We start from the raw sequence: 144,179 nt of genomic DNA on the forward strand, positions 1-144,179 counted from the left end.
AACCTCCATGGCCTCATGAGGCCACCCTTCCATTAGGCAGCCATCATGGACACACACTCCAGCCTGAGCAAACGTCTCACCCTTGCCCTTAACTCAGATGCTGGAGATCTTGATTCAGCTTCAGATTGAGCCTGCAGAGCCCTAGGCCGGCCATAAACCTAACTCTAGCTTGTGTTTTCAGAATTCCGTCCTCACACACTTGGCCCACAAACCCTCTGGATTCGGAATTCTGGAGCCACAACACAGCACTCTGCCTGTGCACCATAATAAGGCAAAGTGCTTTATGGCGATGCTCAGAAACCCCACATGAGGATCTACCCTTATGGCCCTCGACGACAATTTCATAGGCCACCCTGTGCACTAATGCTCTGTCTGACACAGCCTGAGACGAGACATCCCATCAGCAATTCAGACAGTGGGACGCATATCCAGCAGATCAGAACTGCCAACGCCCCAGGTCGTCATTTCTACACAACCTGGGTTTTTAGGCATCTGTTCCAGACCTTATGTCAAATACCTTCATATTGGGGAACTGATGCACAAAACAGAACTCTTCCTTCCCCATGGCAGGAAACCTTGCTGTTGGACTGTATGTCAAACCTTCCGAGTTGGTGAAAACTGTGTGGCCTATGAGGACACGCCCACTTGGAGGGCCACTTTGGGCACCAACATGCATTATGACCTCAACCTGAGCCCCATTCTGAAATAAGACCCCTCGGGGCTGGACCCCCAGCCCGCTTATCGGACTGGGCATGCCTCTAGGCCAAAATTCTATGCCAAGTTGGGGTTTTCTAGGGGACTGTACCCAGAGCCCTGCTCTGGAATCTCTATATTTGGGGGACCCCTGAAACAGAAAACAGGACTCCTCCCTACCCCAAGAATGACACCAGGAGGCCATCCCTACATTCCGTGGCCATCCTAGATACAAAATACTGACGCAAAAGACTCAGCTTCCGCCTCACACTCACCCTCATTTCAGATCCCAAGGAGCTCCACTCAGGTTCTGCATATCGGCCCTACACTACCATAGGCCCTAAGCTAAACCCGACTTTGTGTTTTCAGACTCCTGCCCCCAGGTCCTTGGCCCACACACTGTCCAGGTGGGGCTTGCGAACCACCACACAGGACTGTGCCTGCCCACCCAAAGGAAACTCTGCCCTTTACATTCGCCGAAACCCTTGAGATTAGGAGAAAACTGCAAGGCCCCGGATGCCACCCCTGTTTCGCAAGACACCCTGGACAAAAATGTGCGGTGTGACACACCCCAGGCAATGACATCCAGTCAGACACCCAGGGAGATGGCCCCACAGTCAGGAGGTTGATGCTGACATGCCCCTAGGCCCTAATTGGAACCGTAGCTTAGGTTTTCAGGTATCTGTCTGCAGAGGCCTGGTCTCAGATACCAACAGACTGGGGTTGCTGAGGGCCAGAACAGAACACCTCCTGTTCCCAGAAGGGAATGTTGTTATTTGGAGCTGTTTAAAACCATCAGGGCAGGAGAATCCTGAATGGCCCCTGAGGCACCGCCACATTCCGAGTACTCCCTAGACAAAAACCTTCATTGAGTCCCATCAGCATGAGACCCCATTTCAAAACATTCCCCTGGCTAGCCTGCCCCAGAGCCAGCAGATGTAAACTGCCTTGTTCTTAGGCGCCAGTGGGAACGCCAAGTGGGGTTTTCAGGCATCCATATGGAGAGTCTACTCTCCAATCTTTCCCTATGGGGGACAATTGATCATCAAACAGGAAAAGCCTGTCCTGCTGAAGAAAACTTTGCTGTTTAGAGCAGCTCACAACCCCCAGTGTGGGAAAACCTCCATGGCCTCATGAGGCCACCCTTCCATTAGGCAGCCATCATGGACACACACTCCAGCCTGAGCGAATGTCTCACACTTGCCCTTACCTCAGATACTGGAGATCTTGATTCAGCCTCTGCAGATTGAGCCTGCAGAGCCCTAGGCCGGCCATAAACCTAACTCTAGCTTGTGTTTTCAGAATTCCGTCCTCACACTCTTGGCCCACAAAACCTTTGGATTCAGAATTCTGGAGCCACAACACAGCACTCTGCCTGCCCACTATAATAAATCAAAGTGCCTTATGGGGATGCCCAGAAACCCCACATGAGGATCAACCCTCATGGCCCTCAATGACACTTCAATTTCATTGGCCGCCCTGTGCACTAATGCTCTGTCTGACACAGCCTGAGACCACACATCCCATCAGCAATTCAGACAGTGGGCCGCATATCCAGCAGATCAGAACTGCCAATGCCCCAGGTCGTCATTTCTACCCAATCTGGTTTTCTGGCATCTGTTCCAGACCTTATGTCAAATACCTTCATGTTGGGGAACTGATGCACAAAACAGAAATCTTCCTTCCCCATGGCAGGAAACCTTGCTGTTGGACTGTATGTCAAACTCTCCGAGTTGGTGAAAACTGTGTGGCCTATGAGGACACGCCCACTTGGAGGGCCACCTTGGGCACCAACATGCATTAGGACCTCAGCCTGAGCCCCGTTCTCAAATAAGACCCTTCGGGGGCTGGACTCACAGCCTGCTTATCGGGCTGGGCATGCCCCTAGGCCGAAATTCTATGCCAAGTTGGGGTTTTCCAGGGGACTGTAAACAAAGTCCTGGTCTTCAATCTCTATATTTGGGAGACCCCTGAAACAGAAAACAGGACTCCTCCCTACCCCCAGAATGACACCAAACTATTGCAGGCTGGGCAGAATCCACAAGAAACCCGTTTCCTTTGAGAGCGCAGGCACAGTCCTGCAGTGTGGCTCCAGAGGCTCCAGCCTGGAATTGTGGGTGGGCCAGGGCTGTGGGGACAGAAATCTGAAAACACAAACTCGGGATATGTTTCAGGACGAGAGTATGGCCGGCCCGATGTACAGAACATTAGGGGAGCTCCTCAGGATATGAAAGAATTCCAAGTGTGAGCCAGTAGCACAAGCTTTTGTCTCTGGATTTTGTGTTAAGGATGGCCAAGGAATGTAGAGGTGGCCTCAAGGGCCATGGACAATTATCTCTGGGGATTTGGCCTGGCTTCCAATCCTTTGTGGTCATTGTGTGGGAAGGCAGGAGTCCTTTTTCTGTCCCAGGAGTCCCTCCAAAAGAGGGATTCCAGAGCAGAGGACCAGGCACGGGTGAGCAGAATACCCCAACATTGGTTAGGATTGGGACCTAGTGGCATGGCAAGCCAGATATGCAGCCCCTTTGTCCAGCTTCCCAGAGGCTTCATTTGAAAACGGGGCTGAGGCTGAGGGTCGCAATGCTTGTTTGTGTCCAAGGCGCCTTCAAGCATGGGTGTGTCATCATTGGCCATGGAGGTTTCTCCAATTCTGAGGATTTGACTTTGACCCCCATCCCAACAGCAAGGTTTATTGCCATGGGGAAGGAGAAATTGTTTTGTTCATCAGGTTCCCCCATATGCAGGGATTTGAGAGAAAGTCTAGGGACAGATGCCTGAGAAACCAGGTTGGGAAGAGATAAGGGCAGAGGGCCATGACAGGTCTGATCTACTGCATATGCGGCCAGCTGTCTGGGTCTCTGATGGGAGGTCTGGGCTCAGCTTTTTCAGACAGACCACTAGTGCATAGGATGGCCTAGGACATTGGGGTGCAGTCAAGGGCCGTGCAGGCTGATCCTCTTTTCGGGTTTCTGCGAAGCCCCATAGGGCACTTCTTTCTTCTGGTGTGCTGGCAGAGTAATGCGTTGTGGCTCCAGAATTCCCCAGTCTGGAAGGCTTTGGGGACAGAAGTGATAAGACGGAAGTCTGTAAACAAAAGCTAAGGTTAGATTTCGGGAGAGGGCACGGCAGGCCCCTTCTGCAGAGGCTCAATCGAGATCTCCAGCATCTGAAGTCAGGGCTAGTATCAGACGTTGGCTCAGGCTGGAGTTTGCTACCATGATGGCTTCTGAATGGAAGGGTGACATCAGGATGCGATGGAGGTTATCCAATTCTGGGGGTTGTGAGTTGCTCCAAACAGCAAGGTCCTTCTGTGGGACAGGTAAGCCCTGTTGGATGGCTCAACGCTGTCCCATACAGAAAGATTCAAGAGCAAGGCTCTAAGGACGGATGCCTGGAAACCCCACCTCGCATTCCCATTGGCTCCTAGGGACAAGGCAGATTCGATCTGCTGGCTCTGGGGCGAGGTACACAGAGGGCAGAGTTGATATGGACTCTAATGCTGTTGGATCATAATGCAGGTTTGTGTCCATGGAGCCCCTGGAATGGTGCAGTGGCTCAGGGTCCCTGCAGGATTCTCCCACTGGGAGGGTTTTATACAGCTCCAATTAGGCAGGTTCCCATGTGGAGATGAGAGGAGTTCTGTTTTGTGCCTCAGGAAACCTCCATATGCTGGTATTAAAAACCAGGACTCTGGGGAAAGGTGCCTGAAAACCAAAGCTAGGGTTCAGATTAGGGCCTAGGTGCCTGTCCTGTTCAATCTTTTATCTCTGGGGAAACATCTGTCTGCGTGTCTCAGTGGAGGTAGTTGCTCAGGTTGCATCAGAAATGCCTTTTTGTCCAGGGTGGACTATGCAACTTGGATGGGCTTGGGGGCCTTGTAGGTTTCTCCTAATCGGTAAGGTTGTGGCCAATGGAAAGTGCACAGTTTCCTTCAAGAGGGCAGGCACAGTCCTGCAGTGTGGCTCCAAGGGCCCCAGCCTGGAGGATGTGTGGGCCAGGCCTGTGGGAACCGAAATCTGAAAACACAAACTTGGCTTACATTTGGCGCCGATGGTATGGCAGACCCAATTTACAGATGGTGACGGGAGCTCCTCATGATATGAAAGAAAGGTGAGTGGGAGGCGGTCACTCAGGCTTTTGTCTCTGGATTTAGTGTCAGGGATAGCCGAGGACGGGAGGGGTGGCCTAATGGGCCATGGACGAGTCTCCCTCTCTGGGGATGTGGCGTCAATCCTAAAAGTTTGCGGTCATTGTGTGGGAAGGCAAGAGTCCTGTTTTCTGTCTCAGGGCTCCCTCCAAAAGAGGGATTCCAGAGCAGAGCCCCAGGTAAGGGCGACCAGAAGACCACACCTTTGTTTAGGATAGGGGCCTAGGGGCATGGCAAGCCAGGTGTGTGGGCTCTTAGTCCAGCTACCCAGAGGACTCGTTGAAAATGGGTCTGAGGCTGAGGGTCCCAATTAGTGTTTGTGCCCAAGGTACCCTTCAATCATGGGCGTGGCCTCTTGGGCCATACAGGTTTCTCCATCTCTGAGGATTTCACTTTCATCCCCATCCCAACAGCAAACTTTCTTGCCATGGAGAAGGAGGAGTTTTGTTTTGTGCATCAGGTTCCCCCATATGCATGGATCTGAGAGAAGGTGTAGGGACAGAAGCCTGAAAACACTGGTGGGGAAGACATAACGGCAGAGGGCCCTTTGTCCTTCTGGTGGGCAGGCAGAGTGCTGTGTTATGCCTCCAGAATTTCCAATCTGGAGGTCTTGAGGGGCAGAATTGTAAGGACAGAGGTCGGAAAACACAAGCTACTGTTAGGTTTAGGGCCTAGGTCATGGTAGGACCAATCTGCAGAGGCTGAATTGAGATCTCTAGCATCTGAAGTAATGGCAAGTGTCAGATGTTCCCCCAGGCTGGAATTTGTGTCTATGATGGCTACCTAATGGAGGAGTAGCCTCATGAGGCTATGGAGCTTTTCTCACTTTGGGGATTGTGAACTGCTCCAAAGCACAAGGTTTCCTTCTGCAGGACATGGGGAGTTCTGTTTGTTGGCTCAATGTTCCCCCATACTGAAAGATTCGAGAGTAGGACTCCATGTTGGAATCTTAGAAATCGCTCCTAGCATTCCCATTGATGCTTAGGAATAATGCAGGTTCTGTCTGCTGCCTCCAAGGTGAGCAACTGAGAAGAATGAGTTGAAATGGAGTCTTATGCTTTTGGGTTTGTGTCCATAGAGACCTTGGAATGTGGCAGGGGTCAGGGGTCATGCAGGATTCTCCTGCCCTCAGGCTTTGAAAAAGCTCCACATAATAGGTTCCCTTCTGGGGACAGAGGGTGTTCTCTTTGTGCTCAGGGTCCCCGTATGTTGGTATTCGAGACCAGACCTCTGAGTACAGATGTCTGAAAACGTAAGCTAAGGTTCAGATTAGGGCCTAGGGGCATATAAGTTTCAAACTTCTGTCTTAGACCATTTACCTGGGTGTCTGCCTGGAGGTAGGTGCTCAGGGTGTATCAGAGGGGAATGGAAGAGTCCTCTTTCTGTCTCATGGGGTCCCCCCAAAAAAGGGATTCCAGAGACAGACTCTGGGTACATGCACAGGGAAAAAATCACTGTGTGTTAGGATTTGGGCCTAGGATCAAGGAAGGCCCGACATGCGGGCTCTTAATCCAGATCCTGAGGGGGCCTTACTGAAAAATAGGCTCAGGTTGAGGGTCACAATGCATGTATGTGCCCAGGATGGCCCTCATGAGTTGGCATGGCCTGATGGGCCATGCTGATTTCTCTTTTTTTTTCTTTAGATTTTTTATTTTATTTATCTGACAGAGATCACAAGCAGGCAGAGAGAGAGGAGAAAGCAAGCTCCCTGTGGAGCAGAGAGTTAATGTGGGGCTCAATCCCAGGACCCTGGGATTATGACCTGAGCTGAAGGCAGAGGCTTTAACACACTGAGCCACCCAGGCGCCCCTATGCTGATTTCTCTTAATCCAAGGGTTATACACCCATCCCAACAGCAAGTTTTCCTGCCATGGGGAAGAAGGAGTACTCTTTTGTGTATCAGGTTCCCCCATATGCAGGGAATTGAGATAAGGTCGGATTATAGATGCCTGAAAAGCCAGGTTGGGTAGAGACGCCGGCCTAGAGCCATGGCAGGTCCCATCTGCTAGATAGGCGGCCAGATATCAAGGTGGCTGATGGGAGGTCTGGGTTCAGTCTGTGTCAGACAGAGCATTAGTGCACAAGTCCGGCTATGAAATTGGGGTGCTTTCGAGGGCCATGGAGGTGGATCCTCATCTGGTGATTTGGAACAGCCCCATAGGGCACTTTTTCTTTCTGATGGGCAGGCATAGTCTTACTTTGTGGCTCCAGAATTCCCAATATCGAGGGCTTTTGGGCCAGGAATTTGAGGATGGAAAGTGGGAAAATACAAGCTCGGGTTAGGTTTAGGGTCTAGGGCATGGAAGGACCAATCCGCAGAGGCTGAACGGAGATCTCCAGCATCCGACATTAGGGGGAGTGTCAGACATTCACTCAGGCTGGAGTTTGTGTCAATGAGGGCGCCTAATGTAGGGGTGGCCCCATGATGCCATGGAGGTTTTCCCACTGGGGATTGTGAGGTGCTCGAAACAACAAGGTTTCCTTCGGCAGCACAAGGTGAGTCCTGTTTGATGGCTCAAGTCTGCCCCATATGGAAAGCTTCCATAGCAGGACTCTACATATGGATGCTTGGAAACCCCACCTAGCGTTACCATTATTGCCTTGGAACATGGTAGGTTCAATCTCCTGGGTCTGGGACGATCTAAAAGGGGTTGAGTTGAAATGGAGTCTCAAGCTGGTGGGTCACAATGCAGGTTTATGTCCAGGATGACCTTGGAATGCGGCAGTGGCTCAGGTGATATGCAGGATTCTCCTACCTCGCAGGTTTGACACAGCTCCAAATTGCTGTGTCAGGACGTGTTCTGCCTTAGGGCTCAAGGATCCCCCATATGTTGGTAGTCAAGACCAGGCCTCTGGGGACAGATGCCTGAAAACCTAAGCTGGGGTTCATATTAGAGCCTAGGGGCATGTCAGGTTCAATAATCAGTCTCTGGTGCCATCTTCCTTGGTGTCTGACTGGAGGTAAGTGCTCAGGGTATGTCAGAATGCTCATTTTTTCCAGGGCGGCCTACAAAATTATTGTGGCCTTGGGGGCCTTGCAGGTTTATCTTAATCTGGAGTGTTTTGTAAGCTACAATGGGTACAGTTTCCTTCTGGAGGTATGGCACAGTTCTGTGGTGCTACTCCGGGGACTCCAACCTGGGCTTTTTGTGAGGTCGGGCTCTGGGGAAATTAGTCTGAAAACAGAAACTAGGGATAGGGTTAGTGCGGAGGGTATGGCCAGCCCGATCGTCAAACACTGAGGCGAGCTAATTGGGATCTGAAATTAGGGTGAGTGTGAGGTGCTAACTGAAGCTTTTTTCTATGGATTTTGTGTCTAGGATTTCCGTGGAATGCAGGAGTGGCCTCATGGGGCCATGGAAGAATCTTTCTCTCTGGGAGAGTTGTCTGGCTCTCAATAGTTTTTGTCATTCTGGGGGAAAGGAGGTGCCCTGTTGTCTGTCTCGAGGGTCCCACATAAGGAGGGATTCCAGATCAGGTCTCTGGGTGTGGGTGCTTGGAAACTGCAACATATGTTAGGATTTGGGCCTAAGGGCATGGAAGGCCTGATATTCGTGCTCTTGGCAAATGTACTGAGGGTCCTTATTTCAAAACTGAACTCAGGATGAGGGTAAAATGAGCGTTTGTTCCCAGGACGGCACTGAACAGTGGGCGTATCTTCATACACCGTGCAGTTTCTCCTACTCCAAGGATATCACATCCATCCCAACATCAACGTTTTGTGCCATGGGGAAGGGGGAGTTCTGTTTTATGCATTGGGTTCCCCCATGTGCATTGATTTGAGATATCATCTGGGGACAGCTGCCTGAATACCCAGGTTGGGTAGAGATGATGGCCTAGGATCATGGCAGGTCCGATATTCTGGATAGGTAGCCAGCTATCTGGTTGGCTGCTGAGAGGTTGGGGCTCAGGCTTTTTCAGACAGAGCATTAGTGCACAGGGTGGCCTATGATTTCGGCATGCCCTTGAGGGCCGTGCAGGTTGATCCTCTTTTGAGGTTTTTGTGTAGGTCCATAGGGAACTTTTTCAATTGGTGGGCTGGTAACATGCTGTGTTGTGGATCCAGAATTCCCAATCTGGAGGGCTTGTTGGTCAGGATTGTTAGAACAGAAGTCTATCAAAACAAGCTAGGCTTAGCTTTAGGTCCTAGGACATGGCAGTCCCAAATGAAGAGGATGAGGCAAGATCCCTGTATCTTAAGTAAGGGCAAGTGTCCTCCATTCACTCATGTTGGAGTTTTTGTCCATTATGGTCACATAATTTGGGGGTGTCCTCATGAGGCCATGGAACTTTTCCCACTCTGGTTGTTGTGTGCAGGTTTAAACAGCAAGGTTTTCTTCTACAGGACATGGGAATCCTGTTTGATGGCTCAAGTTTCCCCTATATGGAAAGAATCGAGAGCAGGACCATCCAGATGGATCCCTGGGAAACCCACCTAGGGTTAATATTGGAGCCTAGGAACATGGTAGGTTAGATGTGGTGGCATTGGCACGAACAACATGGGGGCAGAGTTGAAATGCTGTTGGTGTGGGTGTAAAACCCTCAGAGTAGGAGTAACCTGCATGGCCCAAAACCATGCCCACATCTGAGGCCTCCCCTGTGAAAAACCCACACTTTGACCCTCAGCCTCACTCCCGGTTTCAATGAAGTCCTGTTGGAAGCTGGGCATAGAGCCATTATATGGAGCCTGCCATGCCCCTAGGCCCCAATCCTAACACTAGGTTGTGGATTCAGGCATTCATACCCAGAACCCTCCTCTCGAATCCCTCTACACCTGAGACCCCTTAGACACAAAACAGAACTCACCCTGCCCCAAGAAGGAAACCTTGTTTTTGGAGCTATGTAAAACTATCATAGTTGGATAAAACCTGTGTTGCCCCTGAGGCCATGTCCTATGGTTCAGGTCGCACTGCATACAAACACCCATTGTGACCCTTTGCATGAGCCCCATTTTCAACTCAGCCCCATGGGTAGTTCACCCCAAAGCCAGGATATAAGGTCTACCATGCCAGAAGGACGTAATGCTAAACATAGGTTGGTCTTTGACATCCATATCTGGAACCCTACTCTCATATCCCTCTATATGGGGACTCCTGAGCCACAATCTAAGACATCACCTATTCCCGAGAGTAGACCAAACTTTTTGGATCTGCACAGAATCCCCAGAGTGGGAGAAAACTCCTTGGCCCCATGAGGCCATCCCCACATTTGGTGTTATGCATGGACACGAATTCCAGCCTGAACGACCTCCTGACATTTCCCTTAACCTCAGATGCCCAGGAGCTCACCTCAACATCTGTAGATTGGGGCTGCCATGCCCTAGGCCCTAACCCTAACTGCAGAATGGGTGTTCAGACTTCGGTTCCAAGAGTTCTGGACCACAAGATCTCCAGGTAGAGAACACCAGAGTGACACCATGGCACTATGCCAACCCTCCAGAAGAAAACTGCTCACCATAGCAGCACAAAATCCCTAGATTAGGATCAAACTGTGTGGCCACAAAGGCCACCCTCATTGACAGAACTCGCCCATGGACACTAATACACATTTTGTCCTTCAGCCTGAGCCCGACCTCCAGTCAGCCACCTAGGTAGCTGGAGTCAGAGTCAGGAGATTAAGCCTGGGTTCCTCTAGTCCCTAATGCTAACCGTAGTTTGGATTTTCAGGCATCCATACCGACAGCCCTGATCTCGATTCCTATGATATGGAAACACCTGAGACTTCCAACGGGATGCCACTTTCCCCCAAAATGAAACAAAACTATTTTTAGCTCCCCAAAACCCCAGAGCTGGAGAAACCTATGAATAAGGAAGGGAAAACACACATTCGACAGCCCTAGTGGACACAACTTCTAGTCTAGTCTGAAAGAATGTTTGACACTCGTTCTAACTTCAGAATCTGGAGAGCTCCACTCAGCAACTGCAGATCAAGAATCCATGCAATACACCCTAACCAAGCTTGGGTTTTCAGATTTCCATCCCTTGAGTCCTGGAATGCAAACCCTCCATATTGGGGACTCTGGAGACATCCCACAGTACTCTCCCTGCCCTGTAGAAGGAAACCATGCCCTATAGAATTGCAGAACACCATTTAATCAGGGCAAACGTGCACGGCCCCCATACCAGCCCACTTGCGTTCTCCACCCTGGACAGTAAAACGCTGTCTGATACAACCTGAGTCCTGTCCTCTAATCAGTCACTGGGAGAGCTGGCCCCAGAGCCAGCAGATTGGGTCTGACATGATCCTAGGACCTAATCGTAACAAGAGTTTGGGGTTTCAGGCATGCATACCCAGAGCTCTCCTCTCAAATCCCTCCATGCAGTGTATCTCTCAGCCACAAAACAGAACTCCTTCTACCCCCCAGAAGAAAACCTTGCTTTTTGAAAAATCAGAATCAGAAGAAACCTGTACTGGCCCTGAGGCCACGAGTACTCTTGCAGGCCGTTCTGCACACAAACACACATTGTCACTCTAAGCCTTAGCCCCATTTTCAACACAGTCCCATGGGTAACACACACCAGAGCCAGGATATAAGTCCTGCCATGCCACTAGAGCCTAACCCACAATGTAGGTTGATATTTTTGGCTTCCATACCTCAGTCCTGATATCCAATCCTTCCATATGGGCGACCCCTGAGCCATAATACAGGACAGCATTTATTCCCCAGAAGAGACTAAACTATTTGGAACTGCACAAACACCAAAGAACAAGAGAAAACTCCATGGCCCCATAAGGCCACACCCCCATTCGGTGGATCGCATGGACACAAACTCCAGCCTTATTGACCTCATGACACAAGCTTTATCCTCAGATCCCTGCTTAGGCTCGATTCAGCGTCTGTATATTGGTCCTGCCATGCCCTAGACCCTAGCCCTAACCACAGCATGGTTTTCAGACTCTGTGCCAAAAGTCCTCGCAGAAAAGCCCTCCAGATAGAGAACTCCAGATGGAAACCCTTGAACTCTGCCTACCCTCCAGAAGGAAACTGTGCTCAATAAAGCTACAGAAACCCCCAGATTTAAAGAAACTGGCATGACAAACGAGGCCACCCCCATTGACGGAAACCAAACCTGGACACTAATAAACATACTGTCCCTCACTCTGAGCCCCGACCTACAGTCAGCCACCCACGTAACTAGCCCTAGAGTCAGCAGATCAGAACAACCTGGTCCTTTGGTCCTAATCCTAACCCAAATTTAGAGTTCAGGCATCCATACCCAGAGCCCTCCCCTGGAATCCCTCTACACAGGGGACCTCTGAGCCAAAAACAAACAAACAAACAACAAAACAAAACAAAACAAAACAACAACAAAAAAAACCCTCCTGTCCCCCAGAAGGAAACCTTGCTTTTTACAGGTATATATAACCCTCAGAGGTGGAAGAAACCTGTGTTGCCCCTGAGGCTGCACCTAATTTTACAGGCTACCCAGGACACAAACAACCATGGTGACTATTAGCCTGAGCCCCATTTTCAACAAAGCCCCATGGGTAGCTCTTCTCAGAGCCAGAATATAAGCCCTGCCATATCTTTATGACCTAACCCTAAACATAGGTTGTGTTCCAGGCATCCATACCCAGAGCGCTGCTCTCAAGATCCTCCATATGGGGAACCCCTGAACCATAAAACAGAACAGTACCCATTGCCTAGAATATACCAAACTATTTGGAACTACATAAAAACCCCAGAGCTGGAGAAACTCCAGAGTACCATGAGTGCACCCACACATTCGTCAGATGGCATGGACACAAAATCCAGTCTGAGCGACCTAATGTCACTTGCCTTAACCATAGACCCAAGGAAGCTCACGCAGCATCTGTAGATTGGGCCTACCATGCCCTAGGACCTGACTCTAACCCTAGGATAGGTTTTCAAACTTCCGTCCAAAGACTCCTTGCCCATAAGCCCTCCAGATGGAGAACCCCAGAGCAACACCATAGGACTTTGCCTACACTAGAGAAAGAAACTGTGCTAAATGGAGCTTCACGAAATACCCAGATTAGGAGATAACTGCATGGCTAATGAGGCCTCCCCGAATAACGGAATCCAACCCAACACTAATACACATTCTGTCCCTCAGTCTGAGCCCCGATCTACAGTCAGCCAGCCACATAGCTGGCCCCAGAGACAGCAGATCAGACCTACCATGCCCCTAGTCCTCAGAGCTAAAACTAGATTGGGTTATCAGGCATCCATCTCAGGGCCCTGCTCTCAAATCTGTCCATATGGTGACCCCTGAGCCATACAACAGGATTCCAACTCTCACCAAGAATGAAATCATTCCATTTGGAGCTGCGCAAATTCCCCAGCAGGTGATAACTTCATGGCCCCAGGAGGACACCAACACATTCTGCGGGCCTAGTGGACATAAATTCTAGTCTGGTCTGAGTTAATGCCTAATGCTCACCCTAACTTCAGCATCTGGAGAGCTCACCTTAGCATCTGCAGATAGGGAATCCATGCCCTATACCCTAACCATAAACTGAGCTTGGGCTTTCAGAATTCCACCCCTTTAATCCTGGAATGCAAAGCATCCAGACTGGGACTCCGCAGCCAACACTCAGGACTCTACCTGCCCTCCAGAGGTAAACTGAGCCCTAAGTAGCTGCACAAAATCCCTCGATTAGGGTAAATGTGCATGGCCTCTGATGTCACCCCCGCTTTCCTTCCACACCCTGGACACTAATATGCAGTCCGACACAACTTGAGTTCTGCCCCCAATCAGCCACCGGATTAACTGGCCCGGACCCACCAGATCAGACCTGCCATGTCCCTTGGGGCTGAACCTATCCGTAGGTTGGGGTTTCAGGCATCCATTCCCAGAGCCCTCTTCTTGAATCACACCATACGGGGGACCCCTGAGAAACAGAACAGAAGTTCTCCTGCCCCCCAGTGGGAAACTTTGGGTTTTGGAGCGATGTAAAGCTCTCAGATATAGCAGAATCCTAACTTGTGTCTGAGGCCATGACACTTTTATATGCCATCCTGGACACAAACACCCATTGTTACCCTTAACCTGAGCCACAATTTCAACAAATCAGCATGGGTAGCTTGCCCCAGACCCAGGATCTAAGGCCTGCCATGCCACTAGGACCAAATCCAAAACCTAAGCTGGGTTCTCAGGCATCCATTCCTGGAACCTTACTCTCGAATCCCTCCATATGGGGGAACACTGATTCCTAAAACAACACAGCAGCTACCCCCCAGATTAGACCAGGCTATTGGAAACTGCCAAAAACCGCAAGTGGGAAAAACTTCATTGACCCAATGATCCTAACCTACATTCAGCAGATCTAATCAACACAAACTCCAGTCTGAGCAACATCCTGACACTTGCCTTATCCTCATATTCCCTGGAGTTTGCTTCAACGTCCACACGTTGGTTCTGCCATACTTAGCTTGGTACTCAGGTCTCTGTCCAAAGAGTCCTGGTCTACGTGCCCTCCAGAGTGTGTACACCGGAGCAACAGCACAGGACTCTTCCTGTCCTCCAGAAGGGAAACGTGCCCTGTGGAGTTGCACACAACTCACAGATTAGGAGAAAGATGCATGAAACCCCAAAGCCACCCTCATTTTCCGAAGCTGGCTCTGATACTACAACACATTCTGTCCCAAAAAATGAGACCTGACCTCCAGTCAACCACCCACGAGTCTTGCACCAGAGTCAGCAGATCAGACTGGCCATTCCCCTAGGTGTTAATCATATCAATAGGTTGAATTTTCAGGCATTGATCTCCAGAGCCCTTCTCTAAAATCCTTCTCCATGGGGGACCCCTGAGATACCAAACATAACTACTCTTGTCCCCCAGAAGCTTTATGGGGTTGTGTAAATCCCTCAAAGTTGGGCAAAACCCTCATTGCCCCAGAGGCCACACCCATTAATGCTGGTTACCCAGGACACTAATACACACTGTGACCCTTAGCCTGAGCCCCATTTTCAACACAGCCCCATGGGTAGCTCTGCACAGAGCCAAGATCTAAGGCCTGCAATGCCACTAGGACCTAATCCTAACCCTATGTTGGGTTTCAGAAATACATAGCCAAAGAGCTGCTCTTGAATCCTTCCATATTGGGAGCCATGGCCCATAAAACAGGACAGGACATAGTCCCCAGAATAAACCAAGCTATTTTTAAACTATGCAAATACCCCAGAGTGGGATAAAAGTCCATTTCCCCATGAGGCCACTCCCAGATTCGATGGATCTCATGGACACAAACTCCAGCCTCCTCGACCTCCTAACACTCACCTTAACCTCATATCCCAGGGAGCATTCCTCAGCAACTTTAGATTAACCCTGCCATCTCCTAGGCCCTAGCCATACTGCTAGATTGGCTTCACAGACTTCCATCCTCATAGCCGTAGTCTACAATCCTTCCAGATAGGAAACACAAACACCGGAGCCAAACCACAAGATTCTGCCTTCCCTCCAGATGGAAAACATGCCCTAGAGAGCTTCATGCACCCCCAGATGAGGAGAAAGCTGCACAATAACCCTCAGCCGTCCACAGTTGCAGAAGCCGACCCTGAAAACTAATACACATTCCGTCCCTAAACCTGAGCAGCGACCTCCAGTCAGCACCCAGGTAGCTGGCATCAGAGTCAGCAGATTGGACTTCCCATGCTCCATGCCCTAAGCCTAACCCTAGGCTGACCTATCAGGCATCCATAACCAGAGTCCTGCTCTGGAATCTCTCCATTTGGAGGACCCTAGAGCAATGCAACAGGACTCCACCTGTCCTCCTGATGGAAATCATACTATATGGAGCTGTGCAAAGCCCCCTGAGATTTAGTACCCTCCAAGCTCCAGCAGGACACCCACATATTCGGAGGCCCTAGGATACACATTCTAGTCTGAGAGAAAGCCCGACACTCACCCTAAATTCAGAATCTGGAGAGATCACCTCAGCATATGCAGGTAGGGCATCCATGCCTTATACCCTAACCATAAACTGAGCTTGGGCTTTCAGAATTCCATCCCTTGACTCCTGGAACAGAAGTCCTCAAGATTGGGACTCCATAGCCACACCAGGACTCTCCCTGCCCTCCCGATAGGAAATGTGCCCTATGGTGCTGCACAAAACCCCTAGATTAGGGGAAACATGCATTGCCCCCAATGCCACCCACATGCGTATGCCACCCTGGATACTACTGCACCGTGCGGCACCCTGAGTCCCGTCCTCCAACCAGTCACCAAGATGGCTGGCCCCAGAGCCAGGAGATCAGACCTGCCATTCCCTAGGCCCTTATGTTTAACCTACGATGGGTTATCAGCCATCCATATCCAGAGCCCTTCTATTGAATCCCTCCACGTGGGAGAACCTGTAGCCACAAAAAAAAACCCCTCTGCCCCCTAAAAGGAAACCATTTCTTTTGGAGCTATGTAAAACCCTCAGAGATGGAAGAAAACTGTGTTGCCCCTGAGGCCACGCTCAATTTGCAGGCCATCCTGGACACAAACACCCATTGTGACCCATATCCTGAGTAGCATTTTCAACAAAGCCACATGGGTAGCCTGCCCCAGAGTCAGGATCTAAGGCCTGCCATGCCACTAGTACCAAATCCAAAACCTAGGCTGTGTTTTCAGGCATCCATACCCAGAACCTTGCTCTCAAATCCCTCCATATGGGGGAAATCTGATTCATAAAACAACACAACACCTACCCCCCAGGATAGATCAAGCTATTTAGAACTGCACAAAAACCCCCGAGAGGGAGAATACTCCTTGCCTCTATGAGGCTAAACCTACATTCAGCATATCTCATTCGCGCAAACTTCAGCCTGAGCAACATCCTGACACATGCCTTAACCTCAGATTCCCTGGAGTTTGCCTCAGTGTCCACAGGTTGGGCCTACCATGCCCTAAGTCCTAACTCTCGCCCTAGCTACTTTCTCAGGCCTCTGTCCAGAGACTCCTGGTCCACAAGTCTTCCAGTTAGGGTACACTGGAGCCAGCACAGGGCTCTTCCTGCCCGCCAGAAGGAAAACGTGCCCTATGAAGTTACATGCAACACACAGATTAGGAGAAAGCTGCATGAAACCCCAAACCCACCCTCTGTTATGGAATGTAGCACTGGGTACTAAAACACATTCTGTCCCTCAACCTAAGCCCCAACCTCCAGTCAGTCACAAACGTGGCTGACACCAGAGTCAGCAGATCAGACTGGCCATTCCCCTAGGCGCTAATTGTAACGATAGGTTGCATTTTCAGGCATCCATCCCCAGATCCCTTCTCTCAAATTTCTCCACATTGGGGACCACTGAGCCACAAAACAGAACTCCTCTTGTCCCCCAGAAGCTTTCTAGGGTTATGTAAATCCCCCTGAGTTGGGCAAAACCTGCATTGCTCCTGAGACCACACCCATTAATGCTGGCTGCCCAGGACACAAACACCCATTGTGACCCCTTGTCTGAGCCACATTTTCAATACAGCTCCATGGGTATCTTGGACCAGGGCCTGGATCGAAGGCCTGCAATGTCACTATGAACTAATCCTATCCTTAGGTTTGGTTTTCAGGCATCTATACCTACAGCCCTGCTCTCAAATCCCTCCATATGGGGGATGGCTGAGCCATAAGACAGGACAGGAACTATTCCCCGGAATAGATCAGAATATTTTTAAAATACACAAAAATCCCAGAGAGGGATAAAACTCGATGTCCCCATGAGGCCAGTCCCAGATTCAACAGATCTCATGGACACAAAATCCACCTGAGCGACCTCAACTCAGGGTAGGAGAATCCTGCATGCCCCCTGAGGCACCAAAATATTCCCAGATCTCCATGGACACGTACCCACATTGCGACACATCAGCATGAGCCTCCATTTCAACACAGCCACCTGGGTAGCTCACCCCAGAGGCAGCAGATTGAACCTGCCTTTTTCCTCAGTGCCAATAGGAGTGCAAGGTGGGGTTTCCAGGCATTCATATGTAGTGGCCTCCTCTCATATATTTCCATATGAGCGACACTTGCTCCATCAAACAGGACATCCCCAGGCCGTAGAAGGAAATCTTGCTCTTTGGAGCAGCTCACTATCCACAGCGTGGGAAACTTCCATGGCCTCGTGAGGCCACCCCTCCAATACGCAGCCATCATGGACACAAACACCAGACCGAGCAAATGTCTGACACTCACCCTTACTCCAAATTCTGGAAATCTCGATTCAGCCTCTTCAGATTCAGTCTGCCACGCCCTAAGCCATAAACCTAACCCTAGATTGTGTTTTCACACTTCCATCCTCACACTCCTGGCCCACAAGCCCTCCAGACTGGGAATTCTGAAGCCACAATGCAGCACTCTGCCTGCCCCAGAAAGAAGAAGTTGTCTATGGGGCTGCCCAAAAACCCCAGTGAGGATCTACCTGGATGGCTCTAGGCGGTACCCCAATTTCATAGGCCACACTAAGTCCAGACCTCCCTTCAGCCACGCACACTCTGGGCACATATCCAGCAGATCAGACCTGCCATGTCCCTTGGTCATCATCACTACTCTATCTCCGTGTTCAGGCATCTGTCCCCAGACCTTATCTCAATTCCCTGCATATGGGGGAACATGATGAACAAAACAGAACTCATTTTCCCCATGGCAGAAAACCTTGCTGTTGGGATGGGTGTCAAACCCTCAGAGTAAGGAAAACTAGAAGGTCCCATGAGGCCAGGCCCACTCTGTATGGCTGCCATGGGCACAAAACACACTGCGACCCCCAGCCTGAGCCCTGTTCTCAAATAAGGCCACTTGGTAGCTGGACCACGAGCCTGCATATCGGGCTTGCCAGGCCCCCAGGACAAAATCCTAACCCAGGTTGGGCTTATTCAGGCACCCATACCTGCTCTGAAATCCCTTTTTTGGGGGGACATTTAGAGAGAATACAGGACTCCTCCCTTCCCCCAGAATGACAACAAACCATTGGGAGTCAGGCAAAATCCCCAGAGAGAGAGAAACTTCCATGGCCCCATGAGATCACCCCTATATTCTGTGCCCATCCTATACACAAAAACCAGAAGCAAAAGCCTGAGCTACTGCCTCACACTCACCCGAATTTCAGATCCCAAGGAGCTACCATCAGGGTCTGCAGATTGGGCCTGCCATAAACTCGGCACTAACCCTAACCCGAGTTTGTGTTTTCAGACTTCTGTCCCCCAAGCAGTGGCCCACACACCCTCCAGGATGGGCCTCGAGAGCCACACCTCAGGACTGTGCCTGCCCTCCACAAGGAAACTCTGTCATTCACAGTTGCCCAAACCCTCCTTATTAGGAGAAACTTGCAAGGCTGTGAGGCCACCCCAATTTCGTAGGCCTCTGTGGACAAAAATGCATAGTTTGACCCTGAGTACCTATTTCCCAGCAGACACCTAGGTAAATAGACATAGAGACAGAAGATTGAACCTGACATGCCCCTAGGACATAATCTATACCCTAGCATAGATTTTGAGGCATCTCCCCAGAGGCCTGTTCTCGAATACAAACATATGGTCCAACATGTGGTCCTTGAGTCACAAAAGAGAACACTGCCTGTCCCCAGAAGGAAACCTTGCTCTTGGGACCTGTGTCAAACCCTCAGGGTAGGAGAATCCTGTATGGCTCCTGAGCCACTGCCACATTCCAAGGGCTCCCTGGATACAAACCCGCATTGTATCCCAAGAGTATGAGACTCTATTTCAACTCAGGTCCCTGGATAGTTGGACTCCGATACACCAGATCAAACCAGCCATGTTCCTAGGCTGAAATAGTAATGCAAGGTAGACTTCCCAGGTATTATGTGTAGAACCCTGCTATCGAATCTTTCCATATGGGTGGCCCTGGAGCCCTCAAACAGGACTCCCTCTGTCCCACAGAAGGAAACTTTGGTGTTTAAAGCAGCTCACAAGCCCCAGCGTGGGAAAACCTGCATGGACTCATGAAGCCAGCCCTCCATGAGGCAGCCATCATGGACACATGGATGGAGCTCAGGCTCCAGCCTGAGCGAACGTCTGACCCTCGCCCTTATGTCAGATGCTGGAGATCTTGAATTAGCCACTGAAGATGGGGACTGCCATGCACTCAGCCCTGAACCAAACCCTAACCTGTGTTTTCAGACTTCCATCCTCACACTCCTGGCCCACATGCCCTCCAGATTGGAAATTCTGGAGCCAAAATGCAGCAGTCTGCCTGCGCACCAGAGGAAAAAAGTGCCCTATGGGGCTACCCAGAAAACCCAAAGGAGAATCAACCTGCACATCTCTTGATGGCACCCCAGTTTCATGGGCCTCCCTGTGTACTAATGCTCTGTCTGACACAGCCTGAGTCCAGACCTCCTGCAAGTCACCCAATTAGCTGAATGTATATCCACCAGATGAGACCTGCCATGGCCCTAGGCCGTCATCTCTAATCAATCTGGTTATTCAGGCATCTGTCCTCAGACCTTTGCTCAAATCCCTGCATATGGGGGAACCGGATGCATAAAAGAGAGCTCCTCCTTCCCCATGGCAGGAAACCTTGCTCTTGGGATGGGTGTCAAACCCTCAAAGTGGGAGAAACCTCCATGGAGCATGTGGCCAGGCCCATACATGAGGGCCACCCTGGGCACAAAGGTGCATTTTGACCCCTATTCTGAGCCTGTTCTCAAATAAGCGCCCTCGGTAACTGGACCAAGAGTCCACATAGTGGGCCTCCATGCCCCTAGGCCCAAGTAATAACACATAGTGTGATTTTCCAGGCTCCTGTACCCAGAGCCTGTCTCTGGAATCCCTGTTTTAGGGGGACCCCAGTGACAGAAAAAAACAGGACTCTTTCCTTCCCCCAGAATGACACCAAAGTATTGTGAGCCAGGCAGAATCCCCAGAGAAAGAGAATACTCCATGGACACACGAGGCCACCCCAGTATTCCACGGCCATCCTAGACACATAATCCAGAGACAAAAGACTGAGCTACCTCCTCACCCTCACCCTAATTTCAGATCCCAAGGAGCTCCCCTCAGGGTCTACAGTTCAGGCCTGCCATAAACTCAGCCTTAAACCTATCCCAAGTTTGTGTTTTCAGACTTTTGTCCCCAACACCCTGGCCTCATGCCCTCCAGGATGGGCTTCTGAAGCCACTATCCAGAAATGTGGCTGCCCACTTGAAGGATACTGTGCCAGTCACAGTTGCCAAAACCATCTAGATTAGGAGAACTCTGTAGGTCCCCCGAAGCCCTGCCAAATTCTTTGACCACTGTGGTATAAATGCACCGTGTGGCACACCCTGAGCACGTACCTTCAGTCAGACACCCAGGTAAATGGTCCCTAGAGACAGAATATTGAACCTGACATGCCCTTAGGCCCTAATCTTAACCCCAGCATAGGGTTTCAGGATCATTACTCAGACGCCGGTTCTCCAATACCAACATATGGGGCTCTCCGAGTCACAAACCAAACACCTCCAGTCCCCAGTAGGAAACCTGGCTATTTGCAGCTATGTCAAATCCTCAGGGTAGGAGAATCCTACATGGCACCTGAGACACCACTACATTCCAAGGTCTCCCTGAACACAAACCTGCATTGAGACCCATCATAATGAGACTCTACTTCAAGTCAGCCCCAAGGCAGTTGACCACAGATCCAGCAGATCGAACATGCCATGTTCTTGGGTTGCATGGTAATGCGAGGTGGGGTTTCCCGGCATCAATATGTAGAACCTGCTATCGAATATTTCTATATGGGGGACCCTGGAGTCACCAAACAGTAGTTCCCCTGTCCCTCAGAAGGAAACATTGCTGTTTGGGACAACTCACAACCTTTAGCGTGGGAAAAACTCCATGGCCTCATGAGGCCACCCCTCCATTTGGTGGCCAACATGGATACAAACTCCAACCTGAGTGAGCGTCTGACACTCGCCCTGACTTCAGATGTTGGAGACCTTGATTCAGCTACTTCAGATTGGGCCTGTCGTGCCCTAGGTCCTAAACCGAACCCGAGCTTGTGTTTTCAGACTTCCGTCCTCACACTCTTGGCCCACAAGCCCTCCAGATTGGGAATTCTGGAGCCATGATGCAGCACTCTCCCTGCACACCAGAAGAAATAAGTGCCTTATGGGGCTGCCCAAAATCCCCAAATGAGGATCCACCTGCATGGCCCTCGAGGGCACCGCAATTTCATAAACCACACTGAGTGCTAATATTCTGTTGGCCAAACCTGGGCCCTGACTCCTGTCAGCTACCCAGGTAGATAGCACCCTATCCAGCAGAACAGACCTATCATTTCCCTAGGTGATCGTTTCTACCTAACCTAGGTTTATAGACAACTGTCTCCAGAGACCTGGTCTCAAATCTCTGCATATGGGGGAACATAATCCACAAAATGGAAGTCCTGACCCGAAGCAGGAAACCTTGTTATTAGGATGTGTGTAAAACCCTCAGAGTAGGAGAAACCTGCAAGGCCCATGAGGGCCCGCACACTGTTGAAGGCTGCCCTGGGCACAAACAAGAATTTTGACCCTCAGCCTGAGCCATATTTTCAACTAAGCTCCATCAGTATCACGACCTTGAGGCAGCATATGAGGCTTGTGGTGACCCTAGGCCCACATCCTAGCCCAAGTTTGGGTTTCTAGGCACGTATATACAGAGCCATGCTCTCAAATCCCTCCTCATGGGGACCCCTGAATCAGAAAACAGAATTTCTCCTTTCCCCCGCAAGGACAGAATGCTATTTGGAGCTGTGAAAAACCCCCAATGAGGGAGAATCTTCCATGGTCCCATGAGGTCACTTCTACATTCTGCGCCCTTCTCAGACACAAAAACCAGAGGCAAAGCCTGAGTTTCTGCTTCACACTCGCCCGAATGTAAGATCCTGAGAAGCTCAACTCAGGGTCTGCAGACAGGGCCTGCCATACCCTCAGCCATTATCCAAACCCTAGCTGGTGTTTTCAGATTTCTGTACCCAGAGTTCTGAACCACAAATCCGCCAGCCTGGGTATTCCATGGTCACACCACAGGACTGTGCCCGCCCTCCAGAAGGAAGTTGGGCCCTTTAGAGCATCATGAAACCTCAGGTGAGGAGAAACCTAGAGGGCCCCTGAGGCCACCCCAATTTTTTAGGATGTTCTGAACAAAAATGCACGGTTTGACACAACCTGAGCATATACCTCCCGTCAGACACCCAGGTGATGGCCCCAGACACAGAAGATTGAACCTGACATGCCCCTAAGTCTCAATCTGTACACTAGCTTAGGTTTTCAGGCATCTGTCTGGTCTCTAACTCAAGACAAGACTACAAGAGGCCTTGTCTTGAACTCAAACATTTGGGGGATCCATGAGCCACAGAACACAACACCTCCTGTCCCCAGAAGGAAACCTTGCTGTTTGGAACTGCGTCTAAACCCCAGAGAGGGAAACTTTCATGGAAGGAGGCCATGGAAGATTCTCCCTCTTTAGGGGTTTTGCACAGCTCCAAATAGCATGCTGTCGTTGGGGGGGATAAGGTGAATCTTGTTTTCAAATTCAGGAGCCCACATAAAGAGGGATTCTAGAGGGGCACCTGGGTGGCTCAGTAAGTTAAACCTCTGCCTTCAGCTCAGGTCAAGATCTCAGTGTCCTAGGATCGAGCCCCACATTAGGCTCTCTGCTCAGCATGAAGCCTGCTTCCTCTTCTCTCTCTGGCAGCCTCTCTGACTACTTGTGATTTCTCTATCAAATAAATAAATATTTTTTTAAAAGAGGGATTTGAGAGCAGGTCTCTGTTTATGGGTGCCTAGGCACCCAACCTTGGGTTAGGATTTGGGCCTAGGGTCCTGGCAGGCCTCATATGCTGGCTCTAGGTCAAGATACTGAGGCGGCTTAGTTGAAAACGTGCGAGATTGTGCCCAGGGTGGCCTTCAAGAGTGGGCTGGGCCTCATGGGCCTTGCAGGTTTCTCCTACTCTGAGGGTTTTACACACATCCCAACAGCACGTTTTCCTGTTGCAGGGAAGGAGGACTTCTAATTTGTGGATCATATTTCCCGATATGCAGGGATTTGAGCTCAGGCCTCTGGGGACACAAGCCTGTAAAACCCATTGGGTAGAGATGATGGCCTAGGGGTATGGCAGGTACGATCTGTTGGACAGGCGGCCAGCTACATGGGTGGCTGTCATGAGGTCAGGGCTTAGCTGTGCCAGACATATCATTAGTGCACCAGTGGCCTATGGAAGTTTTTGCACTTGCGGTCTGTGCAGGTTGATCATCTTTTGGGTATTTTGTGCCGTCCCAGAGGCCACTTTTGCCTTCTGAAAGGCAGGGAGTGTACTGCGTTGTGACTCCAGAACTCCGTCTGGAGGGCTTGTACACCAGGACACTCAGGACGGAAGACTGAAAACACGAGCTAAGATTAGGGTTGGGGCCTAGGGTATGGGAGGCACAATTTGCAGGGGCTGACTGAAGATCTCCAGCATCTGAGGTAAGGTCTAGTGTCAGACGTTTGTTCAGGCTGGAGATTGTGACCATGGTGGCATCCTAAGGGAGGGGTGGCCTCAATAAGCCCATGGAGGTATTCCCACTTTGGGTGTCATGAGCTACTCCAAACAGCAAGATTTCCTTCTGCAAGGCAGGGGGAGTACTGTTTGATGGCTGCAGTGTCCCCCATATGGAATGATTCGATAGCACAGCTCTACGCATGGATGCCTTGAAATCCCACCCCATGTTACCATTGCAGCCTAGGAGCATGGCAGGTTCGATTCGCTGGCTCTGGGGCAAACTACCCAGGGGGCTGTGTTGAAACGGAGTCTCATGCTGATGGGTCACAATGCAGGTTTGTGTCCAGGGACACCTTGGATTTTGGCCGGGGCTCAGGGACCATGCAGGATTCTCCTCCCCTGTGTCTTTGTCACAGCTCCATATAGCAAGCTTTCCTTCTAAGGCAAGAGGTGTTCTGTTTTGTGCCTCAGGGACCCCGTTATGTTAGTATTCAGACCAGGTCTCTTGGGACAGATGCCTGAAAACCAATGCTAGGGTTTATATTTGGTAGTAGGGACATGTTAGTTTCAATCTCCTGTCTCTAGGCCATCTACCTGGGCGTCTGACTGGATGTAGGTGTTCAGGATGTGTCAGAGTGTGCATTAATTCCACGTCACCTTATGAAATTGGGGTGGCCTCAAGGGTCTTGCAGGTTTCTCCTAATCTGTAGGGTTTTGGCAACTGTAAAGGGCACAGTTTCTTTCGGGAGGGGTGGCTCAGTCCTGTGGTGTGGCTCTGTAGGCCCCAGCCTGGAGGTTGTATGGGCCAGGGCTCTGGGGACAGAAGTCTGAGAACACAAACTCAGTTTAGGTTGAGGGCCGAGGAAATGGCATGCCTGATCTTCAGACACTGAGGGGAGCTCCCCGGAATCTGAAATTAGGGCGAGTATGAGGTGGTAGCTCTGGATTTTGTCTCTGGATTTTGTGTCTAGGATGCCCAAGGAATGTAGGGAAAGCCTCTTGGGAACATGGAAGATTCTCCTTCTGTGGGGATTTGCCAGGCTCCCAAGAGTTTGGTGCCATATTTCTGGAAGTGTGGAGTCCTGTCTTTTCTCTCAGCGTTGCCCAAATAGAAAAATCCAGAGCAGGGCTCTTGGTGTAGGCGCCTGAAATTCCTCCCCTTTGGTTAGGATTTGGCCATAGGGGTATGGCAAGCCTGAATTGAAGAATCCTAGTCCAGCTACTGTTGGGCCTTATATGAAAACATGGCTCAGCCTGAGGATCTCAATTCATGTTTGTGCCCAATGCCACCCTCAAGAGTGGGCGTGGCCTCATGGGCCATGCAGGTTTCTCTGACTCAGAGTTTTACCCTCAACCCCAGTTTGGGTAGAGATGATGGCCTAGGGCCAAGGCATGTCTGATCTGCTGGATATGTTGCCAGCTCTCTTAGAGGATAACAGGAGGTCTGGGCCATGGCCCTAGAAAACTTCTGGCCCAATGAGACCACCCACACATTTGGCAGATCGAATGGAAACAAACTCCATCCTGAGAGACCTCCTGACTGTCACCTTAACCTCAGATGTCCGGGCTTTTGCCTCAGAATCGGTAGAATGGGCCTGCCATGACCTAGGCCCTAACTCTAACCTTGGCATCGATTTTCAGTTTTCTGACCCAAAGGTTATGGCCAATAAGCTCTCCAGGTAGAGAACTGAGGAACCATACCATGGGACTCTGCCTAGCCTACGGAAGGAAACCGTTCTCAATGGAGATTCACAAAACCCCAAGATAGGAGAAACATGCATGGCCAATGACGCCAAACCCATTGATGGAACCTGACCCTGGACACTAATGCACATGCTGTCTCTCAATCTGAGAAGTGACCTCCAGTCAGCCACCATGTAGCTGGCCCACCCCAGAGTCAGCAGATTGGAACTGCCATGCCCCTAGTCCCTAATGCTAACGCCAGGATTGGTTTTCTGGCAGCCATACACAGCCATGCTCACAAATCCCTCCATATGGGGATATCCGTGCCATACAACAGGTCTCCACATCTCCTCCAGAGTGAAATCCTAGTATTTGGAGCTGTGCAAATCCTCCAGAGCAGTAGAAACCTCCATGGCCCCAGGAGGCCACACACACATTCAGCAGCCCTAATGGACACAAAATCTAGTCTGGTTTGAGTGAATGCCTGACAATTGCCCTAATTTCATATTCTCAGGAGATCGCCTCAGTATCTGCACATTGGGGATCCATGCCCTACACCCTAACCATACACTCAACTTCGGTTTCCAGAATTACATTCCTTGAGGCACGGAACTCAATCCCTCGAGATTGGGGTCTCTGGAGCCAATCCACAGGACTTGCCCTGCCCTGCAGAAGAATTCATGCCCTATGATGCCCAACAGAACCCATAGATCAGGCAAACGTGTATGTCCCATGATGCTGCCCACTTTCGTTCTCCAACCTGGACACTAATATGCATTCTGAAACATCCTGAGTCCCGTCCTCCAATCAGCCACCAGGAGAGCTGGCCCCAAAGCCAAAATTTCGGACCTGCCATGACCCTAGGCTTGAATTCTAACCGTGTTTGGAGTTTCAGACATCCATACCCAGAGCTCTCTCCTTGAATACCTCCACAGAGGGGACCCCTCAACTATAAAACAAAAATATTCCTGGTTGCCAGAAGGAAACCTTGCTTTTGCATCTATGTAAATCCTCAAGATTGGAAGAAGCCTGTGTTGACCTGAGGCCATGGCCACTCTTGCCATTCGCTCTGAACACAATCCCCCATTATGCCCCTTATCCTGAGACACATTTTCAACAGAGCCATATGGATAACTCATCCCAGATATAGGACATAAGGCTTGCCATGCCTCTTGTTCCTAATCCTAAATGTAGGTTAGATTTTTAGGCATCTATTCACAGAGGTCTGCTCTCAAGCCCCTCCATACGGGGAAACACAGATCCACAAAACAAGACCACACATATTGCCCAGAATACACTAAACTATTTGGAACTGTGCAAATTCTCCAGAGCAGTAAAAACTTCATGGCCCCATGAGGCCACCCCCACACACAGTGGATCACATGGACAAAAAGTCCAATAGGAGCAAACCCTGACACTCACCTTAAAGTGAGATCCCCAGGAGCTCGCCCAGCATCTGAAGATTAGAACTGCCATGCCCTAAGCCTTAACTCTAACCCTAGCTTCGTTTTTCAGACTTTTGTTCCAAGAGCCCTGACCCACAAGCACTCCAGAGAGAGAACTCCAGAACCACACCATGGGACTCTGACTATTCTCCAGAAGGAAACCATGCTCATTGGAGCTGCACAAACCCCTCAGATTTGGAGAAACTGGCATGACTACTGAGATCACACGCATTTACGAACATGACACTGGACCCTAATGCACATTCTTTCCCACAGTGTGAGCCCTGTCCTCCAATCAGCCACCAACGTAGCTTGCCCCAGAGTCAGCACATTGTTCCGCCATGCCCCTTGTCCCTAATGCTAACCCTAGGTTGGGTTTTAGGCATCCATACCCAGAGCCCTGCTCTCCATCCTTCTGTATGGGGACCCCTGAGTCATAAAATAGGACTCCGCCTCTCACCGAGAATGAAATCATATTATTTGGGGTTGCACAAACCCCCCAGCAGGAGATACGTCTGTGGACCCTGAAGAACACCCACACATTCTGCAGCTCTAGAGGAAACAAATTTTAGTCTGGTCTGAGCGAATGCCTGACATTTGCCCTACCCCCAGAAACTGGAGAGCTCGAATCAGGATCTGCAGATAGATGGCCCATTACCTACACTCTAACCATAAACTGAACTTGTGTTGTCTGAATTCCATCCCTTCAATCCTGGAATGAAAGCCCTCCAGGTTGGGACTCCGGAGCCAGCCCACAGGAGTCTGCCGGCCCTCCAAAAGTTAACTGTGCCCTATGGAGCTTCCTAAATTAGGGAAAATGTGCAAGGCCCCCGATGTCACACCACATTCGTTCTCCACCCTGGACACTAATAACCAGTCTGACACAACCTGAGTAATGTCCTCCAATCAGTCACCAGGAAGGCTGGCGCCAGAGCCAGCAGATTGGAATTGTTATGCCCCTTGGCCCAAATCCTAACCATAGATTGGGGTTTCAGGCATCTAAACACAGAGCCCTCCACTTGAATCCCTCCACAAGGGGAAACCTGAACCATACAACAGGACCCTACTTCTCACTGAGAATGAAATCATACTATTTGGAGCTGTGCAAATCCCCAAGCAGGAGATACCTCCATGGTCCCAGGAGGACACCCACACATTCTGCAACTTTAGTGGACACAAATTCTAGTCTGTTCTGTGGGAATGCCTGACACTCGCCCTAACTTCAGATACTGGAGTGCTCGCCTCAGCATCTGCAGATAGGTTATCCATGCCCTATATCCTAAACATAACCTGAGCTTGGGATTACAGAATTCCATCCCTTGAATCCAAGAATGCAAGGACTCCAGATTGTGGACTCTGGAGCCAAGCCACAGGACTCTCCCTGCCCCCTAGAAGGAAATTGTGCCCTGTAGAGCTGCACAAAATCCCTCAATTAGGGCAAACGTTCATGGTCCCCGATGCCACCCCACATTCGCTCTCCACCCTGGACACTAATACACAGTCTGACACAACCTAAATCCTGTCCTCCAATCAGCCACCGGGATAGTTGACCCCAGAGGCAGCAGATCGGAACTGCCATTCCCGTAGGCCCTAATCCTAACCCTAGGTTGGTGTTTCAGGAATGAATACCAAGAGCCCCTCTCTCGAATCGCTCCACATGGGGGACCCCTGAGCTACACTACAGGACTCCACTTCTCATCGAGAATGGAATCATACTATTTGGAGCTGCACAAATCCCCCTGCAGGAGATTCATCCAAGGCCGCAAGAGGACCCGCACACATTCTGTAGCCCTAGTGGACATAAATTCGAGTCTGTTCTGAGCGAATGCCTGACACTCGCCCTAACTTCAGAATCTGGGGGCTTGCCTCAGCATCAGCAGATAGGAGATCCATGCTCTACACCCTATCCAGAAACTAAGCTTAGGTTGTCTGAATTCCCTCCCTTGAATCCTGGAATGGAAGCGCTCTAGACTCGGGACTCTGGAGCCACAACAGAGGAGGCTCCCTGCCCTCTAAAAGTAAACAGTCCCCTATGGAACTGCACAAAACCCCTAGGTCAGGGCTAGCGTGCCATCCAGGGATGCAACCCACTTTCATTCTCCACCCTGGACACTAATACGCAGTCTGACACAACCTATGTTCTGTCCTCCAATCAGCCACCATGATAGCTTGTTCCAGAGCCAGCATATCAGAACTGCCATTCCTGTAGGCCCTAATCTTAACCCTAGGTTGGGTTTTCTGGCATCCATACACAGAGCCCTCGTCTTGAATCCCTCCATATGGGGACATCTTTGCCATACAACAGGACTCCACATCTCCCCCAGAATGAAACCATACTATTTGGAGCTCCGCAAATCCCCCCCGAGCAGGAGAAATTTCCATGTCCCGAGCAGACAACACACACAATCGGCAGCTCTAGTGTACACAAATTCTAGTCTGGTTTGAGTGAATGCCTGACACTCGCCCTAACTTCATATTCTGGGGAGCTTGCCTCAGTATCTGTAGATCAGAAATCAATGCCTTACACCCTAACTGTACACTGAATTGGGTTTTCAGAATTCCACCCCATCCCTTGAGTCCTAGAATGAAATTCCTCCAGATTGGGGACGTTGGAGCCACCCTCCAAGACTTGCCTTGCTCTGCAGAAGGAAACTGTGCCCTATGGAGGCATGGCCGTAGATCAGGGAAAATGTGCATGGCCCACGATGCCACGCAATTTTGTTCTCTACCCTGGACACTAATATACACTCTGACACAATCTGAATCCAGTACTCCAATAAGCCACTGGGATAGATGGCCTCAGAGCCAGCAGATCGGACTTGCCATGCCACTAGGCCCTAATCCTAGCCCTAGGTTGGAGTCTCAGGCATCCATACCTAGAGTCCTCCTCTCGAATCCCACCACATGGAGGAACCCTGAAAAACAGTACAGAACTTCTGCTTCCACCCAGAAGGAATCCTTGCTTATTGCAGCTATGCATAACCCTCAGAATGGATGAAAGATGCATTGCCCCTGAGACCACGCCCAATTTTATATCTGGCCAGGACACAAACACTCATTGTGACCCTTAGCCTGAGCACCATTTTCAAAACAGCCTCACGGGTATCTCTTCACAGAGTCAGGATATAAGGCCTCCCATACCACTAGGATCTAATCCTAAACATAGGTTGGCTCTTCAGGCATCCATACCCAGAAACCTCTCTGAAATCCCTCCTTATGGGGGATCCATGGGGCATAAAACAGGAGCCACCTTTCCCCCAGTATAGGCCAAACTATTTGGAACTGCACAAAAAGCCCAGAGCAGGAGAAAACTCCATGGCCCCATGAGGACACTCCACATTTGGAAGATGGCCTGGGCACAAAATATAGCCTGAACGACCTCCTGACACTCACCTTAACCTGAGATCCACAGGAGCTTAACCAGCATCTGAAGATTAGGCCTGCCATGTCCTAAGCCCTAACCCTAAACCTAGCTTCGGTTTTCAGACTTCTGTTCCAAGAGCCCTGGCTCACAAGCACTCCAGAGAGAGAACTCCAGAATCACACCACGGGAATCTGCTTACTCTCCAGAAGGAAGCCATGCTCATTGGAGCTGCACAAAACCCCAAGATGTGGAGAAACTGGCATGAATACCGAGGTCACACCCATTTATGAACACGACACAGGACACTAATGCACATTCTTTCCCACAGAGTGAGCTATGTCCTCCAGCCAGCCATCTACGTAGCTTGCCCCAGAGTCGGCAGATCATTCTGCCATGCCCCTTGTCCCTAATGGTAACCCTAGGTTGGGTTTGTAAGCACCCATACCCAGAGACCTGCTCTAGAATCCCACCACTTGGGGGACCCCTGAGAAACAGAAAAGAACTTCTCTTGCCCCTCAGAAGGAATCCTTGTTTTTTGCAGCTATGTACAACCCTCAGTCTTGGAAGAAAGCTGTGCTACCCCTGAGGCCACGCACAAATTTGCAGGCAGCCCAGGACACAAACACCCATTGTGACCCTTAGCCTTAGCCCCACTTTCAACAGCCCCACAGGTAGCTCTTCGCAGAGCCAGGATATAAGGTCTGCCATGCCACTAGGACCTAACCCTAAACATTGATTAGGTCTTCAGGCATCAATATCCAGAAACCTGCTCTGAAATCCCTTCTTATGGGGGACCCATGAGCCATAAAACAGGACACCACCTATCCCCCAGAATAGGCCAAACAATTTGGTACTGGGCAAATACCCCAGAGTGGGAACAAAATCCATGGCTGCAGGAAGCCACCCCTACATTCTGTGAATTACATGGACACAAACTCCAGCCTGAGCGACGTCCTGACACTAGCCTTAACTTCAGATCCCCAAGAGCTCCACCAGCGTCTGTAGATTGGGCTTGCCATGACCAAGGCCCTAACTCTAACCCTAGCTTCAGTTTTCAGTCTTCCATCCTGAGAGCCCTGGCCCACAAGAACTCCAGTTAGAGAACTCTAGAACCACAGCATCTACTTTGCATAAACTGCAGAAGGAAAACGTGCTCATTGGAGCTGCACAAAACCCACAGATTTGGAGAAACCAGCAGGACTAACGAGGGTACCTCCATTTATGCAACACAACCCTAGATCCTAATACAAATTCTATCCTCAGGCTGAACCCCGACTCCCAGTCAGCAACCCACGTAGCTGGCCCCAGAGGCAGCAGATTGGACTTGCCATGCCCCTAGTACATAATGCTAACCCTAGGTTGGGTTTTCAGGCATCCATACCCAGAGTCCTGCTCTCTAATCCCTCCATATAGGGACATTTATGCCATATAACAGGAGTCCAAATCTCCCCCAGAATGAAGTCATACTTTTGGGGGCTGCACAAATCCCTCAGAGCAGGAGAAAACTCCATTGCCTCAGGAGGCCACAAAATCTTTCGGCATCCCTAGTGGACACAAATTCTAGTCTGGTCTGAGCGAATGCCTGACACTCACCCTAACTTCAGAATCTGGAGAGCTTGCCTCAGCTTCTGCAGATCAGGAATCTATGCCCTACACCCTAAACAAAAAGTAAACTTGGGTTTTTAGAATTCCATCCCTTGAGATCTGGAATGCAAGTTCTCCAGATTAAGGAAACTGCCTTCCAGATTAGGGAATCTCCCTGTCTTCCATAAGGAAGCCTTGCCCAATGGAGCTTCACAAAACCCCTAGATCAGGGGAAAAGTGCATGGCCCCCGATGCCACCCCACGTTCGTATTCCACCCTGGACACTAATATGCAGTCTGACACAACCTGAGTACTGCCTTCCAATCAGGTACTGGGACAGCTGGCATATAGCCAGCAGATCATATCCGCCATGCCCCTAGGCCTTAAACCAAACTTTTGGTTTGGGTAACAGGCATCCGTACCCAGAGCCCTCCACTCGAATCACTCCACATGGGGGATGCATGAGCCACAAAACAGAACTGCCCCTGCCCCCAGAAGGAAACCCTGCCTTTTTGAGCTATGTAAATCCCCCAGAGTTGGAAGAAACCTGAGTAGACCCTGAGGCCACACCCACTTTTGAAGATTGCCCTGGACACAAACACCCATTGTGATCCATAGCCTAAGCACCATTTTCAACACAGCACTATGAGTAGCTCATCCCAGAGCGAGGATATGAAGACTGCCATGCCACTAGGACCTAATCCTTACCATAGGTTGGGTTTTCAGGCATCCAACCCACAACTCTGCTCTCAAATCCCTCCATATAAGAGACCCCTGGGATATAAAACAGGACACAACCCATCCCTCAGAATAGACCAAACTCCTTGTAACTGCGCAAAAATCCCAGAGGGGCACAAAACTCCATGGCCCCATGAGGCCACACCCACATTTTGTGGGCCGCATGAACACAAACTCTAGCCTGAGCAACCTCGTGACACATGCCTTAACCTGAAATCCATGCGAGCTCACCTCAGCGTCTGTAGATGGGGACTGCCATGCCCTAGGCCCTATCCCTTAAACCCTAGTATGGCTCTTCAGATTTCCATCCCTAGAGTCCTGGCTCACAAGCCCTCCAGATAGAGAACTCCAGAGCCATAACATGGAACTCTGCTTACATCCAGAAAGATCCCATGCTCAATGGAGCTGCACGAAACCCCGAGACATGGAGAAACCTGCATGGCCAAAAGGCCACAACCTTTGATGGAACCTGACCCTGGATTCTAAAACACCTTCTGTCCCTCAGCCTTAGTCCTGACCTGCAGTCAGCCACCCAGGTAACTGGCCCCAGAATTGGCAGATTGGCCTGCCCGGCTCCTAGTGCCTAATGCTAATCCTAAGGCTGGGTTTTCAGGCATCCATACCCAGAGCCCTGCTCTCAAATCCTTCTATATGGGGATGCCCTAGCCATATATCAGGACTCCACCTCTCCCGGAGAATGAAACCACGTTATTTAAAGCTGTGCAAATCCCCCAGATCAGGAGAAAACTCCATGGCACCAGGAGGACACCCACACATTCGATAGCCCTAGAGAAACCAAATTCTAGTCTTGTCTGGGTGAATGCCTGACACTTGCCCTAACTTCAGAGTCTGGGGAGCTTGCCTCAGCATCTGCAGATCGTAGATTTATGCCTAGACCCTAACCATACACCGAGCTTGGATTTTTAGAATTTTATTCCTTGAGTCCTAGAGTGCAAGGACTCCAGATGTAGGATTCCAGGGCCTCACCACAGGGCTTTCCTTGCTCTCCAGAAGGCAACCGTGCCCTGTGGAGTGGCACAAAATCCGTAGATCAGGGGAAATGTGCACGGCCCATAATGTCACCCCAGTTTAATACACTACCATGGACGCCAATATGAATCTGACACAATCTGTGTCCCATACATCGGCCACCAGGACAGCTGGCCCCAGAGCCAGCAGACCAGACCTGTCATGCTGCTAGGCCCTACTCCAAAACTTAGATTGGGTTTTCAGGCATCCACAACCAGCACCCTCCTCTTGAATCTCTCCATACTGGGGACCCCTGAGCGACAAAAGATCTCCTCCTGTCCCCCAGAAGGAAACTGCTTTTTGGAGCTATATAAAATCCTCATAGTTGGAAGAAACTGGCGTAGGCCCTGAGGCCACGCCCACTTTTGCAAGCCGCCCTGGTCACAAAGACCCATTGTGACACTTAGACTGAGCCCCATTTTCAAAAAAAGACCAATGGGTAGCTCAACCCCGAGCCAGGATGTAAGGACTGATATGCCACTAGGACCTAACCCTTATTGTAGCATGGGTTTTCAGGCATCCATACATGGAACTCGGCTCTCGAATCCCTCCATGTGGGGGACCCCTTAGCACTAAAACTGGACAACATCTATCCCTAGAATAGAGCAAACTATTTGGAAATTTGCACAAACCGCAGAGCAGAAGAAACCTCCAAGGCCGCACGAGGCCACCCCACATTTGATGGATGGCATGGACACAAACTCTGGCCTTTGTGATCTCCTGACCCTTGCCTTAACATCGATTTTTGGGGAGCTTGCCTCAGTGTCTGTATATAGGGCCTGCCATGCCATAGGCCCAAACCCTAGACTTAGTTTGGGTTTTCAGACTTATGTTCTCAGACTTGTCCACAAGCCAGAGTTTGCAGATTGGACCAGAGTTGGACCTGATATGTACCTAAGCCTTTTCTCAAACCTTATGTTTTATTTTTAGGCATCCATAACCAGAGCCCTGCTCATGAATCCCTCCAAATGGGGTACCCTAGAGGTGTACAAGAAGACTCCATCTTTCTCCCAGAATGAAACCTTGCTATTCGGCATTGCACCAAACCCCCAATGCAAGAGAAACCTCTATGTCCACAGGAGGTCACCTCAACTTATGGTAGCCCTAGTGGTCACAAATTTTTTTTTCACTTTTTTTTACCTCTTTTCAGCATAACAGTATTCATTGGTTTTTGCACCACACCCAGTGCTCCATGCAATACATGCCCTCCCTATTACCCAACACGTGGTTCCCTCAACATCCCACCCCCCACCCCTTCAAGACCCTCAGGTTGTTTTTCAGAGTCCACAGTCTCTCATGGTTCACCTCCCCTTACAATTTCCCTCAACTCCCTTCTCCTCTCCATCTCCACATGTCCTCCCTGTTATTTGTTATGCTCCACAAATAAGTGAAACCATACGATAGTTGACTCTCTCTTCTTGACTTATTTCGCTCAGCATAATTTCATAATTCCAGTCCCGTCCATGTTGCTACAGAAGTTGGGTATTCATCCTTTCTGATGGAGGCATAATACTCCAACATGTATATGGACCACACCTTCCTTATCCATCCGTCCGTGGAAGGGCACCTTGGCTCTTTCCACAGTTTGGCGACCGTGGACATTGCTGCTATAAACATTGGAGTACAGATGGCTCTTCTTTACACTGCATCTGTATCTTTGGGGTAAATACCCAGCAGTGCAATTGCAGGGTCATAGGGAAGCTCTATTTTTAATTTCTTGAGGAATCTCCACACTGTTCTCCAAAGTGGTTGCACCAAATTGCATTCCCATCAACAGAGGAAGAGGGTTCCCCTTTCTCCACATCCTCTCCAACACATGTTTCCTGTCTTGCTAATTTTGGCCATTCTAACTGGTGTAAGGTGGTATCTCAATATGGTTTTAATTTGAATCTCCCTGATGGCTAGTGATGATGAACATTTTTTCATGTGTCTGAAAGCCATTTGTATGTCTTCATTGGAGAATGATCTGTTCATGTCTTCTGCCCATTTTTTGACATGATTATCTTTTTTTGGTGTGTTGAGTTTGAGAAGTTCTTTGTAGATCCTGGATATCAGCCCTTTGTCTGTAATGTCATTTGCAAATACCTTTTCCCATTCCATGGTTTGCCTTTTTGTTTTATTGACTGTTTCCTTTGCTGTACAGAAGCTTTTGATCTTGATGAAATTGCAAAAGTTCATTTTCGCTTTTATTTCCTTTTCTTTGGAAACATATCTTGAAAGAAGTTGCTGTGGCTGATATCGAAGAGATTACTGCCTATGTTCTCCTCTAGCATTCTGATGGATTCCTGTCTCACTTTGAGGTCTTTTACCCATTTCAAATTTATCTTTGTGTACGGTGTAAGAGAATGGTCGAGTTTCATTCTTCTACATATAGCTTTTCAGTTTTCCCAGTCCCATTTATTGAAGAGACTGTCATTTTTCCACTGTCTATTTTTTCCTGTTTATTTGAAGATTATTTGACCATAGAGTTGAGGGTCCATATCTGGACTCTCCACTCTGCTCCACTGGTCTATGTGTCTGTTTTTATGCCAGTACCACGCTGTCTTGGTGATCACAGCTTTGTAGTAAAGCTTGTAATCAGGTAACATGATGCCGCCAGTGTTGTTTTTGTTTTTCAACATTTCCTTAGAAATTCAGGGTATCTTCTGATTCCATACACATTTTAGGATTATTTGCTCCAGCTCTTTGAAAAATACTGGTGGAATTTTGATCAGAATGGCATTAAAAGTATAGATTGCTATAGGCAGTATAGACATTGCAACAATGTTTATTATTCCGATCCAAGAGCATGGAATGGTCTTCCATCTTTTTGTGTCTTCTTCAATTTCTTTCATGAGTGTTCTGTAGTTCCTCAAATACAGATCCTTTACCTCTTTGGTTAGGTTTATTCCCAGGTATCTTATGGTTCTTAGTGCTATAGTAAATGGAATCGATTCTCTAATTTCCCTTGTTGTATTTTCATTGTTAGTGTATAAGAAAGCCACTGATTTCTGTACATTGACTTTGTATCCTGCCAAGTTACTGAATTGCTGTATGAGTTCTAGTAGTTTGGGGTGGAGTCTTTGGGGTTTTCCATATAAAGAATCATGTCATCTGCGAAGAGAGAGAGTTTGACTTATTCATTGCCAATTTGAATAAATTTTATTTCTCTTTGTTGCCTGATTGCTGTTGCTAGGACATCTAATACTCTGTTGAACAAGAGTGGTGAGAGTTGGAATCCTTGTCATGTTCCTGATCTCAACGGGAAGGCTGCAAGCTTTTTCCCATTGAGGATGATATTTGCGGTCGGTCTTTCATAGATAGATTTTATGAAGTTCAGGAATGTTCCCTCCATCCCTATACTTTGAAGCATTTTAATCAGGAACGGATGCTGGATTTTGTGATATGCTTTATCTGCATCAATTGAGAGGACCATGTGGCTCTTCTCTCTTCTCTTATTGATTCATTCTATCATACTGATTGATTTGCAAATGTAGAACCATCCTTGTAACCCAGGGATGAATCCCACTTGGTCATGGTGGATAAGCTTTTTTTTTTTTTAAGATTTTTATTTATTTATTTATTTGACAGACAGAAAGATCACAGGTAGGCAGAGAGGCAGGCAGAGAGAGAGGAGGAAGCAGGCTACCTGCTGAGAAGAGAGCCCGACGCGGGGCTTGATCCCAGGACCCCGATATCATGACCTGAGCCGAAGGCAGAGGCCTCAACTCACTGAGCCACTCAGGCGCCCTGTGGATAAGCTTTTTAATGAGCTGTTGGATCATGTTTGCTACGATCTTGTTGGGAATCTTAGCATCCATATTCATCAGTGATATTGGTCTGAAATTCTCCTTTTTAGTAGGGTCTTTGCCTTTTTTGGGGATCAGGGTAATCCTGGCTTCATAAAAGGAGACCGGAAGTTTTCATTCTGCTTCAATTTTTTGAAACAGCTTCAGGAGAATTGGTGTTTTTCTTCTTTGAAAGGTCGGTAGAATTCCCTAGGGAATCCATCAGGTTCTGGGCTCTTGTTTTTTTTTTTTTTTTTTTTTTTTTAATCACGGCTTCAATCTCATTATTAGGTATCAGTCTATTCAGGTTGTCAAATTTTTCCTGGTTCAATTTTGGGAGATTATTGTTTTCCAGGAATGCATCCATTTCACCTAGGTTGCTTTTCTTTTTGGCATATATCTGTTGGTAATAATTTCTGATAATTATTTCTACTTTCTTGGTGTTAGTTGTGATCTCTCCCTTTTCATTCATAATTTTAATAATTTGGGCTTTCTCTCTTTTCTTTTGTATTAGTGTGGCCAATGGTTTATCGATCTTATTGATTCTTTCAAAAAACCAGCTTCTAGTTTCATTAATACATTCTACTGTATCTCTTGTTTCTACCTCATTGATGTCTGCTCTAACCCTGATTATTTCCCTTCTTGTGTGTGGAGTTGGTTTGATTTGTTGTTGATTCTCCAGTTCGTTAAGGTGTAGAGACAGCTGGTGTAGTCTGGATTTTTCAATTTTTTTGAGGGAGGCTTGGATGGCTATGCATTCCCCCCTTGGGACCGCCTTTGCTCTATCCCATAGGTTTTGGACTGAAGTGTCTTCATTCTCGTTGGTTTCCATGAATTGTTTAAGTTCCTCTTTGATCTTCTGGTTGATCCAAGCATTATTAGGCAAGTTGGTCTTTACCTTCCAGTTGTTTGAGTTCCTTCCGAACTTTTCCTTGTGATTGAGCTCCAGTTTCAAAGCATTGTGTTCTGAGAATATGCAGGGAATAATGTCAGTTTTTTTGTATCATTTGAGTCCTGATTTGTGACCCAGTATGTGATCTATTCTGGAGAAGGTTCCATGTGCACTTGAGAAGAATGAATATTCTGTTGTTTTAGGGTGAAATGTTCTGTATATGTTTATGAGGTCCATCTGGTTCAATGTTTCATTCAATGCTCTTATTTCTTTATTAATTTTCAGCTTTGATGATCTGTCTATTACTGAGAGAGGTGTATTAAGATCTCCTACTATTAATGTCTTCATATCAATATGATTCTTTATCTTATTAATAGTTTTCTAATGTTATTGACTGCTCCCATATTGGGGGCATAGATATTTACAATTGTTAGATCATCATTGTGTCTATTCCCTTTAAGAAATATGTAGTGTCCTTCTGTATCTCCAACTACAGACTTTAGTTTAAATTCTAAATTTTCTGATATGAGAATTGCTACCCCCGCCTTCTTTGAGGCCCATTGGCATGAAAGATGCTTTTCCATCCCTTCACTTTCATTCTGGGTGTATCTTTAGGTAAAAAATGGTCTCTGGTAGACAACATATGGATGGGTCCTGGCGCCTTATGCAATCTGCAATGCTGTGTCATTTTATGGCTGTATTTAGGCCTTTCACATTGAGAGTGATTATTGATAGATACTTTTTTATTTACATCGTGTTACCTTTGAAGTCTTTTTCTGTAGATTGTCTCTATATTTCTTCTCAATGCTATTCTTAGGATTTTTCTCTTTTATAGAACCTCCCTTTATATTTCCTGCAGTGTCGGCTTGGTGGTTGCATAGTCTTTTAAGTCTTGCCAGTCTTGGAAACTCTTTATCTCTCCATCCATTTTCAATGTAAATCTTGCTGGATAAAGTATTATTGGCTGCATATTCTTCTCATTTAGTGCCCTGAATATAATTTGCCAGCACTTTCTGTCTTTCCAGGTCTCTGTGGACAGGTCTGACTTTATTCTAATGGGTTTTCCTCTGTATGTAAGGACATTCTTTGTCCTTGCTGCTTTCAAGAGGGTCTGCCTACAGTTATAATTCTTCATTCTTACTATCACGTGTTTTGAGGACTTTCTAGAATCTATCATCATGGGGGGAAACCATTCTGCCTCTAGTACATGAACGCTGTTTCCATTCGTGAGATTGGGAAAAGTTTCATAGACAACTTGTTCCACTATAGAAGATATATATATCTTCTAGACTTCTGTTTTACTCCTCCCCTTCAAGGATTCCAATAATTGGAATCCAAGGATTCCAATAATTCTGATGTTGGAAGGTTTCATGGCATCATTTATTTCCCTGTTTCTGTTTTCGTGGCTTCTGATCTGTTTGTTCCAGGCCTCCTCCTGATCGTTTCTCTTTATCTGCTTGTCCTCCAGATCACTATTTCTATCTTCTGTCTCAGTTACCCTAGCTTTTAGAGAATTTAGATTAGATTGGAACTCATTGAGATCATTTTGAACATCATCCCTGGTGGCTTTCAGTTCTGCCCTAATCAATTACGTTTGGACATCCATGGCTTTCTCCAACCTAGTATTGCCTGGATAATTGTTGGCCTGAATTCCCTGTCTGACATATTGTCTATGTAGATAGCCATTAGCTCTGTTGTAGAAGGCCCATCCTCTCTATTTTTCTTCTGTTGGGCATTCCTCCTCCTAGTCCTTTTGGTGAGAGATGACTGATCAGATGTAGCTGGATATATTGACTGTGGTGCAGTCAAGGTGCACCCTGGAGCGCTTCTGAGCAATCAGGAATCCCCACCCAAATGAGAGAAAAAAGAAAAAAAAAGAAGAAAAAAAAGAGAGAATGAGAAAGAGACAGGAAAAAAAAAAGGGAAGATCAAAAAGAAGGCTCCGCCCAAATGGGCCCAAAGGTAAGATTTTTGAAGTATAAAACCAAAAACAGACAAACAAATAAACTGATAAATTATATGACAAGAAGGGGGATAAACCATAAGTGACTCTTAAGCTCACAAACCAAACTGAGGGTTGAAGGGGGGAGGGGGGTTTGGGAGAGGGGGAGTGGGGTTATGGACAATGGGAAGGATATGTGCTATGGTGAGTGCTGTGAAGTGTGTAAACCTGGCAATTCACAGACCTGTACCCCTGGGGATAAAAATACATTATATTTTTATAAAAAAATAAAAAAAATAAATTTAAAAAAGTATATGACAAGAGAAAAAAATATATGTATATATATATATTAAAGTAAAACAAGGAAGAACCTCATCAAAAAGAACCCCAAGTATATGATTTATATACTATGAGGACAAACACAAATACACAGAAACACTGGCAGAAGAAAAATATGGGAGAGTGGTTATAAATTCTCAGTATGGGCAAGGAAGTTTATTTTGATTCTACCTGGATGTATCTTGATAACTTTGTTAAAGGACTCAACTTTCCTAATATAAAGGGGGATTAAAAATTGGTTTACCTATAGGGATAGCATTGATTGGGGAAAGGGGATTACCTTGACGTTTAACTCTATGTGAATATTAGACAGTAAAAATTAAAAAAAAAAAAGAATAAACTAGACTAAACTAAACTAAAATTTAAAAAATGAAAAAATAGAAAAGCAAAAGAAAAACACACGTGTATGTATCAAAAAGTTCAGGTTAGAAGGTTATTATGGAATTTGATGTACTGGACATCTCACTGTGATGGTTAATAGGTTAAAATATTATCTATACATATAAAAAATGAACCAGAATAGTGGTAAGGAGTTAAAAATAAAAGTTTTATCTATAAAGTAGTGATGGTTGTTCTCTTGTTGTCCTTTTTTTTTTTTTTTTTTCTTCCTGGTTGGTTTTCTGGGGAAGGGCCCTGCCACATCGGTTTTCATTCAATGATGTTCCCTGAGTTAAGGCCTCCCACCCCCCTCAAGGGGTGGAAGGGGTGGGCTCTGAGGAAACCGTTTTTTTCTGGCTTTTGTTCTCTGGACGTTTTTATGTTTGTTCACCTGTTTTCTCTTGCCTTGACAGCTTTTGATGGTTTTTGGAGGTTTAGAGGAAAGCCAACTGTTTAGAGGGTTTAGAGGAAACCCGACCTCCCTCTCAGATAGAAGCCTCAGCCTGCTCCCCTGTGGGTGCTGGAGAGTGCCTTAATTCCCCCTTGGCCGCTGGCAGAGCAGGTTCTGAGTTGCGGTCCCTGTGGATGCAGGATCTCCTGCTCTTATCTAAAACCATGGCAGCAGCGGCCGTCTGGGCAGCTCCAGACCACCAAAGAGGTTCCAAGCAGTGATTGCACACTGAGATTTTCCCGCTGGCCAGGCTGGGAGTGCCTGGTCTCTCGGAGTCCCAGAACTCCCGGCTGGTGCCTGCGTGCACCTCTCCCTGGGGAGGATGTGGGGCACGTGCATCTCACGCTTTTATCACTGGGCATGGGTCTAAGAGCCCCAGGCTAGTGCCTGCCTGAAACTCTCTCAAGGGAGGGTGTGAGGTGCATGTGTATTGGTCTCTGATAGCAGGGTCCAGCATTCTGCCATCTGGCTAGGCTCCCAGCCCCTCACTGGAGCCAGACCCAACGTGTTCTCAGGCGTGCTGGTGGCTCAGGGACTAAGACCTGGTTTCTCCGCCTCACTCTCTCTGGCTCAGCACCAGGGGAGGGTGTCCTGGGTCCAGGGACATAAGTTCCTGTCCTTAACAGCCCCAATTCCCACAATTCCCCCCTGCAATCCTTTGCTCGTTTTTGAGTGCTTTCAAACAGACTCCAAGCTAATGCTAGTCCCCAGAGGCAGAGCACTCTAGTTTTTAGGTATTACTTTCTAATCAGTCGCCTCTGGTGGTTCCCTCCCCCTTTTGTTTATCTTCAAATATCAGTCCAATGTTCCCACTCCACTTTACTTGCCCACTGGCATCTTCTGCCCCTGTAGAGATCCAGAAGTGTATAATTCTGATCTCAGGCTGATTTCCTGGGTGATCGGAGTTCTTTGGTAGGTAATCATCTCACTTTAATGGACAGGCTAAAAAGGCGCCTCCTCCTACTTCCCCGCCATCTTCTCTTTCCCTAGTGGTCACAAATTTTAGTTTGGGAGAACACCTGACATTGGCCCTAAGCTCAGATTCTGAGGAGCTCAACTAAGCATCTGCATATCCGGCCTGCCATGCCCTACGACTTTTCCCAAACCCTAGCCTGAGTATTCAGACTTCTTTCCCCAGAGTCCTAGTTCACAAACCTTCCAGACGGGGGACTCAGAACCCATACCACAGGACTCTCCCTGCCCTCCAGTAGGAAGCCGTGCCTTATGGTGCTGTACAAAACCCCACAGATTAGGAGAAACATGCATGGCTTCTGAAGCCACCCCCATTTGAGAAGCGCTCCCTGGATGCTAATACACATTCTGTCACTCACCCTGAGACAGGAACTCCATTCTGCCACCTGCATAGGTAGCCTAAGGGCCAGCAGATCAGACACCATGCCCCAGTCCCTAATTGTAACCCTGACTGTGTTTTCAGATATCTGTCCCCAGTGTTCTACTTTAAATATCTCCATATGGGAGATCCCTGAACCAGAAAACAGAACTTCTCCTGCCTTCCTAAAGGAATTCCTGTGGTTTGGAGCTGAGTAAAATTCTCAGGGTAAGAGACATCTGCATGGCCCAGGCCACCCCCAATTCCAGAGGACTCACTGGACACAGGCCGATTTGTGAACCTCAGCCTGATTTGCGTTTACAATTCATTCCACAAGGTAGTTCCCCCCAGAGAAAGCTGATCAGACATGCCATGCCCTAGACCCTAATCCTAACCCTATATTTTGTTTTCAGGAATTCATACCCAGAACCTTGGCTCAAATCCCTCTATATGGGTGACCCCTGAACCATAATATAGGACTCCACCTGTTCCGCAGAATAAAACCTTGCTAATTGGAGCTGCACAAAATCACCATGGCTGTAGTAACCTCCATGGGCACATAAGGCCACCCCCCTATTTGGCAGAAATCTTGGACACAAAGTCCAGCTTGAATGAACCCCTGACACTCACCCTAAATTCACAATCCATGGAGCCTTCCCCAGAGTCTGCAGGTCGAGCCAACCATGCCCTAGGCCTTAACCCTAACCCTATCTTGGGTTTTCAGACTTCCATACCAAGAGTCCAGGCCCACAAGTACTCCAGCCAGAGAATTCAGGAACCACAAAATATGTCTCAGCCTGTCCCCCAGAAGGAAACTGTGCCCTATGGAACTACACAAAAACCCAAGATTGTCACCCCAATTGGTATGCCACTGTGGACACTAATTCACAGTCTGACAACCTGAGTATCATTCTCAAATAAGCCACTGGGACAGCTGGTCCCAGAGCCAAAATATGGGATCTTCCATGCTCCTAGGCCATAATACTAACCCTAAGTTGGATTGTAAGTTATACATACCCAGAACACTGTTCATGAATCCCTCCTTAAGGTGGACACCTGAGCCATAGAAATGGAGTCCTCCTGTCCCGTAAAATCAATCTTGCTGATTGGAGCTGCACAAAACCAGCAGGGTGGTAGTAACCTCCATGGTCACAGGAGGCTTCTCCCATATTTGGCAGGATGCATGGACACAAAGTTCAGCCTGAGACAACACCTGGCATGTACCATAAATTTACATCCAATGGAGATTTCCTCTGCATCTGTACATCTGCCTGGCCATGACCTAGGCCCTAACCCTAACACTAGCTTTTATTTTTAGACTTCCATCCCAAGAGTCCTGGCCCAGGACTCCAGATCTGGAGCCTCCAGATAGAGACTTCTGGAATGACAGCACAGTCCTCTGCCTGCCCATCAGCAGAAATGGTGCACCGGGGAGCTGCAAACACCCCCAGATTATGAGAATCCTGCACGGCCAAAGAGGACACCCCCAATTTCAGAACCTGAGTCAGGACACTAATACACATTCTGTCCCTCAGCCTGAGCCCTGACCTACAGCCAGCCATCCATGTATCTGGCTCCAGACACAGCAGATCAGACCTGACATGACCCTAGTCCCTAACCTAAACCCTAAGTTGGGTTTTCAGGAATCAATACCCAATCCCTGCTCTAGTATCCCTCCATATGGGGAACCCTGAGCCATAAAACAGGACACCATCTATACCCAAGAATAAACGAAACTATTTGGAACTGTGCAAAAAAAACACAGAGCTTTTGAAAACTCCATGAACTCATGAGGCTACCCCCAAAATCGATGGTTTTCATGGACACATGCTCCAGCTTGAGTGACCCCCTCATACTTGCCTTAAACTCAGATCCCGGGGAGCTTGCCTCAGCATCTATAGATTGGGCCTGCCATGCCCTAGGCCCTAACACTAGCCTCAGATTGGTATTTCATACTTCTGTCCTCAGAGTCCTGGTCCACAAACCCTCCAGATAGGGAACACTGGAGTCACACCACAGGACTATGCCTGCCCTCCAAAAGAAAAACGTGCCCTATGTATCTGCATGGAACCCCCAGATTATGAGACAACTTCAATAGACCCCAAGCCACTCCAATTTATGAAAGTCAGCACTGGATACTAATACAATTCTGTCCCTCAACCTGAGTCCTACCTCCAGACAGACACCCATGCAGCTGACAAAAAGGCAGCATATTGATCTGCCATGTCCCTAGGCCCTTATACTAACCCTAGATTAGTTTTTCAGGAATCCATACTGAGCCCTGTTCTCCTAATGCCTAATGGAACCTCCTACCAAATGCCCTGAGGCATTAGGGGTGAGGTTGGCAGCAATGCTTGTAGCGTGTGAAAACGCCATTCCCCTGGGGATTCTGGAAGCCAGAGTCCCGTAGTGTTGGCAGACAGCAAGAGTACAACTTTCTGTATCAGATGTCTCCAGCCAAGTAACTCTAGTAGTGAACTACACTAGAATGTGGGAGCCTGGTTGCAGTGTTCCAAATTCTATTGGGATCTGCAGTCAAGGAAGTGACTAAACTGCCTGAGATCACCTACCCAATTCCACCGTGGATTATCACCTACACAAACAGTGTTCAGGGCTGTTGTATGCCCATCTCCTTTCTGCATGCAAGACCACATCTGTACACAGTGACTCCAACACACACATCTCCACAGGCCCCCAAGGAAGGACTGAATGCAGCAAGGGCTCCACCTGGCTTCAGACACAAATCTCCACTCTTACCTGTTTGTGACCCTGCATAAGCCATTATGCCTGTCTGGGGCGGTCTGTATCTTGTACATACGATACAGATGTAGCATGGACTTCCTCCACATGTCCACAGGCATGTGTGGAATAATATCTCTGATACTGGAGGAATGGTGTCACATGTAGGAAATAAATTCAAGCACACTTTCCTCCTCTTCTCAATTTCTCTGAGTCTGCTACTCGTCAGATCCCACCCTACAGTCCCTAATGGTGTGTGAAAGTGTGTGTGTGTGTGTCTGTGTATGTGTGTGTGTCTATGTATGTGTGTGTGTGTGTGAGAGAGAGAGAGAGAGAGAGAGAGAGAGATTGTGTGCATGCATAGTCATTCGTGTGGGCACACATCTGTTCATCAGTGCTCATATTCTGGCGTCCAAGAAGGTGCCAGGCCAAGACCTTAGGCTTTCTAATTTTCAAAGCAAACCCTAAAGAAAGTATTAGAGCTTTGACCCTTGATAGTCAGAATCCACCCTTACCATTAAAGACTTCATATCCTGTGCTGAGACCTATTAAATCCTTCCTAATGGGTGTTATGTGGATAGGGGTCCACACAATGTGTTGCTATGACCTGGGCTACCCCTCAGACAAGAACTTCCTGGAACGCCTCCTGTCTATGATATCAATTCTCTCTCTTATCCTTAAACCATCTCCATGTCTGTAGGTGCTGCCTTCAACACAACTTTTTCCAGAGACCTGCACTGAGTCCTAGGTGCATCCAAGGCCCCAAATTTGAGGACACTCAAAAAGAGCTTGGTTCATGCCTGGTTTGGCCTTCTTAACAGTCTGTGATTTTGGACAAGGCACTAACTATGCAGCGGTCTTCACCTTCTCCTCCCAGTAGTTCCCTGAAATCTCATATCCTGCTTAATCATCTTTATGTAACCCTGTCCCTTGGATTGTGGTTTGGACTGAATGATTCCTTCCATTCCACAGAACATGGCCACATGACCCAAAAGCCCCATCTGAGATTTTGCTCTAAAAGCTCATTGCCTATACCCGTGCTGCCTCTGACCCGTGTTCTCTCTCATATCCTTACCCTGGAGTGCAAGACCCTATGCTGAATCTTATTGTACACACATGGGCAAAGGACATAGCAAGGAGGACCAACAAATGTCAGAAGGCGATCATTTCTTGGAGAAGGAACCTGTTTTCTTTTTCATATTTAAGTCATTATTTTACTACATAAACACCATCTGGCTGAAAACTGAAGAACAATTTACTCTATTACCTGACTTGGTAGTAATAATTGGGAAGATTTAAGATGTGATAATAATATTTTTTATAAATTGCCTTCTAGAATAATTTAAACATGGCCTATGCAGGATAATGAAAGAATTTAATGTTGTCTCATGGACCCAGAATTCCCCCCGTTTCCACCATCCAAGATATTGTTATGAAAGGGAACACTACCCCAGATAATGAGAGTAGCTTATTTTGGGATTTCCATGATGATAGTTCTTTCAGGAACTTTCGTTTGTTATAAAATGACACTTTTATAAAACAACGAAAAAATTATGTATCTTTCTTATATTCTGTAGCCAGATAGAGAAGGCCATATTGTAGGATTCAAGTCACATGGAAATCCCAGATGAGGTATAGTACCAGAGACAGAGAGAAGCGCAGTGGTTGCAGGGACTCGGTTGTGGTAATGAGCAGTGAATGATAAGTCGCACAGGTTTCTCTGGGATGGAAATTTCTACAAGTAATTAGTTGTGCAACACTCTTAAGATACTTAAAGGCACTTCAATATACCATTGAAAAGGATCAGAGTAAAGTTTTAAGAAAACTCTAATAATACTTTATTTAATGAACAAAATATTTTCAGCCATTTTACAAGTGTATACAAAACACAAAAATTACTAAGAGGGCAAGGAAACCTATCCTTGAGGTTCCAGCCAGCATGAGCTGCTCCTTGGGGGCTGAGTCTGGTTATTCCACTGAGAAAAGTGCTGACTTGAGCCCCTCAGGAACCAAAAAGGAGCATGGGCAGAATCCTGCTGGACCTTCGGGTCAGGTAAAAGGGCTTATAGTTCTACTATCTCAGGAGAGTCAATTAGAGCCCTGACTACAACCTGTAAGGGCCTCAACAGGAGAGGTGGTGCCACTTCTCTTGCTGAGGGGTCAGCTCCAGCACCAGGGATAGGGTGGGCCAGCTTTGTGTCCGAAGATACAGTGGGCCCCACAGTGGGGCGAGTTCCTGATGTGGTTCAGGTTCTTTCTCTGGGCCTAGTGCTGTAGCTCATTGAAAAGAAAGTATCATCAGCATGATTGACTTCCCATGTCCCTTCTAAAAAAAGGGAACTTTTCCCAGCACTCAATGTCTTCTGTATCGAGGAAGCAATATCTGGGAGGTCTTCCGGACTAAAGACCATGGGGAGAGGAATCTGAGACTACTCACTCCTCTCGGCTCAAGTGTACTCTATGCTTGGTCAGTGTGGCCCACTCAGCCCCCTCAAAAGGACCACATCAGTGCGTCCAGCCCTTCTCACTCCCAGACTCTGTCTCCGTAGGCTCAAGCTGTTGAAGGTGTGAGAGCAGAAGCTGGGTATGGTGATCCAAATCTGAGGCTGGCATATTGAGCCCTATGCTGAATATGCCAGCAGCATATTCAGGCTGGGAAATCCTGGTGGCTGGACAAAATCCTTGGGCTATTGTTCTATCCATGTGTTCAAGATAGAGGAGATGGCCCTGGGAAGAGACTGTTAGTCTGAGGAGTTAGAAGACAGGGCACCCTCCCAAACCAATATCCCAGGGAACCCCTGTGGGACTCTGGGATTCCAGCTCCTGTTAGAGAACAGTCCTAGTCTTTGTCCACCTGTGATCTAGCAGTCCTGCCTGAGACAGGTCTCATCATAGAAGACAAGGTGCAAAAAGGGACTATGAGTGTGAGTGTTGATCAATCTTGTGATCATTTCTGTCCTTATGGAAGCTGGACACACTCCTCAATCTGTCTTCTTGTCCACTTGCCACAGAGTTCAACTTCATGTTCCCAGGGAGGGGTGGTGTCTGGTCCCTTAATTACCCTCACTGCACATGCCACTGTGCTGTGAAGATCCAACCAAAGAGGGAACTAAGGGACTCTGTCTCTAGTTAGGCCTTTACAGGACCCTCCCAGTACCTCAATTGTTACCTCCTCTGCCCTTGTCCTGCCTCGTTCACTAGTTGCCACGAGTGGGTCTTCTTTCACTGACACTATTCTCCCACAGGGTATGGAATGTCTGGTGCCTGAGCTCTCACTGGGTCTTCTGAGCACCCTCTGGGCACCCAGTGTCCAGGTTACAACAAATTGCTATGTTTGACGCTTCCTACACCCTCTGTTCTTGGTCCCTGCATTGGTGTTGAGTCAGGACTGGGGGTGGGTGGAGCTGGGTGGGAAATGACTCCCTTAGCAGCTAAATCTCTCCTCTAGCCCCTTCTGCTCTGTAATGTTGCCCACATCCACAGTTCCCCTGGGCCCCTTCCTTTCTCCAGAAGGAAATCTCAGAACTTCACCCTTAAGTAGGAATCACAGATGTGTGGGTGAGTGTCCGAGAGTGCCTTGGGGTGAGGGAAGTCCCTCATGCATCAGCCAAACTCACTCACATATTCTGCTACTCCTGGGCTCTTCCATCCTCACTGTAGCTGGGGAAAATACACACATATCTAATTGAAGCCAGGGGTCTTCACATAAAATGTCATGTGGGTGCTACCTCTCATCATGTCTAGTGTCACTGTCCCCTAACTCGAGCCCCGGGATGCTATCTCCTCTGTGCAGGGTACATAGTGAGCTCCAAGAGGATTGCCTGTGATGAGTGGGACTTCGTGAATGCTTCCTGAGTGAAAGGGCCCCAATCTAGCCCATGACAGATACCTGGACACCCTATTCACCCCCGGGGACAACTGCTCTGGTTTCACCCAGGCAAAGTTCTCATATAGAGTCTCGTATCTCCTTTAAAATTTTTAAATTTTTATTTGTTTATTTTCAGCATAACAGTGTTCATTATTTTTGCACCACACCCAGTGCTCCATGCAGTACGTGCCCTCCCTATTACCCACCACCTGGTTCCTCAACCTCCTACACCCCCGCCCCTTCAAAAACCTCTGGTTGTTCTTCAGAGTCCATAGTCTCTCATGGTTCATCTCCCCTTCCAGTTTCCCTCAACTCCCTCTCCTCTCCATCTCCCCATGTCCACCGTGTTCTTTGCTTTCCTCCACAAATAAGTGAGACCATATGATACTTGACTCTCTCTGCTTGACTTATTTCGCTCAGCATAATCTCTTCCAGTCCCGTCCATGTTGCTACAAAAGTTGGGTATTCATCCTTTCTGATGGAGGCATAATACTCCACTGTGTATATGGACCACATCTTGCTCATCCATTCATCCGTTGAAGGGCATCTTGGTTCTTTACACAGTTTGGCGACCGAGGCCATTGCTGCTATAAACATTGGGGTACAGATGGCCCTTGTTTCACTACATCTGTATCTTTGGGGTAAATACCCAGCAGTGCAATTGCAGGGTCATAGGGAAGCTCTATTCTTAATTTCTTCAGGAATCTCCACACTGTTCTCCAAAGTGGCTGCACTAACTTGCATTCCCACCAACAGTGGAAGAGGGTTCCCCTTTCTCCACATCCTCTCCAACACACGTTGTTTCCTGTCTTGCTAATTTTGGCCATTCTCACTGGTGTCAGGTGGTATCTCAATGTGGTTTTAATTTGAATCTCCCTGATGGCTAGTGATGATGAACATTTTTTCATGTGTCTGATAGCCATTTGTATGTCTTCGTTGGAGAAGTGTCTGTTCATATATTCTGCCCATTTTTTGATATGATTATCTGTTTTGTGTGTGTTGAGTTTGAGAAGTTCTTTATAGATCCTGGATATCAACCTGTTGTCTGTACTGTCATTTGCAAATATCTTCTCCCATTTCGTGGGTTGCCTTTTTGTTTTGTTGACTGTTTCCTTTGCTGTGCAGAAGTTTTTGATATTGATGAAGTCCCAAAAGTTCATTTTCGCTTTTGTTTCCTTGGCCTTTGGAGACATATCTTGAAAGAAGTTGCTGTGGCTGATATCGAAGAGGTTACTGCCTATGTTCTCCTCTAGGATTCTGATGGATTCCTGGCTCATGTTGAGGTCTTTTATCCATGTTGAGTTTAGCTTTGTGTACGGTGTAAGAGAATGGTCGAGTTTCATTCTTCTACATATCGCTGTCCAGTTTTCCCAGCACCATTTATTGAAGAGACTGTCATTTTTCCATTGTATATTTTTTCCTGTTTTGTCAAAGATTATTTGAACATAAAGTTGAGGGTCCATATCTGGGCTCTCCACTCTGTTCCACTGGTCTATGTGTCTGTTTTTATGCCAGTAACATGCTGTCTTGGTGATCACAGCTTTGTAGTAAAGCTTGAAATCGGGTAACATGATGACGCCAATTTTGTTTTTTGTTTTTCAACATTTTCTTAGCAATTAGGGGTCTCTTCTGATTCCATACAAATTTTAAGATTATTTGCTCCAGCTCTTTGAAAAATCCCGGTGGAATTTTGATCAGAATGGCATTAAAAGTATAGATTGCTCTAGGCAGTATAGACATTTTAACAATGTTTATTCTTCCAATCCAAGAGCATGGAATGGTCTTTCATCTTTTTGTGTCTTCTTCAATTTCTTTCATGAGTGTTCTGTAGTTCCTCAAGTACAGGTCCTTTACCTCTTTGGTTAGGTTTATTCCCAGGTATCTTATGGTTCTTAGTGCTATAGTAAATGGAATCGATTCTCTAATTTCCCTTTTTGTATTTTCATTGTTAGTGTATAAGAAAGCCACTGATTTCTGTACATTGACTTTGTATCCTGCCACGTTACTGAATTGCTGTATGAGTTCTAGTAGTTTGGGGTGGAGTCTTTGGGGTTTTCCATATAAAGAATCATGGCATCTGCGAAGAGAGAGAGTTTGACTTCTTCATTGCCAATTTGGATACCTTTTATTTCTCTTTGTTGTCTGATTGCCATTGCTAGGACTTCTAATACTATGTTGAACAAGAGTGGTGAGAGTGGGCATCCTTATCGAGTTCCTGATCTCAACGGGAAGGCTGCAAGCTTTTTCCCAGTGAGGATGATATTTGCTGTGGGTCTTTCATAGATATATTTTATGAAGTTCAGGAATGTTCCCTCTATCCCTATACTTTGAAGCATTTTCATCAGGAACGGATGCTTGATTTTGTCAAATGCTTTTTCTGCATCAATTGAGAGGACCATGTGGTTCTTCTCTCTTCTCCTATTGATTTGTTCTATCACATTGATTGATTTGTGAATGTTGAACCAACCTTGCAACCCAGGGATGAATCCCACCTGGTCATGGTGGATAATCTTTTTAACGTGCTGCGGGATCCTGTTGGCTAGGATCTTGTTGAGAATCTTTGCATCCATATTCATCAGTGATATTGGTCTGAAATTCTCCTTTTTGGTAGGGTCTTGGCCTGGTTTGGGGATCAGGTAATGCTGGCTTCATAAAAACAGTCTGGAAGTTTTCCTTCTGCTTCAATTTTTTGGAACAGCTTTAGGGGAATTGGTGTTATTTCTTCTATGAAAGTTTGGTAGAATTCCCCAGGGAATCCGTCAGGTCCTGGGCTCTTGTTTTTTGTGAGGTTTTTGATCACTGCTTCAATCTCATTACTAGATATCGGTCTATTCAGGTTGTCAATTTCTTCCTGGTTCAATTTTGGGAGTTTATAGTTTTCCAGGAAAGCATCCATTTCATCTAGGTTGCTTAGCTTATTGGCATATAACTGTTGGTAATAATTTCTGATGATTGTTTCTATTTCCTTGGTGTTAGCTGTGATCTCTCCCTTTTCATTCATAATTTTACTAATTTGGGCTTTCTCTCTTTTCTTTTGGATTAGCGTGACCAATGGTTTACCGATCTTATTGATTCTTTCAAAAAACCAGCTTCTGGTTTCATTGATACGTTCTACTTTATCTCTGGTTTCTATCTCATTGATCTCTGCTCTAATCTTGATCATTTCCCTTCTTGCGTGTGGAGTTGGTTTGATTTGTTGTTGATTCTCCAGTTCTTTAAGGTGTAGAGACAGCTGGTGTAGTCTGGATTTTTTCAATTTTTTGGAGGGAGGCTTGGATGGCTATGTATTTCCCCCTTAGAACCGCCTTTGCTGTATCCCATAGGTTTTAGACCGAAGTGTCTTCATTCTCATTGGTTTCCATGAATTGTTTAAGTTCATCTTTGATCTCCTGGTTGATCCAAGCATTCTTAAGCAATGTGGTCTTTAGCTTTCAGGAGTTTGAGTTCCTTCTGAAATTTTCCTTGTGATTGAGTTCCAGTTTCAAAGAATACTCATTCTTCTCCAGTGCACATGGAACCTTCTCCAGAATAGACCACATACTGGGTCACAAAGCAGGACTCAACCGATACCTAAACCCACCCCGTCCTTCTTTTGAGGCCCATTGGCATGAAAGATGCTTCTCCATCCCTTCACTTTCAGTCTGGGTGTATCCTTAGGTTCAAAATGGGTCTCTTGTAGACAACATATGGATGGGTCCTGTCGTTTTATCCAATCTGCAACCCTGTGTCGTTTTATGGGCGCATTTAGGCCATTCACATTGATAGTGATTATTGAGAGCTAGGATTTTATTGACATTGTGTTACCTTTGAAGTCTTTCTGTCTGTAGATTGTTTCTATATTTCTGTTCAATAATATTCATAGGATTTTTTTTCTTTTATAGGACCCCCCTTAATATTTCCTGCAGTGTCGGCTTGGTGGTTGCATAGTCTTTTAAGCCTTGCCAGTCTTGGAAACTCTTTATCTCTCCATCCATTTTAAATGCCAGTCTTGCTGGATAGAGTATTGTTGGTTGCATGTTATTCTCATTTAGTACTCTGAATATATTTTTCCAGCCCTTCCTGGCTTGCCAGGTTTCTGTGGAAAGGTCTGACATTATTCTAATGAGCTTTCCTCTGTATATAAGGAGCTTCTTTGTCCTAGCTGCTTTTTAGAGAGTCTGCCGTGAAACATAATTCCTCATTTTAACTATAAGGTGTCATGAGAAATTTCGAGAATCTAAAATCTTGGGAGGAAATCTCTCTGCCTCTAGTACATGGACATTGTTTCCATTCGTGAGATTGGGAAAATTTTCATAGACAACTTCTTCCACTGTATCTTCTAGACTTCTTTCTTTTTCCTCTCCTTCAGGGATTCCAATAATTCTGACGTTGGAACGTTTCATGGCATCATTTATTTCCCTGATTCTGTTTCTGTGGCTTCTGAGCTCTTTGCTCCAGGCTTCCTCCTGATCCTTTCTCTCTATCTGTTTATCCTCCAGGTCACTAATTCTATCTTCTATCTCAGTTACCCTAGCTTTTAGAGAATTTAGATTAGATTGGAACTCATTAAGGTCATTTTCAACATCATCAACATTTTTTTTTTGGTCACGTGATACTTTAATAAGCTAGAAAAAAAAAAAAACCTGTCTTTGGAGACTATCAAGAGCCACATGTGGGCCAAAGCAGAAGGTAGAGGCATAGCACTTTGGTCATGGGTGGGAACAACAGGCTGAGTGGAAGGTCAGCGATGGCTGAAGAATCCTTGAGGATGGTTATATTTAAACGGCTTCATCCTGCTGGGGCCCCTGAAAAGCTGCAGACACATCTTCTCCTGGGGAAACTCCTTGGGCCCCTCCACACTGTCGTCATGGCTGTCAGTCTCCAGGTAGACATCCAGCAGCACACACAGGCGCTGCAGCTGGTTGGTCAGGAGCTGATGGCTGGGCCGGGGACCACATAGCTCCTTGTAACAAACGTTGACCTCGCTCTCCATGGCCCGAATGTTGTCATCGTTGCTATTGGTTTTCTCCAATAAGAGAAAGCAAGGCTTTCAATTCTGCCTTAATATTGTGAACATCATCCCTGGTGTCTTTCTGTTCTGCCCTAATCAATTCTGTTTGGTCATCCATGGCTTTCTCCAACCTAGGTATTTCCTGGATAATTGTTAGTCTGAATTCCTTTTCCAACATATTGTCTATGTGGATAGCCATTAGCTCTGTTGCCGAAGGTCCATCCTCTGTATTTTTCTTCTGTTGGGTATTCCTCCTCCTAGTCATTTTGGTAAGAGATGACTGAACAGATGCAGCTGGATTTATTGATTGTGGTGCAGTCAAGGTGCACCCTGGAACGCTTCTGTGCAATCAGGGTTCCCCACCAAAATGAGAGAAAAAAAGAAATAGAGAAGAAGAAAGAAAAAAAAAAAGGAAAAGAAAAAAGGAAAAAAAAAAGAGAGAGAGAGACAGGGAAAAAAAGGGAAGATAAAAGAGAAGGCTCAGCCCAAATATACAAACAAAAACAGACAAACAAAAAGACTGATAAAAGTATATGACAAGAGAAATATATATATATATATAGCAATAAAAAGGAAGAACCTCATCAGAAAGAAGCCCAAGTATAAGATTTATATATTATCAGGACAAACACAAATTCACAGAAATACTGACAGAAGGAAAAATTGGGAGAGTGGTTATAAATTCTCTGTGTGGGCGAGGAAGTTTATTTTGATTCTTCCTGAATGTATCTTGATGTTTTTGTTAAGGGACTCAAATTTCCAAAGTTACAGGGGGATTAGAAACTGGTTTGCCTATAGGGGTAGCATTGGTTGGGGAAAGGGGATTACCTTGAAATTTAACTCTCTATGTATAGTAGAAAATAAAAATTAAAAAAGAATAAGCTAGACTAAACTAAGTTAAAATTAAAAAAAAGAATTAAAAAATAGAAAAGCAAAAGCAAAACATGGGTGTATGTATCAAAAAGTTCAGTTTAGAAGGTTATTAAAGAATTTGATGTACTGGACATCTCAGTGTGATGGTAAATAGGTTTAAAATTATCTGTATGTATTAAAAAAAAAGATCCAGAATATTGGAAAAGAGTTAAAAATAAAAGTTGTATTTATGAAGTAGTGGTGGTTGTTCTCTTGTAGTCTTCTTTTTTATTTTTTTCTTCATTCCTGGTTGGTTTTCTGGGGGAGGGGCCTGCCACGTGGGTTTCAGACAATGATGTTCCTAGGTCCTCCCACTCCCCTCAAGGGGGTGGGCTCTGAGGAAACTGTTTTTTTCAGGCTTTTGTTCTCGGGGGGGTTGGGTATGTTCTTTCATCTGTTTTCTCTCGCCTTGACAGCTTTTGATGGTTTTTGGAGTTTTAGAGGAGAGCAAACTGCACCCCGACCTTCCTCTGAGAGAGAAGCCTCAGAATGCTCTGCAGAGCTGTTGGCAGAATCGGTTCTGAGTCAAGGTCCCTGGGGATGCAGGAGCTCCTCGTTGTACCCAATACCAGGGCAGCAGTGGCTGTCTAGGCAGCTCCAGACCGCCAGAGAGGTTCCAAGCAGAGATCGGACACTGAGATTTTCCCACTGTCCCGGGCTGGGAATGTCTGGTTTTTCCAAATGCCAGAGCTCCAGGCTAGCACCTATGAGCTCTTCTCCCAAGGGAGGGTGTGGGACGCGCGTGTTTCAGGATTGCCATCTGGCCAGGTTTCCAGCCCCTCACAGGAACCAGACCCCACTTTTCTTGGGCGCACTGGCGTGTCAGGTCCACTGGAGGCTCAGGGACGGAGACCTGATTTCTCTGCCCCACTCTCTCTGGCTCAGTGCCAGGGGAGGCTGTCCTGGGTCCGAGGACTTAGGTCCCTGTCCCTAACCGCCCCCATTCCTACTATTTTACCCTGCAATCCTTTGCTCTTTATTTTTTGAGTGCTTTCAACCAGACTCCAAGTTAATGCTGGTCCCCAGATGCAGGACACTCTCGTATTGGGGTATTACTTTCCAATCAGTCACCTCTGCTGGCTCCCTCCCCCTTTTGTTTATCTTCCGATATCTGTCCGACACTCCCAGTCTGCTTTACCTGCCACTGGTGTCTTCTGCTCCTGTAGAGATCCAGATGTGTATAATTCTGATCTCAGTCTGATTTCATGGGAGGTCGGAGTTCTTTGGTAGGTAATCAGTTCACTTTAGGGTACAGGTTGAAATGGTGCCTCCTCCTACTTCCCCACCATCTTGACTCCCCCACACCTTTAATTTTTTTTTTTAAATTACTTTTCAGTGTTCCAGAATTCATTGCATATGCACCACACCTGTCCTCCATGCAAGGCATGCCCTCCATAATACTCACCACTTGTCTCACCCAACACCCACCCCAGCCCCTCCAAAACCCTCAGATTGATTTTCAGAGTCCACAGTCTCTCATGGTCCGTCACCCCATCCATTTCCCCCCAACTCTCTTCTCCTCTCTATCTCCCCATGTCCTCCATGTTATTACTTAGGGTCCACAAATAAAGAAAACCATATGACAATTGACTATCTCTGCTTGACTTATTTCACTTAGCATAATCTCTTCCAGTCCCATTCATGTTGATACAAAAGTTGGTTATTCATCCTTTCTGTTGCAGGCATAATACTCTATAGTGTATATAGACCTTATCTTCCTTTTCCATTCATCCATTAAAGGGCAATTTGGCTCTTTCCACAGTTTGGCGACTATGGTCATTACTGCTATGAACATTGGGGTATGTGTAGACCTTCTTTTCACTACATCTGTATCTTTGGAGTAAATACCCAGCAGTGCAATTGCAGGGTCATAAGGAAGCTCTATTTAACATTGTTTTAAATTTGACTCATACCTGAAAAATTTTTGAAACAGTGACAAGTTGCAAATATATTTATATGTATGTATGTGTGTGTGTGTATATGTGTATATATATATATATATATATATATATATATACACACACATATATATATATCTCCATCTATATATAGATATATAGATATAGATATACATATACATATATAAAAATTTATTTATTGGGCAAAGAGAGATTTCCATAGAAGGATTAGGATCAGGAGTGGGAGAGGGAGAAACAGGCTTCCCACTGAGTAGGGAGCACAATGAGGGGCTTGATCCCAGGACCCTGGGATCGTGACCTGAGCAAAAGGCAGAAACTTAATGACTGAGCCCCTCAGGTGTCCTTAAAATATTTTAACGTGATATTATTCAGGAATGATTTATGGAGTGATTGATCTACATTTGCTCTGAAAGGATATTTAAGATTTCATTTTGACTAACATCTGAGAAGCAATTCGAATGACTCTTGGTTCTCAGTGTCTTGTCTCCTAGATCCTCTGTGGTATAAGGGAAGTATAGAAAAAAAGCTACAATGGAAAGTCTTCTCACAAATATTCTACTACTCTCCTTGTAAATACATTCCTTTTCTGCTGAAGGAAATCTGAAGTAACTTTCAGTAGAGTAGAAATCTAGGAAGTTTATTTTTATGAAGGTGATAAGTAAGGTAACTTTTTTTTATCAATATAAGAATGTAGGTCATGGATGTTTTGCTTTAAATCTCATAAAGATATAAAATAGCATTATTATTACATTTTAAATAAAATGTATTTTTTCACTCTTCATATTTTATTAAGATTCCTATATGTAAATAAATGATTTTTATAATTTAATTTTTTTGAGTTCCAAGTTTAATTATTTATGCACCATACTCAGTGCTCCATGCAATACATGCCCTCCTTAATACCCACAATGAGGTTCCCCTATCCCCCATTCCTGCCCCTCCAAAACCCTCAGTTTGTTTCTCAGAGTCACAGTCTCTCATGCTTTATCTTCTCTTCCAATTTCCCCCAATTCACTTTTTCTTTCCTTCTACTAATGTCCTCCATGTAATTTCCTATGCACCACAAATAAGTGAAACTATATAATAATTGACTCTCTCTGCTTGAGTTATTTCCCTCAGCATAATCTCCTCCAGCCCTCCATATTGATAGAAAAGTTAGGTAATCATCCCTTCTGATGGCTGCATAATATTCAATTGTATATATGGACCATATCTTCTTTATCCATTGTCTGTTGAAGGGCTTCTTCACTCTTTCCAGTTTGGTGACTGTGGCCATGCTGTTATGAACATTGGTGTACAGATGGCCCTTCTTTTCACTACATCTGAATATTTGGGATAAATACCCAGTACTGCAATTGCAGGGTCTTAGGGAAGCTCTGTTTTTAATTTCTTAGGGAATCTCCACATTGTTTTCCAAGGCGACTGCACCAACTTGCATTCCCACCAACAGTGTAAAAGGATTCCCCTGTCTCCACATCCTCTCCAACAGATGTTGTTTCCTGTCTTGTTATTTTGGACATTCTAACTGATGTGAGGTGATATCTCAAGGTGGTTTTGATTTGAATCTCCCTGATGGCTAGTGATGATGAACATTTTTTCATATGTCTGAAAGCCATTTGTATGTCTTCATTGGAGAATGGTCTGTTCATGTCTTCTGCCCATTTTTTGACATGATTATCTGTTTTTTGTGTGTTGAGTTTGAGAAGTTCTTTGTAGATCCTGGATATCAGCCCTTTGTATGTATTGTCATTTGTGTATATCTTCTCCCATTCTGTGGGTTGCTTGTTTGTTTTGTTGACTGTTTCCTTTGCTGTGCAGAAGCTTTTGATCTTGATGAAATCCCAAAAGTTCCATTTCACTTTTATTTCCTTGGAGACATCTTGAAAGAAGTTGCGGTGGCTGATGTCAAAGAGGTTACCGCCTATGTTCTCCTCTAGGATTCTAGTGGATTCGTTGAGGTCTTTTATCCATCTCGAGTTTAGCTTTGTGTATGGTGTAAGAGGATGGTCAAGCTTCATTCTTCTATATATAGCTGTCCAATTTTCCAGCACCATTTACTGAAGAGACTGTCTTTTTTTCCATTGTATATTTTTTTCCAGATTTGTTGAGGAATATTTGACCATAGAGTTTTGGGTCCATATCTGGGCTCTCTCCTCTCTTAAACTTGTCTATGTGTCTGTTTTTGGGCCAGTACCATGCCCTTTTGGTGATCACAGCTTTGTAACAAAACTTGAAATCACGCAATGTGATTACCCTGGTTTTGTTTTTCCTTTTGAAAATTTCCTTAGGAATTTGGGGTCTCTTCTCATTCCATACAAATTGTAAGATTGTTTGTTCCAGCACTTTGAAGATGCTAGTGGAATTTTGACGGGGATGGATTTGAAGTATTTATTACTCTGTGTAGTAAAGACATTTTAATGAATTTATTCTTCAAATCCATGAGCATGGGATGCTTTTACATCTTTTTTGTGTCTTTTTCAATTTCTTTCATATGTGTTCTCTAGGTCCTTAAGTACAGATCCTGTACCTCTTTTGTTGGTTTTATTCCAAGGTATTTTGTGGTTCTTGGTGCTATAGTAAATGGAATCAATTCTCTAATTTCCCTTTCTATATATTCATGGATAGTGTGTAAGAAAGCAACTGATTTCTGTACATTGATTTTGTATCCTACCACATTACTGATTTGTTATATGAGTTCTAGTAGTTTGGGGGTGGAGTTTTTGGGTTTTTCATATAAAGTATCATGTCACCTGTGAAAGAGAGAGTTTGACTTCTTCTTCCCCAAACTGAGTATGTTTTATTTCTTTTTGTTTTCTGATTGCTCTTTCTAGGACTCTAGTGCTATGTTGGAGAACAGGCCGAGGCTGGGCATTTTTCACGTGTTCCTGATCTCAAAGGGAAGACTGTTAAATTTTCCCCATGGAGGATCACTTTCACTGTGGGCTTTTCATTGATATATTGATGAATTTGAGGAATATTCCCTCTATCCCTTTACTTTGAAGTCTTTTAATCATGAGCTGATCCTGTATTTTTATAAATGCTTTTTCTGCATCAACTGAGAGGACCATGTTGTTCTCTCTTCTCTTACTGATTTTTTTTCACATTGATTGATTTGTGAATATTGAACCACTCTTGCCTACTAGAGATCAATCCTACCGAGTCATGGAGGGTAATCTTTTTAATGTACTATTGGATTCTATTAGCTAGGACCTTGTAGAGATCTTGGTGCCCACATTCATCAGGGATATTGGTCTGAAATTCTTCCTTTTGATGGGATCTTTGCCTGGTTTGAGGACAAGGGTAATTCTGACTTCAGAGAAAGAGACTGAAAGTTTTCATTTTCCTTCTATTTATCTCGTTCTCTATTTATTTTCCTTCTGTTTTCAATATATCTAAAAAATCACTTAAGCATTGGAAAGGGGTCATCACTATGAAAGCTCCTACAAATTTTGTATGGCAAATTTTTAACTCATGATGACTGTACCTCTCCAGAGGCAAGTCCTACAGGTAATGCCCAGAGGTCAAGACAGGTATTATTAGTAATGAGCATCCACTTGGACCCTGTGACTTCTCTTGAGGGAAGCCTTGTGCTGCTTGGGCCTCAGGAGTTTGTTTTACACTAAGTGGTACCTCAAAAAACCTGGGGAGAAATGTCATCACCACTGAAAAACATGTTCACAGGGTTGTAAATGTACAAAAACCATACTTCAGAATCTCTGCTATGAATCAGTAATAACTTCATCTAACAATAAACCTCACCTCTGAGCGAGCATTAGATTTCGCTGATGGCATTTGATCAAGCATAAGGAAAGAAAAGGCACCATCATGGTCTTTGTGTGCTATGTGAGGGAACAGAGACTTGAAGACCACATAGGCAGATGACCAGCATATGAGAAAGTCGGCACTGAAGTTTTGGTGCTTTGCTTCCAAAGCCCCCACAACTTCTCTCACATCTCCACTGCCTGGAAGGGACTTCAAATTTCTACTCTGAATTTGGCATCAACAGTGTCTTTAGTCCTTTCTCTGGAGCCTCCTGTGGGGGTCAAATTCCAGGTGAAAGACATCAGGACCAGTCCATACTCAGCATTCAAGTACTTTTAGCATCCAACGGGTATTTCCCACATTGATGCTTCACTGTTTCTCCTTCCCTCACTCCCAAATTCTTTTGATTATAGGCAGTTTCAGCGCTAATCCTCCCACAGTCTTCAAACTCTGGAGTTCTGGAGCTGTGCTCTTTGCTGTGGCTGTCAGACCCTGTGGCAGTCACATTGGAAATGCACGTGTGGAAGGAGTTTAGGAAAATTCACTCCAAACTTACCTTATTGGGATCTAGCATTTCACCTCACATAATTTTGCCAAAAGTGGAAATGCAGCTCTCTTGTTGGTAATCTGTCTTCTTCACCTGGGCCAGCCATGATTTCTGTGTGATTACCAGAAGATACTCTCCTTCCAAAAATAAAAATGTTGTTCAGGGATTGAGCACTAAGATAGGTACCTGACTTTGTTCCAAAGAGGTAGAAAAAAATAGGCTATATGTTGCAAGTTGGAGGCAAAAAGCTCAGCAATGAGAGAAGAATAGCCCCACCTAGGGTTCTTTTAAAATTGACCACTTAAAATAGCTTCTACCTGTGTTATGTGGACCTTTTGAAGGAAACATACTTAAGTCATCATTTTGGATAAATATAAATACAAAATGAGACAAATTATGGATTGGCGTTTCCTTTTTCTCATGTATATAAATGAAATGTGTTGCATTTGAATGGATTTTGCTTGCCCTGTCAGTGTCAATGTTTTCCTCCACAAAACGAAATCTGAGACAGCTGGACTGATATATGTCACTTATTAATTCCAGAAACTACTAGACATCCATAAACTCCTGATTATTGTTCCCATGCCATCAACAGGGAGGATCTAATGTCAATAGAGTTACCTGGTGGTTTCCATGGGTGAATGCAGCACTCAGAGCTGAGGGCTGGACCACATGAAGAAAATATTTCTGAGGGAAGAAGGAAGACACGAGGCACATAAGACCATAGGATAGATGAAGGGTCCAAAGTTTCAAGATCAGAAGACTTGGTAGAGTATCCTCACTTCCAGATACTGCTGAGCTGGGAAGAAAACATCTGCATGAGTAGCAAAAGACTCAAATCCAGTAAGATTCTGATGATCATGTGCATGTGACTTAACCTGTTCTCACCTGCTGGTGAGAGTCACAACTGTTTGAGGGTCAAGAATGGAAGGAATTTGCACAGAGCACCCGATGACTCATTGGATACAGTGGGACTGCAATGGCTCATTAGTGAGTATACTGTGTTTTTTTTTTTTTTTTTTTTTTTTTTTTTTTTTTTTTTTTTTTTTTTTTTTAGCAATCTCCTAAGTAGTTAGTAGGCTCCTGTAACCCAGGCATGTTTTTAGGGGGCAGCTCAGGAGATAGATTTGGGCACAATGCTAACTCAGCAAGCCCTGGGTCAGCCAAACCACAAGCTATGTCAAGTACCCAGGGGATGGTAGACTGGACCTTGACAGATTGGGGAAGGCAGAGCTGTGGGTACAAGGGAAATAGACTGAGAGCTAACTTCTCAGATCTTGAGTAGATCTCTTGAGGGAAGTTGACCTGAGACCCTAAACCTTAGCTTGGTTTCCAGGACCGTTCACAGTCTACTTGAAAGGAGCAGAGACTCTCAGTGCTGGAATGAAACAGCGGGCACATCAAACTATATGCCTTCATTTTGTTTTATTTATTTTTTTTAGATTTTATTTATTTGTTTGACAGAGAGTAGGACACAGAGAGAGACAGAGAGATCACAAGCAGGGGGAGTGGGAGAGGGAGAAGCAGACTCTCCAATGAGCATGGAACCCAATATGGGGATCAATTCTAGAACCCTGGGATCATAACCTGAGCCAAAGGCAGATGCTTAACAACTGAGCCACAAAGATAGCCCTATACACCTTCATTGTAGAAGAGAGAAAACTTGGCTTCATTCTAATACATAAGAGGAGAATTGTTGGATGATATGGTTATTCTATATCCATTTTTAAGTACTTTTTATCCCCATGTGGGGCTCAGCCTCATGACCTTGAGATCAAGAGTCACTCACTCTTCTGATTGTGTCAACTAGGTGCCCCTATGTTGAATTTTTTGAGAAAACTTGACACTGTTTTCCATAGTAGCTGCACCCATTTATAGTCCTACAAACAGAGACCATTTACAGTCCCACTAGAGCCCAATAGAACACAGTTCCCTTTCCTCCACATTTTGGCCAAAATTCTTGTTTGGACTTCTGGACACTAGTCATTCTGACAAGTGACAGGTGATGGGTGACATCATTTTGGACTCTTATTTGCATTTCCCTGGTGATAAGTGGTGATGAGCATCTCTTTGTGTATTTGTTGGCCCTCTCTGTGTTTTCTTTGAGAATGATATCTAATATGAACTCTGCTGATCTTGTAACTGCTATCTGTTTTTGTGTTATTGAGTTGTATGAGTTCTTCAATATTTTGCATATGAGACAGTTATCAGTTTGGTAGTTTACAAATATTTTCTCCTCTTCAGTATGCTGTCTTTTCAATGTGTTGGCGACTGGAGATTTACTTTGCTGTACAGAAGGCTTTCAGTTTGATGCAGTTCCAGTTGTTATTCATTCTAGCTTTTGCTTCTGATGTCAAATCCAAAAATCAATGCCATGAAGGAACTCAGGAAACATTCTTCCAAAAAAAATCGTGTTAAGGGGATGAATGACTAGATCATTTCTGAAACCTCTGTCCTGCATAGTTTTAATAGATTCTTGCCTGTCTTGGTCAGCACAGCATCTGACTCTAGATCTCGGAATCTGGAGTTCAAATTTTGGTCATGGAGCTTATTATAAAAAGGCAGGGGTGTTAATAACATACTGCCCAATTTCCAGCTAGTTATTTTATGTGTGTAGCTGTTTTGGTGAAGGCCTTGCCACATTGTGACTTTGTTATTGTGGATTGGGTGGGATAGACATTCAGTTGCATTGCTTTACTTGAGGTTGCTCAGTGTTTCCAAAGCACTTATCATGGAGACTGTTGCTTGCCTATTTTATATTCTTGGAGCTTTTGTTGGAAATCAATTGGCTACATAATTGTGGGTTTATTTTCTTGGGTTTCCTACTCTGTTCCATTGATCTGTGTGTCTGCATGTCGATACCATACAATTTTCATTTCTACAAATTTGTAATACACTTTGAATTCAGAAAGCATGATGCCTCCAGGTTCGTTTCTTCTCCAGATGGCTTTGGCTATTCAGGGCTTTTTGTGGTAGTATTCACTCTATAAGATTATTGGTTTTATTTCTAAAAATGCCATTAGATATTGATGGGGTTTGCACTGAATATTTAGATTGTTTATGCAGTGTGGAGCTTTGGATTACATGTATTCTAAGGCTCCATTAGCATGGGATGTTTCCAGACTTAACTCTGTCTTCTTCAAATTCTTTCATTAATGGTTTAAGTTTTCAGTATGCAGGTCTTTCACCTCCAGGTGAAAATAATTCCTATGTATTTTATTCTTTTTGAGCGATTATCAATTACAAATAATTTTCTTAATTTTTGTCCTTGATAGCATGTTATTCATGTATAGAAATGAAACTTATTTTTGTATAAAGAATCTGTGTCCTTAAGTTTAGGACTTAATCCATCTGTTAGTTCTACAAGGATTTCTGTAGAGTCATAAATAGTTCTCCTAATAAGTAAAAAATAAACTGAGAATATAAATTGATGTCATCTAACTGGGAAAAGAAGATACACATATGCTGAGTGATAGTTTTCAAATTGTCTAAAATGTTTTATGTTTGGTGTAAGCAAAGGATTCCATAAATATAGCTTGTTTTCTTTTACTGCTTTCTTTCAACCAAATATACAGAGCTGTGGTATGGACCAGTTATTTCCCACACTATCCCACCGTACACACTGAGCCTCTTGGGAAGCATCCACCATTCTCCCTACTTCCTATCCTGGAACCCAGGGCCTGACTCAGCTACTTAGAAAATATTTCTTGAAATAGTGCTTTTGGGAAAAAGCCCATTTTTCACATAATTCCTAGAAGACACTCTTCGAAACGTTGAATTTTATGGAACTGTTTTGATCTCTCTGTGAATCCTTGAAGATGCCCAACATACATTGGCTTCTTTTGCAGACAGTTCAGGGAATTCCTGCAATGTCACCTGTGGCCATCAGAGGATGACGTGTGTAGTCTTAATGAGGACACTTCTCCACCCCTGCAGAAGATATAAGTTAACCTCCTTTTGGACTTCCTTCATACTCTCAGTGAATTTCTTCAAGGATGGAATAAATATTATTCTACAGATACTTGCGGATCTATTGATAACTCCCTACAAGAAACAACCTAAGATAGTACAGTGACTAAAGTGCATCCATTCTTGCACATACCATAAATAAAATTATAAATGACTGAATGAAGGCCCATGGACCCTCCCCTCAGAGGAGACAGAAAATGAACCCCCAATCGCTCACAGATCTAAATTCAAGAGCTAAAACTATAAACCTCAGAGAAGAAAGCCTATGAAGACATCTTCCTGACCTTAGCTTTGCCATCTGTTTCTTAAGGATGACAACAGAACCGACAAGTGGAAGACCAGATACATGGATAAATTGGTCACTGACACGATTGCCTTTCCTCTGGACTCTACACATGCTCCCAGGCACCAGGCAGGAGGTGTACAAGTAATTTTTTTCTACACCCATTTAGCAGTACCCATTACATTCAACAATTTAGGGACAGGGTCGGTAGTTTCAGAGCCCTGCCTGGGGTCACCCAGATACAAAGAGGCTGAGCATGGGCTAGAACTGCTGTCTCTATGCCATTGGATTCTGTGTTCCATCCACACAGCTCACACCTGAAACTCAGAGGTGCACAAAGCTCCACATCCAACCCCGAGGCCTGGAGACATCACTGAATTCAAGGAGCAGTGGTGCCACATCTGATATGAGCTTACAATGTGTCTGTTGTCTGATGATGCTGTGGCTTGGCACTGAGGAATCTCCCAGTACCAGCCAGTGTTTGTCTGAGTAGGAGGAAGTTTCTCCCTGTGTACAAAGGCTCACATAACTTCAGAGTTGAGAAGTCTCTTCTGAAGCAACTGGATGCAACCTTCTTGTGAGGTTGGGCCCACAACACTGGAAAGCCCTGGGTTCAAATCCTGTCTCTGACTCAATGTGGATCATGGAAAAGTGCAGTTTGTTAAAGCCTTGGTTTCCTTCTTCATCAAACAGAGGCCGCATTTCTACTTCCAAATGGAATTGTTAGGGGGATTGACTGACGTGATCCGTGCTCTAAAAAGATACTCAGTACTCCTCAGCTTTACATGCTAAAATTATCCCCCCTGGGAGCACATTGCTGTGATGGGCTCTGGGCTTCTGCCTTACTGTGTCCCTTCAGCCTGCCAAAGCAGGCTCCCCTGACTTAGTTGTCCTTCCATAAAGCCTTCATCCCCTCCAGTATGGGATCCCACAACACTGGGACTCATCCATCAGACCCAGGCCAACACTGGGGCAGGATGTCACCCAGAGCTTGTGTCCTGGACATGGAAAATCCTCAGTGTGGATACTGGCAGGCTGGAGCCCCTGGAACTATCACCTGTTTTTGGAACAAATATTGGGGTGCCTTGCGATGGGGCTCTTTCTCCCCAAATCAGGGAAATTAGCTGCCCACAGTTCCATTAGCCTGTCCCACTTTTCCCCCACCGTGTAATCATTGGTACAAAGAATCTTAGGCCTCCTTGGCTGCTTGGGTTCCATTGCCTTTCCATGGTTGGAATTGAAAGTATTTTATGGATGTCATTTTGGTTTTTTATGGACTATTGGTAGGAGGAAGCCTGGCCACTCTTTATAAGCCAACAAAAACCTGTGCCACTGACCAGTATGGCAGCACCTGGCCCATGGCGGCCCTTCTGCTAGTGCTCAGAGCTCTCCTTTCTCACTGGAGTTTCACTCACTGTTTTTTCTCTCTCTTCTTACAGGGAGAGCCCCAAATGCCCTCTCTCTGAGGATATCTTATGTGTATGGTTATCTCCATGTTATGGCAGAGAAGACAGGATGGCCTTTAATAGAGTATCAGATCAAGGGGACTCCCCCTTACCTGACTTGAAGGAGGAGAGGGGTCTCAGCAAGAAGCACATTCCCCTCTCTCAGTCAAGCTTAACTGGAAGGATAACAAGGTTGGTGTTGGCAGGGTCAGGGGGTCACAGCTGGAGCATCCTGAGGGGTGTGGATGAGTGGATTAGCTATGTCCAGTGTCAAAGCTCCTGGTTGAGGCTCTGTCCATCCTGCAGCTTCCATGCGTAGCCAATGTGCTTTGTAAAGGCTGTCTTACTCACACAAGTTAAAGTGCTTCTTGCTGTTGCCAGTAAAACTACACCTGGATGAACACTTGTCTGTAACCCACTGACCTGCACTGTCTTCAGAAGTTCCTTCCAGAGAGGAGAGGGTTCAGCCAGGAATGGCAGGGAGCAAGCTGAGAGGAGATGCCTGGCCTGCACTGCTCTGCTGGCATGGAGCATGGTCTGGTTGCTCTAGTTAGCATCTGAGTTAAAGAGCACGAGGGGCTGGAGTGGCTGGAGAGAGTCACGAGACAGGGCATGGATGAGGTGTCTTCCAGGACAAAAGGCAGGGAAGCTTGTGGGAGAGGACAAATGAGAGGGGGTTATGGGAAGGCTCTTCCATTCTCTATGCTCACTCCCATTACCCCAATGGCATCACAGGTGGCTTCTCCTCCTCATGACTTCAGGTTTCATCTATAGAATCTGGGATCCCTCCTTTACAAAGCAATGCTTCACCTTAATAAACAGAGCATAGAAGAGCCAGCAGCCAGCCCCCAAAACATGTGGCTAACGTGTGTTCTAATATTGGTGTTCATAGGAATCAAACCCTAACCCGAGTTTGTGTTTGAAGACTTTTATCTCCATGGCCCAGGCCCACATGCCCTTCAGGATGGCGCCTCTGGAGCCACACCGCATAACAGAGCCTGCCCTCCCAAAGGAAACTCTGCCTGTCACAGTTGCCCAAAACCTCCAGATTAGGAGCCACCTTCAAGGCCCTTGAGCCTGTGCCAATTTCCATGTCGGGTCTGGACCAAAATGCGCAGTCTGACACACCCTAGGGACCTACGTCCAAGCAGACACCCAGGTCAATGGCCCTGAGTCAGAAGATTGAACCAAACATGCTTCTAGTACCTCATCTGAACCCTCGGTAAGGTTTTCAGGCATCTGTCCCCAGAGGCCTGTTCTCAAATACCATCAGACGGTCCAACTGGTGGTCCCTGAGCCATAAAACAGCACAGCTCCTGTCCCCAGATGGAAACCTGGCTCTTGAGAGCTGTGTATGACCCTCAGGATAGGAGAATCCTGCATGGATTCTGCAGGAGAACCCTGATCCCCCTCCACTTGCTGAGGTCTCCCTGGACAGAGACCTGTATTAAGATACATGAGCATGGGACTCCCTGTCAAATCAGCCGCCTGGGAACTTGGCTCCAGAGCCAGCAGATCGAACCTGCCATGTTCCTGGCTGCAAAGCTAACCCGAGTTGGGCTGTCCAGGCATCCATGAGGAGATCTCCACTCTCCAATCTTGCCCTGGGAGTTCAAACATAGTCATCAAACAGGACTTGCCCTGTGCCGCCCCTGAAAACCATGCTGTTTGGAGCAGCTCACAATCTGGCAAAGAGGAAAACCTCTATGTCCTCTTGAGGCCATACATCCATGAGCCAGGCATCCTGAACACAAACTCCAGCCTGAGCGAACGTCAGACACTCGCCATTGCTCAGGTGCTGCAGATCTTGAATCAGCCACTGTGCATTGGAACTGCCATGCCCTCGGCCATGATCTTAACCCTTGTTGTGTTTTCAGACTTCCGTCCTCACACTCCCAGCCCACAAGCCCTCCAGACTGGGAATTTTGGAGCTACAGGGCAGCATTTTTCCTTCCCACCAGAGGGAAGAAGTGCCCTATGGGTCTGGCCAGAAACCCACATGAGGATCAACCTGAATGGCCCGTGAGGTCACCCCAAGATCATAGGCTGCCCTGTGTACTAATGCTCTGTCTCACACAGCCTGAGTCCCGACCTCCTTTTAGACACTCAGACAGCTGGCTGTGTATCCAGCAGCTGGGACCTACCATGGCCCATGGCCTTCATCTCTACCCAACCTGCCTCTTCAGGCATCTCTCCCCACGCCTTAGCTCAAATCCCTATCTATGGGGGAACTTTATGCACAAAAGACTATGATTCCTTCCCCGTGGCAGGAAACCTTGCTGTTGGGATGGGTGTCCAACCCTCAGAGTGGGAGCCACATCCTTACCCAGGAGGCCATGCCCACTCATTAGGTCTGCTTTGGGCCCAGACATGCATTGTGACCCTCAGCTTGAACCTGTTTTCAAACAAACCCCCTCTGTAGCTGGACCAGACACACGCATACCAAGCCATGGTGCCATGCCCCTCGACCCACATCCTATCCCTCGCTGTGCTTTTCCAGGTGCCTGGAACCAGAGCATGTCTCTGGAATCCCTGTTTCCAGAGTCCTATGAGCCAGAAAATAGGACCCTTCCCTTCCCCCAGAATGACACCAAACTCTTGGGAACCAGGCAGAATCCCCTGAGATGGATCATCTTCCATGGCCCCAACAGGACACCCCTCCATTCCAAGGCCATCCTGGACACACAATCCAGAGACAAAAGCCTGAGCTACTGTCTCCCACTCATTCTAATTTCAGATCAAGCTCCCCTCAGGGGCTGCAGAACGGGTCTGATTCAACTTGGTCCTAAACCCAAAACAACTTTGTGTTTGCAGACTTCTATCCCCAAAGCCCTGGCTTCATGCCCTCCGGGATGGGTCCTCCCGGGTCACATTGAGGACTGTGCCTGCCCTCCCAAAGGAAACTCTACCTGTCACAGTTGCACAGACCCTCCATGTTAGGAGACACCAGCAAGGCCCCTAAGTCCACCCCAATTGTGTAGGTAGCTCTGGACACAATTATGCAGTCTGACACACCCTAGGCACCTACCTCCAGGCATACCCCCATGTCAATGGGACTGAGTCTGATTATTGAACATGATATGCCCCTAGGACCTTCTTGGAACCCTAACTTAGGTTGGCAGGCATCTGTTACCAGAGGCCTCTTCTGGAATGGCAACATATGATCCGACACATGGTCCCTGAGCCACAAAAAAGAACACCTCCTGCAGTCAGAAGGAAACCTGGCCCTTGGGAGCTGTGTGCGACCCACCGGGTAGGAGAATCCTGCATGGGCCCTGAGTCCCTGCCACATTCTAAGGTCCCCCTGGACACAAACCAGCATTTAGACCCATCAGCATGAGACTCCCTGTCAACTCAGGCCCCTGGGCACTTCGCCCCAGAGCCACCAGATCAAAACTGCCATGTTCCTGGGCTGCAATGGTAACCTGAGGTGGGCTTCCCAGCCATCCATGTGGAGAGCCCTGCTCTCACACCTTTCCATATGGGGGAGACTGGAGCCATCAAAACTGACACAGCCTGTCCTGCAGAGGGAAACATTTCTGTTCAGAGCAGCTCACACGCCCCCACGTGGGAAAACCTCCATGGCCTCATGAGGCCACCCCTCTGTTAGTCGGCCTTCATGGACACAAACTCCAGCGTGAGCAAACATCTGACACTCGCCCTTCCTCAGGTGCTGGAGATCTCGATTCAGTCGCTGCACATGGAACTGCCATGTGCTTTGCACTGAACTTAACAATATCTTGTATTTTCAGACTTCCCTCCTCACGCTCCTGGCCTGTAAGTCCTCCAAATTGTTCTGAAAACACAAGCAAGGATTATGTACCTCCCCGAGTGCTCAGACGGCCCACTCCTTAGAGGCTCAAATCTCTGCCTATGGGGGAGCTGGAAGCACAAAACACTACTCCTGCTCCCCATGGCAGGAAAACTTGCTGTGGGGATGGGAGTCAAACCCTCAGAGTAGGAGCCAGCTGCATGGCCCATGTCACCACGCTCACCCAGGAGGGCCACCCTGGGCACAAACAGGCATTGTGACCCTCAGCCTGAGTCCGCTTTCAAACAAGTCCCCTTGGTAGCTGGACCAGGAGCCTGCATATTGGTCTGTCCATGCCCCAGGCCCAAATCCTAACACCCAGTTGGTTCTCCAGGGGCCCGTACCTACGACCTGTCTATGGAATCCCCGCTTTGGCGGGAATCCTGAGATGGAAAACAGCACTCTTCCCTTCCACCAGAATGACACCAAACTCTTGGGAGTTGGGGAGAATCCCCACAGAGGAAGAATCTCACATGGTCGCCTTGAGGCCACCCCTAAATTTTGTGGCCTTCCTGGACACACAATCCAGATTGTAAAGCCTGCGCTACCACCTCCCAGTCACCCTAATTTCAAATCTGAAGGTACTTCCCTCAGGGTCGGCAGATCGGGCCTGCCATCACCTCACCCCTAACCCTAACCCAAGTTTGTGTTTGCAGTCTTCTTTTCCCAATGCCCTGGTTCACATGCCCTCCAGAACAGGGCCTCTGGAGCCACACTGCAGGCTTGTGCCTGGCCTCCTAAAGGAAACTCTGCTCGTCACAGTTGTCCAAAACCTCCAGATTAGGAGTCACCCACAAGACCCCTGAGCTCACCCCAATTTCGTCAGGACTCTGGACAAATAGCACCTCCTGACACTCTGAGCACCTACCTCCAGGCAGAAACCCAGGTCAATGGCCCTGAATCAGAAGATTGAACCTCACATGCACCTAGAGTCTCTTTGGAACCCTAGCTTAGTTTGGCAGGCATCTCTCCTCAGAGGTCTGTTCTCAAATACCAACATATGATCTAATATGTGGTTCCTGAGCCACAAAACAGAACACCTCTTGTCCCCAGATGGAAACCTGGCTCTTGCGAGCTGTGTCCAACCTTCATGGTAGGAGAATTATGAATGTTCCTGAGTCACCGCCACATTCTCTGGTCTCCCTGGACACAAACCAGCATTGGGACCCACAGCGTGAGACTCCATGTCAACTCTGCCCCCTTGGTACTTCGCCCCACAGCCACCAGGTCGAACCTGCCATGTTCCTAGGCTGCAATGGGAACATGAGTTGGTCATGTAGGCATCCCTGCAGAGAGCTCTGCCATCTAGTCTTTCCATATGGGGGGCCCTGGAGCCATCAACCCGGATCCCCCTGTCCCCCAGAAGGAAACCTTGCCATTTGCAACAGGTCACAAGACCCAGCGTGGTGAAACCTCCATGGCCTTATTACACCACCCCTCCATTAGTCGGCCATTATGGACAAAAACTTCAGCAGGAGCGACATCTGACACTCGTCCTTACTCTGTTGCTAAGATGTCGAATCATCTGATGCACATTGGAACTGCCATGCGTTCGGCACTGAACTTAAATGTAGCTTATGTTGTCAGATTTTTGTCCTCACACTCCTGGACTGCAAGCCCTCCAATTTGTTCTGAAAACACAATCACGGGTTAGGTTTCAGGCTAAGGGTTCAGAAGGCCCTCTCTTCAGAGGATGAGTTGAGATCTCCTGCATCTGTAGTAAAGGCAAGATTCAGATGGTGGCTCAGACTGGATTTTGTGTCCATCATGGCCCCTTAATGGATGGGTGGCCTAATGAGCCATTGAGGTTTTTCCCACGCGGGGAGTTGTGAGCTGTTCCAAAGCAGAAGCTTGCTTTTGCGGGACAGGAGAGTCCTGTTGCATGGTCCATCTATGCCCCATACAGAAAGTTTCGAGAGCAGGGCTTTAAGGATAGATGCCTGGAAGCCCTACCTCACATTCCCGTGGGCTCCTAGGGACAAGGCAGGTTCGATCTGCTGGCTCTGGGGCAAGCTACCCAGAGGGCTGTGTTGAAATGGACTCTCCACAGGATGGGACATCATGTGGCTTTGTGTCCATGGAGACCTTGGATTTTGATGTTGGCTCAGGGTCCCTGAAGGATTCTCTTACTCACAGGGTTTTACATAGCTCCAAATAGCAAGGTTCCCATGTGGAGGCGAGAGGTGTTTGTTTTGTGCCTCAGGAAATCCCCATATGCTGGTATTCAAAACCAGGCCTCTGAGGAGAAATAGGCTGGAAACCTAAGCTAGAGTTCAGATGAGGGTCTAGGGGCCTGTCTGGGTCAATCTTCTGTCTCTGGGGACATTTGCCTGTGTGTCTGAATGGGGATAGTTTCTCAGATTGTGTCATAATGCACCTTCTTTTCCAGGGAGGACTCCCCTAGTAGGATCCCCTCAGGGGCTTTGTAGGTTTCTCCTAATCTGTAAGGTTGTAACCAATGGAATGGGCTCAGTTTCCTTCGTGAAGGCAGGCATAGTTGGGCGGTGTGACTCCAGAGGCCCCTGCTTGGATGGTGTGTTGGACAGGGCTATGGGGACAGAAGTCTGTAAACACAAACACACCTTAGGTTTGGGGCCGAGGGTATGGCAGGCCCCATCTACAGACCCATAGAGGAGCTCCTCTGGGTGTGATATAAGGACGAGTGTGAGGCGGTAGCTCAGGCTTTTTTTCTCTGGATTTTGTGTCAAGGATGGCCGTGGAATGTAGAAGTGGCCTTATGGGCCATGGACGATTCACCCTCTCTGGGGATTTTTGACCAGCTCCCAATTGTGTGGGGTCATTCTGTGGTAGGAACGAGTCTTGTTTTCCATCTGAGTTGTCCCTCAAAAGATGGATTCTAGAGCAGAGCCCTGGGTATGGGTGACTAGAAAACCAGACCTTTGGTTAGGATTGGGGCCTACAGGCATGGTGACCCCAATAAGCCATGGGTCCAGCCATTACGAGGCCTTATTTGAAAAGGGGGCTCATGCTTAGGGTCACAATGCATGTTTGTGCCCACGGCGGCCCTCAAGCATGGGTGTGGCTTCATGGGCTGTGCAGGTTTATCCTACTCAGAGCATTTGACTTTGACACCCATCAGAATCCCAACAGCAAGGTTTCATGCCATGGGAAAGGAAGAGTTCTGTTTGGTGCATCAGGCTCCCCTAGGTGAAGGGTTTTGAGATAAGGTCTAGGTTTATGTTGTGTCTGTTATCAAAGGAATGAGTCTGAGACAAAATGAAAGGTATGTAGAGTTTTATTCATGCCAAGCATCAAGAATTGACTGACCAGTGAGGGCCACCTCTAAAGAGAGCGACCACTCCCAATCTTACAGGCTACCTTTTATTGGGTAAAATGATACCCATATCTTGGTATCTCAACCCACTGGATTTGTGTGTCTCTTTAGGATTGGCTAGGTCCATCTGGTCTTGTGACTTGTTATTCAAGATTACCCCATATTAGTAACTGTTACAAATAGTACTTTCTGGGAAGGCTTACTCAGTTAACCTACTCAGTGTGAATAATAAGATCTTCATCCTTCCCAAGATGGAATCATTTTGATTTGGGCAAGAACTTCTCACTGTTACAAGCAGTACTTCCTACTGATTAGATGTCTCCATCTGGCCTGACTCGTCATTGTATTCTGGGCTCTGTTATCAGACACTAGCCGATAACATTTTAAGGGTTTCCCGGAGTTGCTTTTAAGTAAGTTTCTCTGGGGGAGGTTGATTTAAGTTTACTGCACAGACAACAAAATGCCTATTTAACTGAAATGGGGTTGCTCTGGCTAAATAGTTCCTTACATTCCCCCTTTTCTTGGAAATTAGTCAAATCCTTGACTTTAAGCTTGTTTTATGTCCTCCTGGTGTAGGGGGTTATATTGAACTTGTAGGATTGACATTTTTATTGCTCCAATTCTCTTCTGTACTAATGACATAAGGGCATTTATAATGCATGGGCCAAAAGGCAACATTAGTAATAGTATAACCAGGGGGTCTGCAATTGCTGATATTAGGGAATTCATCCACGGAGACCAGTTGAACAAACTTTCATACCATCCCTGGTATCTCTTGCATTGTTGTTCACGCTCATCTAGTTTCCTTTTAATGGCTCCCAGACTGTTTTTAATGACTCTGGTGTGATTTACCTAGAAGCAGCATTCTTCTCCTAGGGCTACACAAAGCCCCCCTTTTTCTAGGAATACTATGTCGAGCCCTCTTCTACATTGCAGTACTACTTTGCAGTACTACTTTGCAGCTAAAGAGCTCAAAGAATCAGTTAGCTTTTCTATATTTTCATGCATATGGCGTTTGTCAGCATCTACTTGGGACTCAAGAGCCTCAAAATCTACCTTTTCCTTCATTACAGCTGCTCTTCCTACTGCTGTGGACCCTGCTATCCCTGCCACAACCAGTGCTGGAATTAAGATGGGAACCACACGCTTTGTCCATTTTATCCCTGCAGCAAGATGTTGGAACCCCTAGGGTCCTCCATAATAATCGATTCGGGGAAGAATATGGGCAGTTATGCAGAGTTCATTCTAGGAATAGTTTTGGAACAAAGCGAGATTAAGGCAGGACATGAGTCCTGAACTGCAAGCAAACCAGGCTCAGGTAGGGGCCTTAAGGAAGTTAGTGAAGATGGTAGGGACTATTATGGTCTCACATAAGTCTTTATATGGGGAAGCTTGTCTTCCTTTTTGTGTCACAAGGCAAAGTCCCTTTCCTTCTATATCTCCTAGGTTTAGTCTAGTACCTTTCCCCACTCACAAGAGTCATAAGAACTTTCATTTTTAATCTCTTCCTTTCAAGTCCCTATGGTAAGATTGACCCCTATTCCAATATAATATGGGGGCTGAGGGTTTAAGCATAGCCAACAGTCTCTAGTAGTATTAGGGTCTGTAGTATTTAAAAATCTAAATATTGAATCTACCAGTGGGAGTAAAACTTTGGCTGCACTGTCGTCATTGTCAACACTATCTTTTTTAGCCTTCTTGACAGTCGTTTTTGGGGATGGGGTGGCAGGTGGTATGGTTGGTTTTGGTGTTTTAGGAGGATTTAATACTGGGTTTAGCCCTATAGGCCAGGGTGGCTCCCTAATCTTTATATTTTGGGTGGTGAATTGTCCGCTTCTCTCTGTGTCAGTTTCATAATATCTGAGGCCCCAGGATTGGCCATACTCCCAAAGATGGCCTTTGGGGTTGGTGGTTGTAATAGTTATATTTGTACAAAACGTCCCATATTGCCAGGATGCGGTTGAGGGGAATATCCCCCCAGTCAAATTCCCAACAAATTCTTTTTGTGTTACACAGTTGTTTATCCTTGTGGGTACTACAGTTATATGGGGATCGTGGTTTGTTCCCCATTAAGAGGCTATTGTCTCACAACCCCATTGTGCACAGTAATAGTCTGAGGCTCCGCCACATCCTGTATAGACTCCTGTGCTAGGACACATGTAGTAAGGGGCATATGTTACACAGGGGGTTATGGGCACCAGTTTATATATGGTTACATTAAATAGCACAGTCGGCTGATGAGATAGCCATTCACTGCTTTGTATAACCTTTTCCACTTTTCCTAATTCTGTTGTCTAATTTCCCATCTATACTTTCCTGTCTTCTGAGGTGACTCAGAAGCTCTTACACAAACAGGTAACAATAGGAGCAATAATAAACTCAATGAACTCATTGTCTTTGTGTCTTAGCTTCAGTCCATAGTTGGCGGGGTCCATCAGCAGTGGCTTCCATCTATGAGGGGCGTCCTTTCTTTGGATCATTTGATATGACACACATGAATCCAGGCCCTGATTCCTTCTAATTTTACTTCCATGGGGGTGGTCAGGATGACAGAAAATGGTCCCTTCCAGTGAGGCTCCAAATTTTCTACTTGACAACAATGTATCGAAACCAAGTCCTCAGGTTGGTAAGGATGTGGATCCACCTCCATCTCCATCTCAGTGTAGACAGCTCGGATCCCTGTGTGGGTTCTTTTTAAGACAAACTGTAGTGCCTGCAGTGACTGGAGTACAGACTGATCAGTCATTTATGCTAGGGCAACCTCTTGTAGCCGTGACCAGAACAAAGTGGGTCTCCCGAACATTATGTCAAATGGGGTAATCCTGTTTAAGTAGGGTATACATCGCACCCTAAGGAGGGTGAGGGGAAGAAGACCAACCCATCCACCGCCAGTCTCCAGAATTAACTTTGTCAAAGTCTCTTTAAGAGTACGGTTCATTCTCTCTATTTGTCCGGAGCTCTGGGGCTGGTAGGCACAGTGTAGTTTCCAATTAGTGCCCATGGCCCTGGCCAATGACTGTGAAACTGAACTTACAAATGCAGGGCCATTGTCTGACCCGATGATGAGAGGCAACCCAAACCTAGGAATTGTTTCTTCTAGTAGCTTTTTGGCTATCACTCCTGCCATCTCATGTTTGGCAGAAAAAGCCTCTACCCAGCCTGAGAAGGTATCCATAAAAACTAACATATACTTGGGTCCATATTTTCCCTGTTTCATCTCTGTAAAATCCACTTCCCAATAAATTCCTGGTTCCTTACCTCTTTCTCTTTTCCCTCTTCCTGTCCTAATTCCTCCCGCATTTACCGCCTGACATTGAGCACATCTATCAACCACATCATGAGTCATATGCCCTAATTTAGAAACCTGGAATTGCTTGCCCATAAGCTCCTTAAGCTTTCGTGTCCCTAAGTGAGTGCCCTGATGTATTTGGCTTACTAATTTTTTCCTTAGTCTTCAAGGAAGAATTAACTTTCTATCCTAGTCTTGGTCCAATCCCCTTCATAGTCTAATTTAACCAATTTTTGTAAATATTTTAAATCTTCCTCTGAATAGTCTGGTTTTTCTGGCAGGGCTGGAGCCAGGAGTGTAGCCAGTTCTTGTGCCTGTTCTCGGAATGCTTGTATTGTGGCTCAATCTGCTAAGTGGTTTCCTTTTGAAATCAGATCGGTCCCCTTTTTGTGCCCCGGGCAATGCATAATGTCCTACCCTTTCGGATCACAAATAGCCTGGAGGAGAGCCATTATTTCTTCTGTGTTTTTAATTCCTTTTCCTTCTGTTGTTAATAGACGCTTTAAAAAAAAATAACCCCATGTACATGGAGAGTAGCAAAGGCATACCTGCTGTCTGTATAGATGTTGGAGTTCTTAACCTTAGCCATCTGCAGTGCCTTGGTGAGTGCAATCAGTTCTGCTTTTTGTGCCGAAGTTCCATGTGGCAGGGTTGCCTTTCAGAGCTCCTGTTCAGGAGAAACCACTGCAGTCCCTGCATACCTCTTTCCATCCACCATGTAGCTACCTGTCTGTAAACAGAGTCATCTCCCCATCTGGGAGGGGATTGTCTCTGAGATCCAGCCTTCTTCCTGTGACTTGGGTTAGGACCTCCCTGCAGTCTTGTTGGTGGTCATCCAGCTACTCCGGCAGCAGCGTGGCTGTATTTAGCACCGCCGGATGTCGGAAAGTCACTTTCAGTTGGATGAGGAGAAGGGTCTGATACCCCGTCACTTGGGTGTTTTTCATCCACTGATCTGGTGAAGTCCAGAGAAGGCCCTCAATAGTGTGAGTGGTGGTCAAGATGAGATTTTGACCCAAAGTCAATTTACTTGCATCCTTGACCAGGAGGGCTGTGGCAGCAATTATGAGGAGGCAGTGGGGGAACCCAGCTGCTGCTGGATCTAGTTTCTTGCTAAGATAGGCTACTGGCCTTGCCAAGGCCCCAGGGTCTGAGTCAAACAAAACTCCTTTGGCCACCCCTGCCTTTTCATCCACATATAAGTGGAAGGGCTAGGTAACATCTGGGACGGCCTATGCTGGGGCATTCAGTAAGTCTGTTTTTCATTCCCAAAATGCCCCTTCTGCCTCAGCAGTCCACTCTACCATAGTGAGTCCTCCTTTAGTCAGTTCGTAGAGAGGTAGGGCAATCTCCACGAACCACAGTATCCACAGTCTGCAGTAGCCCGCTGTCCCAAGAAACTCCCTCACTTGTTGGAGTGTGGTGGGTGGGGGTATTGGGTGATCACCTGTTTCCTGGACTCAGACAGTTAATGAACCCCCTTGTGGAGATCAAAGCCTAGACAAGTGGCATGACTCTGACAGAGCTGTGCTTTCCTTGCTGACACCAGATACCCTTTCTCCTGCAGAGTCTGTAAGAGAGCTCTCGTCCCTGGCAAGCATGACTCATAGTCCTCAGTGGCTATTAGCAAGTCATCAACATACTGTATCAGAGTGACTCCCGGGTTTGAGGTCTTGTAGTCATGGAAATCCTCTTGTAGGTCCATCGAAGAAGATGGTGGGTAAGTGCTTTAATCCTTGGGTAAGTCTTGTCCAGGTGAGCTGGCCCTGGAATCCTTCCTGTGGGTCAGACCACTCAAAAGCAAAGAGGGGTTGAGACTCCTTTGCCAAAGTTTTGTAGAAAAATGCATCTTTGGGATCTAAGATGGTATACACAGTTCTTTTGGGGGCCAGGATATATAGGGGTGAGGCACCATCGGGTAGATATCTTCAACCCATTTATTAACTTCCCGCAAGTCCTGAACAGGTCTGTAATCCCCAGTCTCTGCTTTTTTGATGGTCAGCAAAGGATTGTTCCATAGAGACTTGCAAGGAACTAGGATTCCATCTCCTCGGAGGCAGTTAATGTGTTTTCTCATCCCTTCCTTTGCTTCCCAGGGGAGGGAGTACTGCTGGACGCAAATGGCCATAGCCGTCACTTTTAACTGTACCACTACTGGAGGCTGTCCTTGGTCAGACCAGGAGGCTTCCCTTCTGCCCAGAATTTGGGGAACTCAACCTGTAAGGTTTCGAGAAGGCTTCCCTCCCTTGTTTCTTTTGGTTTTGAGGCTGGCTCATAAAGGAGGTGTTCATCTATTGCTGCCATAAGCATTTGCACAGTGGTTTGTCTCAAAGTCACGGTCATGTCTCATTCTGAGAATTGAGCGCCAGCCTGTAATTTGTGGAGGAGATCCTTTCCCATCAGGTTATATGGGGCATTAGGGAGGACCAAGAATCGATGTTTGACAATTTCTTTTTTTTTTTTTAAGATTTTATTTATTTATTTGACAGAGAGAGAGATCACAAGTAGGCAGAGAGGGAGGCAGAGAGGCAGGCAGAGAGAGAGGAGGAAGCAGGCTCTCTGCGGAGCAGAGAGCCCGATGTGGGGCTCGATCCCAGGACCCTGAGATCATGACCTGAGCCGAAGGCAGCGGCTTAATCCACTGAGCCACCCAGGCGCCCCCAGATGTTTGACAATTTCTGATGCCAAATTTAAAGTCCTTTCTGTTGTCCATTTATGTTTTTCTATGCCATTTGCCCCTTGTACCCAGACTTCCTCTCCATATAATTTTCCCATAGACTTTAGTAATGATGAAAATTGGGCTCCTGTGTCCACCAGAAAATCAATTGATTTCCCTTCCACCTCAATTTTAACCCAAGGTTCGGGGAGGGACTCCGAACCATGGCCCCTTTAGTCTTTGGTGACCAGTATTGCCATCTTCTTTTTAGGGCACTCCCTGGCCCAGTGTCCTTTTTTCCTTGCAGTAATCACAATGATCTGAATCTAAGTCTTCCTGCCTGCTTTATCTGTGCTTAGGCTTTTCTTTCCATGGACCATCCCCTACCTGCCTTTTCCCTCTCCAGTGAGCTTTTTTCCCCTGTCTCCTTCCTGCCTCATGTAATGCCAAAATTTTATCTATTTTTCTAATCTGTTTTCCATCTTCTTGTGTATCCCTATTGTTAAACACCTTTTCTTCTATTCCCACTAACTCAGTCAGATTCTTTCCTTCAAATCCTTCAATTCTCTGAAGTTTTCTCCTTATGTCTGTGGCTGACTGACTGGCAAGGCAAGATTTATTGTTGTCTGATTTTCAGGCACCTCAGCATCGATTGGGCTTTACATTTTATAAGCTTCAATAAGCCTCTCTAGAAAAGTCCCCAGAGACTCATCCTTACCTTGAGTCACTGCACTAATTTTAGATAAATTTATGAGTCTCCTTGCAGCCGCACGGAGACCTCCCAGCAGAGCCTGACAGTAGAAATGTAAGTTCTCCTTACCTTCATCAGAATTTGGATTCCAGTCAGTGGGTTCCTTTGGGAAGTAGTCTTCCATTTGCCGGGGATCAAGGTCCCGGCCAAGTCTTTCACTTATCACCTTATGGGTATCTTGCAAATGCGATCCCTCTCTTTTGCATTAAAAAGGGCCATAAGAAGCTGCTGAATATCCACCCAGGTGGGTTGTTGGGTAAGAAAGACAGTCTCCAAGAGACTAATTAAATCCTGAGGGTGGACAGAGAGGGATTTTTGTTGGGCCTTCCAGTTATAGATATCAGAAGAGGGAAAAGGGATATAGGTTAAGTGAGGGCGACCTCTCCCGTCTGGCAGAGTGACCTCACAGAGAGGCAGCATCAGTGCCAGTAAAGCCGGTGGGTAGAGGGTAGCAGAAGGGGGTAGAGGGAAGGGGAAGGATCAGGGCGGTCTTTCTGCTCAGTAGTCCCATAGGTGGATCCTGGCCGCATATGTGGTAAACTGGTAAAGGGTCTTGAGGCTGAGAGTCAGGTTTACGGGATGGATAAGAAGGGGGAGAATCCATGTCCTCCACATCTGATGGAGGCAGGATGGTCTTTCTTGGTTCCCCCTTATCTTTCTGTTCTGGTTTTGGTGATCTGACCTGCCTTAGAGGGAGAGAAATGGTTTTGTTAGTAGGGAGAAGGAGAGACTTGAGCCATGACAGTGGATCTTCCACCAGGTATTGTCAGGCAACAATGTACGATATTTTGTCTCGATGGAAATCAAAGACCTTACTCTGTGTAGAGTAGATTAGATTCAAGGCAAATGATCCTTCTGGTGGCCATCCTGTGGAGAAAATGGGCCACTCCAATTGGCAGAGTGTTTTTAGTTTTCCTGCATAAACCTTGTCACCTGACTGGGTGGCTTTACCTTGAAAGTCCTTGAAATGCTGAAGAACAAGACTTAGGGGTGTCACGGGTCTCTTACTCTCCGCTTGCCCCATTTCTTCAAGCACAACAAACAACACAACAGACGACAACAACAACAAAAACAAAAACAGAAAAAAAAACAAAAACAAAAACAAACATACAAAAAACAAGACAAAGACAACCGCAGACCCAGCGGCCCTTCCTCAATCAGATATAAAGTCTAAGAGTGTGCAAGATATAATTCCAACTCAAAACATAAGCTGCGGCTGGTGGGGATTTTCTTGGTCCCCTGACCGCCTAGGGGGACTTGAACCCCTGGTGATACCTAGGGGGACACGAACCCCTGGTGACCACCTAAGGAGACTTGAAACCCCGGTGACCGCTTAGGGGGACTTGAACCCCCTGGCAGGTCCTTGACCTCCTAGGAGGACTTGAAGCCCCTGGCAGGTCCTTGACAGCCGAGAGGGACTCGAACACCCTGATGATCTACCAGTCTAGGGATGGGGCGTCCCCACATCCACTCCAGCCCTGGGGAGCAATACTGTGTCCAGATTCTCCCCTTTGGGCCATACCCCTGGAGGTCTGCAACCAGACAGACAGAGTCTCGAAGGATGGGGTCTCGAGATATTACCTTGGGGGCTTTTCACAGGAATTCTGATGCTGGCTCAGTTCTCATTGTTTGGATCTGTAATGAGTCCCCAATGTTGGGTCCATTATCAAAGGAATGAGACTGAGACAAATGAAAGTTATGTAGAGTTTTATTCATGCCAAGCATCAAGAATTGACTGACCAGACAGGGCCAGTCTAAAGAGAGCCACCACACCTAGTCTTACAGGCTACCTTTTATTGGGTAAAACTGAAACCCATATCTTGGTATCTCAACCCACTGGGTTTGTGTGTCTCTTGCAGATTGACTAGGTCCATCTGGTCTTGTGACTTGTTATTCAAGATTACCCCATATTAGCAAATATTGCAAATAGTACTTTCTGGGAAGGCTTAGTCAGATAACATATTCAGTGTGAATAATAAGATCGTCGTCCTTCCCAAGATGGAGTCATTTTGGTTTGGGCAAGACCTTCTCACTGTTACAAACAGTACTTCATACTGATTAGATGTCTCCATCTGGCCTGATTCATCATTGTATTCTGGGCTCTGTTACCAGACACTAGCCGACTACATTTTAATGGTTTCCCAGAGTTGCTTTTAAGTAAGTTTCTCTGGTGGAGGTCTATTTAAGTTTACTGCACAGACAACACAATGGCTGTTTAAATTAAATGGAGTCGCTCTGGCTAAAGAGGTCCTTACAGTTCATATGCCTGAAAACCAGGTTGGGAAGAGATGGTAGACTATGGCTATGGTGGGTGCAATCTCTGGGATATGCGGCCAGCTGTCTGTGTGTCTGAGTGGAGGTAGTTGCTCAGATTGTGTCAGAATACGCCTTTTTGTCCAGGGTGGCCTATAGGATTGGAATGGCCTTGGGGGCCTTGTAGGTTTCTCCTAATCTGCAGGGTTGTGGCCAATGGAATGGGCACAAGTTCCTTGGAGAAGGCAGGCACTGCCCTGCAGTGTTGCTCCAGAGGACCCAGCCTGGAGGGTGTGTGGGCCAGGGCTGTGGGGACAGAAGTCTGAAAACACAAACTTGGCTTAGGTTTCGGGTCGAGGGTAAGGCAGGCCCGGTCTATAGACCATGAGGGTAGCTCCTGTGGATATAAAATAAGGGCGAGTGTGAGTCAGTAGCTTGGGCTTTTTCTCTGGATTTTGTATAAAGGATGGCCATGGAATGTAGGGGCACCTCATGGGCTTTGGACTATTCTCCCTTTCTGGGGATTTTTGCCCAGTTCCCAATAGTTTGGGGTCATTCTCTGGGTATGGAGGAGTACTGTTTTCTGTCTCAGGTGTCCCTCAAAAAGAGGGATTCCAGAGCAGAGGCCTGGGTATGGGCAACTGGAAAACCTGACCTTGGGTTAGTATTGGGGCCTAGGGCCATGGCAACCCCAATATGCCATGGGTCCCACCACTGAGAGGCCTTCATAGTGGGACTCACAATTCGTTTCTATGCCCAAGGCGCCCCTCACCCATGGGCGTGACCTCATGGGCCATACAGGTTTATCCTATTCAGATCGTTTGACTTTGACACCCATCAGCATCCCAACAGCAAGGTTTCTTGCCATGGGGAAGGAGTTCTGTTTAGTGCATCAGGTTCCCTCAGGTGCAAGGATTTGAGGTAAGGTCTAGATTCAGATGCCTGAAAATTCAGGTTGGGAAGAGATGAAGGCAGAGGGCCATGGCCTGTCTGATGTGCTGGATATGCGGCCAGCTGTGTGAGTGTCTGACGGGAGGTCTGGGCTCAGGCTGTGTCCGACAGAGCATTAGTGCACAGGGCCTTCTATGAATCTGGGGTGCAGTCGAGGTCGTACAGGTTGATCATCATTTGGGGTTTCTGGGCAGGCCAATAGGGCATTTTTTCTTCTGGTGTCCAGGCAGAGTGCAGCATTGTGGCTCCAGAATGCCCAATCTGGAGGTTTTGTGGGCCAGGATTGTGAGGACAGAAGTCTGAAAGCACAAGCTAGGGTTAGGTTTAGGTTAGGTTTAGGGCCGAGGGCATCACATGCCCAATCTGCACAATTCAAAGATACATCTCCAGCATCTGAAGTAAGGGTGAGTGTCAGACGTTGGCTCAGGCTGGAGTTGTTCTCCACGATGACAGCCTAATGGAGGGGGGGCTCAATAGGACATGGAGGTTTTCCCACTCTGGGTTTTGTGATATGCTCCACAGAAGAAAGTTTCCTTTTGTGGGACAGAGAGAGTCCTGTTAGTTGGCTCAAGTGTCCCTCCATACTGAAATATTGAAAGCAGGGTTCTATGTATGGATGCCTGGAAACCCCACTTCGTGTGACAGTTGGAGTCTGGGAAGGAGGCAGGTTCTATCTGTTGGTTCTGGTGTGAGCTACCCAGGGGGTTGAGTTGAAATGGAGTCTCATTCTGATGGGTCACAATGCAGATTTTTGTCCAGGGAGATCTTGGAATGTGGCGGTGGCTCAGGTGCCATGCAAGATTCCCAGCGCTGAGGGTTTTACACAGCTCCAAATAGCAAGGTATCCATCTGGGGACAGGAGGTGTTGTTTTGTGGCTCTGAGATTTCCAATATGTTGGTATTTGAGACCATGCCTCTGAGAATAGATTCCTGAAAACCTAAGATACGTCTAGATAGTGCCTAGGGGCATGTCTTGTTCAATCTCTTGTCTTGGGAATCATCTACCTTCGTGTCTGACTAGAGTTAGGTGCTCAGGGTGTGTCAGACTGCACATTTTTGTCCTGTGCAGCCTACAAGATTAGGGTGGGCTTTGCAGGTTATTCCTAATCTGGAGGATTTGGGCACCTGTAAAGGATACACTTTCTTTGGGAGACCAGGTTCAGTCCTGCGGTGTGGTTTCAGAGGGTTTGTGGGCCAGGGCTCTCGGAACAGCAGTCTGAAATTACAAACTAGGGATAGTTTTAGGGCTGAGTCTATGGCAGGCCCAATCTGCAGACCCTGAGGTGAGCTCATCAGGATATGAACTTAGGGCTATTGTAGGCATTACCTCAGGCTTTTGTCTCTGGATTTTGTGTCTAGGATGGCTGAGTACTGTAGTGGTGGCTTCATGGGGCCATGGAAGATTCTCCCTCTCTGGGGTTGTTCCTATATCCCAATAGTTTGCTGTCATTGTGGGGGAAAGGGGGAGTCCTGTTTTCTGTCCTGGGGTCCCCCAAAAGGACGGATTCCAGACAAGGCTCTGGTAACAGGTTCCTGAGAACCCCAACTTGGGTTAAGATTTGAGCCTAGGGATATGGAGCACGCAGTCCCTTATGTGATGGCTCTTGGGACAGCTACTGAGGGGCTTATTTGAAAATGGGGCACAGGGTGAGGGTGACAATGCGTGTTTCTGCCCAGGGATACACTCAAGAGTGGGCGTAGTCTCATGGTCCATGAACTTCTCTCCTTCTCTGAGGGTTTTACAACCATCCCAACAGCAAGGTTTCCTGCATTGGGGAAGGAGTTCTGTTTTGTGCATCAGGTTCCCCCATATGCAGGGATTTGTGATAAGGTATGGAGACAGATGCCTGAAAGCCCAGGTTGGGTAGAGATTATGTACAAGGGACCTGGCAGGTCCAATTGCTGGATAAGCAGCCAGCTCTCTGGGTGCCTGAGAGGAGGTCAGGGCTCAGGCTGTTTCAGACAGAGCATTAGTACACAGCGTGGCCTCTAAAAGTATTGTGCCATTGACGAGGGACGTGCAGGTTGATCTTCTTTTGGGGTTTTTGTGCAACCCCATACGGCATTTTTTCTTTCTGGTGGGCAGGCAGAGTGCTGAGTTATGCCTCCAGAATTCCCAATCTGGAGGGCTTGTGGGCGAGGAGTGTGAGGGCAGAAGTATGAAAACACAAGTGTGTTAGGTTCAGGGGCTAGGGAATGGCAGGCCCAATCTAGAGGATGAGGCGAGATCCTCAGCATCTGAAGAAAGGGTGAGTTAAGACGTTCATTCAGCCTGCAGTGTATGTCCATGATGGACGCCTAATGTAGGGGTGGCATCATGATGCCATGGGGGTTTTCTCCTCTCTGCAGGTTGTGAGTTGCTCCAAACATCATGATTTCATTTTCAGGACAGAGGCAGTATGTTTGTTGTCTCAAGTTTTCCTCATATGGAAACATTCCAGAACAGGACTCTACCTATGGATGTCTGCAATCCCCAACTTGGATTACCATGTGATCGTAGAAACATGACAGGTTTGATCTGCTGGCTCTGGGACAAGCTACCCTGGGGGCTGAGTTGCAATGGAGAATCGTGCTGATGGGTCACAATGTGGGTTTCTGTCCAGGGAGACCTTCAAATGTGGTGGTGACTATGGGACCCTGCAGGTTTCTCCTAACCTGAGGGTTTTTACACAGCTCCAATTAGCAAGGTTTCCTCTGGGGACAAGAGATTTTGTTTGTGGCTCAGGGGTTTCCCCTAAGTTGGTATCTGAGACCAGGCCTCTGGAGACAGATGCCTGGAAACCTATGCTAGGGTAGAGATGAGAGCCTAGGTTCATGTGAGGTTCAATCTTCTGTCTCTTGGGTCATCTACCTGGGTGTCTGACTGCAGGTAGGTGCTCAGAGCGTTTCAGACTGGACATTTTGGTCCAGGGTGTCCTACGAAATTGCGGTGGCCTTGGGGGCCTTGCAGGTTTCTCCTAATCTGGAGGGTTTTGGCTACGGTATAGGGCACAGTTTTCTTCAGGAGGCCAGGCACAGTCCTATCTGAAAACACAAACTCGGGATAGGACTAGTGTCGAGGGTATGGCTGGCCCAATCTGCATACCCTGAGGTGAGCTCCTTAGGATCTGAAATTAGGGCTTTGATACTTTGGTATCATTCTGAGGGAAAGGAGGGCTAACTCATTGATGAAACCCAAACATGGACACTAATACACATCTGTCACTGTCCTAAGACCCAACTTCCAGTCAGCCACTAATGTACCTGGCCCCATACTCAACATATTGGACCTGCCATGGCTCTAGTCCCTAATGCTAAACCTAGATTTGGTTTTCAGGCATCAATACCCAAAGTCCTGCTCTCAGAACCCTCCATATGTGGATCCTTGAGGTATACAGTAGGCCCCCAAATCTCTCTGAGAATGAATCCATTCTATTTGGAGCTGTACAAAACCTCAGAGAAGGAGAAACCTCCATGGCGCCTGGAGGCCACGCACAGATTTGGCAGCCCTAATAGTCAGAAATTCTAGTCTGGTGTGAGCGAATGTCTGACCCTCGCCCTAACTTTATATTTGGGGGATCTCGACTCAGCATCTGAAGAATTGGGATCCATGTCCTACACCCTAACCATACATCTAGCTTGGGTTTTCAGAATTCCATCCCTTGAGTCCTGGAAAGCAAGCCCTCCAGATTGGGGAATTTGGAGCCACACCATAAGACTGTCTCTGCCTTCCAGAAGGAAACCATGCCAAATAGAACTGCACAAAACACCTAGATTACAGGAAACGTGCATGACCCCAATGCCACACCACATTCATATGCCACCATGGACAGTAATAGGCAGTCTGACACAAACTGAATTCCATCTTCCAGTCAGCCACTGAGACAGCTGGCCCCAGGGCCAGTACTTTGGATCTATCATTTCCCTAGGCCACAATCAAACCCTAGGTTGGGGTTTCAGGCATCCATATCCAGAGCCCTCTTCTGCAATTCCCCAGACGTGGGACCCCTGAGCCACAAAACAGAACTCCTCCTGCCCCCCCAGAAGGAAAACTTGCTTTTTGGAGCTATGTAAAGCCCTCAGAGTTGAAAGAAAAACATGTGGCCCCTTAGGCCACACCCAATTTTGCAGGTGCCCTGGAAAGAAACACCATTGTGATCCTTAGCCTTAGCCCCACTTTCAACACAGCGCCAAGTGAAGATCACTGCAGAGCCAGGATATAAGTCCCGCCATGCCACTAGCACCTAACATTAAATGTACCTTGGGTTTTCAGGTATCCATACTGGAATGCTGCAGTCAAGTCGCCCTGTATGTGCAACCCCTGAGCAGGACAGGACACCACCTATCCCCCATAACAGCCAAATTACTTGGAACTGCGCAAAAAGCCCAGAGTGGGAGAAAATGACACGGACACTTGAGGCCAACCCTACATTTGGCGGATCCCATGGACACAAACTCCAGCCTGAGAGAACACCTGACACTTGCTTAAACTCAGATCCCAGGGAGTTCGCCTCAGCGTCTGTAGATTGGGCCAGACATGTCCTAGGCCTTAAACCTAACCCTCAATTGGGTTTACAGACTTCTGTCCCAAGAGTCCTTGCCCACAATCAGTCCAGATAGAGACCCCGGAGCAACACCTTGGGACTCTGCCTACACTCTAGAAGGAAAACCATGCTCAGTGGAGCTTCACAAAAGATTAGGAGAAACACGCATGGTCAATGAGGCCATCTCCATTTTCTGAACCCGACCCTGGATACTAATACACATTCTGTCTCTTTGTGAGCCCATACCACCAGTCATCCACCCACATAGCTGGCCATGGGGTCAGCAGAGGGGAACTGCCATGCCCCTGGTCCCTAATTCTAACCCTAGTTTGGGTGTACATGCATTCATACCCAGATCCCTTCTACCAAAGCCCTCCATATGGGGACCCTGAGCCATACAACAGGACTCCACCTCTCTGCTAGAATGAAATCATACTATTTGGAGGTGCACAAATCCCCAGAGGAGGACAAATCTCCAGGGCCCCAGGAGACCACAGAAACATTCGGCAACCGTAGTGGACACAAATTCTACTCTGGTCTTAGCGAATGCCTGACACTCGCCCTAACTTCAGAACCTGGGGAGCTCACCTCAGCATCTGCAGAATGGAGATCCATTCCCTAGACACAAGCCATAAACCTAACTTGGGTTTTTAGAATTCCATGCCTTGATTGCTGGAATGCAAGCCCTCCAAATTGGGGACTCCTGAGTCACACCACAGGACTCTCTTTCCCTGCTCTTCAGAAGGAAACAATGCCTTATGGAGCTGCACAAAAGCCCTAGACTAGGGGAAACATACACTGTTCCCGATGCCACACCACTTTTGTATGCCACCCTGGACACTAATATGGAATCTGCCACAACCTGAGTCCCGTCCTCCAAATCAGCCTCTGGGACAGCTGGCCCCAGAGCCAGCATATAGGACCTGCCATGCCCCAGGCTTGAATCCTAACCCGATTTTGGGGTTTCAGGCAACCATAGCCAGATCTCTCCCCTCGAATCCTTTCACACTGGGGACTCTTGAGCCTCAAAAAATTCCTCCTGTCCCTCAGAAGGAAACCTTGAATTGTACAACTACGTAAAACCTTCAGAGTTGAAAGAAACCTGTATTGCCCCTGAGACCATGCCCACTTTTCAGGCCCCCTTGCACAAAAATACCCATTGTGATCCTTAGCCTGAGTCCCATTTTCAACACAGAACCAGGGGTACCTCACCCCAGAGCCAGGATATAAGGCCTGCCATGCCACTAAGACCTATCCCTAAACATAGGTTTGGGTTTTAGGCCATTACACTGGGAGCCCTGCTCTCAAATCCCTCCATTTGGGGGACCCCTGAGCCATAAAACAAGGCAGTACCTATCCCCAGTATAGGCCAACCTATTTAGAACTCTGCAAAAAACACAGAACTGGAGAAAACTCCATGGTCCCATGAGGCCACCCCCACATTCAGCCGATCACATGGACACAAACTCCAGCCTGAGCGACCTCCTGACACTCGCCTTAACCTCAGATCCCTGGGAGATCGCCTCAGCTTTTGTAGATTGGTCTTGCGATGCACTAGACCCTAATCCTAACCCTAGCTTGAGTTTTCAGATTTCAGTCCTGAGACCTGTCCCATAAGTCCCCCAGATAGAGAACTCTGGAGAAAATCATGGGACTCTCCCTACACTACAAATGGAAACTGTGCTCAGTGGAGATGCACAAAACCCCTGATTAGGAGAAATCTGCATGGCCAACGGGGCCACCCCCATTGGGGTGGGGGATACCCAATCCTACACATTCTGTGTCTTAGCCTTAGCCCCGACCTCCAGTCATCCACCCACTAGCTGGCCCCAGATTCAGCAGATCAGACCTGTCGTGCCCTAGTCCCTAAGGCTAACCCTTAGTTCAGTTTTCAGGCATCCATACCCAAAGCCCTTCTCTTGATTCCCTCCATATGGGGACATCTATGCCATACAACAGGACTCCACATCTCCGCCAGAATGAAATCATACCATTTGGAGCTGGCAAAATCCCCCAGAGCAGGAGAAACCTCCCTGGCAACAGGAGGCCACAAACATATTTGGCAACCCTAATAGACCAAAATTCTAGTCTGGTCTGAGGGAATGCCTGACACTAGCCCTAACATCACATTCAAGGAGGGGAGCCTGACTCAGCATCTGCAAACTGGAGATCCATGCCTTACACCTTAACCATACACTGAGTTAGGTTTTCCGAATTCCATGCCTTGAGTGCTGGAATGCAAGCCATCCACATTGGGGACTCCAGAACCACCCCACTGGACTCTTCTTGCCCTTCAGAGGGAAATTGTGCCATTTGGAGCTGCATAAAACACTGAGATATTGGCAAATGTACAAGAACCCCGATGCCACCCCACTTTCGTTCTCTACCCTGTACAATAATATGTAGTCTGACACAACCTGAGTCCCATCCTCCAATCAGCCCCCGGGACAGATGGCCAGAGAGCCTTCATATTGGACTTGCCATGGCCCTCTGTCCTAATCCTAACCCTAGATTGATGTTTCAGCATCCATATCCAGAGCCCTCCTCGCCAATCCCTTCACCTGGGGACACCTGAGAAACAGTACAGAATTCCTCCTGCCCCCCCCCACCAGAAGGAAACCTTGCTATTTGAAGCTATGTAAAACCCATAGGGTTGGAAGAAATCTGTGTTGCCCCTGAGGCCACGTCCACTTCTGCGGGCCACCCTGGACACAAACACCCATTGTGACCTTAGCCTGAGCCCCATTTTCAACAAAGCCCCATTTGTAGCTCACCCCAGAGCCAGGATATAAGGCCTTCCATGTCACTTGTTCCTAACCCAAAACGTAGGGTGGGTATTCAGGCATCCATACCCGGAGCCCTGCTCTCATCCCTCCATATGGGGGACACCTGAGCCATAAAACAGGACACCACCTATCCCCCAGAATAGACTGAACTATTTGGAACACACAAGTACCCCAGAGGTGGTGAGAACTCCTTGGCCACATGAACCATCTCCACATTTGGCATTTCACGTGGACAAAAACTCCAGCATGAGCCACCTTCTGACACTCCCCTTAACTTCAGATACATGGAAGCTCACCACAGCATCTGTAGAATGGGCCTGTGATGTCCTAGGTCCTAAACCTAAACCTCACATGGGTTCTCTGACTTCCGTCCCTAGAGTCTGGGCCCGCAAAACCTCCAGATAGACATATCCGGCGCCAAACCATGAGACTCTGTCTAACCTCCAGAGGAAACCATTATCAAAAGAGTGGCACAAAAACTCCAGATTAGGAGAAAACTGCATGGCCAACGAAGCCACCCACAATTTTTGGACCCCAACCATGGACACTAATACACATTATTTCCCTCAGTCTGTGCTCTGATCTCTAGTCAGACACCCATGTAGCTGGCTCCAGAATCAATAGATCGAACCTGCCATGCCCCTACTCCTTAATGCTAAACGTAGGTGTGATTTCACACATCCATACGCAGAGCCCATCTCTCAAATCCCTCCATAGGGGGACCCCTGGGCTATACAGAAGGACTCCAACTCTTTCCCAGAATGAAACCATACTATTTGGAGCTTCTCAAAACCACCAAATCAGGAGAAAAGTCCATGGCCCCAGGAGACCAACCACACATTCAGCTACACTAGTGGACACAAATTCTAGTCTAGTCTGAGCGAATGCCTGACACTCGCCTAACTTCAGAATCTGGAGATCTCGCCTCATCATCTGCAGATTGGGGATCTATGCCCTACACCCTAACAGTACACTGAGCTTGGGTTTTCATAGTTCCATCCCTTGAGTCCTGGAACACAAGCCCTCCTTATTGGAGACTCTGGATGCACCCCTCAGGACTCTCCCTGCACTCCAGAAAAAATCTGTCTTATGAATCTTCCCAAACCCCTAGATTATGGGAAACATGCATGGCCCCCAAAACCACCCCACTTTCGTTCTCCACCATGGACACTAATACACAGTCTGACACAACAAGTGTCCCATCCTCCAAACAGCCACTGAGACAATTGGCCCCAGAGCCATCAGATTAGGGCCATGTCCCTAGACCCTAATACTAGGCCTGGATTGGGGTTTCAGGCATCTATAGCCAGAGCCTTCCTCTTAAATTCCTCCATATGGGGAACATTGAGCCATACAACAGGACACCACCTACCACCAAAGAAGACCAAACTATTTGGAAATGTGCAAAAACCCCAAAGCAGGAGCAAACCCCATGGTCCCATGAGGCCATCCCCACATTTGGCAGATCGCATGGACACAAACTCCAGCCTGAGTGACTTCCTGACACTCGCCTTAACTCAAATCCCTGGGAGCTCGCCTCAGCATTGTAGATTGGGCCTGTGATACACTAGGCCCACACTCTAATCCTAGCTTGGATTTTCAGATTTTAGTTCTGAGACCCTGGACCACAAGCCCCCCAGATATAGAACTCTGCCAAACATACCGAAGAAAACCGTGCTCAATGGAGCTGCACAAACCCGATTAGGACAAAACTGCATGGCTAATTAGGCCACCCAATTTACGTAACCAGACCCTGGATCCTAATGCAAATTTTTTCTTCAGCCTGTGCCCCAACCTCCAGTCATCCAGCCACGTAGCTGGTCCCAGATACAGCAGATCTGACCTGCCATGCGCCAATTCCCTAATCCTAACCCAAGGTTGGGTTTTCATGCATCTATACCCAGAGGTCATCTCAAGAATCTCTCCATACAGGGACCCCTGAGCCATACAATAGGAATCCACCTCTCCTCCAGAATGAAATCATACGATTTGGAGCTGCACAAAACCCCAGAGCAGGAGAAAACTCCATGGCCACTGGAGGCAAAACACACATTTGGCAGCCCTAGTGTACACAAATTCTAGATTGGTCAAAGTGCATGCCTGACAATTGCCCTATCTTCAGATTCTGGGGAACTCATCTCAGCATCTGCAGATTGGGGATCCATGTCATAAACCCTAACCATACACTGAGTTTGGGTTTTCAGAATACCATCCCTTGAGTCCTGGAATGCAAGTACTCCTTATTGGGGGCTCCAGAGCCACCCTGAAGGATTCCCCCTACCCTCTAGAAGGAAACCATGCCCTATGTAGCTGCACAAAACCCCTAGATGAGGGGAAACGTGTATAACCCCCAATGCCACCCCACATTTGTTCTCTACCCTAGACTCAAATATGTAGTCTCACACAACCTGAATCCCGTCCTCCAATCAGCCACCTGTACAGGTGGTCTCAGAAAAAGCAGATCAGACCTGTCATGACCTTAGACCCTAATATTAATCCTAGTTTTGGGTTTCAGGCATGCATACCCAGTGCCCTCCTCTTGGATTCCCTCCACATGGTGGAAACCTGAGCCACAAACCAGAACTTCTCCTGCCCCCCAGAAGGAAACCTTGCTCTTTGGAGCTATTTAAAACACTCAGAGTTGGAAGAAACCTGTGTTGTCCTTGAGGCCATGCCCACATTCGCCAGCGCCCTGGACAGAAATACCAATTGTGACCCTCAGCCTGAGCCCTATTTTCAACACAGCCCCATGGGTAACTCACCCTTGAGGAAGGATTTGGGGTCTCCCATGCCACTATGATCTAACCCTAAACATAGGTGAGGATTTCCGGCATCCATAACCAGTACTGTGCTCTCAAATCCCTCCATATGGGGGACCCCTGAGCCATAAAACAGGACACTGTCAGTTCTGCAGAATAGACCAAACATTTTGGAACTTGCAAAAACCACAGAGTGGGAGAACACTCCATGTCCCAATGAGCACACCCTGACATTCAGCAGATCACATGGACAGAAACTCCAGTATGAGCACAACTCCTGACATTCGCCTTAATCTCAGATCTCCGGGACCACTTCTAAGCGTGCCATGCCCTAGAACCTAACCCAAGCACTAAGTTGTTGGACTTCCGTCCAGAGAGTCCTGGCCCAAAAGCCTACCAGATAGAGAACTCCAGAACCACACCATGGGACTCTGCCTACCTTCCAGATGGAAACTGTGTTCATGGGAGCTGAACAAAACCCCCAGATTAGGAGAAAACTGCACGGCCAATGAGGCCACACTCGTTTACAGAACCCTAGTATGGAATTTAATACATATTCTGTCATTCAGCCTGAGCCCTGCCCTCTAGTCAGCCACCCTCATTGCTGGCACCAGAGAGAGCAGATCAGTCCTGCCATGCACATAGTCCCCTAAATCTAACCCTAGTTTGGGTATTCAGCCATCCATATCCTCAGCTCTGCTCTCTAATCCTTCCATACGGAACCATGTACCATGCAACAGGATTCCATTTCTCTCCCAGAATGAAATCATACTATTTGGAACTGAGCAAATATCCCAGAGCAGGAGAAATCTCCATGGTCTCATGATGCCATCCTCATATTCTGCAGCACGAATGGACACACATTCTTGTCTGGTCTGAGTGAATGCCTGACACTTGCCCTAACTTCAGAATCTGCGTTGCTCGCCTCAGTTTCTGTAGATCGGGGATCCATGTCCTACACTCTAACCATATGCTGAGCTTGAGTTTTCAGAATTCCATCCCTTGAATCCTGGAATGCAAGCCTTCCAGATTGGGGACTCCAGAGCCACCCCATAGGACTCCTCTTCCCCCCGCAAGGGAACCGTGCCCAATGGAGCTGCACAAAATCCCTAAATCAGGTGAGATATACAAAGACCCGATGGCACCCACATCTGTACTCCACCCTGAACACTAATATACAGTCTGACACAACCTGAGTCCCGTCCTCCAATAAGCCACTGGTACAGCTGGCCCCAGAGCCACCAGATCAGACCTGCCTTGCTCCTAGACCCTAATCCTAATCCTAGGTTGTGGTTTCAGGCATCCGTACCCAGAGCACTCCTCTCAAATCCCTCCATACGGAGGATCCCTGAGCCACAAAACAGAATTTGTGCTGTTCCCCACCCCCCCCCCCCAGAAAAACATTGCTTTTGGAGCTATGTAAAACCCTCAGAGTTGGAAGAAATCTGCATTGCCCCTGAGGCCACGCCCACGTGTACAGGCTTCCCTGGACACAAACACCCTCTGTGACTTTTAGCCTGAGCCCGATTTTCAACACAGCCCCATGGGTAGATCACCCTTGAGCCAGGATATAACACCTGCCATGTGACTTGTTCCTAATGCTACATGTAGGGTGGATTTTCAGGCATCCATAACAGGAGCCCTGCTCTCAAGTCCCTCCATACCAGGACATGCACCATAAAACACGACACCACCTATAATCCAGAATAGACCAAACTATTTGGAACTTCGCATAAACCCCAGAGTGGGAGAAAACTCCATGGCCAAATGAGGCCACACATACAATTGGGAGCTATAGTGCACACAAATTCTAGTCTGGTCTGAACGAATACCTGACACTCGCACTATCTTCAGAATCTGGGGAGCTCTCCTCAGCATCTGCAGATAGGGGATCCATGCCCTGCACTCTAACCATAAACAGAGCTTGGTTTTTCAGAATTCTATCCTTTTAACCCTGGAATGCAAACCCTCAAGTTTGGGGACTACAGACCAACTCACAGGTGTCTCCCTGCCCTCCCGAAGGATACCATACCATATGGAATTGCACAAAATTCCTAGATAGGGGAAGAGTGCACAGCCCTCGATGCCACCACAATTTTGTATGCCACCCTGGACAATAATATGTAGTCTGACACAATCTGAGTCCCGTTCTCCAATTAGTCACCGGGACAACTGGCCCCAGAGCCAGAAGATCGGGCCTGCCATGCCTCTAGGCCCTAATCCAAACCCTAGTTTGGGTTTTCAGCCATTCATACTCTCAGACCTGCTCCTGAATCCCTCCATGCAGGGAACCATGAGCCATGCAACAGGACTCCATTTCTCCCCCAGAATGAAACCACAGTATTTGGAGCTGTGCAAAACCCCAGAACAGGAGAAATCTTCATGGCCCCAGGAGGCCATCCTCATATTCATTAGCACTTATGGACACAAATTCTCTACCAGATGAGTGAATGCCTGACACTCGCACTGACCAGCATCTGTGGATGTCGCCTCAGCATCTACATTTTGGGGACCCATGCCCTATACCCCAACAATACATCGAGCTTGTATTTTCAGAATTCCATCCCTTGAGTCTTGGAATGTAAGCCCTCCAGATTGGAGAATCCAGAGCCACTCCACAGGTCTCTCCCTGCCTTCCAGAAGGAAACCATGCCCTAAGGAGATGCACAAAACCCATAGATCAGGGGTAATATGCAAAGCCCCTGATGCCCCCCCCCCACTTTCATACTCCACCCTGGACACTAATATGCAGACTAACACAACCTGAATCCCATCCTCCAATCAGCTACTGAGACAGCTGGCACCAGAGCCAGCACGTCGGACCTCCCATGCCCTAGGCCATAATCTTAACCCTAGGTTGCGGTTTCAGGCATCCATAGCCAGAGCCTTACTCTTGAATCCATCCACTCAGGGGAACCCTGAGCCACAGAGAAGAACTCCTCTGGCCCCCCAGAAGGAAACCTTGCTTTTTGGATCTACACATAACCCCCAAAGTAGGAGGATTCCATGCATTGCCCCTGAGGCCACGTCCAGTTTTGCAAGCTGCCCTGCACAGAAAGACCCATTGTGACCATTAGTCTGAGCCTCACATTCAACAAAAATCAATGGGTGCCTTAACCCAGAGCAAGGATATAAGGTATGCCATGCCACTAACCCTAAGTGTAGGTTACTTTTTCCGGCATCCATAAGTGGAGTCCTGCTCTGACATCTCTCCTATGGGAGACCCCTGAGCCATAAAATAGGACACCACCTATCCCTCAGAATAGGGATACCAAACTATGATTCCAAACTATGTGGAACTGCACAAAAAACCCAGAGCAGGCGAAAAATCCATGGCCGCATGAGGCCAACCTCAGGTTAGGCAGGTTGCATGGAAACAAACTACAGCCTGAGCTAACTCCTGACACTTGCCTTAACTTCCAATCCCCGGGAGCTCACCCCATCATCTGTAGATTGGGCCTTCCATTCCTCAGGCCCTAAACCTAAACCTAGCATGGAATTTCAGACTTCCATCCCAAGAGGCCTGGCCCACAAACCCTTCAGATAGAGAACTCCCTGGTCACACCATGGAACTCTGCCTGCCTTGGAAGGAAAGCATACTCAATATAGCTACATGAAACCCAAAGATTAGGAGAAACCTGAACGGCCCATGAGGCTGAACACATCAACAGAATCTGATCCTGGACACTAATAAACATCCTGTTCCTCACCAGAATCCAAGCCTCCAATCAGCCAACCGTATTGTTGGGCCCAGAGTCAACGTTCAGACATCCCATGCCCCTACTTCCTAATGTTACCCCTAGGTTTGGATTTCAGGCATCCATATCTGGAACCTGGCTCTCAAATCAACCCATATGAGGGACATCTGAGCCACAAAACAGGACACCAACTATCCCCCAGGTAGAACAATCTATTTGAAAATGTGCAATAACCCCAGAACGGCTAAAAACTCCATGTCCCCATGAGGTCATCCTCACATTCGGCAGATTGATTGGATACAAACGCCAACCTCAATGACCTCCAGACACTCGCCTTAACCTCATATTCCTGGGATCTCTCCTCAGCATCTCTATATTGGGCCTGCCTTAACCTAGGACCTAACCCTAACACTAGCATGTGTTTTCAGTCTTCTGTCAAGTGTCCTGGCTCACAAGCCCTCAAATAGGGAACTCTGGAGCCACACCATGGGCATCTGCCTACCCTTCAGAAGGAAACTGTTCAATATATGTGCAGAAAGCCTCCAGATTCAGAGAAACCTGCACGGACAATGAGGCCTCCCATTGATGGACCCTGACCCTGGACACTAAGACACATTCTGTCCCTCAGTCTGAGCCCCGACCTCCAGTCAGCTGCCCATGTATCTTTCCCCAGAGGCAGCAGATCCAAACTGCCATGCCCCTAGTCCCTAATGCTAACCCTAGGATGGATTTTCATGCAACTATACCCAGAGCCCTTCTCTCGAATCCCTCCATATGGGGACCCCTGAACCATACAAGACTGCACTCCTCCCCCAGAATGAAACTATACTATTTGGAGATGCCCAAAACAACAGAAGAAACCTCTATGGCACCAGGAAGCGACCAACACAGTTGCATCCCTTGTGGAAACAAATTCTAGTCTGGTCTGAACGAATGCCCGACACTTGCCCAGACTTCAGAATATGGGAGCTCACCTCAGCACCTGCAGATCAAATATGCGTGCTCTACACCATAACCATACATTGAGCTCAGATTTTCAGAATTCCATCCCTTGAGTCCTGGAATGAAACCCTTCAGATTGGGGACTCCAGAGTCTGCACACAGGACTCTCCCTGTCCTTCAGAATGTAACCATGCCCTATGGAGCTGCACAAAACCCCTAAAACACGGGAAATATGCAAAGTGCATGATGACACCTCACATATGTTCTCCAACTTGGACACCAATATGCAGTCTGACACAACCTGAGTCTCATCCTCCAATCTGCCACTGGGACGGTTGGCCCCAGCAGAATGGACTTGCCATGCCCCTAGGCCCTAATCCAAACCCTAGGTTGGGGTATCTGACATCCATACCTGGAGCCCTGCTATCCAATCATTCCATATGGGGACCCTGAGCCATTAAACAGGACACCTCCTATTCCCCAGAATAGACCAAGCTATTTGGAACTGCCCGAAAATCCCAGGGCTGGAAAAAACTTCATGGCCCCATGAGGCCACCTCCACATTTGGCAGATTGCATGGATACAAACTCCAGGCTGAGCAACCTCCTGACATTCGCCTTAACCTCAGATCCCCAGGAGTTCACCTCAGCATCTGTATATTGGGCCTGCCATGCCCTACCTAGGTTGTAACCCTAATCCTGGCATGGGTTTTCAGACTTCCGTCCCAAGAATACTTGCTCACAAGCTCTTCAGATAGAGAATGCCAGAGCCACACCATGGGACTCTTCCTGTCCTTGGAAGGAAACCATGCTCAATATAACTACACAAAACCCCCAGATTTTGAGAAACCTGTATGGTCCGAGAGGGCAATCCTATCTATGGAACCCAACCCTGTACACTAATACGACTTCTGTCCTTCAGCCAGAGTCCCAACTCCCAGCTGGCCAACTATGTAGCTGAACCCAGAGTCAGAAGATCAGACCTCACTTGCCCCTAGTTCCTAATGTTATCCCGAGGTTGGGTTTTCAGGCAACCATACAAAGAGCCCTGCTCTTGAATCCCTCCATATGGGAACCCCTGAGCCATACAATAGGACTCTACCTCTCCCGCAGCATGAGACATTACTATTTAGACATGCGCAAAATCCCAGAGCAGGAGAAACCTCCCTGGCCCCGGGATGCCACCCGCACATTCGGCAGCCCTAGTAGACACAAATTCTAGTCTGGTCTGAGTGAATGCCTGATCCTTGCCCTAACTTCCGAATCTGGGGAGCTCACCTCAGCATCTGGAGATTGGGGATTCATGCCCCACACCTCTACCATACACTGAACTTGGGTTTTCAGAATTCCATCCCTTGAGTCCAAGAATGCAAGCTCTCTAGATTGGGGACACCAGAACCACCCTCACAGGACTCTCTCTGCCCTACAGAAGAAACCATGATCTATTTTGCTGCGTGAAATCCCTAGATTAAGAGAAATGTGTAAGGATCACAATGCCACCTCACTTTCATACGCCACCCTGGACACCAATATGCAGTCTGACACTGTTAGGGTCCGTGATCAAAGGAATGAGACTGACACAAAGCGAAAATCAAGCAAAGTTTTATTTCCCGCCATGCATCAGAAACCAAACTGCATCAGAAACCAAACTGCATCAGAAACCAAACTGCATCAGAAACCAAACTGACCAGTAGGTGCCTGAGTCTTGCTGGGGACCGCCGCCTCCCAGTCGCTGGGGTCCCTCCTGGAGGCTCCCTGCCTCACCCTCAGAGTACCACAGACCCACTCCCGGCGTGGCTGCACCGTTGGCTCCTGAGAGTCTGCTCCTGATGGTGGCACTGCCCGAGGCGGTGTGGCTTCTTGTGGCGGCGCTGCTGCTGATACTCTGGCTCAGGGTGGCATCACTCGTGGCAGCGCCGCTGCCACTGCTGCTCTGGGCGGTGCTGCTTGCAGTGGTGCCACCGCCTGCTGCTGCTCTGGGCGGTGCCACTCGCATGGCATCGCTGCCGCTGCTGCTCTGGTGCACGGGGTGGTGCCGCTCGTGGTGGCGCCGCTGCCCCTGCTGCTCTGGGCAGTGCACCGGGCGATGCCACTTGAGGTGGTGCCGCTGCCGCTGCCGCTCTGGGCGGTGCCGGGGCGATGCCGCTCGAGGTGGTGCCACTGCCGCTGCTGCTGCTGCTCTGGGCGGTGCCCGGGGTGATGCTGCTCGAGAATGAAACCGATCGGTTGGGGCCATCTCTTACGCAGAGGCGACAACAACAAGGATGCCACTCCGGATGACAAAGAGGCGAGGATGAGGAGGATGATGAGGATGACAACCCTGATGACACAGACTCTGCTCCCCTGATGCCACTCCAGCAAGGCCACTCCCCGGACGAGGCCACACACTGGACGAGGCCGCTTCCGACGATGAAGAGGCCGCTCTAGACGATGCCGCTCAAGGACAGGGCCGCATGCCAATGAGGCCACTCCCCGGAATGACGCTGCTCTGGCGAGGCCGCTCTGGACCAGGCCACTCCAGCAAGGTCACGGCTCGGAGTGGTGAGGCCGCTGGCATCGGGGCCGCAGCTGGGGGCAGCGAGGCTGGTCCCGGTGGGGCTGCGGCTCAGGGCGGCGAGGCCCCTGGCGGCGGGGCTGTGGCTTGGGGCAGCGAGGCTGCTGGAGGCGGCAAGGCTGGTCGTGGTGGGGCTGCGGCTCAGGGCCGTGAGGCCCCTGGTGGTGGGGCTGTGGCTTGGGGCAGCGAGGCCCCTGGCAGCGGGGCTGCAGCCGGGGGCCACGGCTTGGGGCGGCACTGCTCCCGATGACCCCGACGCTATCACTCCTATGGCTACCCTAACGGCTCCCAAAGGCTACTTTAACAGCTACTCTAACGGCTATTCTAACTGCTATTCTAACTGCCATTCTAACTCCTCCCACTTCTCCAATGGCTATTCTAACACCTCCTACTTCTCCAACAGCTATTCTAACACCTCTTACTTCTCCCCCCAACCCAGCCTCACAGACTAACCTTTATAGAGGTGGTTGAGCCCTGCGCACAGACAGGTGGCCAATGAGATTTCAACTCACCGCAGTTAATATATGCGTACCCCACTGATTGGATACGGCTATCTGGCCTGGCCCGCCCCTATATCCGGGGTTTACAGTTCCTCTGCCTAATCAGGCCCCTACATTCCCCCCTTTTCTTTGGAAATCAGTCAAATCCTTGACTTTTCAACCAGTTCTATGTTCTCCTGTTGTAAGGGGGTTATATTGAGCATGTAAGAATAACATTTTTATCGCCCCAATTTTCTTTGGTACAAATGACATTAGGGTGTTTATAACACAGGGGCCAAAAAGTAACAGTAGTGCACAGTCGGCTGATGAGTTAGCCATTCAACGCTTTGTATAACCTTTTCCATTTTTCCTAATTCCGTTCATCTAAATTCCCACCTATACTTTACATAAACAGGTAAAATAGGAGCAACAATAAACTCACAGTTTTTTTAGTCTTATCTTTAGTCCATGGTAGCGGGGTCTGTCGACTGCAGCTTCCATCTCTGGGGGGGGGCGTCCTCGTCCTCGGCTCATTTGACGTGACCCGCGTGAATCCAGGCCCTGATGTCTTCTACTTTTACTGCCATGGGGGTGGTCAGGGTAACAGTTAATGGTCCCTTCCAGCGAGGCTCCAAGTTTCCCCCTTGATAGCAACGTATCCAAACCTAGTCCCCAGGTTGCTAAGGATGTGGTTCCACCTCCGTCTCCATTCCAGTGTGGGCAGTCCGGATCCCTGAGTGGGCTTTTTTAAAAACAGACTAATTCCTGCAGTGACTAGAGTACAGACTGATCAGTTATTTCTGCTAGGTCAACCTCTAGTAGTCAAGGACAGAGAGGGGGGATCTCCCAAACATTATTTCAAATGGGGTCACCTTGCTTAAATAGGGTGTACATCGTGCCCTGAGGAGGGTGAAAGGAAGGAGATCTACCCATCCACCGCTAGTCTCCAGAATTAGTTTTGTCAAGGTCTCTTTAAGAGTCCGGTTCATTCTCTCTACTTGCCCAGAACTCTGAGGCCAGTAGGCAAAATATAATTTCCAATTAGTGCCCACAGCCTTGGCCAATGCCTGTGAGACTGAACTCACAAATGCAGGGCCATTGTCTGACCCGATTGCAAGGGGCAGCCCAAACCTAGGAATTATTTCTTCTAGTAGCTTTTTGGCTACCACTCCTGCCGTCTCATGTTTGGCGGGAAAAGCCTCTATCCAGCCTGAAAATGTATCTACAAAAACTGACATGTACTTGTGCCCATATTTTCCAGGTTTCATTTCTGTAAAATCTATTTCTCAATAAATTCCTGGTTCCTTACCTCTTTCTCTTTTCCTCTTCCCATTTTCGATCTTCCCACACTAACTGCCTGGCATTGAGCACATCTATCGACTACATCCTGAACCATACGCCCTAATTTAGAAACCTGGAACTGCTTGCCTATAAGCTCCTTGAATTTGCGTATCCCCAAATGAGTACCCTGATATATCTGGTCTACTAACTTCTTATCTAGTCTTCGAGGAAGAATTATTTTTCCTGCTTCAGTCTTAGCCCAGTCCCCTTCATAGTTCAATTTAACCCATTTCTGTAAATACTTTAAATCTTCTTCTGAAGAGTTCGGTTTTTCTGGTAGGGCTGGAGCCGGGAGTGTAACGAGTTCTTGCTCTGTTTCTCGGGCTGTTTGCTTAGCAGCTTGATCTGCTAATTGGTTTCCTTTTGACATCAGATCAGTCCCCTTTTGGTGTCCTGGGCAATGCATAAAAGCCACCTCTTTTGGGTCCCAAATAGCCTGGAGGAGAGCCAATATTTCTCCTCTGTTTTTAATTCTTTTTTCTTCTGCTGTTAGTAGACCCCTTTCTTTATAAATAGCCCCATGTATATGAAGAGTAGCAAAGGCATACCTGCTGTCTGTATAGATGTTGGCAGTTTTACCTTTGGCCATTTGCAGTGCCATAGTGAGTGCAATCAGCTCCGCTTTTTGTGCCGAAGTTCCATGTGGCAGGGCTGCTGTCCAGAGTCTCTGCCCAGGAGAAACTACCGCAGCCCCCGCATACCTCTTTCCATTGACCATGTAGCTATTCCCATCTGTGAACAGAATCATCTCAGCATCGGGAGGGTAATGTCTCTGAGATCCGGCCTTATTCCTGCAACATGGGTTAGGACCTCCCCACAGTCATGTGGGTGGTCAGCCAGCTCCTCTGGCAGCAGTGTGGCTTGATTTAGCACTGTCAGGGGCCAGATGGTCACTCTTGGATTGTTGAAGAGGAGGTCCTGATACCCCATAACTCAGGCGTTTTTCATCCATCGGTCTGGTGGAGTCCAGAGAAGGCCCTTGATGGCGTGTGTGGTGGTCAAAATGAGATTTTGACCCAAAGCCAATTTACGTGCATCCTTGACCAGGAGGTCCATGGCAGAAATTATGCAGAGGCAAGAGGGGAACCCAGCCACTACTGGATCTAGTTCCTTGCTAAGATAGGCTACTGGCCTTTGCCAAGGCCCCAGAGTCTGAGTGAAAACTCCTTTGGCCACCCCTGCTTTTTCATCCACATACAAGTGGAAGGGCTTGGTAACATCTGAGATGGCCAGTGCTGGGGCACTCAGTACAACTGTTTGTAATTCCCAAAATGCTCCTTCGGCCTCAGTTGTCCACTCTATCATAGTGAGCCCCCCCCTTTTACCAGTTCATACAGAGTTTGGGTAATCTCCACAAACTGCAGTATCCACAGCCTACAGAAGCCCACCGTCCAAGAAACTTCCTCAGATGTCGGGACGTGATGGGGCAGGGGTATCTGGTGATCACCTGTTTCCTGGACTCAGACAGTGAATGCACTCCCTCATGAAGATCAGAGCCTAGATAAGTGGCATGGCTCTGACAGAGCTATGATTTCTTTGCTGACACCCAATACCCTTTTTCCTGCAGAGTCTGTAAAAGAGCTCTTGGCCCCCACAAACATGACTCATAGTCCTCAGCGGCTACTAGCAAGTCATCAACATACTGTAGCAGTGACTCCTGGGTTGGAGGTTCTATAGTCACGCAAATCCTCAAATAGGGCGTCAAAAAAAAATGGTGGGTGAATTATTGAATCCTTGAGGAAGTCTTGTCCAGGTGAGCTGGCCTTGGAATCCTTCCTGTGGGTCGGACCACTCAAAAGCAAAAAGGGGTTGAGATTCCCTTGCTAAAGATATGCAGAAAAATGCATCCTTGAGATCTAAGATGGTATACACAGTTCTTTGGGGGCCCAGGAGGGAGAGTAGGGTATAGGGGTTAGGCACCATCGGGTAGATATCTTCAACCTGTTTATTAACTTCCTACAAGTCCTGAACGGGTCTGTACTCCCCAGTCTTGGCCTTTTTGACGGGCAGCAAAGGTGTGTTCCATGGAGATTTGCAAGGATCTAGGATCCCTTCTCCTCGGAGGTGGTTAATGTATTTTCTGATCCTTTCCTTTGCTTCCCGGGGAAGGGGGTGCTGTCAATTGTGAACAGCCATAGCCATCGCCTTTAATTGTACCACCACTGGAGGTTGTCCCCTAACCAAGCCAGGGGTCTTCCCTTCTGCCCAGACCTCAGGAAACTTGACGTGTAGGATTTGGAGAAGGCTCCCCGCCTTTGTCTCCTCTGGTTTTGAGACTGGCTTGTAAAGGAGGTATTCATCTACTGCTTCCATAAGCACCTGTACAGTGGGTTGTCTCAAGGTTACAGTCATGTCTCCTTCTGAGAACTGAATGCCAGCTCATAACTTGTGGAGGAGATCTCTTCCCATCAAGTTATATGGGGCATTAAGGAGGACCAAAAACCGATGTTTAACTATTCCCAAGGCCAAATTTAAAGTCCTTTCTATTGTCCATTTATGTCTCTCTGTACTATTTGCTCCTTGTACCCAAACTTCCTCTCCAGATAGTTTTCCCATAGGTTCAAGTAATGATGAAAACTGGGCTCCCGTGTCCTCCAAAAAAAAAAAAAATAATAATAATAAATTGATTTCCCCTCCACTTCAATTTTTACTCTGGGGGCCAGCATTGCCGTCTTCCTTTTGGGGCACTCCCTGGCCCAGTGTCCTTTTTCCTTACAGTAAGCACACTGATCTGAACCTAAGTCTTCCCACCTGCCTTTTCTGTGCTTAGGCTTTTCCTTCCATTTAGTACCCCTAACTATCTCATGTAATGCCAAAACCTTAACCAGCTTTTTGTCTGTTTTTCATCCTCCTGTGCATCCCTGTTGTTAAACATCCTTTCTTCTATTCCCAATAACTCAATCAGATTCTTCCCTTCAAATCCTTCAATTTCCTGAAGTTTCCTCCTTGTATCCAGGACTGACTGACTGGCAAAATCAAGATTCACTGCCCCCTGATTTTCGGGTTCCTCAGGGTCGATCAGGCTATACATTTTGTAGGCTTTAATAAGCCTTTCTAGGAAAGCTCCTGGAGACTCATTCTTACCTTAAGTCACTGTACTAATTCTGGTTTAGTCTGATGGTTTAGTCTGAGTGCAACTTTTACTTCTGGAAATTCAGTTCCAGGATTTCAACATATCAAAGACCTGTATTTGTTCTGAAAGTCTCCCATATTAATTTCCTTTAAGGCAGAATTCATCTTACAAGAGAATTAAAACAATTACAAATGACAAAAAAAACTCAGAATAATTATGGTTAAATATCAAATGATGACCCTTATCAAAACATTAAAGCTTTAGGAAATGTATAGAACCTCTGGAGTTGTTACAGCATTTACCCAAATGTAACCCAAGGTTTATCATTGATTTAGCAGTACTTCCTGAGTAACTTAGCACATCAGGGAAAAGCCTTATGAGTCAAAGAGATCTCATTTACAATTCTAGGTGGGAAAAGAGAAAACCATTCACATTTTAGCCACTTGTGAACTGTTACGACAGCTGTTAAGCACAAAACTTGTTTACTAACAGATTTCAAAAGCACAAACCCAGTTCCAGTAACCAGCACCCTAGCACTTCATCCCATTTGTCATCCAAGCTAAACTTCAAAGCTTCAGGTTGCCAAAGACTCTGAAAGCTACTTTAACAATTACCCATTAAAACCCTGAGACAGACAATTAACCGTCAGTTCAGTCATCTCTTTGCTAACAGATTTCATGTTCCATCTGGGCCCATTCCACTTCAGACGCCATGTTTCCCGCCAGCAATGGGGAGGGGCTAGGCAGTCCAGGTCTGGCCAGAGAAGGCAAGGAATTCCCCGAAACAAAGGGAGTTTCGGCAGCTGCTTGGGAATATTCCTTAAAGTCTCTGTCCTGAGTTAGACTAACCCCAGTTGGCTCTAGTGATACCCCTTAACACACGAAATGAGTGAGGGAGAAGCCCCACATCTATTATGAGGAACAGAGGGATGAAAGTCAGAGACCACTTACTCTTTGCTTGCCCCATTCCTTCAAACATAACAACACAGCAGACAACAAAAAGACAAGACAAAGACAACCACAGGCCCAGTGGTCCTGCCACCAGTGGGGATTTCCTAGGGGAACACAAACCCCATGACAGCCTAGGGGGACTCGAACCCCCGATGACCACCTCGGGGGACTCGAACCCCCGACCATCTTGGAGGACTCGAACCCCCTGGTGACCGTCCAGGGGGACACAAACCCCCAATGACCACCTCGGGGGACTCGAACCCCCGATGACCATCTTGGGAGACTTGAATCCCCGATGACCGCCTAGGGGGACTCGAACCCCCTGACCATCCAGGGGGACTTGAACCCCCTGGTGACCGTCCAGGGGGACTCAAACCCCCTGTCGATCTACCAGCAGAGGGATGGGGCGTCCCCGCATCCACTCCAGCCCTGGGGAGCATGGCTGCATCCAGCTTCTCCCTGGTGGGCCACACCCTGGAGCTCCAACCAGACAGACAGATAAAATCCTAACACCTCCGGAGGCTTTTCCCATAAGTTCCGATGCTGGCTCAGTTCTCGTTGTTTGATCCCGGACGAGCCCCCAATGTTAGGGTCCGTGATGAAAGGAAAGAGACTGACACAAAGCGAAAATCAAGCAAGGTTTTATTTCGCGCCATGCATCAGAAACCAAACTGCATCAGAAACCAAACTGCATCAGAAACCAAACTGCATCAGAAACCAAACTGCATCAGAAACCAAACTGCATCAGAAACCAAACTGCATCAGAAACCAAACTGACCAGTAGGTGCCTGAGTCTTGCTGGGGACCGCCGCCTCCCAGTCGCTGGGGTCCCTCCTGGAGGCTCCCTGCCTCACCCTCAGAGTACCACAGACCCACTCCCAGCGTGGCTGCACCGTTGGCTCCTGAGAGTCTGCTCCTGATGGTGGCACTGCCCGAGGCAGTGTGGCTGCTTGTGGCGGCGCTGCTGCTGATACTCTGGCTCAGGGTGGCATCACTCGCGGCAGCGCCGCTGCCACTGCTGCTCTGGGCATGCTGCTTGCAGTGGTGCCACTGCCTGCTGCTGCTCTAGGCGGTGCCACTCGCATGGCACCGCTGCCGCTGCTGCTCTGGTGCACGGGGTGGTGCCGCTCGTGGTGGCGCCGCTGCCCCTGCTGCTCTGGGTGGTGCATGGGGCGATGCCGCTCGAGGTGGCGCCGCTGCCGCTGCTGCTCTGGGCGGTGCCCGGGGCGATGCCGCTCGAGAATCAAACCGATCGGTTGGGGCCATCTCTTACGCAGAGGCGACAATGACAAGGATGCCACTCCCGATGACAAAGAGGTGAGGATGAGGAGGACGATGAGGATGACAACCCTGATGACACAGACTCTGCTCCCCATAATGCCACTCCAGCAAGGCCACTCCCCGGACAAGGCCACACACTGGACGAGGCCGCTTCCGACGATGAAGAGGCCGCTCTAGACGACGTCGCTCAAGGACGGGGCCACATGCCAACGAGGCCACTCCCCGGAATGACGCTGCTCTGGCGAGGCCGCTCTGGACGAGGCCACTCCAGCAAGGTCATGGCTCGGAGCGGTGAGGCCGCTGGCATCGGGGCCGCAGCTGGGGGCAGCGAGGCTGCTGGAGGCGGCGAGGCTGGTCGCAGTGGGGCTGCGGCTCAGGGCGGCGAGGCCCCTGGCAGCGGGGCTGTGGCTTGGGGCAGCGAGGCTGCTGGAGATGGCGAGGCTGGTCGCGGTGGGGCTGCGGATCAGGGCGGCGAGGCCCCTGGCTGCGGGGCTGTGGCTTGGGGCAGTGAGGCTGGTCGTGGTGGGGCTGCGGCTCAGGGCCGTGAGGCCCCTGGTGGCGGGGCTGTGGCTTGGGGCAGCGAGGCCCCTGGCAGCGGGGCTGCAGCTTGGGGTGGTGAGGCCGCCGGCCGCGGGGCCGTGGCTTGGGGCGGCACTGCTCCCGATGACCCCGATGCTATCACTCCTATGACTACCCTAACGGCTCCCAAAGGCTACTTTAACAGCTACTCTAACGGCTATTCTAACTGCCATTCTAACTCCTCCCACTTCTCCAACGGCTATTCTAACACCTCCTACTTCTCCAACAGCTATTCTAACACCTCCTACTTCTCCCCCCAACCCAGCCTCACAGACTAACCTTTATAGAGGTGGTTGAGCCCTGCCCACAGACAGGTGGCCAATGAGATTTCAACTCACCACAGTTAATATATGCATACCCCACTGATTGGATACGGCTATCTGGCCTGGCCCGCCCCTATATCCGGGGTTTACAGTTCCTCTGCCTAATCAGGCCCCTACATTGACACAACCTGAGTTTCATCCTCCAATCAGCCCCTGGGACAGCTGGCCCCAGAGCCAGGGAATCAGAACTGACATACCAGAAGGTCTTAATCCTAACTCTAGGTTGGGTTTTCAGGCATCCATACCCAGAGCCTTCCTGATGAATCTCTCCAAACATGGGATCCCTGAGCCACAAAGCAGAACTCATCCTGCCCCCAAAAGGAAACCTGGCTTTTTGGAACTATGTAAAACCCTCCAAGTTGGAAGTAACCTGCATTGCCCAGGACCACGCCAAATTTTGTAGGCCTTAAAGGACCCAAACACGCATTGTGACTCCTAGCCTAAACATAATTTTCAACCCAATCCCATGTTTTGCTCACCCCAGAGCCAGGATATAAGGCCTGCCATGCCACTAGGACCTAATCCTAAACCTAAGTTGGGTTTTCAGGCATCAATAGCTGGTAAACTACTCTCAAATCCCCATATATGGGGGATCACTGAGCCATAAAGCAGGCCACAACCTATCGCCTAGACTAGACCAAATTATTTGGAACTGAGCAAAAACCCCAGAGCGGGAGAAAACTCCGTGGACCCATGAAGCCACCTCCACATTTGGTGGATGGCATGGACTCAGACTCCAGCCTGAGTCTATCTCCTGACACTCGCCTTAACCTCAGATCCCCAGGAGCAAGCCACGCCGTGTTTATATTGGGCCTCTCAAGCCCTGTGCACTAACCCTAACGCTAGTTTCTGTTTTCAGACTTCCCTCTGAAGAGTCCTGGCCCCAAATCCCTCCAGATAGAGAAATCCGAAGCCACACAAAGGGACTTTGCCTACCCACCAGAAGGAAACCGTGCCCAGTAGAGCTGCCCTAAACCCCCAGATTAGGAGAAACTTGCACGACCAATGAGGTCAACCCCATTTACGGATGCTACCTTGGATCCTAATGTACATTCTGTCCTCACCTTTGCCCCGACCTCCAGTCAGCCACTCATGTATTTGGACAGAGAGTCAGCAGATGAAACTGCAATGCACCTAGTCCCTAAATCTAACCCTAGGTTGAGTTTTCATGCATCCGTACCCAGAGTCCTACTCTCAAAAAGTAGGACTCTCAAGTCCTACTCTCATATGGGGACTCTGGAGACATACAACAGGACTTCACCTCTTCCCCAGAATGTAACCATACTACTTGGAGCTGCACATATCCCCCAGCAGGAGAAACCTCCATTGCCCCAGGAGGCCACCCACATATTTGATAGCCCTAGTGGATGCAAATTCTAGTCTTTTCTAACCCTAAACTTTGGTTGGGGTTTCAGGAATCCATACCCAGAGCCTTCCTCTCAATCTCTCCTCATGGGACACCTGAGCCACAAAACAGAACACCTTCTGCCCCACGGAAGGAAACTTTGCTTTTTGGAGCTATGTAAAACCCTCAAGGTTGGAAGAGACCTGTATTGCCCCTGAGCCCACGCCCACTTTTGCAGGCCACTCTGGACAAAAACACACATTGTGACACTTAGCCTGAGCCCCATTTTCAACACAGTCCCATGGATATCTCAACCCCTATCCAGCATATACAACCTGCCATGCCACTAGAACCTAACCCTAAATGTAGATTTGGTTTTCAAGCATCCATATTCAGAGCCCTGCTCTTAAATCCCTCCATATGGAGGATAACTTAGTCATTAAACAGGACACCATCTATACCAAAGCTTACACCAAACTATTTGGTACTGTGCAAAACCCCAGAGCGGGAGAAAAGTCCATTTACCCATGAGGCCACCCTACATTTGACAGATCACATGGACACATCTCCAGCCAGAGCAACCTTCTACACTCCCCTGAGCCACAGATCTCCAGGAGCTCACCTTAGCGTCTGTAGATTGGACCTGCAATGCACTAACCCCTAATCCTAACCCTAGCCTGAGTGTTCAGATTTCAGTCCTGAAATCCTGGCCCACAAGCCTCCCAGATAGAGAAATAAGGAACAAAATCATGGGACTCTGCCTACCCTACAGGTGGAAACTGTGCACAATGGAACTGCACAAAACCCCCAGATTACAAGAAACTTGCACCGCCAATGAGGCCACCCCCATTTATGGAACCCCACCCTGGATCCTAATGCACATTCTGTCCTCAGCCTGTGCCCCGAACTTCAGTAAGTCACCCACGTAACTGGCCCCAGGGTCAGCAGATCGGACCTGCCATGCCCCAAGTCCCTAAGTCTAATCCTAGGTAGGGTTTGCAGGCATCTATACCCAGAGCCCATCTCAAGAATCTCTACATAAGGGGACCCCTGATCCATACAACAGGACTCCACCTCTCCCATAGAATGAAATCGTACTATTTGGAGCTGTGCAAATCCCCCAGATCAAAAGAAACCTCCATTTCCCCTGGAGGAAAAAAAATACATTTGGCAGCCCTAGTGAACACAAACTCTAGCCTGGTTTGAGCAAATGCTTACACTCGCCCTATCTTCGGATTCTGGGGACCTCGCCTCAGCATCTGCAGATTGGGGATCCATGCCCTACATCCTGACCATGCAATGAGCTTGGGTTTTCAGAATTCCATTTGAGTTCCGGAGTGCAAGCACTCTTGATCAGGAACTTTGGAGTCACCCCTCAGGACTCACCCTGCCCTCCAGAAAGAAACTGTGCCTTATGGAGCTAGGCAAAAGCCCTAGATCAGGGGAAACCTGTATGGCCCCCAATGCCACCCTGCATTAGTTTTCCACCCTGGACACTAATATGCAGTCAGACACAATCTGAGTCCCATTCTCCAATCAACCACCGGGAGAGCTGGTCCCAGAGCAAGCAGATCAGAACTGCTATGCTCCTAGGTCCTAATCCTAACCCTAGTTTCAGGCATCCATATCCAGAACCCTGCTCTTGAATCCCGACACAGGGGAATCCTGAGCCACAAAACAGAGCTCCTCTTTCCCCCCAGGAGTAACCTTGCTTTTTGGAGTTATGCAAAGCGCTCAGATTTGTAAGAAACTTGAGTCACCCCTGAGGCCACACCCACTTTTGCAGCCGTCCTGGACACAAACACCCATTGTGCTCCCTAGCCTCAGCCTCATTTTCAATACAACGTCAAGGGTACATCACAACAGAGGCAGGATATAAGGCCTTCCATGCCTCTATGACCTAACCCTAAATGTAGGTTGGGGTTTCAGCCATCCATATCAGGAACTCCCTCCATATGGGGGACCCCTGAGCCATAAAACAAGACACCATCTATCTCCCAGAATAGAATAAACTATTGGAACTGCCCAAAACCCCAGAGCAGGAGAAAACTCAGTGGCCCCCTGAAGACACCTTCACATTCATTGGACTGCATAAACACAAACTCCAGCCGGAACGACCTCCTGGCACCAGCCTTTACCTCAGATCCCTGGGAGCTCACCTCAGCGTCTGTAGATTGGGCCTGCCATGACCTAGGCCCTTACTGTGACTATAGCTTGAGTTTTCAGACTTCTGTCCCAAGAGTCCTCCCCACAAGCACTACAGATAGAGTACTCTGGAGCCAAATCGTGGGGCTCTTCCTACTCTGCAAAAAGAAACTCTTCTCAATGGATCTGCCCCAAACCCCCAGATTAGGAGAAAACTGCATGGCCAAAGAGGTCACCCCCATTTAGGGAACCCAAGCCTGGATACTAATGCACATTCTCTCCTTAGCTTGAACCCGACCTCCAGTCAGCCCCTTATTAGCTGGTTCCTAAGTGAGAAGATTCGCCCTCCCATACACTACTCCCTAATGCTAACCCTTGTTTGGGTTTTCATGCATCCGTACACAAAGCCCTGCTCTTTAAACCCTCCATATGGGGAAGCCTGAGCCATGTAGCAGGACTCCAACTCTCCCCCAGAATGTAACCATACTATTTGGAGCTGTGCAATTCCCCTAGAGCAGGAGATACCTCTGTGTCCCCAGGAGAACACCCACACATTCAGTAGCCCTAGTGGACACAAATTCTAGTATGGTCTGAGTGAATGCCTGACACTCGCCCTAACCTAGGAATCCAGGGATCTCATGTCAGCATCTTCAGATCGGATTCCATGCCCTGCACCCCAACCATACTCCAAGTTTCAGTTTTCAGAATTCCATCCCTGACACCACCTATCCCACAGAATAGACCACTATTCAGAACTTCACAAATCCCCAGAGCTGAAGCAAACTGCATGTCCCCTTGAGGCCACCCCCACATTCAGCAGATCGCATGGACACCAACTCCAGCCTGAGCGAAATCCTGATACTTGCCTTAACCTCAAATTCCCTGGAGTTTGCCTCATCTTATGTATGTTGGACCTACCATGCCTTAGGCACTCACCTTACCCCTAGCTTGGTTCTCAGGCCTCGGTCCAGAGAGTGCTGGTGCACAAGCCCTCCGAATAGGGTACACCAGAGCCACAGCACTGGACTCTTCTTGCCCTCCAGAAGAAGAATGTGCCCTATGGAGCTGCATGCAACCAAAAGATTAGGAGAAAAGTGCAAGAAACACCACAGCCACCCTCATTTATGGAAACTGGACCTGGACACAAAAATACATTTTGTCCCTCAACCTGAGTTCCGACCTCCAGTCAGCCACCCACGTGGCTGGCGAGAGAGTCAGCAGATCAGACTGGCCATTCCCCTAGTCCTGAATTACAATTCGTTCGGTATTCAGTCACTGATACCCAGAGTCCTTCTCTCAAATCCCTTTACATGGGAAAACCTGAGCCACAAAACAGAACTTCTCTTGACCCAGAAGCTTTCTGAACTTATGTGAATCCCTCAGAGTTGGGCGAAACCTCCATTGCTCTTGAGGCCACACCCAATATTGCTGGCCGCCCGGGACACAAACATGCCTTGAGACTCTTAGCCTGAGCCCCATTTGCAACACAGCCCCATGGGTAGCTCAGCCCAGAGCCAGGATTTAAGTCCTGCAATGCCACTAGGACATAATCCTAATAGGTTGGGTTTTCAGGCATCCATACATGGAGCCCGCTCTCGAATCCTCCATATGGGGGAACCCTGAGACATAAAACAAGACAGGACCTCGTCCCCAGCATAGACCAAGCTATTTTTTAAATATGCAAAAATCCCAGAGTGGGAGAAATCTCTATGTCCCCATGAGGCTCCTGCCAGATTCAACGGATCTCATGGACCCAATCTCCAGACTCAGCGACCCTCTGAGATTCTCCTTAACCTCAGATCCTGGGAAGCATGCCTCAGTGACTGTAGCTTAGCCTTGCCACGTGATAGGCCCTGACCATACCCCTAGATTGGCTTTTCAGACCTTTGTTCTCCCTGTTGTGGTCTACAATCACTCCAGAAATGGAGCACTGGAGCCAAACCACAAGACCCTGCCTGCCCTCCAGATGGAAAACGTGCCCTATGGAACTACACACAACCCCCAGATTAGGAGAAAACTGCATGATACCCCTAAGTCAACCTCAGTTGCAGAAGCTGACCCTGGACACTACTACATATTCTTTCCCTTAACTTGAGCAGTGATCTGTAGTCAGCCACCCACGTAGCTGGCACCAGAGTCAGCAGATCGGACCTCCCATGCCCCATGGCCTAAGCCTAAACCTAGGTTGAGTTTTCAGGCATTCATAAACAGAGCCCTGCTCTGGAATCCATCCATTTGGATGCTCTAGTGCCATATAACAGGACTCCACCTGTCCTCCAGATTGAAACCATACTCTTTTTTTTTTTTAAAGATTTTATTTATTTATTTGACAGAGAGAGATCACAAGTAGGCAGAGAGGCAGGCAGAGAGAGAGGAGGAAGCAGGCTCCCCACGGAGCAGAGAGCCTGATGCGGGGCTCGATCCCAGGACCCTGAGATCATGACCTGAGCCGAAGGCAGCGGCTTAATCCACTGAGCCACCCAGGAGCCCCTGAAACCATACTCTTTGGAGCTGTGCGAAGCCCCCCAAGCAGGAGAAACTTCCATGCGCCAGAAGGACACCCACACATTCGGCGGCCCTAGGACACCAATTTTAGTGTGAGCGAAGGCCTGACACTGCTCCTCAATTCAAGATCCTGTGACCTTGCCTCAGCATCTGCAAATCAGAGGTCCATGCCCTAGAACCCACACATAAATCTAGCTTGGATTTTCAGATATCAGTCCCCAGAGTCCTGGAATATGAGATTTCCAGTTTGGGGGCTCAGGAGCCACACCACTGGATGATCCCTGGCCTCCAGATTGAAACCGTGCCCTATGGAGCTGCACTACACCCCTAGAGTAATTGCCCTCAGGGTCTCCAGATCAGTCCTGCCATACCCTTGGCTCTAATCCTAACCCAAGTTTTTGTTTCCAGACTTCTTTCCCTAGAGCTCTGGCCAAATAGCCACTAAGCTGAGGCCTCCAGAGCCACACCCCAGGACTGTGCCTGCCCTCCCGACAGAAACTGTGCCCTATTCATTTGCCCAAACCCTTCAGATTAGGAGAAACCTGCAAGGTCCCTGAGTCCACCCCAATTTTGTAGGTTGCCCTGGACCCAAGTGTGCTGTCTGACACACCCTGAGACTTACCTCCAGTCAGAGACCCAGGTAGATGGCTCCACAGATAGAAGAATGAACAAGACAATCCCCTAGGCCCTGATCTGAATTCTAGTTTAGCTTTTCAGGCTTCTGTTCCCAGAGACCTGGTCTCTGATACCAACATATGGGGGGTCTGTGAGGCCCAAAATGGACACCTCCTGTCCCCAGAAGGAACACTTGCTATTTGGAGATGTATCAAACTATCAGGGTATGAGACTCCTCCATGGCCTCAGAGCCACTGCTACATTCCAGTATCTCCCTGGACACAAACCCGTGTTGTGACCCATCAGTATGAGACTCCATTTCAACTCAGCCCCCTTGGTAGTTGGCCCCAGAGCCTGCAGATCAAACCTGCTTGTTCCAAGGTGCCAGAGGGAATGCAAGTTCTGGTCTCCAGGCATCCATTCATGGAGTCCTGATCTCAAATCTTCCCAAACGGGGAAACCTTGAGCGATCAAACAGGACTCCTTCATCCCATAGAAGGAAACATTGCTGTATGGAGCAGCTCACAAACTCCAGCGTGGGAAAACCTCTATGGTCTCATGAGGCCACCACCATTCAGGGTCATCATGGACACAAACTACAGCCTGAGGAAACATCTGACACTTGCCCTTACTTCAGAAACTGGAGATCTTGATTCAGCCACTGCAGAGTGGGCCAGCCCTGCCCTCAGCCTGAAACCTAATCTTAGCTTTTGCTTTCAGACTTCCGTCCTCACACTCCTGGCCCACAAGCCCTCCAGACTGGGAACTCTGGAGGCACAAAGCAGCACTTTACCACCCACCAGAAGAAAACATTGCCCTATGGGGCTGCCCAGAAATCCCAAATGAGGATCAACCTGTACAGCCTTCGACACACTCCAATTTCATAGGCCGCCCTGTGTACTAATCCTCTGTCTGAACACAACCTGAGCACAGACTTCAGGTCTGCCAACAAGACAGATGGCCGTATTTCCAGCAGATCGGACCAGTCATGGCCCAAGGTTATCATGGCTCCCCAGCCTGTGTTTTCAGTTTCTATCCCCAGACCTTTTCTCAAATGCCTGTGTTTCAGGGATCATGGTGCACAAAACAGAACCTGTCCTACCCCATGGAAAGAAATCTTGCTGTTGGGATGGATGTCAAACCCTCAGAGGAGAATACACCTGAATGGCCCATGAGGCCACGACCATGCTAGAGGGCTGCCTTGGGATCAAACATGCTTTGTGACCCTCAGCCTGAGCCCCGTCTTCAAATAAGGCCCCTCAGGAGCTGAACCAAGAACCCGCATATCGGGCTTGACATGCCCCGAGGCCCAAACCCTAACCCAAGGGTGCATTTTCCCATTGCCATTCCCGTACTCAGAGATCTGCTCTGGAATCCCTGTTTTTTGGGGAAACCTGAGACAGAAAACAGGACTCCGCCATTCCCCTGAATGAACCCAAATTATTGGGAGCCGGGGACAATCCCCAGAGAGAATCTCCCATGACCCCATGAGGCAACCCCTGCATTCTGCGGCCATCTAAGACACACAATCCAGAGACCTAAACCTGAGCTACTGCCTCACACTCGCCTTAACGTGCTATTTGTGGCAGCTCACACACCAGAGTGGAAAAACCTCCATGGCCTCATGAGGCCACCCCTCCATTCAGAGGCCATCATGGACAAAAACTCCAGCCTGAGGGGTCCCTGGGTGGCTCAGTGGGTTATAGCCTCTGCCTTCGGCTCAGGTCATGATCTCAGGGTCCTGGGATCGAGCCCCGCATCGGGCTCTCTGCTCAGCGGGGAGCCTGCTTCCCTTCCTCTCTCTCTGCCTACTTGTGATCTCTCTCTCGCTCTCTGTCAATAAATAAATAAATAAATAAATAAATAAATAAATAAATAACTCCAGCCTGAGACATGGTCTGATACTTGCCTGTACTTCAGATGCTGGAGATCTCTATTCAGCCTCTGCAGAGTGGGCCTGCCGTGCCTTTGGCCCAAAACCTAAGCATTGCTTTTGTTTTCAGACTTCTGTTCTCACACTTATGGTCCACAACCCTCCAGATTTGGAATTCTGGAGCCACAATGCAGCACTCTGCCTGCCCAACAGAATAAAAAAGTGCTCTGTGGGGCTGCCTTAAAACCCCAAATGAGGATCAACATGCACGGTGCTAGACCTCCCTCCAATTTCATAGGCTGTCCTATGCACTAATGCTCTGTCTGACACAGCCTGAACCCAGACCTCCTGTCAGACACCCAGACAGCTGGCCACATATCTAGCAGATCGGATCTGCCATGGCCAGGCCATCGTCTATACCCATCCTGGGTTTTCAGGCATCTGTCCCTAGACCTTATCTCAAAACCCTGCACATGGGGAACCTAATGCACAAAACTCCTCCTTCCCCATGGCAAGAAACTTTTCTGTTGCGATGGGTGTCAAAGGCAAACCCTAAGGGTAGGATAAACCTGCATGACACATGAGGCCACGTCCATGCTTGAGGGACGCTGTGGGCACAAATACACATTATGACCCTCAGCCCGAGTCCTGTTTCCAAATAAAGCCTCTCGGTAGCTGGATCAAGAGCCCACATATAGGGCTTGCCATGCCACTAGGCCTCATTCCTAACCAAAGTTAGGATTTCCAGTTGCCAGTATCCAGAGCTGTGCTCTGGAATCGATCTTTTTGAGGGACATTTAGGACAGAAAACAGGACTCCAACTACCCACAGAATGACCTGAAACTATTGGTTGTTAGGTAAAATCCCCAGAGAGGGAGAATCGTCCATGCCCCAGGAGGCCACCCCTACATTCCATGGCCATCCTTGACACAAAATTCAGAGACAAAAGTCTGAGCTACCTCCTCACATTTGCCCTTATTTCATATCCAGAAGAACTCCCCTTATGGTCTGCATATTGGGCCTGGCATACCCTCAGCCATAAACAAAACTGGAGTTTGTGTTTTCAGACTTCTATCCCCAGAAACATGGCCAACACACCCTCCAGACTGGGGCCTCTGGAGCCACACCACAGGACTGTGCCTGTCCTCTCAAAGGAAACCATGCACGTTCCATTGGCCACAGCTCTAGAGTTAGGAGAGACCTGCAAGGCCCTTGAGGCCATCCCAATTTTGTAGTCTGCCCTGGGCAAAAAAGTGCATTCTGACACATCCTGAGCAACTACCTCCACTCAGACACCCAAACAGATGTCTCCAGAGACAGAATATTAAACCGGACATGACCTTAGGCCCTAATCAGAACTCTAGCTTAGGTTTGCAGGCATCTCTCTTCAGAGGTCTCGTTTCGAATACCACCATATGGGGGTCTCCTGAGGCACAAAACAGAACACATCTCGTCTCCACATGGGAACCTTGCTATTTTGAGCTTTGTAAAACCCTCCGGTAGGAGAATCCTTCAGGGCCCCTGAGCCACCGCCACATTCCAAGGTCTCCATGGACACAAAACCAGATTATGACCCATCAGCGTGAGAGTCCATTTCAACTCTTCCACCTGGGTAGCTTGGCCCAGAGCCAGCAGATAGAACCTGCCTTGTCCCTAGGTGCCAATGGGATTTCCAGGTATGGTTTCCAGGCATCCAATCTTACAGCCCTGCTATTGAATCTTTCCGTGTGGGGCAGCCTTGAGCCATCAAACAGTTCTCGCCTGTACCATGGAAGGAAATCTTGCTGTTTGGAGCAGCTCACAACCCCCAGAGTGGGAAAACCTCCATGGCCTCATGAAGCCATTCTTCCATTACGCGGCTGTCATGGACACAAACTCTAGCCTGAGGCAATGTCTGACACTCGCCCTTACTTCAGAAGCTTGAGGTCTCGATTCAGCCTCTGAAGTTTGGGCTTGCTGTGCCCGAAGCCCTAAACCTAACTCTAGCTTGTGTTGGCAGACTTCCGTCCTCACATTCCCGTCCCACAAGCCCTCAGGATACAGCATTCAGGGGTCACAACCAGGACCTCTGCCTGCCCACCATAATAATGAAAAAGTGCCCTATGGTGATCCCAGAAACCCCAAAATGAGGATTCACCTACACAGCCCTCAGCCCCACCGCAATTTCATAGGGCCCCCTGTGCACAAATGCTCTGTTTGACACAGCCTGAGCCCAGACATCCAGACAGCCACCCCAACAGCAGACCAAAGATCCAACAGATCAGAAATGCCCATGCCCCAGGCCGTCATCTCTACCCAAACTGGGATTTCAGGCATTTGTCCCCAGAGGCCTTGTTTCGAATACCAACAGATAGGGGCTGGTGAAGCCCAGAACTGAACACCTCCTGTCCCCAGAAGCGAATCTTGCTACTTGGAGCTGTGTCAAACCTTGAGGGCAGGAGAATCCTGCATGGTCCCTGAGCCACCACTGCATTCCAAGGTCTTTTTAGACAAAAACCCACATTGTGATCCATCAGCATGAGGCTCCATTTCAACTCATTCCCCTAGGTAGCCTGCCAGAGCTTGTATATTGAACCTGCTTTGTTCCTAGGCGCCAATGGGAATGCCTGGTAGAGTTTCCAGGCATCCGTCCTTAGAGCCATGCTCTCAAATATTTCTGTATGGGGCAGCCTTGAGCCATCCAATAGGACTCGCCTGTCCCACAGAAGGAAACATTGTGATTTGGAGCAGCTCACAACCCCCAGAGTGGGAAAAAATCCATGGCCTCATGAGGCCACCCCTCCATTAGGTGGCCATAATGGACCCAAAGTTGAGCCTGACTGAACCTTGCTGTTGGGATGGGTGTCAAACCCTCTGAGTTGCTGAAATCTGCATGGCCCATGAGACCACGCCCACTCTGGAGGGCCGCCTGGAACACCAACATGCAATGTGACCCTCAGCCTGTTCCCTGTTCTCAAGTAAGGCCCCTTGGGGGCTGGAATCAGAGCCCGATTATTGGGCTTGTCATGTCCCTAGGCCATAATCCTAACCCAAGTTGGGTTATTGCAGGGGACGGTAACCCGAGCCCTGCCCTGGAATCCCTGTTTCAGGGATCCGTTAGAGAGAAAACAGGACTCCTCCCTTCCCCCAGAATGACACCAAATATTGGGGGCTGGGTGGAATCCCCAAGAAGGAGAATCATACATGGCCCCAGAAGGCCACCCCTGCATTCCGCAGCCATCCTAGATACAAAATCCAGAGGCAAAAGCCTTAGATACCGCCTCACACTGGCCCTAATTTCAAATCCCAAGGAGCGCCCCTCAGGTTCTGCAGTTTGGCCCTGCCATCCCTTCGGCCCTAAACTTAATCCGAGTTTGTGTTCTCAGTCTTCTGTCCCAGAGCCCTGGCCCACACACCCTCAAGTCTGGGGCCTCCGGAGCCACTGTGCCTGCCTGCCCAAAGGAAACTGTGCCCTTTACACTTGCCCTAACCCTCTGGATTAGGAGACACCTGCAAGGCCCCCGAGGCCACCCCAGTTTCGGTGGCCACCCAGAACAAAAATGTGCAGTCTGAAACACCCTGTGCATCAACATCAAGACAGACACCCAGGTCCATGGTCCCAGAGACAGAAGATTGATTCTGACATGCCCCTAGGCCCTAATCTGAAGCCTAGCTTAGGTTTGCAGACATTGGTCCCCAGAGGCCTTGTCTTTAAAACCAACATATGGGGTTCCCAGAGGCCCAAAACATAACCTCTCTTGTGCCCAGAAGGGATTGTTGCTCTTTGGAGCAGTATCCAATCCTCAGGGCCAGAGAATCCTGCATGGCCCCTGAGCCACTTCCACATTACAAGGTCTCCCTGGCTACAAACTCTCATTGTGACCCATCAACATGAGAGTCCATTTCCCCTCAGCTGCCTGGGTAGCTTGCCCTAGAGACAGCAGATGGAATCTGCCTCTTTCCTAGGTGCCAATGGGAACCAAATGGGGTCTCTAGGCATCCATACATAGAGCCCTGCTCTGGGATCTTTCCATATAGGGGTCCCTTGAGGCATCAAAGCAGTCACCTACTGACCAATCAAAGGAAACCTTGCCATTTGGAGCACTTCACCACCTCCAGAGTGGGAAAACCTCCATGGCCTCATGAGGCCACCTCTCCACTAGGCGGCCATCGTGGACATATCTCTGGGCTGAGCGAACGTCTGACACTCGCCCTTACTTCAGATGCTGGAGATCTCCAGTCAGCCTCTGCAGATTGGGCCTGCCATGCCCTAGGCCTTAAACCTAACCCAGCTTGTGTTTTCAGACTTCCGTCCTCACACTCCTGGCCCACAAGCCCTCCAGAATTCTGGAATTCTGGAGCCACCACACAGCACTCTGACTGCCCACTAGAAGGAAAAAGTGCCCTATGGGGCAACCCAGAAACTCCAAATCATCAACCTGCACTGCCCTTGACGGCACTCCCATGTCATAGGCAGACCTGTGCAATAATGTTCTGTCTGACACAGCCTGACCCCACACCTCCTGATGGTCACCCAGACAGCTGGCCACATATCCAGCAAATTGGACCTCCCTTTGCCCTAGGCCATCATCTCTACCCAACCTGGGTTTTCAGGCATCTGAAATCCCTTAGCTCAAATCTCTTCATATGGGGGAACCTGATGCACAAAACGGAACTCCTTCTACTCTGTAGCAGAAAATCTTGCTGTTGGAATGGGTGTCAGGCCCTCAGATTAGGAGAAACCTGCATGGTCCATGAGGCCATGTCCATGCTTGAGGGCTGCCTTGGGCACAAACACACATTGTGTCCTTCAGCCTGAGCCCCATTTCCAAATAAAACTCCTCAGGAGTTGGACCAAGAGCCCGCATATGGGGCTTGCCATACCTCTAGACCCAAATCCTGACCCAAGGTGGGGTTTTCCAGGCGCCTGTACCCAGAGCCCTGCTCTGGAATCCCCTTTTTTGGAGGACACCTGAGACAGAAAACACGACTTCACACTTCTCCCAGAATGACTCTAAATTATTGGGAGCCAGGTAAAATCCCCAGAGAGGGAGAATCTTCCATGGCCCCATGAGGCCACCCCTACATTCTGGGACCAACCTAGACACAAAATGTAGAGCCAAAAGCCTGAGCTACTGCCTCACCTTCATCCTCATTTCAGATCCCGAGGAGCTGCCCTCAGGGTCTGAAGTTCGGGCCTGTCATCCCCTCGGTCCTAATCTTAACCCGAGATTGTGTTCAAACTAAGGTTTGCTAGAATGAAAGAGGGTGTGCTGAATGGGGTCACTGGGTGATGGATATTGGAAAGGGTATGTACTATGGTGAGCATTGTTAATTGATTAGGACTGATGAATTACAGACCCGTACCCCTCAAACAAATAATACAAGATATGTTAGCTAAAAAAAGAAAGTAATCAGGGTGCCTGGGGGGCTCAGTGGATTAAGCCGCTGCCTTCGGTTCAGGTCATGATCTCAGGGTCCTGGGTTCGAGCCCCGCATCGGGCTCTCTGCTCCGCAGGGAGCCTGCTTCCTCCTCTCTCTCTGCCTGCCTTTCTGTCTACTTGTGATCTCTCTCTCTGTCAAATAAATAAATAAAATCTTTCAAAAAAATAAAAAAAAATAAAAAATAAAAAAAGAAAGTAATCAAATATCATGATCTGTGGAGAAAAATACACCAATGTCATCACACTACTAAGGCAATTCAGTTGTAGAACAGGAAAAATGAGCTTAAATTCAATCATAAAGACAATGATAGGATTTTAAGATATTGGAAGCTCTAAATATCTTTATTTCATTTGCAATTGCCATGTTTTGTCTACTTTTCATTTTGTAAAAAGAGTTTGTTCATTTATTTATCTGATAGAGAGAGAGTGCATATGAACTGGGGAAGGAGCAGAGGGAGAAGGGCAAGCAGACTCTATGCTGAGCTCAGTACATGATATGGAGAACATTTCAGGACCACAAGATCATGACTTGAGTTGAAATTAAGAGTCTGTAGCTCAATTAATTAAGGCACCTAGGCACCCCTTCATTTTTTATTGTACTAAATTTACTACATGAAATGTGCTAAACTAAATGTACTAAACTAAAATCAGACTTTTTAGTTATTGCATTTTAAATTTTAAGATACTGTGCATTGTGCTACCCATGCAATAAAAGTATAATTATTTTAGGTCACTTGGGTGGCTCAGTGGGTTAACCCTCTGCCTTCGGCTCAGATCATGATCTCAGGTCCTGGGATTGAGTCCCACATTGGGCTCTCTGCCTGGCAGCCTGCTTCCTCCTCTCTCTATCTGCCTGCCTCTCTGCCTGCTTGTGATCTCTCTCTGTCAAATAAATTAATAAGATTTTTAAAAATATGTAATTATTTTAGCAATGCACATGTGACTAAATTTGTTAAAACGGAAATATCAGTTTAAATGGACTATTTCCCAATAGCATCATGATCATGTATCTATAATTTCAGATCTCTATTTACATGCAAATACATTTAGATATTTGTCTCTTCTAAAATATTGCCTCTAGTAGACCTTGTCTTCTTTCCATATTGACATATCTATAACTTAAAGTAATCTCTCTTTTACATGAACATTCTCTTGTGAGTATTAAAAACTAATCTTAGGCAGTGAATAGCAAAACAAGTTATTTTCTTTCAAAATTGAAATAGTCAACTAACTGTAAATGATTAATGTATCTTAACAATTAAGATGAAAGACAATGACTTGCTGACAGAAGGAACTTTATATTAGGCATAGAGATAGAAGAGGAAGTTTGAACTGGTATTGCTACACCAAAGGACAGAGTAAGTGGCAAACAGAAATGCAGAGAGAAAAAAGCCTGTTAAGTTTTGGGGATTTAGAAGAAATCTTGTGACAGCATTTTAAATTCAGATGGGTAAGGACCAATGTAAGCCACAGGCTAGACTGTTGTTTGGGATTTGTTTGTAAGGAAAAGCACAGCTTCCAGCCCTATTAGGAACAGAAATAAGAAAAAAGAAAGTTCCTATTTGTACTCAGAAATCAAATCTGATGACGAGGGGAATTATTATACCATACACTTCCTTCTATTCTGCCAGACAAGAGCAATTTAAATGATCTAGTTCAAGGAAGTAAAGGATAAAAAATATACCAATTATTCTTTCTACTTCATCATAAAAGTAGTCTCCTCTTTATGGATTTTGTTGTGGACATGTCATTGTAATATTGAAGTGCATATAACACATTTTGATAGGTCATCAATAATTTGAACAAAGAATATTGTAACTACATTTTAAAGTACTCCAATGATGCTCAAGAGACCCGTGGTTTGCAAGAGGGCATCGGGATTTGTTTTGTTGTTGTTTTTGTTGTTTTAATGTTCAGTTAGGCACTGTGTACTACATCATTAGTTTTTGATGTACTGTCCAGTGATTCGTTTGCATGTAACACCCAGTGTTCATCACAACATGTGCCCTCGTTAATGCCCATCACCTGATTACACCACCCTCCCATCCCCCTTCCTTCTATAACCCTCAGTTTGTTTCCTGGAGTCCAGGGTCTCTCATGGTTTATCTCCCTCTCTGATTTCTTCTTACTGATGAATTAGTTAATTAATTCAAGTAACAGTTATTGACAAATCTATGTAGAACTTATTGGTCACTTTGCTAGCGGTGCTGCAAAATTCTATGGGATTTTCATTATCCTGTGGTAGAAAAGCATGAAAAATTAACAAAAATATGAACAAATTGCAAAAACTAATGAAGCAAACCAGCCAGTTTTGTGATAGAAAATGATGGGGATGGAGTAGTGGACCATTCAGCAGAATGATCGGAGGGGCCTAAAGATATATTTTACTAAGAACTGAATAAAGGGGAGGCAGATCAATGATAACCAGAAGAACAGCCTTCCTCTTAGGTAGGGACCACAAATTCAAAGCTTCAAAAGGGAAAGAGGTAAGATCTGATTTGTTAATTTGCTGTTGAAACTCCAGTACCTGGAAAATATGGAGTATATATTTAGTGTGAAGTTAATAAATGATGATAACTTTTTTACACCTGGAAAGATTAAATAAGGGTGAATATTGTTATTTGAAGAGGACCCTGTACACATTTAGAAAGCTGAAAGTCATAGATGAATTTTCTGCTTCCTTGAGTTTTGTTATAGTTGGTATTTCCCTAATTTTTTTGCAAAACAATAAATTTATTACATATGATCAGCAGATAGTTGTTGTTGATAAATTATTCTCTCAGAGTTGTGGAAAATTTAACTATAAAATACAATTTTATACACCATAAAATCACAGGGTCCTTGAGGATCTCCACACATTTTTTGTGCTGGTTGACTTTCAATGCGGAGACCTGGTCCAAGCCTTGAAGCTGAAGGAGGTTAAGTTTGCCACTCAACGTGGCTGGACTTTTCCCAGCCATTAGGATGTGATTCTACTTCCACTTTATTTTTTCAGTGTAACAGTATTCATTGTTTTGCACAACACCCAGTGCTCCATGAAAAACGTGCCCTTTCTATTACCCATCACCTCTTCCCCCAACCTCCCACCACTGACCCTTCAAAACCCTCAGGTTGTTTTTCAGAGTCCATAGTCTCTTATGGTTCGCCTCCCCTTCCAAATTTTTTTTCTATAAACATATAATGTATTTTTATCCCCAGGTGTACAGGTCGGTGAATCACCAGGTTTACACACTTCACAGCACTCATGATAGCACATACCCTCCCCAATGTCCATAGCCCACTCCCCCTCTCCCAACCCCACCTCCCCCCAGCAACCCCAGTTTGTTTTGTGAGATTAAGAGTCATTTATGGTTTGTCTCCCTCCCAATCCCATATTGTTTCATTTATTCTTCTCCTATCACCCTAACCCCCCATGTTGCTTCTCCATGTCCTCATATCAGGGAGATCATATGATAGTTGTCTTTCTCCGATTGACTTACTTCACTAAGCATGATAAGCTCTAGTTCCATCCACGTCATCACAAATGGCAAGATTTCATTTCTTTTGATGGCTGCATAGTATTCTATTGTGTATATACACCACATCTTCTTTATCCATTTATCTGTTGATGGACATCTAGGTTCTTTCCATAGTTTGGCTATTGGAGACATTGCTGCTATAAACATTTGGGTACACGTGCCCCTTCGGATCACTATGTTTGTATCTTTAGGGTAAATACCCAGTAGTGCAGTTGCTGGGTCATAGGGTAGCTCTATATTCAACATTTTGAGGAACCTCCATGCTGTTTTCCAGAGTGGTTGCACCAGCTTGCATTCCCACCAACAGTGGAGGAGGGTTCCCCTTTCTCTGCATCCTCGCCAGCATCTGTCATTTCCTGACTTGTTAATTTTAGCCATTCTGACTGGTGTGAGGTGATATCTCATTGTGGTTTTGACTTGTATTTCCCTGATGCCGAGTGACGTGGAGCACTTTTTCATGTGTCTGTTGGCCATCTGGATGTCTTCTTTGCAGAAATGTCTGTTCATGTCCTCTGCCCATTTCTTGATTGGATTGTTTGTTCTTTGGGTGTTGAGTTTGCTAAGTTCCTTATAGATTTTGGATACTAGCCCTTTATCTGATATGTTGTTTGCAAATATCTTCTCCCATTCTGTCAGTTGTCTTTTGGTTTTGTTAACTGTTTCCTTTGCTGTGCAAAAGCTTTTGATCTTGATGAAATCCCAATAGTTCATTTTTGCCCTTGCTTCCCTTGCCTTTGCCGTTGTTCCTAGGAAGATGTTGCTAGAGCTGAGGTCGAAGAGGTTGCTGCCTGCATTCTCCTCAAGGATTTTGATGGATTCCTTTCTCACATTGAGGTCCTTCATCCATTTGGAGTCTATTTTCGTGTGTGGTGTAAAGAAGAGGTCCAATTTCACTTTTCTGCATGTGGCTGTCGAATTTTCCCAGCACCATTTATTGAAGAGGCTGTCTTTTTTCCATTGGACATTCTTTCCTGCTTTGTCGAAGATTAGTTGACCATAGAGTTGAGGGTCGATTTCTGGGCTCTCTATTCTGTTCCACTGATCTATGTGTCTGTTTTTGTGCCAGTACCATGCTGTCTTGATGATGACATCTTTGTAATAGAGCTTGAAGTCTGGAATTGTGATGCCACCAACTTTGGCTTTCTTTTTCAATATCCCTTTGGCTATTCGAGGTCTTTTCCGGTTCCATATAAATTTTAGGATTATTTGTTCCATTTCATTGAAAAAACTGGATGGTATTTTGATGGGGATTGCATTAAATGTGTAGATTGCTTTAGGTAGCATGGACATTTTCACAATATTTATTCTTCCAATCCAGGAGCATGGAACATTTTTCCATTTCTTTGTGTCTTCCTCAATTTCTTTCATGAGTACTTTATAATTCTCTGTGTATAGATTCTTAGCCTCTTTGGTTAGGTTTATTCCTAGGTATCTTATAGTTTTGGGTACAATTGTAAATGGGATTGACTCCTTAATTTCTCTTTCTTCTGTCTTGTTGTTAGTGTACAGAAATGCAACTGATTTCTGTGCATTGATTTTATATCCTGACACTTTACTGAATTCCTGGACAAGTTCTAGCAGTTATGGAGTGGAGTCTTTTGGATTTTCCACATATAGTATCATATCATCTGCGAAGAGTGATAGTTTGACTTCTTCTTTGCCAATTTGGATGCCTTTAATTTCTTTTTGTTGTCTGATTGCTGAGGCTAGGACTTCTAGTACTATGTTCAGTAGCAGTGGTGATAATGGACATCCCTGCCGTGTTCCTGACCTTAGCGGAAAAGCTTTCAGTTTTTCTCCATTGAGAATGATATTTGCGGTGGGTTTTTCATAGATGGCTTTGATAATATTGAGGTATGTGCCCTCTATCACTACACTTTGAAGAGTTTTGATCAGGAAGGGATGCTGTACTTTGTCAAATGCTTTTTCAGCATCTATGGAGAGTATCATATGGTTCTTGTTCTTTCTTTTATTATTGTGTTCTATCACATTGATTGATTTGCAGATGTTGAACCAAACCTGTAGCCCTGGAATAAATCCCACTTGATCGTGGTGAATAATCCTTTCAATGAACTGTTGAATCCTATTGGCTAGTATTTTGGTAAGAATTTTTGCATCTGTGTTCATCAAGGATATTGGTCTGTAGTTCTCTTTTTTGGTGGGATCCTTGTCTGGTTTTGGGATCAAGGGGATGCTGGCCTCATAAAATGAGTTCAGAAGTTTTCCTTCCATTTCCATTTTTTGGAACAGTTTCAGGAGAATAGGAATTAGTTCTTCTTTAAATGTTTGGTAGAATTCCCCTGGGAAGCCGTCTGTCCCTGGGCTTTTGTTTGTTTGGAGATTTTTGATGACTGTTTCAATCTCCTTACTGGTTATGGGCCTGTTCAGGTTTTCTCTTTCTTCCTGGTTCAGTTGTGGTAGTTTATATGTCTCTAGGAATGCATCCATTTCTTCCAGATTGTCAAATTTGTTGGTGTAGAGATGCTCATAGTATGTTCTTATAATTGTCTGTATTTCTTTGGTGTTAGTTGTGATCTCTCCTCTTTCATTCATGATTTTATTTATTTGGGTCCGTTCTCTTTTCTTTTTGATGAGTCTGGCCAGGGGTTTATCAATCTTATTGATTCTTTCAAAGAACCAGCTCCTAGTTTCATTGATTTTTTCTATTGTTTTTTTGGTTTCTATTTCATTGATTTCTGCTCTGATCTTTATGATTTCTCTTCTCCTGCTGGGTTTAGGGTTTCTTTCTTGTTCTTTCTCCAGCTCTTTACGTGTAGGGTTAGGTTGTGTACTTGAGACCTTTCTTGTTTCTTGAGAAAGGCTTGTACCGCTATATATTTTCCTCTCAGGACTGCCTTTGCTGTGTCCCACAAATTTTGAACTGTTGTGTTTTCATTATCATTTGTTTTCATGAATTTTTTCAATTCTTCTTTAATTTCCTGGTTGACCCATTCATTCTTTAGAAGGATGCTGTTTAGTCTCCATGTATTTGGGTTCTTTCCAGCTTTCCTCTTGTGATTGAGTTCTAGCTTCAGAGCATTGTGGTCTGAAAATATGGAGGGAATGATCCTAATCTTTTGATACCGGTTGAGACCTGATTTGTGACCCAGGATGTGATCTATTCTGGAGAAGGTTCCATGTGCACTAGAGAAGAATGTGTATTCTGTTGCTTTGGGATGAAATGTTCTGAATATATCTGTGATGTCCATCTGGTCCAGTGTGTCATTTAAGGCCTTTATTTCCTTGTTGATCTTTGGCTTGGATGATCTGTCCATTTCAGTGAGGGGAGTGTTCAAGTCCCCTACTATTATTGTATATTATTGATGTGTTTCTTTGATTTTGTTATTAATTGGTTGTTATAGTTGGCTGCTCCCACGTTAGGGGAATAGATATTTAAAATTGTTAGATCTTCTTGTTGGACAGACCCTTTGAGTAGGATATAGTGTCCTTCCTCATCTCTTATTATAGTCTTTGGCTTAAAATCTAATTGATCTGATATAAGGATTGCCACCCCAGCTTTCTTCTGATGCCCATTAGCATGCTAAATTGTTTTCCACCCCCTCACTTTAAATCTGGAGGTGTCTTCGCGTCTAAAATGAGTTTCTTGTAGGCAACATACTGATGGGTTTTGTTTTTTTATCCATTCTGATACCCTGTGTCTTTTGATTGGGGCATTTAGCCCATTAAGATTCAGGGTAACTATTGAGAGAAATGATTTTAGTGCCATTATTACTCTTTAAGGTGACTCTTACTGTATATTGTCTCTGTGCCTTTCTGATCTACTACATTTAGGCTCTCTCATTGCTTAGAAGACCCCTTTCAATATTTCCTGTAGGGCTGGTTTGGTGTTTGCAAATTCTTTCAGTTTTTGTTTGTCCTGGAAGCTTTTGATCTCTCCTTCTATTTTCAATGATAGCCTAGCTGGATAGAGTATTCTTGGCTGCATGTTTTTCTCGTTGAGTGCTCTGAATATATCATGCCAGCTCTTCCTGGCCTGCCAGATCTCTGTGGATAAGTCTGCTGCCAATCTAATATTTTTACCATTGAATGTTACAGACTTCTTTTCTCGGGCTGCTTTCAGGATTTTCTCTTTGTCACTAAGACTTGTCAATTTTACTATTAGGTGATGGGGTGTGGACCTATTCTTGTTGACTTTGAGGGGGGTTCTCTGCATCTCCTGGATTTTGATGCTTGTTCCCTTTGCCATATTAGGGAAATTCTCTCCAATAGACCTTCTGCTCCCCTCTCTGTTTCTTCTTCTTCTTCTGGAATCCCAATTATTCTGATGTTGTTTAGTCTTATGGTTTCACTTATCTCTCGAATTCTCCCCTCATGGTCCAGTAGATGTTTGTCCCTCATTTGTTCGGCTTCTTTATTCTCTGTCATTTGGTCTTCTATATCACTAATTCTTTCTTCTGCTTCGTTTATCCTAGCAGTGAGAGCCTCCATTTTTGATTGCACCTCATTAATAGCTTTTTTGGTTTCAACTTGGTTAGATTTTAGTTCTTTAATTTCTCCAGAAAGGGCTTTAATATCTCCAGAGAGGGTTTCTCTAATATCTTCCATGGCTCTTTCGAGCCCGGCTAGAATGTTCAGAATCGTCATTCTGAACTCTTGATCGGACGTATTACCAATGTCTGTGTTGATTAGGTCCCTAGCCTTTGGTACTGTCTCTTGTTCTTTTGTTTGTGGTGATTTTTCCGCCTTGTCATTTTATCCAGATAAGAGGATATGAAGGAGCAAATAAAATACTAAAAGGGTGGCAAAGACCCCAGAAAAATGCGCTGTAACCAAATGAGAAGAGACCCCAAATTGTGGGGGGGGGGGGGGGAGAAAGGGGATAAAAAGAAGTTCAGAATAAAAAAGAAAAAAATTTAAAAAATAAAACAAATAAAGAAAAAATATAAAAAAGAAGAAAAAAATATATATTTAGACTAGTCAAAAAACGTTAAAAAAGAAAAGGGTAAAAGTTTTAAAAAATTTAGCAGAAGAAGAAAAAAGAAAAAAAAATGTAAAAAGAAAAAAAATTGAAGTAGCCGCAAGACTAAAGAATCATGGGGAGAAAGCCATGAGTTCCGTGCTTTGCTTTGTCCTCCTCTGGAATTGCGCTGCTGTCTTAGGAATTGAACCTACTTTCCTTGATAGATGAACTTCGTCCTGGCTGGATATTTTGTTGATCTTCTGGGGGAGGGGCCTGTTGTAGTGACTCTCAAGTGTCTTTGCCCGAGGCGGGATTGCACCGCCCTTACCTGCGGCCAGACTAGGTAATCGGCTCGGGTTCGCTTTTGGGATCTTCTGTTCCCTGAACGCTTTCTGTAGAGTTCCGGAGGACGGGAATGAAAATGGCGGCCTCCTAGTCTCCGGCTTGGGGGAGCTGAGAGCCTGGGGCCCCACTCCTCAGTGCGCCCTCAGAGGACAGCACTCAATCACTCCCGTATCCCCAGCCTCTAGCCGCGCTCCGAGCTCACCCAGCCCGCGACCAGTTCAAGGTAACCCTGAGCTGAGAGTTCAATCCTTGGCTCTGTCTCTGCAGCCGGCTTCTCCGTTCTAATACCTGCGAGCTCTGTGACACTCTGACACTCCCGGTCCTTCTGTGACCCTGCAGGACCTGGGGACACGCTGACCCCGCGTGGGCTTCACCCTGGTTTAGCCTCTGGAGCAATATCCCTCAATGGAACAGACTTTTAAAAGTCCTGATTTTGTGCTCCGTTCCTCTGCCGCTTGCCGGGAGCCGGCCCCTCCCCCCGTGGTCTATCTTCCTGTCGTTTTAGATTCACTTCTCCGCCAGTACTACCTTTCAGAAAGTGGTTGATTTTCTGTTTCTAGAGTTGCTGTTTTTCTTCTCTTTGATCTCCCATTGGATTTGTAGGTGTTTGCAATGTTTAGATAAGCTATCGAGCTGATCTCCTGCTACCTGATGTCGTCTCAGCCTGTTACTTCTCCGCCATCTTGGCTCCTCCCCCTCCTGATTCTACTTCTGAGATGAGTGGCCCTCTCTAAAGGGACCCATAAAGCCCCTGAAAGCAGAAAGGAGAAAAGATAGGAGAGAGAGGGACTGGTGCTGAATAAGGGGACCTCCAGGGGGAGGACTGCCCTAGAGCAGCAGTAGGGAACTCTGAAGAAAATCTTTCATCTAGTAGTTTCTAGAACCAGAAGAGGGGCCCTGGAAGAAACTTTCAAGGGATCCCGGAGCACCCAGGACGCCAAGGAGGTACATATCCTGGGTTAATAAGAAGTCATGGCCGATGGTCCCCAGTCCTGGAGTCACCGGTCTGGTTGTTGTGCCAGGACAGCCCTCAATTAAGACAGCTGGACCCACATTACCACACTGGAGTTGGTCGCACGGGCTCCATAGTGACCATCCTAGAACTGCATGTCCTGGTCCCAGTGTTGGAAAGACACAAAGCAGACACCCATCTTGATGCTGGAGAACATGTGGGTGACCTGAATGCAGACAGTGTTGTTCCACTGTTAGATGGGAAATGGCACAGCAGAGAATTTACCCAGCACAGTCTGGCGGCATCTAGAAGTTAGACAAGGAATCAGTACATAGAGCCACTGTTGTGTCGGACTCCCCACCAATCATAAACACAAATCTCAGTCTTCCACTCTCTAGCAGCCCTAGCCACAACCCTCCTCCTCCAAGTCCAACACCTGTTTTTTGCGACAACACCCCAAGGAAGACATGAAACAGGCCTGGGAGAGGGCCCATGGCACCATTCACCTGTTACCTCCACCACCCAGCCATCCCCACCATGCTGCACCATCCATTTCTGAAGGCCTTCCTGGCAGCAGGGATTGAAGATGAAGTTGCATCCAAATGCACTGCGCTGACAGAAGCTGCCCAGGAGGCAGGGCCTGCCATCGCAGGCAGATGGGTGGGGGAGGGCTGGGGGCAGGCAGCTGTGAGCAAGCAACAGCAGGGTACCATGGTCTCAGGACAATATGAGCAACCAAAGGTCTGCTGTCCACCAGGGCACCTCATCCCTGGCACACTCTGCAGCAGCACCCCAGCAGCATGTGCCGGCCACATAGCTCAGCACCACCAGGAGCAGCTCCAGTAGCAGTTGGCTCAGGTCCAGTGCTTCCTCGGGTTTGGGGTTTGGAGTGGGGAGCTGGTCAATCTGGTCTCAGGAGGCCACGACGCCCATGCTTATCCACCCAGCCCGAGCCAGACCTGTAGGTAACTTGAATCAGAGTTAGGGCTCCTTGCTGGCCATCTCTCTCCTCTACATAATATACTAATAATTAATTTGATTTATCAATGTGTTCTCAAATCTACAAGCAGTTTTGTCTTATTGCTTTCCATTAAATATGACAATATATTACTAATTTCATAATAGGCAATGTGAAAAAAATATACTTGAACTCTGAATGGACACAAAAGTGCAGAAGGCTTCACATAAGAAGATGGAAACCTGGAACTAATCATTCATGTAGGGGGAAAAAAAACGAACATGGGGCATACGTTTAACCTATGCTAAGAGCAATATTTATTTCAATGCACATGATGAATATTTTTATGAACTAGGTTTTTGTTTGAACAAATTTACAATATTCTTAATGAATTATGGAAGGTATTTAACTTTGAAAATAAGTAAAAACAAGGCAGCATTGACTTGTAAAAATATTGAGGTTAAAATACTAGATGTATTAAAGTATTTTTAGCATATTGTATTGCTGGAAATGCTACAACTTCTTTCCTCCTTGCAAACTTCTCACTTGGTTAGTTAAACTTATTTAAAATCCTTGAAGTGAATCGCTGTGCAGAACCTCTTGGAAACATACAGAGTGCTTCTTACCGAGTAGGTCATCCTACGACTAGGGCAATTTCACATTTATTACCATGGCAAAATTTCAAATTATTTTTGTGTTCTACCTTAATCTCAGGACATAAATAATCAATATCATAGACTCTTTTGCCTGAAACTTAGATTAAGCTTGAAGTAGCGACTTTCTATTTAAAAGAAAATATACTATATCAATAAAGGAACCTAGTTTTCTTAAATCATCTCTCCCCAGTGCATTGTCTTTCCATCGCTTATGTATTTTCCACTTGTAACTATTGTCAGACTTGTTGCAATTCATAACTGAAATTACTCCCGAGGACCACAACAGTTTTAACTTAGTGTTTGCTTCATTTAGTACTGAAAATAATTTTCATTAAAATTTAAAATTTTTCTTATATGATATCATATCCTACATGCAAAATTTATAATCCAGAGAGCAAATGGTTTATTAACTAGATTGAACAGCAGGTAATAGGTATGGAAGTAATTCACTGGGGTTTATTCTGCTAGATGGTAAAACCATGAAAGTAGGTACATTATATATCTTGGTTACACATTATTATTTAATTCTCTTCAGCTCTCAGTGGCCTTATCTAATTTAGTAGGCACCTTGTACCTTTTGTTCAGTGAGTGATTTAATTAGTGCTCATTGGACAGGCAAGTAAGAAAAGAGAGATGATAGTTTATGAGACTTGAAGATGTTGATTAAAAAATAAGCATAATTGGGGGCCCCTGGGCTGTGCTTTCTTGGTTTTGGCTCAGGTCGTGATCTCAGGGTCCTGAGATGGAGCCCTATGTGAGGACCATGCTCAGTGGGGAGTGTCCTTATGACTCTCCCTCTCCCTCTCTTTCTGCTCACCCCCCCATTTCTTTCTCTCCCTCTCTTAAATAAAAGCATAACTGGTTTGGTCTAACAACTAAGGAGCCTAGAAATTGTCACTACATCCTAACAAGCAAAAATCTGAAAAATAAGCAACTCTCCTTAGATTTTTCAGAGTGAGTTCATAGACAAATTCCTGCTCCTAAATCTGGAGCAAAAGACAGGCAAATACAGAGAATTAGAAACCTCCAGAGCAGAAACTTCCACAAAAAAACAGTCCTGTTGTTGAGAAACCAAAATGGTAATTAGTGTATTCCTTGAAGGTTTAGTTTGGTTATGACTCTGATAAGAACTCTATTGGGGGGAAGCCCCCAAAACGAAAAGAAACTTCAGGGAATTCAGCCATAGGGATCCTCCATACCTCTGTGAGTTTTACGTCCAGGAGCTCTACCAGGTCCTCATAGTTAATAGTGGATAAAAAATTTCCTCATGCCTTTAGCAGAAGAAAGGGAAAAAGATCTATTTTGAAAAATACACCTTTTATCTATACAAGAACAACTCAAAATGGTGATGGAAAGTATCATAGAACAAAGGAAATTGAGAGACTCCATATTCATGGATAAAAAGATTCAATATGGTCAAGATGTCAGTTCCTCACAATTGGTCTATAGATTCCGCACAATCCCTATCAAAATCTCATCAAATTAATTTAAGGATATCAGCAAACTGATTCTAAATTTACTTGAAAGTGTTGAAGATCAAGAAGAGCCAACATAATAATGAAGAAGAAGAACAAAGTCAGAGCACAGGTCAAACTGTTCTTCAAGATTTACTACGAAACTATAGTAATCAAAATAGTGTGGTTACTGGTAAAAGAATAGACAGAGTAATGGAGTGGGGTAGAGAACCCATAGATAGATCCACAGAAGTTTGTCAACTGATCTTTGACAAAGGATAGAAGTCAATATACTAGAGAAATGAAGGTCTTTTCAACCTACTAGAGAAATGAAGTTCTTTTCAACCCATAATGCTGCAACTAGACATCCATATGGGAAAAAATAGACACAGACCATATACCCTTCATGAAAATTAACTCAAAATGGATCACAGACCTAAATGAAAAATTAAAAATATAGAACTCCTACAATATAGTATAGGAAAAAATCCATGGCCTGGCGTCTGGTAATGATTTTTAGATACAACATTAAAGACATGATCCGTGAAAGAAGCAATTGATTAAGTGGACCTTATTAAAATTAATAACTTCTTCTCTGGGGGCTCCTGGGTGCCTCAGTGCATTAAAGCCTCTGCCCTCAGCTCAGGTCATGATTCCAGGGTCCTGGGATCGAGGCCTGCATTGGGCTCTGCACTTAGTTGGGACCCGGCTTCTTCCTCTCCTTCTGGCTGTCTCTCTGACTACTTGTGATCTCTGTCTGTCAAATAAATAAATAAAATCTTTTAAAAAGAGAACTTCTGGGTGCCTGGGTGGCTCATTGGGTTAAGCCGCTGCCTTCAGCTCAGGTCATGATCTCAGGGTCCTGGGATCGAGTCCCGCATCAGGCTCTCTGTTCGGCAGCGAGCCTACTTCCCTCTCTCTCTCTCTCTGCCTGCCTCTCTGTCTGCTTGTGATCTCTCTCTGTCAAATAAATAAATAAAATCTTTAAAAAAATAAAAAATAATAAAAAGAGAACTTCTCCTCTGCAAAAGACAATGTCAAGAGAATGCGAAGACAAGTGACAGACTTGGAGAAAATATTTACAAAAGACAAATCTGATAAATAGCCGTTATCCAAAATATACAAAGAACTCTTAAAAATGCAACATTAGAAAATGAACAACAGAATTAAAAATTGGACAAAAGACCTGAACAAAGATTTATAGTTGTCAAGAAAACACATGGAAAGATGTTCAACTTCCTCTGACAGCCAGAAATTGCAAGTTAAAAATGAGATGGCACCACCCACCTGTGACAATGGACACAATCCAAAACAGATGATCCCAAAAGCTGGAAAAGATACAGAACAACAAAATCTCTCATTCATCGATGGTGGGAATGAAATGGTATAGCCACTTTGGAAGACAGTTTGGTGGATTCTTCTAAAACTAAACATAATCTGACCACATTATCAAGCAACGACAGTCTTTGTAATTACCTGAATGTGTTGAAAACATGTCAACATACAAACTTGCACTCGTATGTTAATGCAGTTTTATTCATAATTGCCAAGAACTTGGAATAAACTAAGGTGTCTTTAATGGGGCTAATAGATTAAAGAAAAAAAAAATAAACACACAAAAAACTTCAGTACATCAAATGAGATTCAGTGCTACAATGAATTTGCTATCAAGCCATGAACAGACATGGAAGAAACTTAAATACTTATTATTAAGTAAAGAAGACAATATGAAAGTTATGTATATGATTCCACCATGACATTCTGTACAAATAAGAACTGTGAAGAAGTTAAAGTATCTGCGTTTGCTAGGGTTTAGAGGGGAGGAAAGGATGAATTGACAGAGCAGAGAGGATTTTTAAGGTGACAATGTTCAGTATGATACTATAATGGTAGATACACCTGATTATACATTTATCAAGATTCACATGATGTGTGAGATCATTAGTGAACCTTAAGGTAAACTATCGACTTTGGAAGCTAATGACGTGTTAACCTAGGTTCATTGGTCATAACAAGTGCATCTAGTGGGAGAGGTTGTGCATTTGTGGAGATGAGGAATATATAAGAATTCTCTGTATTTTCTGTTCAATTTTGCTGTGAACCTAAAACTTATCTTAAAAATACCACGGCTTCATTTTGTTTTGTTTTAGTTAAAAAAAATAAAGAATGTGTATTATGCTACTTTTGTATGGTATGTTCTGTAAATATCTCTTAGATCAATTTGGTCTACATGCAAAAGTAACTTTCTTCCTCTCACCCCTTTGCAATGTCATTCCATTCTCTCCCGACCTGGAAAGTTTCTGCTGAAAAATCAGATGATTGTTTCATAGGGCTTCCCTTTTATGTAACAAGTTGTTTTTCACTTACCATTTTTAAGATACTCTCTTTAACTTTTGAAATTTTGATTAATGTCTTGGTGTGGATATCTATACCTTAATTTGAGCTCTCTCTGCTTCCTGGACTTGAGTGTCTTTTTTCTTTCCAGGTCAAGGAAATGTTACATGATTATTTCCTCAAATAAGTTTTCTGCCCTGTCTCATTTCCTCCTGGAACCCTTATAATGGGAATGCTATTCCACATGATATTGTCCCATAAGTCTCTTAAGCTATCTTCACGTTTTAAAGTTCTTCTTTCATTTTGTTCTTCCATTTAGGTGAATTATGCCGTCCTGTTGTTGAGCTTACTGATCAGTTGGCTTCATCCAGTCTTTTGTTGAACCTTTCTAATGTCCTTTTTAGTTTAGTTGTTGTATTACTCAGACATCTGATTGGTACTTTCTTATATTTTCTTTCTCTTTGTTGAAATTCTCACAATGTTCACCCTATGAGTTTCTTCTGAGTTTGGTGAGAATCTTTATAACTGTACTTTGAATTTTTTATCAAGTAGTTTAGTTATTTCCATTAAATTTTTTCCTTTGAGCTTGTGTCTTGTTCTCTCATTCATTTATTTTATTTTTCTGTTTACTTTATCTCACTCTCCGTGTTTGTTTCTGTGTATTATGTGAAACAGGTATCTCTCCTAGATGCGAGGGAGTGGGAGTAGGAGATGAAATATCATTCAAACTTACCTAGAACTTGGTAGTCTTTCGAACCTTTGTTCGAAAGATTGTCTCAGAAGCTTAATTTTTTTCTCCCTAAGTATTAACTGTTGAGGGTGTACAAAGACTTGTAGTGTTCCAAAGGGAAGAATCTCAGTCAATACCTAGCTTCAGGCTGACTGGAAGCCAGATCCTTAGGCAACTGCTTTTAGCTTATGTAAACACATATACAGTCTTGTGGGATCACAATCATAGACTCTGATGATATTCAGACCAAGAGATATGGAGGTGTCTTCACCACTTATTTGCAAGAATTGGTGTGTATGTTCCTTTCTGTGAGGTATCTCTTTGCTTTGGTGAGGCCAAAGGAGTACACAAAGATGGTGGCTCTCTGCTCACATTCCCTGAGAGTACCTTTGTAGCCTCCAGATGTATGGCATACCTGAAGTTTATATCTTCAGATTGAAGCTTCAGCAGAAGTAATTTTTTTATAGGTAGAGTAAGGGTGCATTTCCATTGGCCTTTGTGCACTGGGTGTGATAGCATATTCTGACCTGACTTTCTGATTGTAGCAGTTTCATGGGGCCCAGAAATACACACCCCTCTGACCTCCAGAGCCAGGCAATCAAGTAGCATCACCTGTGTGGACTGCATTTGCCCATAGCAAGACCTTGGGAAAGTGATGATGGTGGGACATATTTGAGGCATTAGTGACACAGGAGAAGAGTGCTAGAGCAGGGGACATCTTCTGCAGAGATGAGTACTGATCTAGGCATGCCTGCGGCGTTACCAAGGCTGTGTCTTGGGCACCAGCACTACCACGACAGAAGGAGAATGCAAAAATGGCACTCACCATTTTCTTCAAAGTTCTACTGGTCCCACCCCTCCAGGAGGTACTTCAAAATTATCAAATGCATCTCCTTCACTTATCATCTGGACACTTCCCAAACTATTGCCTTTGTGCTGAATCCCAGGACAAATGATCCATGAAAAGTCCCTCAAAAGGGCCACTTGAGTGGCCCAGTAAGTTAAGCATCTGCTTTGGGATCACCTGTCTTTGGCTCAGGTCATGATCCTGGGGTCCTTGTATCTGGCCATGGTGGACGCCCTACACAGTGGGGAGTCTGCTTGTCTCTCTCCCTATGCCCCTCTCCCCCACTCCCATGATCTATCTCTATATCAAATAAATGGATACAATCTTAAAAAAAGAAAAAGGGAATATCTCAGATCACCACGGCCCCTCTGGCCATGTGGGTGTAAGCTTATTTGTTTCTAAAGCCAGACTTGTCTTCCGATGCAAGTCTCAAAGTTTGTCTTGCCTGATGTGGGGCACAAATATCTTGATTCTTGGAGATAAGCTTCATAAATGTGATCTCCCTCCTTATTGTGTGTCCACTTGCTAGATTGGGTTTTAGGCAAGACCTTATCTCTTTCTCTCACACCCAGATTACTGTGGTCCTTTTATCCCTAGCTGTGTAAGGAGCTATTCATCTAGTTTCAGTTCTTTTTCAGTGAGAATTATTCCATCGTAGCTATAAATCTGGTATGTTCTTTTGAGGAGGTGAGTTCGTGTTCTTCCTTTGTGTTCATGTTGGACCCCACTCCCATGGTTATCTGAAAAGTTCAACAACAGAGTGTCAAAAGAGCACTACCTTTTTTAGATGTCTTAGCAGACTGAAAACTGATCTTTATGAAAGAGACAACCACACAGACTTAATTGTGGTTAATTTCTGCAAACCTTTATGTAAAATCCTCTGATTCTGTGTTTTATCATAGGAAAACTGGGTAATAACAGGAAGTTGATACACGTTAAATGGAGAAACGCATGGGGAAGCAGTTATATCTGACACTTAGTAAGCACTCATATTTCAATTTTTGTTGATATTGATGTTAGATCCAATCTGAAGCAGAATTATAGAATAAAAGGGCAATGTGGGCTTTTAAAATCAATAGCTAATGTCTGGGTGATAGCTTGGGATTTATTTTTCCCTTATATGATGTTTATTCTCAACTGCACATACAAAGTACTCCTACACTGAAAGATGATTAACACATGATTCTCAATGGCAGGTATGGTGTTGCCCCTATAGGTTAATGGCTAGGTCTCAAAATGATTTATCCATTACTACTTTGCACATAGTTGAGTAGAATCAAAACAGGAAAGTAAAGCTCTTTTTACACCCAAAAGTGTGCTATGTTAAAGGCCTATAGAATTTACCAACTTTACAAATGCTTACAGACCAGCTAGTAAATGTGTTCCTCACTTACCCCCAACTACTATAATTAAACCTATCTATTAAAACATAAAATAATATATCTAGTTCTGAATGAATTGCTTCTGAAGGAATGGAATAACATCCTAAGTAAATTAGACTATAATACGTTTTCAACGTATTGAACCATTAAACCAAAAAAACAAAACAAAACAAAACAAAACAAAACAAAAAAACACATTCCCACCTGAAAACAATATACCAGGGTTTACAAAAGGTCTTATCCCATGTAAAACAGATTCTACTTTCTTTTACTACCTCTGAGAAAAATGCATAGGGAATGCGATTGTATTAATGAAAGCAAGGTAAATCATTCAGGTCATAGGTTCACCTTGTGTGAGCTGGTACATTCCTTGAAGTCAAATATATAAATATAAACCTTGGCTCAGGGCTTTTCTCACAAGAGCTAGATAAACATATGTCAAAAGAGATTTGGTCTTCTTGAGAGTGTTAATAATGCCCCCTCCCTGATCCCTCACACATCAGAGTTTGGCTGAACACTTACAAATGTAAGATTACCTTGTTTCTTTCCTACAGAAAGAACAGTGATTTAGCACTTTACCAACATGCGTGTGTGTCATAGGTACCATAAATCACTATTTTATATTGTTATGAGCTTGCAAGTTATAAAGTAATGTTAAGGTCATAAAGAGCACTTACATAATTCCTTCTCATCTGCAGAGTGCTGACATGTGTTACCTCACTTATCTATATGTCACTAGTAGTCAAAACATCCACAAAGTTCTCCAGATTTTTAAAAATAAAGTGCAGTCAATTGTTGATGTCCCACTATTGTATCAGCTCCATTCAAACATTATTAATATGAATTTATGCAGTGCTGGGAATTATGTATTGGTAGGTTATGTTATGATGATAATCATAACTGGGATCATATAATGATGATCTGGATTATCATAAGGATGGTAATGCTGATTGTAGCATTTTAAAGATGATTTCCATATGTTATGTTCTCCTCATATATACCAGGATCTATTTCTGTAATCTCTAGTTTGTTTTCACTGCTTTACTTTCCATTTCAATGCCAGTGATGCCTTCCAGAGTCTTTATAATGTGCTGTGATATCTGATAAGAAAGTTTTTGTTCTCTATTCTTTTCCAAAATTTTCTCAGTGATTCTTAAGCATTTATTTTTTTAACGGAAACTATAAGGTCCCTTACCTGTCAGTTCTTCTCAAACTCCTTTCCCCAGAAGTTCAGCTCTATTGCAATTCTATGAGAATGACGTTAACATGTACTCATTAATTTTGGAACAATTGACATAGTAATGGTATTAACACTTCCTATTCAAGACTATGATATGGTTTTAATTGGTTCATTTTGTTTTATGTTTTTCAATGAGATATTATACATGTAGATCCTGTGCCTTTACTATTAAATGTATTCACATAGATTTTGCCGTTTTTGACGCTAATATGAATGGGAGATGTTTTCTCCTCTTACTGCCCCTAAATGTTTACTGCTGAATTAGAAACATTATTGAGGAACGCCTGGATGGCTCAGTGGGTTAATCCTCTGCCTTTGGCTCAGGCCATGGTCTCGGGGTCCAGGGATCGATCCCCACATTAGGCTCTCTGCTCAACAGGTAGACCACTTCCCCCTCTCTCTCTGCCTGCCTCTCTGCCTATTGTAATCTCTCTCTGTCACATAAATAAAATAAAATCTTATAAAACAAGAAACATTATTGAATTGCTGATTTTTGCTTATGAAATGTCCAGGAAATTTATTATTTTTTCTATCAGATTCTTTTTTAGCAAGGGTACTTTGTTTCTATTTATTAAAAAGTCAAATAACCCATGATTCTTATTACTTACATAAGTATTACTTATATACCTACATAAGCATTACTTATGTAAGTAATTACTTATATAAGTTATTATATTTTATATATTAATATATATAGTTATATAGTAATATATATTAATTATATAATATATGTATTAATGTATAATATATAGTATATATTACTTATATAAGTAATATTTTATAAATATTACTTTATTTCATTGAATTACTGTATTTGCTCGAATCTTTGAGGCAACACTGAAAAATAATGGTGATGGTGCATATTCCTGCATGATTTTTGGATTTTAATGAAATGGTTTTGGTGCCTTTATCAATGGTAATATTTAATTTTGATGACAGCTTTATTATATTTGAGTAATTTTGTTACATTCCAATTTTCAATTTTCTGGAGTTCTTAAAGATTACCATTTGTATATTACATGGTTATA

At 46.7% G+C, this 144,179-nt stretch overlaps 1 pseudogene; it reads right to left on the bottom strand.

The window, feature by feature from the left end:
• Window positions 1-133,632: 133,632 nt before the first annotated feature.
• LOC123936097 lies at window positions 133,633-135,146 on the bottom strand (annotated as a pseudogene).
• Between the last annotated feature and the right edge of the window lie 9,033 nt (window positions 135,147-144,179).

This window comes from Meles meles, unplaced genomic scaffold (assembly GCF_922984935.1).
Source record: "Meles meles unplaced genomic scaffold, mMelMel3.1 paternal haplotype, whole genome shotgun sequence".
NCBI lineage: Eukaryota > Metazoa > Chordata > Mammalia > Carnivora > Mustelidae > Meles > Meles meles.